General features: G+C 47.9%; 4 protein-coding genes and 1 non-coding gene across 13 annotated transcripts; 2 read left to right on the top strand and 3 right to left on the bottom strand.

The window, feature by feature from the left end:
- Positions 1 to 23,182: 23,182 nt before the first annotated feature.
- LOC111748389 (U6 spliceosomal RNA) lies at positions 23,183 to 23,284 on the bottom strand. Its single transcript, XR_002784144.1, has one exon. It is a non-coding gene; the product is annotated as a U6 spliceosomal RNA (small nuclear RNA).
- A 12,321-nt stretch (positions 23,285 to 35,605) lies between these two features.
- On the top strand, positions 35,606 to 72,758 carry SEMA4D (semaphorin 4D; the record flags this gene model as incomplete). The annotated part of the gene is made up of 14 exons (XM_023540615.2): positions 35,606 to 35,813; positions 38,040 to 38,185; positions 45,306 to 45,368; positions 47,019 to 47,117; positions 52,726 to 52,819; positions 53,704 to 53,817; positions 56,638 to 56,789; positions 59,821 to 59,996; positions 60,080 to 60,236; positions 61,597 to 61,819; positions 63,052 to 63,167; positions 68,545 to 68,717; positions 68,815 to 68,858; positions 70,039 to 72,758. Coding segments are annotated over 14 exons (2,694 nt in total), but the record flags the coding sequence as incomplete, so codon positions are not given.
- LOC135232381 (uncharacterized) lies at positions 72,072 to 94,248 on the top strand. The gene is made up of 5 exons (XM_064290928.1): positions 72,072 to 72,195; positions 72,527 to 72,614; positions 72,711 to 72,973; positions 85,411 to 85,620; positions 92,911 to 94,248. Exons 1-5 carry the CDS (start codon positions 72,072 to 72,074, stop codon positions 93,204 to 93,206), a joined length of 981 nt encoding a protein of 326 aa, XP_064146998.1. The 3' UTR covers positions 93,207 to 94,248.
- SECISBP2 (SECIS binding protein 2) lies at positions 77,005 to 127,994 on the bottom strand. Of its 9 annotated transcripts, none has more exons than XR_010322913.1 (18): positions 127,419 to 127,601; positions 126,473 to 126,618; positions 120,586 to 120,835; positions 120,211 to 120,334; positions 118,635 to 118,858; positions 116,606 to 116,687; positions 114,454 to 114,662; positions 112,842 to 112,964; positions 111,468 to 111,557; positions 109,658 to 109,790; positions 105,818 to 105,984; positions 105,016 to 105,139; positions 103,271 to 103,421; positions 102,386 to 102,606; positions 98,123 to 98,277; positions 97,560 to 97,752; positions 94,192 to 97,066; positions 77,005 to 93,142 (listed from the first exon to the last, which is right to left on the bottom strand). XR_010322913.1 is itself a non-coding variant. In XM_064291010.1 (17 exons), exons 1-17 carry the CDS (start codon positions 127,896 to 127,898, stop codon positions 96,963 to 96,965), a joined length of 2,532 nt encoding a protein of 843 aa, XP_064147080.1. In that variant the 5' UTR covers positions 127,899 to 127,994; the 3' UTR covers positions 88,064 to 96,962. The 9 variants fall into 9 exon arrangements, 7 of the variants coding, with proteins under 7 accessions (XP_064147080.1, XP_064147078.1, XP_064147081.1 ...); XR_010322914.1 differs by having other exon boundaries at positions 77,005 to 86,028; XM_064291010.1 differs by lacking the exon at positions 127,419 to 127,601 and adding an exon at positions 127,863 to 127,994 and having other exon boundaries at positions 88,064 to 97,066.
- Positions 127,995 to 132,156: 4,162 nt separating this feature from the next.
- On the bottom strand, positions 132,157 to 137,854 carry CKS2 (CDC28 protein kinase regulatory subunit 2). Its single transcript, XM_003421566.4, has 3 exons — positions 137,681 to 137,854; positions 133,644 to 133,771; positions 132,157 to 132,491 (listed from the first exon to the last, which is right to left on the bottom strand). The coding sequence occupies exons 1-3, from the start codon at positions 137,737 to 137,739 to the stop codon at positions 132,439 to 132,441; spliced, it is 240 nt and encodes a 79-aa protein (XP_003421614.1). The 5' UTR covers positions 137,740 to 137,854; the 3' UTR covers positions 132,157 to 132,438.
- Between the last annotated feature and the right edge of the window lie 3,997 nt (positions 137,855 to 141,851).

Raw genomic sequence — 141,851 nt, 5'->3', positions numbered from 1 at the left:
TCCCAGTGTAATCACAGGGTCTTTATGAGAAGGAGGCAGGAGGGTCAGAGAGGAGAGAAGATGGTAGCTGCTGGCTTTGAAGATAGAGGGTTAGAGCCAAGGAATGTGGCAGCCTCTAGAAGCTGGAAAAGGCAAAGAATGGATTCTCCTCCAGGGTCTCCAGGAGCCAGCCCTGCTGACACCGTGACTGTAGCCTCTAGACTGAAACTGATTTTGGCCCTCTGACCTCCAGGACTGTAGGGAGGTAAATTTTTGTTGTCTAAGCAGTTAAGTCGGTGGTAGTTTGTTTCTGCAGCCAGAGGAAGCTCATAGGTATGTGTGGCTACAGTTGAGAAGGTCTGTGAACTTGAGTGGGAAAAAAATCTACATCTTTATTTTTATTCACCTCTTTTTTTTTTTTAGTTGAAATTTAGCACTGTTTCAATTTTTGAACGTAGGCCACAAGCCACAGCAGGATCAGTTGTACCTGTGACTTTGTCACTAAAGAAACCATAGATAGCACATCTCCGCGCACCACTCCTTCAAAATTATGGTAGCTGCCAAACCTCCTGCTGGGTCTTGCTTTTTAATCCTTAGTAGAGAAGCACACATATTAACATACCCAGGTTTGTCTTTTTAATTGTTAATTGCCTTTGTAGCTATGTATTTTATCATTTAGAAGCCTCATTGTAAGCAGGGGTCCCTTGGCTTCACTGGACAGCTAAAGCAGTTTGGGTCCCTGGCTCGTGGGTGGCCAGGAGCCCTACTTTGGAGGGGGTCTGTAAGGCCTGCGTTGGAAGGGGGGGTCTGTAAGGCCTGCGTTGGAGCGGGGCGTCTGTAAGTCCTGTGTTGGAGGGGATCTGTAAGGGGTCTGTAAGGCCTGTCTGTGTTGGAGGGGGTCTGTAAGGCCTGTCTGTGTTGGAGGGGGTCTGTAAGGCCTGTCTGTTGGAGGGGGTCTGTAAGGCCTGTCTGTGTTGGAGGGGGTCTGTAAGGCCTGTCTGTTGAAGGGGGTCTGTAAGGCCTGTCTGTGTTGGAGGGGGTCTGTAAGGCCTGTCTGTGTTGGAGGGGGTCTGTAAGGCCTCTCTGTGTTGGAGGGGGTCTGTAAGGCCAGCGTTGGGGGGGGCGTCTGTAAGGCCTGCGTTGGAGGGGGGGTCTTTAAGGCCTGCGTTCGAGGGGGTCTGTAAGGCCTGCATTGGCGGAGGGGTCTGTAAGGCCTATATTGGGGGGGGGTCTGTAAACCCTGGGCTGGCCATCTAAGCTGGGGAAGGGAGTGCCTACACTGGCTGGAGAGGCTGGCTGGCCGTCTTGCCCTGTTGTTGGAGAGGCCCCCCCAAGCACAACGCTCGGAATAACGTAGCAGAGCTTTGGCTCTTCACTGGGCAAGGGGTAGGGAGGGGAGCCAGCTTTACAACCACGGCCCAGCTCTGGGGGCAACGGCCCAGCCCACCCCTCCGTGGTGCTGGTTCACACGGGGACAGCCTGTTTCAGGGGGCCTTTCTCACCTTGTGTTGTGCTCCTGCGTCTGGTTGTTGGCATCCAGTCGGGGGCCGTCCTTTCCAGTTGTCGATTGTCTGCAGTGCGTGCTGCTTGTGTCTCTGAAGACTGCTGGGGGTATGGCGCTCTTGCTCCTTGGTGAGACGCACCCCTCCGTTATCACACTCTGTGCTCTGAGAACATGTGGGCCGTTACTCTTTATTTTCCATGTGTTAAAAAAAAAAGTGAAAACTCAAAAGAAGTTGAAACGTAAGGTTTATTCTGAGTAGTTACTCTTCACGCATACGAGACCATTCTGATTCTAAAAAAAGAATGGCGGGATGCCGTGCTAATTTCCACAGTATTGTAGCAAAACACCAGAACATTGGGCGGAATCGGTGACGGCAAAAACAGCGGCAGCAGTGAGACGACGTGTGTTCGTAGTGCGAGCAGAGGAAGCCACGTGTCCAGAGCATCACTGTAAGTGGGTAACGGTGAAGCTCTGACCTGAACTCATTAGAAGGTTCAAAGGGTACGTTAGCATAGAGTTTTAGCCTTGTTGGTATATTGATACATGTAACCTGGGCTTATGGAAAAAACGTTTGCCGTTATAACTAACTACAGGGATATTTTTATAAAAAACAGTGAATTTTTGCTGAAACACTGCACAAAAATGTTATAGACAGTCATTTTGGTGTCACCCCCTCTGACAGTGTCACCTGGTGCAGTACATGTGTTCACACTCCCCTGATGATGTCACTGGCTGCATGCAGGCTGGTTACAATGAAGCTTTTAAAGAGGAAGAAGAAGAATAGAAAATCAACCATTGGCTAATCTGAATGTGATTTACTGAACCTTCATCCCCCTTTGCTGAGGTCAGCTCCTATCAGGTTACTAGGTGGTCTCTGGCCTGGCTGCCCTTTTCCCCCATTCATTTGCACAAATCTTTAAGTTACTTCATCTCTCAGGAAGCAAGGAAAATTACCTAAAGTTACATTTTTTTGCATTAGATTAATTCTGAGCTCACTTACGGTTAAAGTGTCTTTGTCACAAAGCAGTTTACAAAGACTTAATTGCTGTGTTAGACTGTGCCTCAGTTTTCTTATTATTCGTACTCCTTTTTAAAGCTAGAAAAAAAAAAACAACCCAAGTTACTAGTCTTACAGTTTTACCAAACACCTTGTGGGATTGGTTTTCTCGGCTTGAATGCTTAGTACCATAGTCTTGTGGGATAACTTGGTCAGTTGGCATAATACAGTTTATGCTCTACATCCTAGTTAACTGGGGTCTTAAAAGCTTTGTGAGAGGCCATCTAAGATACACTTATTGGTCTCTACTAATCCAGAGCAAGAGAGAAAAAAGGAGACCAAACACTCAAGAAAGTAGTCTACAGGAGCTATGGTCTCACTTGCCCAGAGACCAGAAGAACTAGATGGTACCTGGCTACCACTACTGACTGACCATTCTGATCAGGGCCACAATAGATAGAACCTGATAGAACAGAAGAAAAATGTGGAGGAGAACCTCAAATTCTTAAAAAAAAAATCCAGATTTATTGGACCAGTTGGGACTGGAGGACTCCCGGAGACTATTGGCCTGAGATACTCTTTAAACCTTGAACTGAAACTGTCCCCTGAGGTCACCTTTCAGCTCAATAACAGATTGGCTCACAAAATAAAGAATATCATTCATGAGTACTGTTCTTCCTTAAAAAGTCACTTTTATGAGACCAAATGGTGAGCAGTTACTCTAAAACAAAGATGAGAAGGTAAGAGTGCCCTCTAATAGAACAACCAGAACGGAAATAATGAGAATGTTCACATATTTTGAAGAATGTGGCCAATGTCACAGAACAATTTGGGTAGAAATTGTTGAATGGGAACCTAAATTGCTGTGTTAACTCACCAAAAACACAAAATCTTTTTTAATGTAAAATAACACCATGATATGACAAAAACCAAAAACCAAACCCAGTGCCGTGGAGTCGATTCTGACTCATAGCGACTCTATAGGACAGAGTAGAAGTGCCCCATAGAGTTTCCAAGGAGCACCTGGCGGATTTGAACGGCCGCCCTAGTGCTTAACTACTACGCCACATGACAGTTTTACTTTAAAATGTTAGTGTTTACCTACAGAGTCCCTGGATGGTGCAAACAGTTAACATGCTCGACTGCTAACCAGGTGGTTGGAAGTTCAGGTCTACCCAGAGGTGTGTCAGAAGAAGGGACTCTCAGTCTACTTCCAAAAATTCAGTTATTGAAAACCCTGTGGAGCAGAGTTCTGCTCAGACGTACATGGGGTCTCCATGAGTCAGAGTTGACCCCGTGGCAGCTGGTTTTGGTTGTTTGAATCCCATCTTTTTCAACCACACTTGATGAAAAAATTCAGATGTCAACTTTAAAAATGTGCAAAGGGGTACAGGGACAAAATGTTGGAGGCCCTGCTGGTCACACCTGGGGTACAGGGACAAAATGTTGGAGGCCCTGCTGGTCACACCTGGGGTACAGGGTCAAAATGTTGGAGGCCCTGCTGGTCACACCTGGGGTACAGGGACAAAATGTTGGAGGCCCTGCTGGTCACACCTGGGGTACAGGGACAAAATGTTGGAGGCCCTGCTGGTCACACCTGGGGTACAGGGACAAAATGTTGGAGGCCCTGCTGGTCACACCTGGGGTACAGGGACAAAATGTTGGAGGCCCTGCTGGTCACACCTGGGGTACAGGGTCAAAATGTTGGAGGCCCTGCTGGTCACACCTGGGGTACAGGGTCAAAATGTTGGAGGCCCTGCTGGTCACACCTGGGGTACAGGGACAAAATGTTGGAGGCCCTGCTGGTCACACCTGGGGTACAGGGACAAAATGTTGGAGGCCCTGCTGGTCACACCTGGGGTACAGGAACAAAATGTTGGAGGCCCTGCTGGTCACACCTGGGGTACAGGGTCAAAATGTTGGAGGCCCTGCTGGTCACACCTGGGGTACAGGGACAAAATGTTGGAGGCCCTGCTGGTCACACCTGGGGTACAGGAACAAAATGTTGGAGGCCCTGCTGGTCACACCTGGGGTACAGGGACAAAATGTTGGAGGCCCTGCTGGTCACACCTGGGGTACAGGAACAAAATGTTGGAGGCCCTGCTGGTCACACCTGGGGTACAGGGACAAAATGTTGGAGGCCCTGCTGGTCACACCTGGGGTACAGGGTCAAAATGTTGGAGGCCCTGCTGGTCACACCTGGGGTACAGGGTCAAAATGTTGGAGGCCCTGCTGGTCACACCTGGGGTACAGGGACAAAATGTTGGAGGCCCTGCTGGTCACACCTGGGGTACAGGGACAAAATGTTGGAGGCCCTGCTGGTCACACCTGGGGTACAGGAACAAAATGTTGGAGGCCCTGCTGGTCACACCTGGGGTACAGGGTCAAAATGTTGGAGGCCCTGCTGGTCACACCTGGGGTACAGGGACAAAATGTTGGAGGCCCTGCTGGTCACACCTGGGGTACAGGAACAAAATGTTGGAGGCCCTGCTGGTCACACCTGGGGTACAGGGACAAAATGTTGGAGGCCCTGCTGGTCACACCTGGGGTACAGGAACAAAATGTTGGAGGCCCTGCTGGTCACACCTGGGGTACAGGGACAAAATGTTGGAGGCCCTGCTTGTCACACCTTTGCACTTGGCCCCATCCAGACCTCTGTGCTCATTCTTAGCCTGTTCATGTTGCTTTTACTGATTAATGTAATCATTTAAGTTAATTAAAAATATGTAAACTGCAAAAAAAATAGTTTTACAGTTTTGTGGGTCAGGCTTTTGCTGTTAATTTTTGGTTTCATGGGTAAGAAAAAACGCTTAAAATCAAAGTAAGATGTCTGTTGTTAACTTTGTTCTTTCACATCTCTCCCCTCTGGATCATGATTTGATTAGAACCTTTGATCAGCTAACTGTTGGCTGGACACCGAGTTCTCCTAGTCTCAGGATTCATAGCGACCGCTGTATGAGATACTTTTAGTGCGGCATACGTCGTTTCTCTTGGTTCCTTAGCTTCTTTTCTTCATTCTTCCTCCGTTTGGAAGGAGGCCATTTCCTTCACCTCAGATGGTTGCTTGGGAGTTTTTAAGACCCCAGCCACCGAAGAGCCGAGTAGCTTCATAATACTATAAAAGGTCAGAACAAGGGGAGTGCATAAGCCAGTGTGGTCTGAAAGGCTTGTCTGGCCCATGACCCGAAGTTTCCTAACCATGAAAACCAATCACAAGAAGATAGACGGAAAGTATCTGCTGCCTGTGTTGCCTCTCTGGTGTGAACTTCTGCTAAAACTATATCTGGATATACTTGCACTTAAAAAAAACCCACAGCCATCCAGTTCATCCTGACTCATAGCGACCCTATAGGCAGAGTAGAACTGCCCCATAGAGTTTCTAAGGAGCGCCTGGTGGATTCAAACTGCCAACCTTTTGGTTAGTAGCCATAGCTCTTAACTGCTACAGCCACCAGGTGTTGTTAATATATACAGAACAGTTTTCCCTTATCAAAGCACAAACTCCTCCTTGGGAAGCGTAAATACTCGAGAGGTGATTTGTTTTGTCCTGTGATTATCACTGTCTGTGCTACTTCAGCAGAGAGAGGATATGGCATTGCCTAGATTAACAAAGCTATCTCGTGTAACATCAGTTGTAACCTTAAAAAATGCATGTGTGTGTGTGTGTTTACATCGTTAAAACCCATTTCAGTACTAAGGGTACTATGGTTGTTATAGAGCAGCCAGTCCGTCTCCCTGTGTCAGTGGACCCTGATGGCGACCCTCATCTGATAGCAGCTTAGTCAGTTTGATGGCCTGTTCATGGTGGCTGTTAGTCTTTCTCATATTTCTAATTTTTCTTTTGGGTAATTGACTACATATAAATACATAGAGAACAGCATAAACTGTGTAACAAGAACAAATCTAATCTGAAAGTAGAAAATAAACCCATGAGTTCTGTGTGGTTTACAAATGTCACAAAGGCAATGAACAAAAACCCAGAACTTGATAGTTTGTGAAGACTTGACATAATTTCCTGTAGAACACAAAATTTCTCTTTATAGTCTCCCTCCTCTTAGTCAAAAGACAGTCTCAAAGTGAAGTTTTTCTTGATCTAAAGTACGGCTGTCCATTTTTATTTGCAAAGTTGCAGCAAGAATGGTCACTTATCACATAGCGTTTGTAAACTGCTTTGATGGGAGCTTTTGTAAGGCTCTTCAAATTAAACTTATAAAAGCCTCTTGAGGCCAGGAAGCCAAACCAGGTCTTGTTTTGTTTTGTTTTTTTACTTTAAGACAAAATTAAACTGCTTTTAAGTCAACATGAAGAATCTTTGTCGTAACAAATTCATGTTCATTGATTTCTGGGAATATTAAAAAAAATATATTAGGACTATTAAATTTATATAAGCACTTAACCAATCAGAATAAAGCTCTTTGAAGGAATATTATAAGCTAATAACATTCAGAGGTAGGAAAATATTCCAATTTTTTAACCCTGTCTTCTTTGCATTTTAAATAATCTTTTAGAGAAGTAAATTTAGAATATTTTTTAAGGCCTCAGTATACCAGTCAAAATGAACAGTCCATCCTTTTTTCAGCGCACTTTTCAAACGATCCAGTTTATATTGGTTTCTCAGAGTAACTCCTGAAGGCCCAGATCATAAGACAGGCACAAGAAGCAGTTTTTCTTGGAGCTGAAACTGACAGAGACCTTGGGATGATGCACAAGAGAATTAAAAAAAAAAAAAAAACCAAGACAGACCACCGTCTCAATCAGAGCCGAAGTTCTCAAGACTAAATCTCCTACCTTTTTTTAGGTTGTGCACTTTGTCCAGGTGGCTGCCGTTTTTAGTGAGAACTTCACGCTCAACCGGTCTGTGGAGCCTGCTCAGAGAACAGCCTATAGGGTCTATGCCTGTGCTCTACTGTATGATTTTTCTTTTTATGATGACCAGCAATAATACAACACCTTCAAAACAGCACAGCACACACCACGGCGACACATACTCACATGTGTGCGCGCACACACACACACAAGTAGCTATTGCAAGTCAAAGCTGTTTTCAGTAAGATCAACCCACATTTTAAAAACTGTTTGAGGCCTCTGTCGCACCCAGTCCCATTTCCCTTGGACCCAGCCCAAGAACAGTTTTCCAGTAAAAAACTACCTGAGACCTTGGTCGGACCGGACCCACACTGACTTCGTTTTTTTTCCTTAGACTCAGCCTAAGGAAAGTATTCAAATAAAAACTTTGAGGCCTGTGTTGGACCCAGTCCGACTTACCTTATCAGAACCAGTCCAAGGAATTCACTATAAAAGCCAAGCACCAAGCAGAATTTCCCCAAAGGAAAAATGCAGAGCAAATGGGAACCCAGTTTCCCTAATAGAAAGAGCAGAAGAGTGACTTACCAAGGAAAGGACGTCCGGCACTGGTTAGATACAAACCCAGAGACTTCATCACAGCAGGAGTGGAGCTCCAGCTCAGGAGTCATCAATCCCCCAGCCGCTGTGAGTGAGGGAACACTGGGGACCCTACTTGATCCCTCATCAAGAGTGGGGCACTCGACTGGGCAGTCTTCTCTGGGTCCCGCTTCTGACGCCAAAAATTGTTTTAAAAAGTGATCAAAACTTAAATTGCAGCAGTTGTTCTTTATGCATATAGGGCGACCATTCTGAATCTTGAAAAAAACAAAAAACGGCTGGATGTGGGCTGGTTACAGTGTAGTTTATGAAGAAAAGAGGGAGAAGAATAGCAGATCAGCCATTAGCTAACCTTAAAGTGATTGATTGAAATCCCTTCCCCCTTTTCTGAGCTCAGAAACCTGGTGGTGTAGTGGTTAAGAGCTATAGCTGCTGACCGAAAGGTCCGCAGTTTGAATCCACCAGGTGCTCCTTGGAAATCCTATGGGGCAGTTCTCACTCTGTCCTGTGGGGTCGCTGTGAGTTAGAACTGGCTCAGTGGCAATGGGTTTGGTTTTGGTTTTACTGAGATCAGCTGATAATAGGTTACTAGGGAGTCTCTGGCCTGGCTGCCCTTCCCCCACTCATTTGCACAAATCTTTAATTTTATTCAGGAGGTTTTAAAATAATAATTCCTATCTCTCAGGAAGCAAGAAAAATTGAAGTTACATTTTTTGCATTAGTTAAACTCTGAGCTAGCTTATGGTTAACAAATATTTTTGTCACAAAGGGGTTTGCAAAGATTAAACGCCTCAGTTTCCTTATTAACACACCTTAAAGCCAAAAAAAAAAAAAAACCAACTTAATAGTTTTACCATTTTGAGGTTCAGGCTTTTACTGTTAATTTTTGGTTTCATGGGTAAGAAAAAACACCTTAAAGTCAAAGTTAGATGTCTGTTATTAATTTTTTTTATTTGCCCCATGCTTCTGTGTCCCTTTAGCAAGACTAGAGCTTCCCTTCTTCCTTCTCTAACAGGCGTTGGGTCCAAGGCCCCCAGCCTGGCCTTGTGCAAGTGGCTTGTGGTTCGCTGAGCTCCTGAGCCATGCCAGGGCCTCGGGGAGGGAGAAGACTCGCCCCTGTCGGGACCACGTCACTCTCCTCTGGTCTGGGCACAGACCACTCCTGGTTGTGGAAAGAGCAGGCTGGGCCCAGTCTGAAACTCAGAGTCTGTGTTCAGGGGGCATTCCGCACCAGGCTTTATGGTCCAGCTGTGATTCTTCTTGATACTGTCAATGAAAAAAATTTTAGGAAGTAAATCGCCAGCCCTTTCCTTTCGGGCACTTCTGGGTAGACTCGAACCTCCCATGTTCCGGTTTGCAGCTGAGTGTGTGAACCGTTGACACCACATGGGTACTCCAGGGGAAGGTCAGGTCTCCCTTCTCCGTTTACCTGAGCTTTGGTTTGGAGCTGCCTGGCTTAAAGCACTTCCTTTTGCAGCAGATGGGCTGGGTTATGCCTAGACCAGCGTTGAGCTTTAGTGACGGATAGGGCTGGGAGTCCTGGTCCCGCCCTTTTTGTGGTGTGTGGGAGGAGCTGTGTCTTTCTGCCTTTCCCGGTTTGAGGAGAGGTCTGGCGTATGGCCTGTAGGACTTGGTGTGGAAGTTACTGCTGTTATCTGCCATCTAGTCAGCGTACTCACAGTGACCTCCCGCACAACCGAACGAAATGGCTGCCCAGTGGAGCACTGTCCCCGTGATGGATTGTGGATCAGACGGTTGTGATTCATAGGGTATTCATTGGGTGATTTTGGCTAGTAGATCACCAGGCCTTTCTTCCTAGTCTGTCTTATTCTGGATGCTCCACTCACAGCTAGCATCAGCATAATGGCAACATGCAAGCCTCCACTAACAGGTGGTTGGTGGCTACACACGAGGTACGCTGGCTGAGAATTTAACCCGGGCCTTCTGCATGGAAGGTGAGAATCCCACTGCCAGACCACCACTGAGGTAGGACACTGTGTTATCCTGTGTGGACCCTGGTCAGTCACTGTCTTTGGAGCACTGCCCAGCGCAGACACAGGGTTGGGAGTTGTGTTAGTTATCTAGTGGTGCTATAACAGAAATACCACAAGAAGATGGCTTTAACAAAGAGAAATTCATTTTCTCAGTCTAGGAGGCTACAAGTTCAAAGTTGGCGTCAACTCCAGCGGAAGGCGTTCTCTCTGTCAGCTCTGGTGGAAGGTCCTTCTATTCTGTCTTTCCCTGGATTAGGGAAAGGAACCCCAGGTCCAAAGGGTGCACTCTGCTCCCAGCACTGCTTTCTTGGTGGTATGAGATCCCCACTCTGCTTGCTTCCCTTTCCTTTTATCTTTTGTAAGGTAAAAGATGGTGTAGGCCACACCCAGGGAAACTCCCTTCACCTTGGATCAGGAATGTGACCTCAGTAAGGGTGGTGTTACAATCCCACCCTAATCCTCTGGAACATAAAATTACAATCACAAAATGGAGGACAACCACACAATACTGGGGAACCACGGCCTCACCAAGTGGACACATTTTTGGGGGACACAGTTCAGTTCATGACGGGTCTCCCACAGAGGGGTCTGCAAGACACTGGTAATGTGAGTTCCAGGACCCACCTCCAGCCCTGCTTAAGGGTTTTGTGGGGGACTTGGCCGGAACCTCCCCCATCCCCTGTGCTTTGGGCATGTGTATGTGCTATTCTTTTTTTTTTTTTTAATGTGAAATATAACAAAACATTTGCCGTTTTAATTGTTTTTACATGTGCGGCTCAGTGACGTTATTCGCCTGCTGTGCCACCGTCACCTCTGTCCGTTTCCAGATGTCTCATCAGCCTGAGCAAAGACGCAGCACCCCTTACGCGGCGCCCCCTCATTCACGCACTTGCCTGTTCTGGACACTACATTCTAGACATTTCATGTCACAGGGGTCATATAACATTTGTCCTTTTGTGGCTGACTTATTTCACTTAGCAGAATATTTCCAGGGTTCCTGCTTGTTGAAGCATGTATCAGAGCTTCACTGGTCTTTGTGACGGAGTAACATCCCACTGCATGACTGACCGCATTTGCTATTCATTTACCTGTCGGTACACGTGAATTGTTTCCGCCTTTTGGCTATTGTGAGTGAACATTGGTGTATAACTATCTGTTTTAGTCCCTACTTTTAATTATTTTGGGTATATACCTAGGAGTGGAATTTCTGGGTTTTGTGGTAGTTCTAGGAGCCCTGGTGGCACAGTGGTTGAGAGCTTGGCTGCTCACCAAGAGGTCTGCAGTTGGAACCCACCAGCCACTCCTTGGAAACCCTAGGGGGCAGTTCTGCTCTGTGTTTTGTGTTGCTATGAGTCAGAATCGACTTGACAGCAGCAAGTTTTTTTTTTTTTTTCCCCTTTGGTATGGTAATTCTATGTCTAACTTTTTGAGGAACCATCGAAATGTTTTCCACAGCGGCTGTACCGTCTTCCATTCCCACTAGCCATGCACATGGGTTCCAGTTTCTCTACAGCCTTGCCAAGACTTGCTTTCTGTTTCCTGATCACAGCCCCCGTAGTGGCGCTAACTTGTGTGTTCTCTGTGTCTGCATCTTCTAGCCTGAGATCCAGACTCCTCTTGGAAGTCATCAGGTAAGTAGGCGGTTACGAGTGGACTCCACGGTGGTGCTTTTAAGCTTCTGCCTGGCAAACTGGCCTGGGCTCCCTGGGGATGGCATCCGGCCGACGTCAGGAAATCCAGTCGAGGCTGAACAGCGCTCGGGCTGTCCCGAGCTCCTTCTCTCATCTGAAGAGGTATAAAAATCACCATCGTAGCTGCTGGTACCAGAATGCCTCGCAGGAAGCTGCTGTCTCTGGAGGGACGCTTGGAGAATTTGTGTGGGTACGATCAGAGGGCGTGAGGTGCCAGGACTGGCGGAGCTCCTGCTCTGTGGAGTTAACACCGAGGGACGAGGAGGGGCAGTCAGGTGCCTGCACCTACTGCCTTCTGTCCTCAGTCAGGCCGTGGGGCATGGGATCAGGGGCATCAGGGCCAGACCTAGCTTTTCCTCTGGCCTGGCTCCACAGGAACCAAAACGCAGGCGTGAGAAGGGGAGCCCAGCGAGAGCCTGGGGTCTTGGTTGGTCTTAGGGTGTGCGTGGGTTGGGGTCTGAGGCATTAAGTCTCCCAGTGCTCTGCATTTTGAGGTCTCAACCTGTGCAGGGTGGGCAGTAAGGGCTGTGTGTTGTTCAGGCCCCATCTGTCTTTCTGGTCATTTTGTTATGTTCATTCCTGTCATAGAAAGGCGTGGTGGCGAGGCCTTCATGGAGGCCTTAGTCAGTGTTTTGGGTTCTGACTGTGATTGCCCTGATTGTTGTAAACAGCTCTTAGTTCCCTCTGGAGGGGTCCCATTGTGGCTCCCCAGGCAGGTAAAGCGTTCCACTCAGAGCAGTATGGAGGGCTGCCTGGGAGGAGGGCTGCCTGGATGAGTGCTGGCCACTGCTAAATGACATCACCCGCTGTGTGTTATCACCGTGTCGACCCCTGCACTGTGACTGCCTCCTTCCCAGCCCCTTTACTTGATGGATGTCCCTTGCCCTCTGGACTGTGTCACTGTGTAGACTTGCCCACTGGTGCTGCACATGGCAGGCCCTCAGTGGGCATGTGTGGCTGGGTGGATGGATAAACCACATGTTGGCAAAGAGGAGTGAGCTGCTTCCTTGAGCTCCAGCAGGGCGTGGCTGCTGTTCTGGAAGCCCTTGCGTCTGGCCCTTGGGCAGATGGCTCTGTGCCATTTCCTTTCCCTTTTTGGACTTTAAACCTATGGCCTTCCAGTCAATTCTGACTCATAGCGACCCTATAGGATGGAGTAGAACCGCCCATAGGGTTTCCAAGGCTGTAAATCTTTACAGAAGCAGACTGCCACATCTTTCTGCCACAGAGCGGGGTTGGTGGGCTCCAACTGCTGACCTTTCATTTAGCAGCTGAGCGCCTAACCATTGCACCACAATGGTTCTTTTGGACTTTAATGGCTCTTAATTTCTTCAACGGTGTATGCTCCAACCACTTAAAAGTTTAGTAATCTAAATGGTGAAGACACATCCACTGTTGGGTAGGGCAGTTTGATTTTTTGCTTTCCAAAAGATAGCCATCTGTCATGACCAAGGGTGACTCATCTCAGTTACCCAGTATTGTGGAGTTAAATCAATAGAACAATTACGGAGCAAAGGCAGGTGTCCTGGGCTGCTGGCGGGCAGCAGTGAGCAGCTGAGGGGTGTCCTCTGCCTGTGGGCCTTATCTCCCCAAGAGGCTGGGAGGTACTGAGTGGGGAGGGGTTGCAGAGTGGCCATTGAGGCTGGGCAGGTGGACTGTGGCGGGGGGGCGGCATTGTTCCTGCTTGCAGCCATGAGGGCAGCACCCCGCCCCAACCTTGGCCATCTCCGAGATGGCTCAGTGTGACCCTAACAATGCATTCTACCCTCCCATTGCTGTCGAGTCGATTCTGACTCATAGCGACCCTCTAGGACAGAGTAGAACTGCCCCACAGGGTTTCCAAGGAGCGACTGGTGGATTCGAACTGCTGAGCTTTTGGTTAGTAGTCAAGCTCTTAACCATTGCACCACCAGGGCTCCCTATTCTACCGTCAGAATTGTTTAATTCTTTCTGCTTTGGAATATAAATATTAGATCTTCTTTGAGGGATGTGTTTGAGCACTGATTCAGTAGCAGGTCTGAATGAGCTGCTATCTGTGTAAACGACATCTGTTGTCAGGTGACTTCTAGTTCATAGGTGTCGCGCCGTGGTGTCTGTGAGAACTGGACCTGAGAGCCGCAGCACCAGAAGGTGTGCAGATGAGTTGGATTTCCATAGGCGCTGAAGACAGGCTTTGTTCTCTCTGCCCGTTTTGTTCAGGGAAATGCCGTTGTAGAAAGAACAAAATGTGAAGCTTGGAAGAGGTGTTTGTTTAGTTATTTATATTGATTTATTTTACGGCTGATGCTCTTGGTGTGGTCAGGTCTGCGGCAGTGGTCATTGTTGGCAGTTATCATTGAGTTGGCTCTGAGTGATAGAAGGAAGCGTGGCCAGGTCCTGTGCCATCTTCATGGTCGCTGCTGTGTCTTACTTAGTCCATTGCTGTGGCTGTTGTCAGTCCACCTCACTGAGGGTCTCCCTTGCTTTTGCTGACCCTCTATCAAATATGATGTTCTTTTCTGGCAGCTGGTCTTTCCTGATGACGTATCCTAAGTAAGCGAGCTAAGGAACATTCTGGTTGTTTCTCATTTGATGATTTAGTTAAAGGCCAAGCCGTTCTGCAGTGGTGAATTTTAACAATAGTAGTGGTTAACATCGGTTGTGTTGAGTGGTGTTATAAATGACCCTGCTCCTTTTGAGGCCAGCACTGCAGTACAGAGCCCAGCAGCAGAGAGAGGCTAAGTCACTTGCCCAGGTTCAACACAGCAGGGAGGGGGCAGGCCCAGAGCTCAGACCCAGCAGCCCAGCTCCAGTGCCCAGTCTAACCTGTGTTATCTGTGTCTCCCCCAGGGGCATAGATGGAGGGTCAGAACTAGGTGGACAGAGCCGTCCTGAATATGATGGTAGAAAGATGTGCAAACACCATAGACTTGCTGAGTAATGGGAGGGCTGATGGTGTGTCCAAAAAGACGGTGGGAGTCGCTCTGGGAGGATTTGGGCACCTTTCCTCTCACTGAGGGTGATCCAGGGCCAGAAGCCCTAGAGAGAGAATCCAGGGGAAAGCGCTGCTGCTTGAAGGCAGCCTAACTGTGAGAACAATGCTGATGCCCGGGGGTATGAGTTTCTGTTCCAGGGTGGTGAAGAATTGAGGAATGGGGCCCGGTGACGGCTGCTGAGTGTAATTAATGTCACTGAATTGTACACGTAAAAATGGGGCAAGTGGCAAATGTTTTGTTATATCTCTTTCACTACAATAAAAATACTGAAAAAAATGCTTACAGTAAGAAAATCAGAAGATACAGGAAAATCCAGAAAAGATTCAGTTGGTTCTCTTTATTTGCAGTAGTTGTGTTCTGTAAAACCCCCAGGAACACTGAATTAGGGAATTCTGAACCAGCTGGATTCACTTCACCTGGGGATTTTTCTCTGCTCTGTGCATGTGTGTGTCCGCAGATGACCTGGGACATTCCTTGAGGATTTTTTAGCAAATAGGTGAGTTCATGAACTTGGATTTTGTGAAAAATGAGGATGACTGTATTTAAAAGTGCCTGAGAAATCCCCCACCCAGAATTAAGCACTGCCTGCACTGTCGGGGAAACCCTGGTGGCGTAGAGGTTAAGTGCTACAGCTGCTAACCAAAGGGTCGGCAGTTTGAATCCACCAGGCGCTCCTTGGAAACTCTATGGGGCAGTTCTACTCTGTCCTATAGGGTCGCTATGAGTCGGAATCGACTCAGCAGCACTGGGTTTGCTTTTTGCACTGTCGGGGGAGGAGCCCTGGTGGCACAGTGGTTAAAGTGCTTGGCTGCCTAACTGAAAGGTCAGAGGTTCGAACCCACTAGCCCCACTCCCTGGGAGAAAGACGTGGCAATCTGCTTTTGTAAAGATTTATAGCGTTGGGACCCTTTGGGGGCAGTTCTGCTCCCCCCTGTAGGGTCGCTATGAGTTTGAATCGGCCCTACAGCAGTGGGTTTGGGTTTTGGTGCACTGTGGGGATTGTCCTGGAGGCGGGTACACCTATGTGCCCTGCCCCCTGTGCTCTGAGGCTCAGGTGCCCCCCAGCCTCTCCTTGCCCACCCTTCTGTTGCTGTTACAAGTTGCTGCTTCCCCAGGCGTCATCTGCTCCACATTTTACAGGGATGGAAGGTAGCTACAATGAATGTTTCTTGGCAGCATGCCAGGGGTGGCGGGGAGGGTGCAAGAGCCAGGCCCACCTGGTGTTCGGGGCTGGGCTGCTTCACTCTGAGCTTTCCTGTGGTGAGGGTCTGTGGGAGAAGGGACAGCAAGGAGGTTGTCCTCTTAGAGGGTGCTTCGGGGACTTGTGATTTGGGGATGAGACTGTGAGTGTGGAAGGCACTTCTCACCCCAGGGGTCCATGTCCATCCTCACCACGCCCTCCTGGGGTTTGCACATCCGCTTCCAGACCTCTTGAGAAAGTCAGCGAGCGCCCACGGTGGTACTGGAAGGTCGCCTAGGCGGTTAGGGAGCTGAAGGGAAGGTGCAGAGTCCGTGAGTCAGCCCTGAGTGCCACCAACTGGCTGCTGATGACAAGGAGGGTAGGGCTTTCCTGCTCTTCTCCATATCTCCTGCTGTGGACCCCTGTTCAGGATACTATTTCCTGTTCTTGGGACACCCTTTCACCTGCATTGAGTGCCCATCACCCTGTGACCAGAGGCGGGTTTGGTCGTGTGTGTCAGGCTCCTTGCTGGGGGTCCTCGTATAGTTCGCCACCCAGATGGGAAGAGTGGCTTGGTGGTGGTGGGTTGCTGGTGAGGTGTGGCCCCACGAAGGCAAAGGGTGGAGAGCCTGACCCAGTAGAGAGCCAGGCCGCCTGGGTCCAGGTGCTGCCGTGGGATGACCCAGCCTCACAGCTTTGAGCAAGATACTTTTCTGTGTCTCAGTTTCTTCCTCTCTGAAGTGAAGGTGCCAGGACTCAGGGTGGTTTTGAAGATTCCGTGAGTACCATATTTGTGCAGCACTTAGAAATGTTCCTGTAAGAAAGGATTTGTAATATAAGTTAGTCAGCATTCCACCTGTTCCCCGCTGGGTGGACATCCGCCCCCTGCCCAGCACCGACCCTGGTGACCTTGTGTTGTGGATGGAGCCAGGCAACCTCTGGTCACTGCACTTGGCTCTCGGTAAACGTGTGCTCAACAGTCCTTTCCCACTGCGTCCTTGTTACGCAGTGGGCATGGGTGTCTCCTTGCAGGGACGTATCTGGACAGGGTGGGGCTAGGCGTTGGCACAGTGCCCTGGAGTCCAGGAAGAAGACCTGTCCACTGAAGCAGCAGCTGACAGAGACCTGGCAGCAATGGCGAGTGCGTCTCAAACCTCACCACTGGGAGGTTAGGGAAGTGCCTTTCCAGGAAATCACGCAGTCTCTCTCTGCCTCCCCGTCCTGAGGTATTTGTCCGGACTGGTTCTGCCCATATGTGACCTGAGGTGTTCGTCTGTTCTGGTTCTGCCCATGTGTGACCCTGCCGGAGGTGTTGGGACTGATTCTGTCTGTTGTGACCGGTTCAGTGTGTGGTCAGGGAAAGCAGAACTGTGCTGGTGAGGCGTGGCTGACATGGACTTCCCCACATAGGTAAGGAGCCATCTGCAGTTCCAGCCATTTCTCTGAGAGGAAGTCTTGGTTCAGTCCCCCCAGGAGCCCTCCCTGGCCACAGGTGCCCACCCTACACCCCCAGCGTGCCAGCCCCACCCTATGGCTAAACAGATCCTCCAGCCGGAACCCTAAGAAGTTAATCCTTTCCCCACTGAGAGTTCTCTTTTCAGTGTTCTGTGGGGGAAGGTTGTGGTAAAGGCAGGGGTGTGAGTGACAGACATCCTAGAGCTCTCTATGGGGCCAGTGGTCATCAGTGGCCTTGGTTGCACATGGACCACGGTGCCTTTCAGAGGACTGACCCAGGGTTTATCATGGAGCCTCCTGTCCACAGGAAGGCCTCAGGGACTATGCCTGGCCTTGGGCGGGTATTAATGAGGGCCCTGCTGATAGAGGAGCGATTTAGTTCTTGTTGCTGTACCACCAGTGGGCAGTGGGAGAAAGTACTGAGAAGCCTTGTGAGCCCTCCCTGCCCCCTGAGGAGGCCAGATAACCCCTCAGGGGACTGCTCGGCCAGCATAGACTTCTAGCCAGCGTCAACTGGCCCTCCTCTCCTGACGTGACCCCCGTGTGCGATTGCTGAACCAGTCCTGCAGAAAGCCTCCAAATTGTGTGGCCTTCAACCTGATGGGACTGTTGGATACAACTTAATGGTGGGAGTCTTTAAAGAAACACACACCGCTTTCCATCAGCTGAGGAAGCCCAGTGACCGGAAAACAGATCACACACATTGCCGATAAGCTGATTCAGGCTCATAAGTGACCCTATAGCGACCCTGTAGAAGGGAGTAGAACTGCCCCATAGAGTTTCCAGGAAGCGGCTGGTGGATTCGAACTGCTGACCTTTTGGTTAGCAGCCAGGCTCTTAACCACTGTTGCACCTGGGCTCCAGAAAACAGACTAGGGAAGCAGAATTACTCATATTTGCATAGCCATTAAGTAGAGATTCCTGAAATATGGAAAAACCATGCGTTTATGTTTAGCATTTGAGCCCTTGCCTTGTGCTGGTGCTGTTTTGGCACTCATGTTTGCCCGCCCGCCCCCCCCCCCGCTATTCTCGTCACCCAAATGCTCTCTCCCTTGTCCCCCCAGGGACCTTGGGAGAGGATGGGATGGTGTTGGGGCGTCAGCAGTGTGGTGCTAGGTGAGTGTGCGGATGACTGGGTGGGTTTTTCTGGGGCAGGTTATAGGGCATAATCCCCTGCGGGTGAGCTTGTCTCTTGTGCCAAGGAAGCAGGCATCTGGTTCCTTCCCTGCCCAGATGTGGTCCTAAAGCACTGGGTGGTGGGGCCCTTTGATCCAGCTGTTCATTACAGCTTGAGTAGGGAGCAGCAGGCAGCCGTGCTTCTCATGATTTCAGAACATTTCAGATCATCTTTTAGATTTTTTAGTTGATTTTAGTCCCATGAATTGTGAGGATCTGTGCCACCGAGTACTTGAGGCATCCTGGCGGCAGCTCTGCCTCAATTGTGCTCTGTCTGTGCCCCGTTCCCAAGCAGCAAGTCCAGCTGCTCCTCAAAAGAATAAGAGTCCTTCCTTGGCTCCAAATGAAAGATGAAGAAACGCCAGTTGATTTTTTAAACCAGAGATTTGGATCCCGGAAAATAACTGCAGGGGTTGGCACCAGGCGACAGTGACTCAGCAGCTCCTCCCGAGTGTGACCACCGAGCGAGCAGCTGCACTTCCCTGTGTCTCACGGGCAGAGTCATCCGGAAATGACACTTGGCATGTGTGGGCAAGCTGGGTGAAAGTTGCTCCAAAAAAACCCGCTGGCCCGCTGTGGCACGTTCGTCCCCCAGGAGGGACGGTCATTGCATTGCTGCACCTGGCTGGGTGAGGTGACAAGCACGTCAGGTCTTAAAGGGTCAGGGTCAGGCTCTTGAGGACTCCGCCCAGCTGAATTCCATGTGCAGAGTCTGATGACTGGGAGTAGACTTGAGGGCAATAGGATCGGGTTCTGGTTCGCCAAACCTTGTGAAATGTAGATGGGGATCTTTTTCCCATTTGGAGCTTCCAGAGAGAATTCCTGGAATTTAGGTCCATTTGATTACTTCATAGGTCCCTGAGTGGCGTAAATGGTTTGCACTCATCAACTAAACAAGGTTGGCGGTTTGAACCCACCCAAAGGCACTGTGGAAAAAAGACCTGGCACTCAGCTTCCATAGAGATTTAAAAAAAACCAAACCTGTTGCTGTTGAGTCAATTCTGACTCATAGTGACCTTATAGGACAGAGTAGAACTGCCCCATAGGGTTTCCAAGGAGCACCTGGTGTCTGTAAAGATTACAACCAAGAAAACCCTATGGAACACGTTTCTACACTGTAACAAATAGGGACACCGTGAGTTAGAATCAACTTGACCATGACAGTTTTTTTAAAAAAATTATTTCAGAGTCCCTGGGTGGTCCAAATGGTTAACATGCTTCCTGCTAACAGAAAGGCTGGAGGTTCAGGTCCACCCAGAGTGGCCTTAGATGAGAGGCCTGACGATTTACTTCTGAAAAATCAACCATTAAAAACCCCAGGGAGCACAGTTCTGCTCTGACACTCACGGGGCCATCATGAATCAGAATCCGCTTGGCTGCAGTTGATCCTGGCTCATTACTTCAGGTGGATAATTACTGCTTAGGCTTCATTTTTCTAGGAAGTACAGAAAGTACCAACACTCAGGCTGGGATCCTCCCAGGAGCATCTTCCCATGGCCTGTATGGACCCAGGTTTCTTACAGGTCTGATGCAGCCAGCTCACCCTAGACCTTTAGGATAACGTTTGTCTTCCACCTGCAGTCAGCCTTCTCGGAAGCACCTGCAGTAATTTGAAATCAGGCCAATTGAAATGTCCCTTAAAGTTGTGTCTGTATCATTTTAGGTTTTCTCCCCCTGTAACTCCCCAGAGAAGGTGCCGGGGAGCCACACACAGTATGGACAGACAGCATCTGAAAGAGGGGAGAAGGAATATCAATACCTGTGAATGCGGTGGAGGGTCAGAGGAGGCAATGGGTGGAAAACCTCGTATCCAATATTGAGCCCATGACCATCTCGCCAGGAGTTACTCATTGGTGGTGCTTACATTGGGATGTGGCTTTGCTGGCCATTTTAAACCTAGAAATGCATTGAAATTCTGGCCATAAACATTAAACAGTTGGGCAGTGGGTATCTTAGTGGTGAAGAAGAATCCTCATGCCTCCCAGGCCTTGGGACCATCTCCAGGCAGCAGGCCAGCCCGGCAGTGGTTTTTGTTTTCTCTCAAAGTTAGGTCTTCCTGCTGTTGCTGTTTTGTTTTTAGTGCTTTTGTAAAGCCGGTTCAGTCCTGCTCACAGTGACCACACAGTTACTAGTGACAGTATGTGGGCTGCTTTGGTTTTTAATATAGTTAAGGTTTCTATGAGACGGAATCGACTTGACGACAACGGGTTTGAAGAATAGCAGAGTCTCAAAATAACGAGCTTTGCCGCAGGTTGCTTTCTTTCATACCAGGGACTAAGTGACATTCTTGGTGGTCATTTTAACGGCATGCAGAAGCCACTGCAACAAAGTAGAAGGCCATGGATACGGTGTGTGTGCTTACAGTACCGACACATCTAAGCCCACTGCTGTTGAGTTAATTCCGACTCCTAGCGGCCCTATAGGACAGAGTAGAACTGCCCCGTAGGGTTTCCAAGGGGTGGCTGGTAGATTCGAACTGCCAGCCTTTTGGTTAGTAGCTGTAGCTCTTAACCACTGCACCACCAGGGCTCCAACAACACATCTAGGGGCTTAAAGTCCTTGTGGTGGTGGTTAGTTGCCATCGTGTCTGCTCCGACTCATGATGACCTAATGTGTAACAGAAGGAAACATTGCCCAGCCCCGTGCCATCTGATAGTGAGACATCTAGGAACTTAAAATTCTTAGTCAGATGTCAGTCGGCAGCCCGAAATTATAAAACAGTGAATGCTCTTTTGTTTCATGCCGGGAGTAAGGGGCCCGACAATGCTTTTCTTGGAGCCTGTGGACCCTTTAATGGGTTAGTCAAGCCCAGAGGGAAGGCCCTGTCCCCAGAAGGGACTCTCAGATTTCAAGGGAGCCAGGGAGTCTTTTGTTGACTCAGGCCCTTGCTGATGCAGTTACAATCTGTGGTTGAGCTGGCCTAGCTTTGTAATTTTGCTGTCTATTTTTAAGGAATCACCAAAGATGAAAGCCGAGAGAACAGTGTTTTGTGGTAGGAGGAAGCTTAAAAAAGAAATCCCGGTGTGGGCCTAGACTTGCACTGGGCCTCCTGAGTTGGCCACCACCTGAGAATCTTCACCCTGGCCCCCACGACCTGCTGCCTCAGTTGCCCTCACAATGAGGCTGGGTCCAGGGAGCAGGGCAGCGGGAGGGTCCAGGTGTGGAGGCCTGTCTGCACCCTGGCCCCCAGGACCTGCTGCCTCAGCTGTCCGCACAGCGAGGCTGGGCCCAGGGAGCAGAGGCAGCGGGAGGGTCCAGGTGTGGAGGCCTGTCTGCACTCTGGCCCCCAGGACCTGTTGCCTCAGCTGTCCGCACAGCGAGGCTGGGCCCAGGGAGCAGAGGCAGCGGGAGGGTCCAGGTGTGGAGGCCTGTCTGCACCCTGGCCCCCAGGACCTGCTGCCTCAGCTGTCCGCACAGCGAGGCTGGGCCCAGGGAGCAGAGGCAGCGGGAGGGTCCAGGTGTGGAGGCCTGTCTGGTCCGTGGTGAGACCACACACTCCCTCTGTCCATCCTTTAGGGGGCCATGGAGTACCTGGGGGGCAGGTGTTGCCCCGGGCAGCTATAGCCGTGGCCACGGTCCTGAGCCATGCCATGCCCCGCCCCATCAGGGTTCTGGGGTGGGCTCCAGCAGATGGTCTGCATTTTGGATTGTGTGCTGCCTTCACCACCCTGCAGGTGATGAAGAAAAGAAGTGCACGTTTCCATGGTACCTGCCGCGGGCCCGCGGGTGTCCTTGAGTCAGCCCGACTCCATGGAGATGGAAAGGTGGCACACAAGGCTTTCCTCAGACACAGAACCTTCACAGCCACACGCTGTCCCAGCTGCACGGGAAGCACTCGCTGGCCCTTCTTGGTGTCTGACTCCCAGCCCACCTGTTACGGTGTGTAGCTGGCAGTCCCGGGGGCCTGGGGATGTGATGAGCAGGGCTGGGAGGTACTGTGAGGATCCTGGCAGTCTCAGCTCTGAGAGTGGCTCTGTATCAGTTGTTGCATTTCTGTGAACCTGTTTTTCTTCATCTACACAGTACCATAAACCTGTCTCCTGGGATGCTGAGAGGATTCCGTGGGACACTATATGAGGGGCAGGTGGTGTTACTGCCGCTCTCGGGGAGGCTGGGGTAGGGTGGAGATTTCACACTTACTTCCCCTTTGTTGGTGCAGGCTTGGGGTCTCTCCTTCCTGGATCACTTTGCCATAGTAGTGGGGAGTCGCACGAGTATCAGGTGTTCAGTGAGCGGCAGTCATGGTCCCCCACACACCAGGGAAGTACAGACGCCATGAAGTGACAACCTCTGATTTCTCAGCATGGTAGAATGCCTTCTGCTAGGTCTGTGTAGCCAGGGTGGCAAGTGCAGGAAAAAACAAACAAACCCAATCCATTGCTATCGAGTCAAATTCCAACTCTTAGTGACCCTACAGAACAGGCTAGAGCTGCCCTGTAGGATTTCCAAGGCTGTAAACATTTATAGAAGCAGACTGCTACAACCTTCTCCTGCAGAGTGGCTGGTGGGTTTAAACCACCGACTTTTCGGTTAACAGCCGAGTACCAGGAGGACAGAAATCTCAGCAGTAGGTGACACTCGTGTTGGCAGGATCAGGGGGGCCATCTGCTTCACTCCTGTCAGTGGTCACTTTCTTGCCTTTGTATCTCTTGGCAGGATGTTAATACTTTTCCTGCTTAAGTTTTCTTAAATTACTTAATTTTTTAAATATAGATGTAACAAAATATTTGACATTTCAACAATCTTCACATGTGCAAGTCAGTGATCTTGCTTATGTTTGTCACGTTGTTCAGCCATCACCACTGTCTGTTCCCACGTTATGCCGTTGAAAACTAGGGAGTATTTCATGAATTTGCATGTCATTTTTGCATAGGGGCCATGCTAACCTCGGTATCATTCCAGTTTTAGTGTTTGTCCTGCTGAAATGGGCACTTGCTTAAGTTTTTATGAGCCCCAGTAAATGAAGCTCTCCAGTCCAGGCTTCCGTCTGGACTCTGGTTGCTGTAGCCCGAGGTCAGTGCTGCTGGTCAGCCAAGGAGTGGCCACAGGGGAAGCAGGGCTGGGCCGCTGTGTGGGCTCACACGAGGCGAAGGGCGAATAGCCTGGTGGGCTGAAGTGCAGGCTGTCAGACCTGGTCTCCTCCAAGGACGTGGGCCACTCTGAAACCCTGCAGACTTCTAGGTGCGCCATTGAGCTGCAGAGGTGGAATATTTGGGCACGATCTGAGCATTGTGGGATTTCAAAGCCTGCAGGAAGGGTTGGAGCCTTGGGCCTAGCAAATGGTGGGGCGTAATTCTGGACACTAGATGGGGAGGGGGCTGGGGACCTAATTCATCAAACCCCGGGGGCTTTGAGTAAGAGACTAGCATGATGCAGCTGCCTTTAAGGAAAAAAAGGGCATGGTAGCTGTGGGCTAACTGACAGTGCTCAGGGAGGCTTAAGAAGGGGTGGGATCTGAGAAAGTGACAATATGTCACACCTCGGAGGTAGTGGGCAGTGGCGGTTCAGTGGTGGAATTCTTGTCTCTCATGTAGGAGACCCAAGTTCACTTCCCAGCCAGTGCACCTCCATCTGTCAGTGGAGGAATGTGTTGCTATGATGCTGACAAAGCTTTCAGCAGAGCTTCCAAAGACAGACAGACTCGGAAGAAAGGCCTAGTGATCTCCTGAAAATCACCCAGTGAAAATCCTGTAGATCACAGTGGTCTGATCTGCAGCTGATGGTGAGAATGGTGTAGGGCTGGCAGCATGTCATTCCTGCCGTGCGTGGGGTCACGCGAGTTGAGGGCCGACTGGACAGAAGCTCTCAACGACGACAGATGTAGTAGAAGCCAGGTGTATGTAGGCCAGAGCCTGCGAACAGGGAGGGAGGGTTGATGGCAGGAGATGCCAGGGGTGGACTTGAGGGGCCTGCCACCAGTCAGATGGGGGTGTGTGAGAAGACGGGCAAAGGAGTGGGAGCGCTGAGCGAGGTGGGGCGTCAGTACAGGAAGAAGTGCGTGGGGGATCCCAGGCCTTGTGTGCAGAGAGGAAGGAGATTTAGGAGGGTCACCCAGGGCAGAAAGGAGACGTTCGGTCATCAGGGCGGCCAGTTCAAGGATACTCGGCCTTGTTCTCTCCAAGAACCATGTCCACGTGACTTGGAAACGGCCGCCGAGTTGCCCACTGTGGACCCAGAGTGTGGGAGGCCGATCAGACTTCGGGGACTGGAGTGGTGGGCCTTGAGCCAAGCGAGGGCCTGTGTGTCTCACATTTTGGGAAGAGAGAGGGCGTAGGTAGCTCCTGGGCAGCAGAACGAGGGGATGGACAGAGGGCGGCAGGTCTTTTTGCACAGACCCTGTGTTAAATCACCGCTGCCATGCTGGGCAGTACTGCCGGCTGGCTTCCCCCAGCCCTGAGCTGCCGAGGGGCGTTCTGACCTCACAGCCCCACGCCCCGGCCCTATCACACCCCGGCCCTATCACGCCCCGGCCCTATCCACCTGTGTCTCCTTCTGCTGAAACAGCACCTGGCTCTGCTGAGGCAGGGGATGATGGGAAGATTAGGTGGTGTTTGCAGAGCATAGGCAAGATTGTGCAGATGAAAGCTGCCTTACCCGTGTCTTGTGCTGTTGTGATAAACTGTGACTAAATTCCTGCTGTCACTGCATGGGTGGTGGGTCCCCCACTCACCCTGCATTGTCAGGGTTGTGCCTGGTGAAGGCTGAAAGGCCAGGGTCCTCTCGAGTTGGAGGAAAACATTTGTCTCTTTCTCAGTTCATCCCATTCCTTAATTTTGTGGATGGACCGTTGAATTATTTTTATGTGTGTTAAAAGTTAAGAAATGTGAAGTTAGAGCCAAAGGCTTAGTAATTACATTAGGAGTGTGTATTGTGTGTTGTTCAGTGTGGTGATAACTAATGATAGCTTGTGGGTTTTTATGTTGAGGAAGAAGAAAAAAAGTTGCCTCCGTGAAGGTTGAGGATGGCTTGGGGGCAGTGGGGCCTTCAGGGTTTCACTGAGGCCGGAAACGTGTGTTTTCCTCAGGAACCATAGGCTGCTGGATGTCGGTTAGATACGAGGACTAGGCTTCTAGGCGGAAGATGAGAATGCTAGTTCTGACGTCTTCTGTACATGGTACAGGCAGCTCTGGGCTTTTCACTTATTAAAATGACAAAGGCTCACTGAATTTCTAGAAAAGAGACATTTTTAAGTTGGGAAATTCCTGTTATTCACATGATTTATCTAAACCTCTGAATTTTCCATAAATCACTTTTTTCTGTCCCCTTTAATTTTTCTCCGTGAAACCCCCAGGGAGCTGCTGTCCCCTGGTCCTGCCCACGAAGCGGGAAAGTACCATATGAGTGGGCGAAGATGCTTCAGCATGCCAGCCGCAGTCTCAGGTTTGCTGCATCGCTCGTTTTACCAGCTGTGCAGAAGTGTCATTAGCCAGACTGCCTCCCCACCCAGAAAATGTGGATTTCCTGTCCAGGGTGGGCGTGGCCTTTTCCAGGACGCTTCAGTAGTTGCTCCTTTGTGAGCATGTTTTGGTTCTTAACCTTGGCCCTTAGAAGCAGCCGTCTTTGGAAGTTCTGCTGCCGCGGGGGCCTGGTGAATCAGCATTGTTTCCCCCTGTTAATTTGGTGCCCCACTTGCTGAGTCAAGGTTCTGTTCAAGATCTGTAGGAAATGGCAGGCCCTAGGGGCACAGGGTGGCAAGGAATCAGGGCGTGGGCAGGCGTGTCGGGTGGGGTGATTGTGTCGCCTTTAATGGGGAGGAAGCTGTCAAATGAAGGCGTTTAGGTGGGGGTTGGTGGAGACAGGAGAGCACCAGCTGCTCTTGCTTTTTCTCCTTGGCCATCTTCAAGGAAACAACAGTAATTAAAAAAAAAAGGAGAAAAATAACAAAAATACTCCCAACCACAAAATATGCTAAAGTTTGGTTCTGAGGTTTAAAAAATATGTTTGATCATTTCAGTTATGGAGGGATCAGCACCAATTTCAATTTTCCTGTTGCCATCGAGTTGGTTCTGACTCATAGCGACCTTGTAGGACAGAGTAAGACTGCTTCATAGAGTTTCCAGGAAGTGGCTAGTGGATTTAAACCGCTGACCTTTCGGTTAGCAGCCTGTCTCTTAACCACTGCACCACCTGGGCTCCCAGCATCAAACATCAGTTTTGCCTCCTCTAAACCATCCTTAATCCTATACAGATGACTTCTGGTTTTGCGATTCCAGTTCTCTATATTCAGTTATTATAAAAGTGTGGGATAACTCGTTCAGGGCCCCAGCTTTGAGGGCTGTCTGCTGCACTGTGAAGAGGTAACAAGCATATTCCAGATGCCTCGTCACCTAGCTGTGGAGGTCTGTTTGGCTTAAAAACAACAACAAGAAAAGGAAGTAATTTTCAAAAAGGATAATGGAATATTTAAAAAAAAAAAAAAAACCTGTTGAGTCGATTGCGACTCATAGCAATCCTGAAGGACAGAGTAGAACTGCCCCATAGAGTTTCCAGGGAGCGCCTGGTGGATTCGAACTGCCGACCTTTTGGTTAGCAGCCGTAGCTCTTAACCACTGTGCCAGCAGGGTTTCCAGTGGGATATTACTCAACCATAAAAAGAAATGACGTCATGGTACATGCTACAGCATGGATGAACAATGAAAACATGCTGAGTGAAAGAAGCCAGTCACAGAAGGTCACAGGTTATATGATTTCATTTATTGGAAATCTCCAGGGGCCGGGGTGTGAGGGGAATGGAAAGTAACTCTTCTGGGTTTTCTTTTGGGGTGATAAAAATGCTCTGGAGCTCCATGCAGGTTGCATAATACTGTGAATGTGCCAAATGCCACTGAATTATATACTTTAAAATGGTTAATTTTCTGTTATGTGAATTTCATCTAAAAATAAAAACTGGAGAATGAGACGCTAAGTCCTACCGGAAATCATCTTCTTGTAAATATGCTGTGTGTCTCTGGTTCTTTTCCCTTATTGTCTCCTTCCTTTTACTCTGAATGATGGTGATTTTTAAAAGATTCAAATCTGAAATGAATAGACAGTTAGGTGGGTTGGAGAGAGGACACTTTTTGATTATTGGACTCTCTGCTAAACCATGATGGCGAGTCCTATGTGACTGGCTTGTTTTGTGAGAAAGTGTTACATATCTGGGTGAGGGAGCAGTGAGCTGCGTTCAGGACTGTCCAGCCCTGGCAAGTCCGGCCTCGTGGTCAGTGGTTGGGAACTGCTCTGTGGCCATTTTAGTTCCCCTTTGTTTCTGGGCAAATGATTGCACAGGCTCTTCACTCCCCTGGTTGGCAGAAGCGTGTAAATGCCACTTTCTGAGCCTGGGTCAGAAAGTCAGCCGCCAGGGCCTTCAGAAGTTTAAAAAAAAAAAAGGCAAGAATCTCTTTCCAGTGCCTTTCCTGAAGTGATGCTAAGTTTATATGGAGGAATAATTTAAGTGTTTAAAGTTTGTATTTCTAATTATTTCCAGGGCAAAGAGTTCTCAAGACTCATTTCTAGAAACAACTGAAAAGTTTCAAGAGGCACAAAGTACAGGTAAAATCTTTTTTTTTAATAATATATATTACCAATTTAGCAAAATTCATACCGTCCAAAAGCCTCTGCTGGGTCCAGCAGAAGGGTGGCCCTCCTCCTTGCACGCTCTTTGGGCGCATTTGACGTGCTGCGGTGGGTGTCACCTTGGCCATGGAGACCTGGCTGCCGAGACCTCCCCTCGGTTGCTCCTACTGCAGAGGACTGTCTTCCTTGTTTCTTTCCTTCTCCTGTTGCTTTTCCCTCACCCCATTCTTCTTGTTTCTGTTCCCTCTTTGCTTCTTTCTCCAGCCCAGTATTTTTGGGCTTACTGAGGCACTGTTGCTAAGTGGCTCCTGGCTTGACCAGTTTTCCTTTTTTGGGGGGTGGGAAGAAGGTAGTTATGTAAGGTGTGATTGAAAAAGAGGGTTCTCAACATCATAATGTGTGATTGAAAAAGAGGGTTCTCAACATCATAAGGTGTGATTGAAAAAGAGGGTTCTCAACATCATAAGGTGTGATTGAAAAAGAGGGTTCTCAACATCACCCTGCTCAGGATTTGGGGAGTTTTGTGATTGATCTTTCACTTTGGTCCATTCCATGCCATGCATTTTAAGTTTTAGAGGAAAGAGAAATTCCAGTTTAATTTGTAAAAACAAAAGGAAAACACCCACCTGTCCCTTCATCCTCTTGGTGTTCTTACCTATGTAATACAAATGGGTGCAGCAAGATTATTGGTTCTGTTACCTCTTAGGAAGTACAGCTGCCAAGATGTCATTTCCACATTTGGTGTCATCACTAGGGCTTACTCAGCCGGTCGGGGAGGGCATCCTTTAGGCAGCAGTTGTACCTGAATGAGACGTAACGCTTTCTGTGTTTCTTGGCTGTCTATATATATGTTTATTTTTTAGTAAATGACATAGTCTGTTGGGGTGGGGGCCGTGTTGGTTTTTCTTCATCAGAGTGCTTTATTCATTTATTAGATTGCTTTGTTAGAGAGCTGTATTTATCAAGAGAGTTTTTCAACCTTTTCACTTGTGTTAAAAGTATGTTTTTCCGGTCATTTGTCTTTGAATTTTGTTTATAGATCCCTTTGTTTTAAAGAAACATTTTGGAATCTTTGGAAATAAAGAAATTAAAAGCAAGGACAATTTATTCTACTCAGTACTGTATTAAGTAGTTAGAGAATTCCCATGTGAAAACTTAAGACAGTCAACTTCTACTGTTCTTTTTACCTTGCTATTATAAAACACATGGAAAAGTTACTATTTCTCTTTTTTTTTAAATCTAAATACAGAAAAGGTAATAAATGGGAAGAAATAGACACTGAACCCCAGCAAGAGGCTAGTGTGTGGAAAATTCCATTACATGTGGCTCCAGACACTAACATATGCTGGGTTTTAACTGTCTGTTCACTGACTTGAGTATAACGTACATCGGACTTAAAAAAAAATATACATTAGACATTTTTTACAAAAGCAGTACAAACACGTAATACATTATTTTAAAAAACTTAAACATAAAAAGTGAGTTTCCCGACCATTTTTCGTTACCTCCCAGAGGTAACCACTGTGTGTGTGTGCGTGCGTGTGCATGCACACTCGTGCATGCGTGTGCATAAGTGTGTGTTTAGATCGACTGATGCAGCATCTCTTTCCAGAACGCAGGTTGTGGTAGACGCGCCCAGATTTACTTCAGTCTTTGTGTCTGCTCTTGCGTCTTCCTTGCGTGTTTGCTCAGCCCGTCAGCGAGGAACACTCCCTGTAGCTGCTTGTGCATGTGGCTCTGCACACTGGATTTGTCTGTAGGGTCGCTGTCCCATGAATTGCTAAGAAATAGCTGTTGCAATTAAATCTGGATAGTTTAGACTCGTCCCTCAAAGAGACTGTTCCGTGCCTTGACTAGCCCTGCACGTAGCAATCTTTTAAATTTCTATCAGCCTGATAGACAAGAAATGGGGATTGTTTTAATTTACTTTTCTTTGTCAGTGGCAGTGAGCACCTTGGGGTTATTTTTGAAAGTGGGAAAGTTTGTTAAGGTAGGGGAAACAATAAGAATGCAAACAAATTCCCATTAAAACAAAAATTTTTAACATACTGTGTTTTATATAATTTACCCTCTCCACAAGGGAACTGTTCAGGATTGAAGCACCGGATTTAATGGCATTTTAAGTGATCTCCCAGTGTAAGCGATGTACATTGACACCTAGAAACACCTCTCCTTGGCTGCCATGTATCTGGCCTTCCTCCTGTGGCGCCAGCTGCCCCAGAATGGAGTCACGATTAAACGGCACAGAGCCATTTTTCTCCTTCAGGGGCTACAGGGTTAACGGTCCCCCCGACAGGGTTGGCCAGCCATTTCCCTTAAGACCGCACTGTCTCCTGGGCCACCTGTCTGGCCTGGGGATTCTGATGGCCACCCTGCAGGTAGCAACAGGAGAAGGTCAGGGCTTGGAGGGTGGTTAGTTTTCCAACTTCTGAGCTGTCCGGATGAGGAGCTCTCTGGATGAGGACTTGTCTTAGGAAGGTGGGATCTGTGTAAACGTGTGTGCACACCTGCCATGCGCACCTGCTGTGTGCACCCCAGGAGGAACAGTACTGCTTAGATCCCAGTCCAAAGGGTGAATTGACATCAGGTGAGGTGACGAGACCCCTCGTGCCTCTCTGGGTCTGGAGGGTCTTCCCGCTCCCCACCTCTGCAGCAGCGCCGCCCCCCCCTCCGCCCCGCCCTGCCATGGCCAGCATAACACTTGCCCCGACTGGTTATTGCTCATTTGATTGATCGATTGATTGGTTTGTGTCTCCACTAAAGCTTCAGCTCCAGCAGGCCGGGCGTGTAGCTGCCCCTTTCCCTGGGTGTCCCGTTGAGTGCATGGGTGAGTGGTCTGCTTTTGGGTGTGTGAACAAAGGTGCCAAAGTACATGTCAAAGCGTGTTGGGACACCATGATGCTGGCCCACCCTGCTGAGGCAGCTGGAGGCGAAGCAGGTCTACCTGGAGCCGTAGCCCACCTGTCCCCACCTCCATCTGTCTTCGTCCAGCCTGACCCAATTCCACGTTACAGAACTGCCCCATGGAGCGAGAGTGCACTGGTCTCTGGGGATTGGTTTAAGTTCTGGGAGAATTAGAGTTGAAACAATAAACTGTCTGTCATACTTCTAGCACAGAGAGTTCCAGAAACCTGTCCCTGATTCCTGATGGGATAAGGGCACTTACACCCTTGGTTTGCAGGGGAGATGTCAGCATCACAGCTTGAGCTTACTGGATGGGAGCCTGAGGCCTGGGGGAGATGGGGGGCAAGAGATGAGGCAGAGGGATCCCGGGGGAGGGGACAGATGGCAGCAGGGGTGGGGGGTGAACAGAGGCCCCAGGGGTGTGGGAGAGTCAGGGGCCCTGGTGTATGATGTGAGGGGTATGGGGGAGGGAACAGGAGTCTGAAGGTGAAGAGGGGGATAGGAGCCCAAGGGGTGGGGGTAACGGGAATCCAGGGGATGTGAAGGGAACAGGAGGCCAGGGGGTGTGAGCAGAGATGGAGGCCCCAGGGGAGGGGAACAGAAATCCTGGGAGTGGGGGCACCCAGGGCATCTGGGCCAGGCACAGCATCCAGCAGGGTGTGGTTGGGAAGGGCCGTCATGCATTTCTGCTCCCACATACCCAGTGCCCATGTCCAGCTCAGGAGCAAATATGTCCTCAGCTGTCCTGGCAGCAAGGCCTGGAGCGAGAGAGGAGCACCACCTGCCCCCTGTCGGAGCTGACCCAGGAGACAGCCACGGTTAGGCAGGCCATTGGCAGCAAGGCTGCGGGAGCTGACGACGGCTTCGTGGGCTCTGTCTTTTGAGTCACACTGGTCTGCAGATGCCACAGTTTCCCTGTGCTGTGGCTAGTGACCAGTGTCCCCTCTGTGATGAGCCCCTGCTGCCAGAGAGATAGCATAGTGAGGGAGGGCGAGGTACAGGGTTGCAGTGATGGCCCTCAGACGGCACTCGGGAGTCCAGGGGGGCCTGCTGTTGACAGAGGGCTCCAGCCCTGTGACTTCTCAGGCCTGTAAGTCACAGCAGTAGATCCGAATTCATGCTGCAACACCGTGTACATGCACAAACACACATGCACGAGCATACCTGTATACACGTGCATGTACACACATGAATGTATATACGTGTACACCGGTATACACGTGCACACACGTTCGCATGTACACATCTGCACAGTGCACATGCGCACACACATATTTGTTTATTTGGAAATAGTTTCACAGAGTAACCCTTACCCTTGCTGGTTGCTGTTACACGCAGATTTTCTATGTCATCACCTCCTGAGCTGCTTCTGAGACCACTGATGGCTGGAGAGCTGCAGCTTGAAAAACACTGCAGGTGACCTGTTCAAGCCCATGCATGTCTGAGGTCAGGCCCCCTGAGCTCCATCTTCCTGACATTTGAAGTGAGCGGCACACTTGCCATGCACCAGCACAGCTGCACATGAGTGACGGGGATGACATCCTGTAGCCCTTTCTCTCTAATGGCCTCTCTGCAAGTCTGTCTAAACTAGAAGGATAAACATTTCACACTGTTAGGCAAAGTGCACATCCATAAGGCTCAACTCCCAGCAAGACGCCTTTCTTCCCGGAAATGCCAGACAGCCCACAACATGGGTGTAGGCCCTGCTGCCTTTAATTTTTTTTTTTTTGCTGAAATAATATTGTGTTTTTGGTGAAGGTTTACACAGCAGTTTAGTTGCCCATTCAGTAATTTCTACACTGGGAGTCTGCTCTAGGGGAAGGCTTTCTGTCTCTGTTGGTGCTGGAGAAAGGTCCTTGTTCCTTGGTAATCTTCATGTGGTGTGGCATCTATCGCCCCCCATCTCTGCCTGTGTAATCTGCTCTTTTTATATTTTGTAAGAGATTGACTCAAGACACACCCTACACTAAATCCTGCCTCATTAACAAAGCAGACAACCCACTCATCTATGCCAATCCAGTGAAGGAGATCCATATATGTTCCCATTCCAAAGAAAGGTGACTCATTTGAATATGAAAATTATCAATATCATTGATGTCACATGCAAGTAAAATTATGCTGAAGATAATTCAAAAGCGGTTGAAGCAGTACATTGACAGGGAACTTCCAGAAACTCAAGCGGGATTCAGAAGAGGACATAGAATGAGGAATATCATTGCTGATGTCAGGTGGATCTTCTCTGAAAGCAGAGAATGCCAGGAAGATGTTTATCTGTATTGACTATGCAAAGGCATTGGACGGTAGGATCATTAAGAAATTATGGGTAACATTGCGAAGAATGAGAGTTCCAGAACACTTAATCGTGCTCATGCAGAACCTGTACGTACATCAGGAGGCTGTTGTTCCAACAGAACAAGGGGATACTGCGTGGTTTAAAGTCAAGAAAGGGGTGCATCAGGTTGTATCCTTTCACTATACCTATTCAGTCTGTATGCTGAGCAAATATTCCAAGAAGCTGGACTATATGAAGAAAAATGGGGCATCAGGATTGGAGGAAGACTCAGTAACAACTGGCCTTACGCAGATTACACAGCCTTGCTTGCTGGAAGTGAAGAGGGCTTGAAGCACTTACTGATGAAGATCAAAGACCACAGCCTTCAGTATGGATTACACCTCAACATAAAGAAAACAGAAACCCTCACAACTGGACCAATAAGGAACATCATGATAAAGGGGGAAAAGATTGATGTTGTCAAGGATCTCACTTTGCTTGGATCCACAATGAATGCCCTTGGAAGCAGTGGTCAAGAAATCAAAGGACATATTGCATTGGGCGAATCTGCTGCAAAAGACATCTTTAAAGTGTTGGAAAGCAAAGATGTCACCTTGAAGACTAAGATGTGCCTGACCCAAGCCATGGTGTTTTCAGTAGCTTCATATGCATGTGAAAGCTGGATAGTGAATAAGGAAGACCAAAGAATTGAAGCCTTTGAATTGTGGTGTTGGTGAAGAATATCGAATATGCCATATATTGCCAGAAGAACAAACAAATCTGTCTTGGAAGAAGTACAGCTATAGTGCTTCTTAGAAGCAAGGATGGCAAGACTATGTCTCACATACTTTGGGCGGTTATCAGGAGGGACCAGTCCCTGGAGAAGGACATCATGCTTGGTAAAGTAGAAGGTTAGCAAAAAAGAGAGAGACCCTCAACGAGATGGGTTGACACGGTGGCAGCAACAATGAGTTCAAGCATAGCAACAATCATGAGGATGGCACAGGACTGGGCACTGTTTCGTTCTGTTGTACACAGGGTCGCTGTGAGTCAGAACCATCTCGACAGCACCTAACAACAACAACATTGGGAGAGGCAGCAGTAGGTACCAGTTGTGGGGGCTTTGTAGGTCACATGGACCCCTTGAAAGGCTGGGCTGTTAGAGGACTGTTGGCGGGGGGGTGGGGGAGGGAGGCAGCAGGCTGCCCTTAGTGACGGTGGGGTGGGGAAATGAAGGTGAGGGGATAGTTCCTGGTATGGACATTGGGTACAGCTGAGTTTGGTAGGCTTGGCAGTGTTTCCATGGCGTGCACAGCTCTTGGGGTGAGGCTGAGCAGCGTGGTGTCAGGCAGTGGTCCTGCTCTCCCGCTGCGCCAGCCGGCTACTGCACACCCAGTGGGCGAGGACATGGTGGCAAGCCTCTCAGGGCAGGGCAGCAAGAGGGAGCACAGGATCTTGCCACCTTGTCCTGGGAATCCTGGGGAGACCTGCAGCAGGGGCGCCCTGGCTAACGCTCCTAGCTGAGCCCCTCGTGCCCAGTTTACAGCCTGACTTTGTCAGGTAATGTGTGTTTCTGAATCACGTGTCGTCAGTGCTGGCTGCCCTCAGGCTCCCAGGCTGTGGGTCATGGGCTGATGTTGGCAGCTATCTACACTCGTCATCCCGTCGGTGGGGAGAGCTGGTCACACAGGCTTGCCCTGTTGGGGGGTGGCCTGTCAGGGTCACCGTGTCAGAGAGCAGGTGGCCAGCAGGTACCCAGAACTGTGGTGGTTCTCTCTCCAGCAGGGGCTGAGTCACAGGGGTGTCACCCGTTTTCTTTCCGTGCTTGTTCACATTTTGAGTTCTTTCCTCCTCATCGTGTGCAGGTGTGTGTGCAGGCGTGTGTGTGATATGCATACGTGTGTACAGGCACTTCTGTGCACACAGGCGTTTTAACCTCTGCAGTCCTCTGTGTTTCTCTCCAGCCGTTTTCCTTGCTAAGCATTAAAGGAATCAGAAAGCAAAAGTCTCTGAGGGGAAACTGAATCCCTGGCTCTGTTGCCCGTGTTTCCTCTAACTCCCTGCTGGACAGGAGTGGCCACCAGGCAGGAGGTGGCTGTCAGGCAGGCGATGGCTCTCGGCAGGTGTCCCTGTGGCTCACCACTAAGCCCCGTCTCTTTCGTCCCTCTTGCCCTGGGCCTGCCTGGGGCTCCTCTGTGCTTCTGAGAGCGGGTGCCTGTGTGGGGTTCTCCCCAGACTGGCTCTCCCAAGGGTCACTGCGGCCCTCCTGGACCCCGCCCACCTGCCATGCTCCTCAGCGGGTGGCTCTGTGGGGAGGATGTGGTGAGAGAGGAGCCCAGGAGTCTTGCTCAGATGCAGGGCAGCTGTAGCACTGCATCCCCTTCATTTACCCCTCTCTCTTCACTGTCTTTCAGCCTTTTCTCCAGAGACCGCATGGAGCATGCCGCTGACAGACCACACGGCCGTTGAGAACTGCGCTGGCAAGAGTGGCCGCCTCTAGCCTGGTGGGCTGGGAAATGAGGGTCCTCGGGAGTCCAGCTGTGCACCGGCTCCGTACTGAGCTGCTGGTCACGGCCCCAGGGCACTGAACAGCCTCCCACCCCTGCAGGCCGCCCCTACCGTGTGAGGATGTACGCTCCTGCCAGGGGGCTGCTCATGGCCCTGGCTGTGGTGTTTGGGACGGCCGTGGCATTTGCACCTGTCCCTCGGATCACCTGGGAGCACAGAGGTGAGAGCAAACCTGCAGGAGTGCCAGTGACTCTTGTAGCATGGGGGGAACAGTTGTCCCACCACCCACGATGCTAAATGTATGGCTGTATGTTGTTGCTGATGATGCTGTTTGAGGTTATGCTCCTAGAAGGAGTCCCTGGGTGGCACAAATGGTTAGGCGCTTGGCTGCTAACCACAATGTTGGAGCTTTGAGCCCACCAGAAGTGCCTCAGAAGAAAGGCCTGGCAATCTACTTCCAAAAGGTCATAGCCATGAAAACCCTGTGGAGCACAGTTCTGCTCCAACACACGTGGGGTTACCACGAGTTGGAATTGACTCAAAGGCAGCTGGTTTTTTGTTATGCTTCTAGAGTTTTGTGAGACGTATGCATCTAAAGAGATGCCTTTGGTTACTAGAAACATTTGCCAAGACATTCTCAAACCCCCAGATTCGGTGTCCGCTTTAGAGGGAACTCCTAAAAGGAGGAGTCGCTGGGTGGTGCACACTGTTAACAGAATGGTTGGAGGTTCCAGTTCACCCAGAGGTGCCTCGGGAGAAGGCCCTGGTGACGTACTTTCAAGGAGCAGCCGTTGAAGACCCCGTGGAGCACAGCTCCTCGACACGTGGGCTTGCCGGGAGTCAGAGAAACTTCACGGCCCTTGAAGACCCCGTGGAGCACAGCTCCTCCACACACGCGGGCTTGCCGGGAGTTAGAGAAACTTCACGGCCCTTGAAGACCCCGTGGAGCACAGCTCCTTGACACGAGTGGGCTTGCCGGGAGTTAGAGAAACTTCACGGGCCGTTGAAGACCCCGTGGAGCACAGCTCCTCGACATGCGTGGGCTTGCCGGGAGTCAGAGAAACTTCACGGCAGCTGGTAGCTCGTTGCTGGAAGGAGGCGTCTCTCTCTGGGAACGGACGTTGCCTGGCGCGGGCTGCTGGGGACCAGACTTGCTCAGCGTTCGCCACCGTGCGCGTGAACGGACCACCGATGTGTTCTGAGGACCGTTAAATTGTGTGTGGAGCCGAGCTTCGTGCCACTTATCGTTGTTTGCTGTTTATTAATTTCTGTTTTGCTTATCTCCTCTTTTGGGAGATGTGCCTTTGGAGCCCCTGTCTTTCTGGTTCAGTGTATTGAGAGCATAAAATACCTGTTTTTGAGCAGAGGGTGTTGAATGCAGGCCGGAGAGGCCTCCTGTGTGGAATTAAAGGACGACACTTAGGAGTTGCAGATGTGCCAAGAGAAGAATTTGATCCCGTGTGTATCACTCTCTTCAACATTGGGAAATTAGAAGAAAGCACTAATCCCTGACCCTCAAGTAGATTGAACGTTTAATGATCTATGGAAAGCCAGTTTAAATTCACTCAAATTGATGCCAGAAGGGTTAAAAAATTCTTTAAAAAGAAACAGTTCCTTAAAAAATAGTACTGACAAACTTATGTTATTCCTAAATAGCTAATAGTTAAATTCCCAGTGTTTCTAAGTATTATTGGTGCAGTTATCTAATGAGTGAAAAGAAATGCCCCTTGTTTCCCTAGTTTGTGAGTTTGTTGGAGTTGTCACTGAACAATGCTTGGATGGAGTGATAGAGTCTTCTGCAGCTGATTTTTTTGAACTTTTTTTTTCCCTGAACAGGAAAATTCTAAATAGTTCCATTCTCCATCCACCTAACCTATGCGTGATTTAAAAAACTCACAGACCAGAATTTGCTGGGAAGGTAGTGGGACGCTGCAGATGGAGACCCTTACCTGTGCCCCTTGTTGATGGGTCTGGTTAGTGCAGTTTGGACTTGGGGAGCGGGGGGGAAGGCAAGTGCGTTGCCATGGGTGAGCATAACCAGCTGTCAGGCGCCAGCCATGTCTGGTGGCTTCATTGGTGCGTCTGCTGTAGAGCTGGTTGAGCCGGGCATTGGCCAGAGACCATCGTTGTACTGGCAGGGAATACATCGAACAGCCCCAGCAAACCTGGCTGTGCACTGAAAACCCGCTGCTGTCGAGTCAGCTCGACTCAGGGTGTCAGGATAGAACTGTGCTTACAGTTGGAAGTAGATCACCAGGCTTTTCTTCCAAGGCGCTTCTGGGTGGACTCAAACCACCACCATTTCAGTTAGCAGCCAAGCTCATTAACCATTTGCACCACCCAGGGACTATGGCAGTGCAGTAAGACGTGCTTAAAGACAACCAGCTTGTCAAGGGTTGGCCGTTTAGCTTACAAGTGTTCAATTTGTTTCCACTTCTTCCCATAGAGGTAGGACTGGTGCGTTTTCATGAGCCAGGCGTCTTCAACTACTCAACCTTGCTGCTGAGTGAGTACAAAGACACCCTGTATGTGGGCGCCCGGGAGGCTGTCTTTGCCCTGAACGCCCTCAATATCGCCGAGAAGCAGCACGAGGTAGGTGCGTGGGGTGCAGCCCCTCGCCAGGTGCCCGCACACCTTTCCAGTGGGACTGTGATCACTGGGCTCTGCTCCCCACGTGGGCACAGCCTCTGAGCAGACCTGTTTCCCTCAGGCATCACACTCTTTCTGTGTAGTCCTGCTCTCTTGGCTTTGTGACCTACCTCACAGACGTGCTACCGTCTGCAAACTGGGCTGTCGGGAGTGTCCTCTGCAGCCTATCCTGACCCCCGGGCACACGAAAGCCCTCTGATCCAGTAGCCCTCTGCTACGCCTGTGTCCGGGACAGCGAGCCTCTGGCTGTCTGCAGACCAGAGGCCACCTTATCTGTCTGTTGAGCTATCTTTCTAAACATCGTCTATTAACCAAGTCATCTCTCTGTCATCTCTCTATCAATCTATTTGTCTGTCATCTGTCTGTGTATCATCTATTCATCAGTCATCTATCCATCAATCTGTCGGTCATCTAAATTTATTTTCTTGTTTTTTAGTAGACTTTATTTTGATAGGGCAGTTTTAGGTTTACAGAAAAATTGCTCAGAAAGTACAGAGTTCCCATATACCCTCTGCCCCCCTACACAGTTTCCTTGTTATTACCATCTTACAAATGTCCTGTGGTACCCTTGTTACAACTGGTGAACCAATGATGATACATTATTGTTAACTAAAGTACATGGATCACATTAGCATTCACACTTTGTGTTGTACAGTCCTATGGATCTTGACAAATGCATAATGTAATGGTGTCCACCATTATAGTATCATGCTGAATAGTTTAACTGCCCTCCAGATGTCCATGATCTGCTGGAATCGCTCACAAGCTCCAGGGAAAGGGCCATGATTAATCTAGCAGAAAAAGGGATACAAACACACAGGGTGAGGCTCACAGGAGGAGCCTCAGAGCACAGCGGCCATGTCCCCAGTGGATGGACTTACCCTACCAAGAGCAGATGCTCACTCTCACCACCCAGGAAGCTCCACCGAACCCCCATCCATCTTCCAAGGCCTTTATTGGCCTCACCATGTGGCCTGATAGGTTACATCATGCCTCCTGGAGTTTGGTCAGCATTGGACCCCCAGGTGGTCTCTCTTGGTCTGGACAGTCCCCGCTCGTTGGCCTCAGGTCGGTCCCGCTCTGAGTAACCAGGACGAAAGACCAAATTGTTTACTGCACGGGTTCCACACCTCATAGTTCCTATGCCTTTATGAATTCATGTCAATGAACAGTGTAAAATGATTTGCGTTTTAATTTCTAAAGAAGTTGCTGATGTTACATGAGACTTGTTTCTGCTTTGATGTGTGTCCTGTTAGGACTGGCATTGCTATACAGATAAACTCAGAGTCACTGATGTGTCCGCCCTTCTGGCATTTTGCAGGAAGCCAGCCAAGTTAGTTTATAGTGACACATTAGGTGAGGGCTCATCCCCACACTGCAGTCCCTCTAAGAAGCTTTTTGTGCTGCCCAGCCTCTGAGTGCCTGACAGCTGGCTTTGATTCTTTAGGTAAAAGAAAAAAAAATTTATGTATCTATCCAGAGGCTCTTTGAAAGAAAGGCTGGCGATCTACTTCAAAAAAATTAGCCATTGAAAAAACCCTGTGGAGCATATTTCTCTTCCGACACACACGAGGTCACCACGAGTCAAAGTCAACTCTATGGCAACTGGTTTTATATATGTGTGTGTATGGGTATGTATACACCCGCACACAAGGACACAGGTGCCCTGGTGGTACAATAGTTAAAGCATTTGACTGCTAAATGAAAGGTTGGTGGTTCGAATCCACCAGTGGCTCTATGGGAGAAAACACCTGGTGATCTACTCCCATAAATATTTCAGCCTAGGAAACCCTATGGAGCAATTCTGCTGTGTCCTGTAAGGTCTCTGTGAGTCAGAATTGACTTCATGGCACACAATAGCAACATACACACACATGCATGTTGCTATCAATTGTAGAATGTCTTACAGGAAGGTAAGACAATCTGGGGGAGGCGAGCAGGAGCATGGAAGCCTCCTGTGTTGGGGGCTCTGTTGCCTCACTTCCTCTTCTGTTGCTTTCTTCTGGCCAGGGGCTGTGGAGGTGAGTGGCCCGGGCACCCACCTGCTTGTCATTTTCTCATCACATCTCTACCCTGGCTTACTGTGAACGAATACAATGCATTGTGCTCACATTGAGATCGTTTGGTCCACTTTTAAAAAACTTAAAGTAACTGGCAGAGTATTGGTTATTCTTGAGTTAAATTCTCAGCTTGAATTGAAGCAGCACTGAACCTACTTATAAATGGTGCTTGACCTGGTAGAATGTGTTGCTCCATCACTTTTCACAGGGATTTAAAGAATCTTAATTGTACTGTTCCACTGATAGTCAACGTAAACATCAAAGCTTTTTTTTTTTGATTGGACCCTAGAATCACTTTTGAATGGATTAAAAAAAAAACACTTTGATGTTTGAAAATACTTAAAGTTTAGCTTTTTGACAAATTGTTTTTCCCACTTTTATTAGTTTAGTTTTTGCTGTTGTTTTAATGTGAATAATGGAAATTTGAGGACCGCTGGTCTCAGGATAAGGATCACAATTTGAAATTCACTGAGTGGGATCCTGGGAAGATGGCAGCATAAACAAACCATTGTTCCAACTGTCTCCCACAAATATAACAAGAATACAAGAAGGAAATGGTGCTCGGCTTTGAGGGACTCTGAATTGAGGAGCAGAGGAAAGCAGTGGGAAAACTGCGAACAGGCAAAAATCAGCAAATCAACGATGAATTCCTGTGGTATGAAAATCACTTCTCCTACCATCCGTGCCTCTCCCACCAGCTATGTGAACTGCAGCTGCTGTGAACTAGGGAAGCAGCCCCAGCAAAAGAACCTGCTAACCACCACACCACCTGCCTGTACAAAGAGACAGGACCCCAAACTTCTACTCTAAAATCAGCAAAGCAGACCTCCCTGGGAGTCCATTTGGAATGTGCCAGCACCTCCCCCAGCTGGACACTGTTGACTGCAAACCTACTGTGAACTACTACAGAAGTCCCCTGTAGTGGAGTCTGTTTCCGTACCTAACACTCTACCTGCCTCCCTGCGCACCCCATAGTTTAGGCCTCTAAAACCAACAGGACGGACGTCCTGGGGAGTCAGTTCGGGTCTGTCTGCTACCCTACTGGTTGGTGCTGAGGACTGCAGACTGAGACAGCTGTGTGCTGGGAAGCAGGCATCTTGAGTTGAAGCTGTACTCACAGTCAACAAAATACCTGGGGTAGGCTCTGACAGCAGCAAGGCAGACCTCCGTGGGGATCTGACTGGAACGAGACACCCCCTCCCCCATCTAGTAACTGTTGGTTGCCAGGCTGTTGAAACCTGCTGTGGACGGCCCCTGCAGTGAAGTCTGCTCCCCTAGATAACACTCTACCTGCCTCCCTGTGCACCTCATAGCTTAGGCCTCTGAAACTAAAAGGACACATCGCCCTGGGGATCAGTTCGGGTCTGTCTACTCCCTCTTCTGGTTGGCACTGAGGACTGCAGACTGAGGCTGCTGTGTGCTAGGAAGCAGGCATCTTGAGTGGAAGCTACAGCCACAGCCAGCATACTACGGGGTGAGCTCTGATAGCAACACAGCAGACCTCCTTGAATGTCTATTCAGCATCTGACTACCCCTCCCCCAACCAGTAACTGTCAGCTGTTGGACTGATACTAACTCCCACAAAGATTTCCTAGAGTGAAATCAGGAGGCCAGTCACCTAATGGAAACTGCTATCCCAGCTGCCATAGGGCAACTGGGGCTCTGAAACCATCAAGACAGATTTCTCCGAGTTCCTTCTAGGGTATGCCAGCCCCTCCTGCTCCTGAAACAGAGGAACGTTAGCCTGTGCTTCCCCTGAATACCAGCCCAAATATAAGCAGCCCCCACAGAGCAGGGAAGGAAGCCTCAGGCGAAAACGAAGGGCAACACCCAGCTCCAAAGGGGCTCTCTGGGTGTGGGTTTTCCAACCGAAAAACCTGGTTGCAGAAACGAGACAGGAAGAGAGTAATGACCAGAGAGTGGAGATTATGCCCCCCGCCCCCACCCCCCCCACCGCCCCGTGGACAGACTGATTAATGCATGATATCTCACCTGAGTGGCAGTACCCCCTGGTGGACAGAATGACCACAGCATGGTCTCTGGTGTGCATGGGAGATACTGCAAGTTTAAAACTGACATCTGGAACTTTTGAATTCTAATTAAACCAGGGAGGGAGAAGGAGCTATCACAGAGAGGGAGAAAACGGTAAGAAAAGACTGAAGGCTCTACCTGCCTAAAAGTTTTTTGGAAAAAGTAGTGCAGGCAAAAATACCAAATGCTGGGGAGAACTGAAAAAGTTAACAAGCAAACAAAAATCAGCTGGTTTTTTATACACCAGTAATGGGAACTATGAAAGGGAGATGAGGGAAACAATTCCATTTACAAAAGCATCTAAAAGAATAAAATACCTAGGAATAAATTTAACAGGGACGTGAAGGACTTCTACAGTGAAAATTATAGAACACTAAAATAGAAGTTCCATATTTATGGATTGTAAGAGCTAATATTGTTAAGATGTCAGTACCACCCACATGGATCTACAGAGTCAGTGTAACCTCAAGTAAAATCTCAATAGCCGTCTTTACAGAAATGGAAAAACCAATCCTCAACTTTATACGGAATGGCAAGAAGCCCTGAACAGCTAAAGCAATGTTGAAAGAGGACACAGTAGGAGAACTTCCACTTCCTGATTATATTATACTGCCTGGCACTGGAATGACAATGGATGCATTGACCAACGGAATAGAATTGAGAGTCAAGAAATAAACCTACACATTCTTGGTCAACTGATTTTTTACAAGGGCTCTAAGTCTGTTTGATGGGGAAAGAAGAGTTTTAGGAAAATTGGATTTCCACATGCATCAAAGTGAAACATGATCCATGCTTCACACCACAGAGAAAAAAAAATTCAAAATGGATCCAGGATGCAGACCCCAAATTCTCATAAAAAGACCAGACTTGATGGTCAGTCTGGGACTGGAGGAACCCCGGAGGCCATGGAACCCAGACCTTCTGTTACTCCAGGGCAGGAACCATTCCCAAAGCCAACTCTTCAGACAGGGATTGGACTAGAATAGGGGTTGAAAAATGAGACTGGTGAAGACCAAGCGTCTTGGATCAAGTTGACACATGAGACTATGTTGGAATTTCCTGTCTGGAGGGGAGATAAGAGGGCAGAGGTGGCCAGAAGCTGCCCGAATGGACACAAAAAGAGAGAGGGGAGGGAAGTACTGTGCTGTCTCATCAGAGGGAGAACAATTAGGAGTGTATAGCAAGGTGTATGTAAATTTCTGTATGAGAGACTGACCTGATTTGTAAACTTTCACTTAAAGCACAATAAAAATTAATTAAAAAAAAAAAAAGGATCAAGGACCTAAATATGCAAACTAAAATCATAAAATTCTTAGAAGAAAGTACAGGGGGTAATGCTGTCTGGCCTAGCTTTTAACAATGGATTTTCTAATATAATAAGTAAAGCGCAAACAGCAAAAAGACTAAATGGGACATCAAAAAAATTAAAAACGTTTGTTCATCAAAAGACTTTACCATAAAGTGAAAAGACAGGCTACTAAATGGAACGATATCTGCTTACGTACAAATACCTCATGGGATTTGGTTCCTTGGTTTGGAGGTTCAGGGTCAGGGTTTCATGGGTCATTTCAGTTGATTGGCCTAATAATGTGTTTAATACTTCCACCTCCAAGTTTGTTGTGTAGTGCCTCAGGTTTTAAAAGCTTGCAAATGGCCATCCAAGGCACAGCAATTGGTCTGTATTTGCCTGGGGCAGCAGAGGAAGAAGGAGAGTCAGGAATAGGAGGAGGAAATAGAATGTGTGGCTAATTGGATCCCTGAGTGACTTCCTTCTTTGCCATGAGACCAGAAGAACTGGATGGTGTCTGACTACCTGTCATGGATTGAATTGTGTCCCACAAAAATACCTGTCAACTTAGCTGGGCCATGAGTCTCAGTATTGTGTGATTGTCTACCATTTCCTATATGTTGTAAATCCTATCACTATGATGTAATAAGATGGATTAGCGGCAATTATATTGATGAGGTCTCCAAGATTAGGTGGTGTCTTAAGCCAGTCTCTTTTAAGATATAAAAGAGAGAAGCGAGCAGAGAGATAGGGGGACCTCTGTGCTGAGATGCTCCCCAACCCAAGGAAGACTGATGACAAGGACCTTCCTCCAGAGCCGACAGAGAGAAGAAGCCTTCCCCTGGAGTCGGTGTCCTAAATTCAAACTTCTAGCCCACTGGACTGTGAGAGAATAATCTTCTCTTGTTAAAACTATCCACTTTTGGTATTTCTGTTATAGCAGCACTGGATAACCAAGACACGACCATTACTGAACTTTTTGATCGTAGAGTCTGTAGAAGAATCCTGATCAAAAAGAGGAGAATGCAAAACAGAACTTGAGATTCTCATGGACTCCAGACTTTCTGGAGCCATGGAGGCTGGATGAACCCCTGGAACTATTGCCCTGAAATAATCTTTAAACCTTAATCCAAAAATATCTGCTTAAGTTATCTTAAAACCAAACAATAGTTTAGCTTAACTAGTAAAAAAAAAAATGTGCCTTGAGCATTATCCTCTTTTAAGAACTGTGTAAATGTAGTTAGGGTCTAATGGGCAGCAGCAACTCAGAAGATTAGATAGGAACCTTAGGGGGCCGTGAGATTATGTCGATGGGAGAACAACTCAGAGAAGGAGAGTCAGAACAGTTGCACAACTCAAAGAATGTGATCGATGTCAGTAAATTGTACATGTAGAAGCTGTTGAATTGGTGTATGTCCTGCTGTGTGTATTCTCAGCAACAACAACAAAATTAATGAGATTTAAAAAAGAAAAACAAAGAAATGTCGCCGAGCCCCCAGATTACTCATGGGCCTCAGCATCTAACTCTCTGAACCTCACTTTACAATTCGAGATTTTACTGACTCAGGAGGAATGTCTGTCCTCCAAACTGTGTTACGTGGTTTCTGGACTGTGTATTTTCTTATACCTGTAGCTCTTTGGGAAGGATAATACACACTGAGTGGACTCTCTTTTATCCTAACAGATATATTGGAAGGTCTCAGAAGACAAAAAAGCAAAATGTGCTGAAAAGGGAAAATCAAAACAGGTAATTCCTGTTGCAAGCTGAAGCAAAAAAAAAGCCAAGACTTTTCAATTGTTTTAATCTTCCGGACGCCACTCTTTCTGAAATGTGGGCCAGACGTTTTGCTTAAGAATTCTAGTAGGCTTGGTCAAGTCATTGTGACTCAGGCCTGTAACAGAAGTCTGATAAATGTTTTTAAAAAATTAACGGAACTGAATTTACTTAGTGGCCTGAAACTTTGATGACAGAAAGTGATTCCCAGTGCCTGCTGACTCACTTTTAAATGTGGGGTTCATGGGCCCCGCACCCCAGCAGCCTTAATATTTGGGGGCAGTGCAGGGGGTTGGGCACAGTTCCATCGAGAACATGCCCCTTCTCTGGGAGATACTTGGCCCCTCAGCTGGGTGGCCTTTCAGGAAGTACTGGAAGAGCATTCCTCCCCCACCCAGCTTTTGGGTCCCCTCGCTGCTCAGCAAGACCCGCTGTGTCCAGGACGTTGTTGTGCAGGTGTCCAGGTCCCTGGATCATGGGAACCAAGCCTTCCTTGATAGTTGTTCAAGACAGCTGAGTCACGATTATTTCAGAGTTATTGGCTAATTTTTAAACAATTAAAAACAAAACCCACCAGGGAGTATTTTTTGCTGAACTCCTTTAGCAAAGTGCGGACACTTGGACTAGGAAATACAGGAAATATAGGCATTTCCTATGACAGGTGTCTCCCCCTCATGTAGAGGTTGTGCCAGGGACCAGGACCCACCCCCAGTAGCGAGGGCAGAAGGGGTTGCGATTTGTTTCTGACCAGTTTGGAAATAAACCACACCACAAAGAAAACTTTGTTCTGAGTGGAGATAATTTCAGACTGTGGCATATGTCATCCAAATAAGTTTCAGCCTAAAATAGTTTGTGGGTTCTTAAATGCCATCTGTCTTCTTCTCTTGGGGCCTTTCTGCCTGCCTCAGAGCACAGCTCTAGGCCCCCGCATTCATGCTCGGCTCCCCTCAGGCGGGTGGGCGGGCGGTGCCCAGGCCCACAGTCACACATCCTGCAGGGTGTGGTGGGAGGGGAGCTAGACCTGGCCTCAGCTGCACGCCTCAGGGCAGTGGCAGGCAGGGTGCCATACAGCAGAGACCGAAGGAAACAATGGACAAGTGTCCACTTCAGCATGTTCGGGAACAAAATGAAAGGGGTATGTGTTCAGTGAGAGTAAAAACAGTTTTTTTCTGTAGTGGGTGTCCCTAGTAGAAGTTGGGAAAAGCTCCCATTTGTTTTGGTCACCAGGCCTTTGCTGAGTATAAATTAGTAACTGAGATGAAATCCCATCTGGCACCTGAACAGGCCGTGGCTGCTGCAGAGACAGGTTAGTCAGGCCAGCCGAAGATGTACGCTTGTCCCAGGACTGACCTGGGCTTTCAGTGACCCTCCCAGTGTACGTGGACAGGGTGGAGCTGGAGCATAGAAGCCATGGGCATTCGGAGGTCAGGACAAGACAGGCGGCTAATGTGCAGAGGGGCCTGTCAGAGTGCACCGTGACGCAAGCTGACATAGGTGCTGAGCTCTTGCAATCTGTGCTTGGAAATGCAATGTGTCAGCAATTTGGAAGTGCTAATGAGCTGGATGGTGGAGGGTGTGTGAAGCCAGGCCATTGTTAATACATGTATTTTTTCTTCCTTATAGACAGAATGCCTCAACTACATCCGAGTGCTGCAACCACTCAATGCCGGCATGCTCTATGTGTGTGGGACCAACGCCTTCCAGCCCATCTGTGACCACCTGGTAAGGATGAACATGCCCTGCTAATACAGTACAGCCTGGTCAGCAGTTAAAGCAGAGGGTGGCTTGGGGCAGGGACAGACTGTCTCCACCAGGATTCACTACTGGCCAGCCCTGTAGGGGTGGGGGCAGCTTGGGGGCCCCCACCACAATGCGGTTAGGTAGCACCAACATCAGGATGTGGAGTCCATGTGCCGGAGTGGTCAGACTGTCAGCCTCCTCCCAGCCATGGTGTCCTCACCTGTCGGTCACCGTGACTGAGGGCAGGCAGGGCTCCTGCCCCCAGCCCTTGGTGCCATGCAGAACTTGAACCAGGCGGACGTTATAGAGAGTGCGTGTTGTCAGATACAAGCACCCGTATGGCATCCTCCCATCATCTTCCCTCCTCCTCCCCTTCACTTTTGTGTTTTGTGAGGAAGACCTGGCTATTTTGCAGGTCCTGATCTGCAAGAAAAGTTAGAACTTCTGGACCTGGGCTTGCACTTGCTTTTTGTCTTAGCATTCTCTGGAGAAACAGAATCAGAGCTGTACATATATGAGGGGCAGGTAGATAATAATTTACTTCAAGGGATTGGCTCACACAGTTATGGAGGCTGGCAAGTCCAAACTCCGTAGGTCAGGCAACAGGCTGGGGACTTCTGCAGGCTTGCATCCCAAGATCCATAGCTCAGGCGAGAGGCTGGAGACTTCTGCAGGCTTGCATCCTAAGATCCACAGGTCAAGCGACCGGAAGAGTGCAGAGCGGAGGGGAGTGAGTTCTGACAAAATATCTATCTATAGTCTGGAGGCAGACCACACCCTAAGGAAGCTCCGTTTTCAACTGGTGGGTTGATTACATGACATTATGGAAGGTGATTACATTAAATTACACTATGGAATATCCATCAGCTCAGTATTTGGTCAAACCGCTTGGGACTGTAGCCTAGCCAAACTAACAAGTACAGCTAACCGTCATACTCTTTGGTGTGTCTGCTTCTCTGGTCCTGGAATAACACCACTCTGTGTCTGCTGTTGAGATTCGTGTTGATGTGCAGGTCACCCCGGCCACACTGATTGGTGTCCATTTGCCCGAGACTACATGAGTGCACTGAGCTGTCAGGAGCAGGGTGCATCTTTTGGTCTCTTCTGTACATCAGGCTCTTAGCTTATCCATATACTGAATATATTAGAAATCTTCCTGTATGTTTAAGTCCTCCCTCCTCAGACTGTCCTTTCAGCCTTGTTTTTCACTTCACTTGATTGAAAACCAGAGGATATTTGACTGTAATGACTTACTGGGGAAATTGTGTTCAGAAAATCTGATGAGAGGTTCATATAACGATCACAAAGACAGGGAGGAGGCACTTTAAGTACATGTGAGAATTGAAAATGAGGCATGTTTTCTAACATCCCTCCGGTTTTAGGGAACGCTCATTGTTGTCGTTAGGTGCCGCCGAGTTGGTTCCGACTCATAGCGACCCTGTGCACAACAGAACGAAACACTGCCCGCTGCTGCGCCATCCTCACAATCATTGTTATGCTTGAGCTCATTGTTGCAGCCACTGTGTCAATCCACCTCGTTGAGGGTCTTCCTCTTTTCCGCTGACCCTGTACTCTGCCAAGCGTGATGTCCTTCTCTAGGGACTGATCCCTCCTGACAACGTGTCCAAAATATGTAAGACGCAGTCTCACCATCCTTGCTTCTAAGGAGCATTCTGGTTGTATTTCTTCTAGGACAGATTTGTTCGTTCTTTTGGCAGTCCGTGGTATACTCAATATTCTTCACCAACACCACAATTCAGAGGTGTCAGTTCTCCTTCGGTCTTCCTTATGCAGTGTCCAGCTTTCACATGCATATGATGTTATCAAAAATACCATGGCTTGGGTCAGGTGCACCTTTTGTCTTCAAGTAGACATCTCTGCTCTTCAACACTCTGAAGAGGTCCTTTGCAGCAGATTAACCCAATGCAATGCTTCTGTTGATTTCTTGACAGCTGCTTCCGTGGCTGTTGATTGTGGATCCAAGTAAAATGAAATCCCTGACAACTTCAATCTTTTCCCCATTTATCATGATGTTGCTTATTGGTCCAGTTGTGAGGATTTTTGTTTTCTTCACATTGAGGTGTAGTCCATACTGAAGGCTGTGGTCTTTGATCTTCATTAGTAAGTGCTTCAAGTCTTGACTTTCAGCAAGCAAGGTTGTGTCATTTGCATGACGCAGGTTGTTAATGAGTCTTCTTCCAATCCTGATGCCTCATTCTTCTTCATATAGTCCAGCTTCTTGTATTTTTTGCTCAGCATACAGATTGAATAGGTATGGTGAAAGAATACAACCCTGACACACACCTTTCCTGACTCTAAACCAATCAGTATCCCCTTGTTCTGTCCGAACAACTGCCTCTTGATCTATGTAAAGGTTCCTCACGAGCACAATTAAGCGTTCTGGAATTCCCATTCTTCTCAATGTTATCCATAATTTGTTATGATCCACACAGTCGAATGCCTTCGCATAGTCAGTAAAACACAGGTAAACACCCTTCTGGTATTCTCTGCTTTCAGCCAGGATCCTTCTGACATCAGCATGATATCCTTGGTTCCACATCCTCTTCTGAAACCGGCCTGAATTTCTGGCAGTTCCCTGTCGATACACTGCTGCAGCCATTTTTGAATGATCTTCAGCATAATTTTGCTTGCATGTGATATTATTGATATTGTTGTACAATTTCCACGTTCGGTTGGATCACCTTTCTTGGGAATAGGCATAAATACGGATCTCTTCCAGTCAGTTGGCCAGGAAGCTGTTTTCCGTATTTCTTGGCATAGGCGAGTGAGCACCTCCAGCGCTGCATCTGTTTGTTGAAACATCTCAATTGATATTCCGTCAACTCCTGGAACCTTGTTTTTTGCCAATGCCTTCAAAGCAGCGTGGACTTCTTCCTTCAGTACCATCAGTTCCTGATCATATGCCACCTCTTGAAATGGTTGAATATTGACTAATTCTTTTTGGTATAATGACTCTGTGTATTCCTTCCATCTTCTCTTGATGCTTCCTGCATCATTAATATTTTCCCCATAGAATCCTTCACTATTGCAACTCGAGGCTTGAATTTTTTTCTTCAGTTCTTTCAGCTTCAGAAACGCCGAATGTGTTCTTCCCTTTTGGTTTTCCATCTCCAGCTCTTTGCACAATGTCATTATAATACTTTACTTCATCTTCTCGAGATACCCTTTGAAATCTGTTCGGTTCTTTTACTTCATCAATTCTTCCTTTTGCTTTAGCTGCTCGATGTTGGTGAGCAGGTTTCAGAGTCTCCCTTGACATCCATCTTGGTCTTTTCTTTCTTTCCTATCTTTTTAATGACCTCTTGCTTTCTTCACGTATGATGTCCTTGATGTCATTCCACAACTCGTCTGGTCTTTGGTCACTATTGTTCATTGCATCAAATCCATTTTTCAGATGGTCTCTAAATTCAGGTGGGATATACTCAAGGTCATATTTTGGCTCTCGTGGACTTGCTCTGATTTTCTCCAGTTTCAGCTTGAACTTGCATATGAGCAATTGATGGTCTGTTCCACAGTCAGCCCCTGGCCTTGTTCTGACTGATGATATTGAGCTTTTCCATCATCTCTTTCCACAGATGTAGTCAATTTGATTCCTGTGTGTTGCATCTGGTGAGGTCCATGTGTATAGTCGCCGTTTATGTTGGTGAAAGAAGGTATTTGCAGTGAAGAAGTTGTTGGTCTTGCAGAATTCTATCATTAGATCTCTGGCATTGTTTCTATCACCAAGGCTATATTTTCCAGCTACTGATCCTTCTTCTTTCCAACTTTTGCATTCCAATGGCCAGTAATTATCAATGCAAGGGAGCTCCTAACACATATAAAATATGCGGTAGTGAAAAGCTGAGTTTGCTAAAACCCTAAATTAGCTGGAAGTTTAAAAACATTTTTGGAGTCAGAGGCAAGTGGCAAGACAAAGCGTGGACTCATTAGGAACGTCTTTAGGAAAACATCAGCTTTGCACGCAGACCTTTGGGGTGAGATTCGCATGGAGTCTGTGGGGCGCATGCACCCCCAGAGGCAGGCAGTCCAGGTTGATATTGGGGCATGCTTCTGGAATGTGTAAAGTCCTTAAGGACAGAAAATGTGTACCAAGTCATATTTGAGCATCAAAGGGTTTCCAGGCTAAACTTTAATGAGAAGCTTCAAATACTGCAGTTTAAACTTAAATTCCATAGGTATGTCAGTTATAGATGTAAGGGGATAGTGTATTTTATTTAAATCTAGACCTGTCATTTTCATTTCAAGTAGAAATTTTCAAACCTACAGAAAAGTTGATCACTTGTGTATGTGTTACTCACCTAGATTGCACAGATATGGGAACATTTAGCCATATTTGCTAAAATCCGTGTGTGTGTGTGTTAAGCTATGACCCTTCCCACGCTTTCCTAAGAATAATGACATCTCCTGTATCAACTCCAGCTTCGTCATTTCATCTAAGAAATTCTCCAGCAATCCCCAGTACACCTAAGCCTCCTCTCCAGTCCCTGCTCAGATTTCCCCAATAGTCCCCACACGTCCCTTAGAGCTGTGATAAATGGGTCCCATCAGGTGGGCTGTATTATCACACAGTTCGTCTTTCCTCACCTGACAGGTGAGATCTGCGTGGGTTTTAGCTGGCCAGTCAGCGGTGTCTCCCAGTGCCTGTTGACTATTGCTCTTTCTGTGCCTATAAACCCCAGGCGGATGGGGAGCCCTGCACGTTTCCCATCAGCTGCAGCCCCTCCTGGCTATTGGGTAGAGAGGGGTGTTCCTGCATCTGTCCCCATCCTGTGTGCCCCTGGGTTTCCAGCAGGTTCACATGCCCTGTCCTGCCCGAGGTACCCGTGTGGGCTTCCTCTTGTGCACCTTGCTGCCTTTGGCTCACGAGATCCTGTTTCTTAGTGTTTGTGCAGCTTGTTTGTACACACATTCAGGGGTGTAAACACCTCGTCTGTCGTTTTGCAGGCATTTCCCCGGTCGTCACTTGTCGTCTAACTTCATCTCGTTTTTTTCCTGCACGAAGGGCTTTCCAGTTTTTTCTGTCCTGGGCCCTGTCCATTTTTCCCTGCACAGCTTTGGGCTTTCTTAGAAGGGTTATCCAAGGCCGAAACACTGCTGAGCTGTCCCGTGCAGCACGGCTCCCGTCTTAGCGTTCAGATCAGTGATCCATCTGGAATATGTTCTGATGGGTGGAGCAAGGTGGGAATTCAGCTTCCTTTTGTTTTTGTTGTCTTTTTTTCTGTTATGTTTATTGGATAGTCAGGTTTCCCCCAGTGCTTTGAAATGCCACCTGTATTGATCTTAAAAGCCCACACGTCCCCATTTTACAGATGAGTAAACTGAAGCTCTGAGATTGTGCATAGCTTGGCCAGCATGTCAGAGCAGGTACATGGAGGAGCTGCTGTCCACACCTGAGCTGAGCAGCACCAGGTGCAGCTCTGGATGGCAGGCCTCCCCTGGCTCCTCACACATTTGCTCTTCTGCTTGGTCTACCAGAAAGAGCGGGTCTATAAGATTAAATGTACAAAGACTATTACTCCATGACTTCACAAATGTGATATACTTTCTTTTTGTTCACTGGTTACCACAGAACTTAACAGCCTTTAAGTTTCTGGGGAAGCATGAAGATGGCAAAGGAAGATGTCCTTTCGACCCAGCACAGAGCTATACGTCTGTCATGGTTGGTGAGTCTGGCCCCTCATGCCTGTGTTCCCTGAAGGTGGTGCGTGTGATGGCACACTAAGTGCGTCCGGTCCCTTTTTGCTTATCAGTACTTTTTCTGTGCTTCATTTTAATATTAGCCATTCTTACGAAAGGTACATGTGACTCTACATATGTATTCCAGTTGCCATCAAGTCGACCCCAACTCATGGTGACCCCATGTGTGTCAGAGTAGAACTGTGCTCCATGGGGTTTTCAGTGGCTGTTTTTTTGGAAAGAGATCACCAGGTCTTACTCCCGAAGAACCTCTGGGTACGCTGGAACCTCCAGCCTTTTGGTTAGCAGCTAGGCATGTTAATTGTTTGTACCACCCAGGAACTCCTACTTTCTAATTTAACCAGAGTTTTTGTATACGTTGAGAAGGATAACCGCCCACCATCATGATCCAGAATTGAATTTGTGGGGAAACGTTATTTCACACCCATTGTTTATGGGGATCCCGTGGGTCGTGTGGTCAAGGTGAGCAAATGTTCTTGCCCCGGGGGAGGTTTGTAGCTGAGCCACATCCTGCTGGGTAGGGCTCAGGGGTCCCAGGGAGTGGGCCATGGCCCCATATGCTCTACCTGTCATGCTGACAATCCTTTTACTGGATGCTGGAACTTCTTGTGTTTAGTGACTGCCCCTTGGTGCCCATAAAACACAGCACAACAATATCCACATCAGAGAGAAGAAGAGGCAGAAGGAAGCAGAAACGTGCCTTCCAAAAGTCGGGCACGTGGTCCCTCATGTTTCCGGGAGGTGTTTATATGAGGTTACAAAGAAAATGTGTTGAGGTTTTGTCCCCTAGACTGACTCCCCAGATTGAGATATTTACTCACTTTTCCTCTTTCCTCCTGGGCCACTGCAGATGGAGAACTTTACTCCGGGACATCGTATAACTTTTTGGGAAGTGAACCCATCATCTCTCGCCATTCTTCCCAGAGTCCACTGAGAACAGAGTACGCTATACCTTGGCTTAACGGTAAGGACCAGAAGCCGCCCGCTGAAGGTGAATTTCTATGCGTGGTTATTTCCTTGCCAGCGGAAGTGCGCCAGTTCATGTCTCCCTTTGCTGGCTCTGCCTGTGAAGGTGTGGCCTGCAGCTCAATGCATCAGGGACACAGTGTTGGCCTCTGCTGCTGGCAGATTGGGCACTCAGCAGTTGCTGTAGCCAAGTCAGCCTTGTTGAGTGAAAGTCCATGTTGCTGGGCCCATGCATAACCTCCATCCCTGCCAGCATGGCCACTTTGTTCATGAGCCCATTGAGCAAATGAACAAATTTGGGAGTGGTTGGGGGAAGAGGATGACTGGTTTCCACAGAATGCATCATCCTGTCCACTTGATTGTTCAAATCATCTTCTGCTGAGGTCCCCCTTTGATGAGCCATTCACATGAGACCCAAATATCTTCACTTCTTTGGCCCATTCAGAGAGGTCTGTCCACATACCTCTTCCCCATACCTCCTTGTCTCCAGTTTTCCAGTCACATTCCTTCCATGTCCCTGACCATCCAGCCAAACCACTGGCTGCAGCCCATGAATCAGCCAGTAGACAGCAGCACATCTGGCCATTTCTTCTTCCAAGTGAAGTGAACAGCCAGGTGCACCGCTCAAAGCTCTGCCCTCTGGGAGGGTTTCCCTCCACGACTGTCCTTCAGGGAGGTCCCAGCAAGGGGCTGCAGTGCTGTGGCTGTCAGCCTTGGGGTGGTTCCTGTATATCACACAGCACCGTCTGTAAGCCAGGCCCACGGTCTCGCTTCCTCAGCTGATCGTAATGAACGCCCCATGGGGCCATAGGTGCGGGCTGGGAGTCTGCAGAGGCACCAGTTGACTCAGAGGACCAGATGGCAGGTCCTAGGTGCCTTGGGGATGCGTCTGTCACTGCCTGGGGCTGCCTGAGCCGGAATCCAAGAGCGTGTTTGTGCTTTTTTCTCCTGTGGCAGGGCACTGTTCTAAGTAGCTTTGCTCCCTGTGAAAATCGATTTGGGGTGGCTTCATGAGCAGTGAGCTTCTGAGGGTAGGCCTGCTCAGATGGATCAGATGGGGCATGTAGTTCCACGGTCATATCAAAGGTCAGAGAGATGCAGATTGGTGTTGGCCTCTGTGGACAACCTCAAGATGCCTCATCAGATCAGAGCTCTGTTCTTTACTGCCTCCAGACAGCGTGTGCTCGGAGTCCGGTGTCCAAGGTGCAGAGGGCACATGCCTGCTCACTTGGGACTTTTCTTGTGGGCACAGCCCTTAGTGTTCCAGCCTCCCAGCTTCTCCACAGGTGGGGTGGTCTGGGGGCAGATGCCACGGCCAGAGATGAGGCACAGCTCTTAGTGTTCCAGCCTCCCGGCTTCTCCACAGGTGGGGTGGTCTGGGGGCAGATGCCACGGCCAGAGATGAAGCGCAGCCCTTAGTGTTCCAGCCTCTCAGCTTCTCCACAGGTGGGGTGGTCTGGGGGGCAGATGCCAAGGCCAGAGATGAGGCGCAGCCCTTAGTGTTCCAGCCTCCCGGCTTCTCCACAGGTGGGGTGGTCTGGGGGCAGATGCCACGGCCAGAGATGAGGCGCAGCCCTTAGTGTGCCAGCCTCTCAGCTTCTCCACAGGTAGGGTGGTCTGGGGGCAGATGCCATGGCCAGACATGAGGCACAGCTCTTAGTGTTCCAGCCTCCCGGCTTCTCCACAGGTGGGGTGGTCTGGGGGCAGATGCCACGGCCAGAGATGAGGCACAGCCCTTAGTGTTCCAGCCTCTCAGCTTCTCCACAGGTGGGGTGGTCTGGGGGGCAGATGCCAAGGCCAGAGATGAGGCACAGCCCTTAGTGTTCCAGCCTCCCAGCTTCTCCACAGGTGGGGTGGTCTGGGGGCAGATGCCACGGCCAGAGATGAGGCGCAGCCCTTAGTGTTCCAGCCTCCCAGCTTCTCCACAGGTGGGGTGGTCTGGGGGCAGATGCCACGGCCAGAGATGAGGCACAGCCCTTAGTGTTCCAGCCTCCCAGCTTCTCCACAGGTGGGGTGGTCTGGGGGCAGATGCCACGGCCAGAGATGAGGCGCAGCCCTTAGTGTTCCAGCCTCCCAGCTTCTCCACAGGTGGGGTGGTCTGGGGGGCAGATGCTACGGCCAGAGATGAGGAACAGCTGGTCACTCCAGAGCTGCTGGGCACCTGGATTTGTTGGCTGAGGGGTTATTATTTAAACCTGCAAATGCGTATTTTACAGATGGATCCCCAAGAACGATGGGTCTGGCTCCCTGGGGTCCCAAGGCTGACAGTGAGGAAGCCCAGGCAGGCTTCTCAGGGATGGACCTCAATGGGGTCCTGCTGCTCTGAGGCTGAGGAGGGCAGGCTGGGTGCTCTAAGGGGCTCAGCAGTATCATCATTCCTGCACCTGGGGTCTGGAGCAGGGCATCCCTGGAGATGTCCCCTTGAGCAGAGCTTTCTGGCCTGGTGATGGTCCACTGGTATGTATGTGTCTGTCCTATACCAGTGCCACTGTTCTGATTAGTGTGCCTTTATAGTATATTTTAAAATGGAGACCTGTGAATCCTGCTTTGTTCTTTTTCAAGATTGTTTTGGCTGATGGGGGCCCCTGTGATTCCGTATGGATTTGAGGATCGGCTTTCCCATTTCTGCAAAGAAGGTGGTTGGGATTTTTGCGGGGATTGCATTGAATCTGTAGATCACTTTGGGTGGCTTTGACATCTTACCAATACTAAGTCTTCCATCTGTGAACACAGACTGGGGACCAGAGGCTTGCACGGCCGATGCTGGGTGGTAACACAGCTCACGTGCCGAGATCTCAGGGCTGTCTCCTCTCCACAGAGCCCAGCTTCATCTTCGCAGACGTGATACGAAGAAACCTCAATGACACAGAGGGCGAGGATGACAAAGTGTACTTCTTCTTCATGGAGGTGTCTGTGGAGTACGAGTTTGTTTTCAAGCTGATGATACCAAGGGTAGCCAGAGTGTGCAAGGTGGGGCACTGCTCAGTCTTCATTGTCTTTTTGTCCTGGCCTGTGGCGATGGGTTATCTGAAAATTAGTTACTTGTCCCAGACTTTAGGCTTCACCTGACACGTCCATGTATCTGCCTGACATGTCTGTGTGTCTGCCACTTTATTCTCTCCTGCAACAATCTAAGTGTTGATGGAGGGCCTGTCATGTGGAAGGTTACTTCTGCTGTAGCTCTGGTTATTTTCCTGGCGTATTCACACCCATCGCAGGACGGCCGGGCCCCTTATTTTCAGGAAACTCTTTTTTGATCACATCTTCCCCAAGCCTCCCCCAGGTTATAAACAGGTACTGTTTTTTCACTGTATTAACCAAGGCATAATGAAATTGGAATTTTACCATTTGGCTCTTATAACTAACGTAGGAGTGAAACATTGAGAAGCAAGAACTTTAGAATGACTGATCCTAAGATGTTCGTTGAGACACGAAGCTTGAGGTCCATACTGGGGTAGGGAAGCTTTGAATTGCTGACCCGCAGGCGCAGTGTGGGATGCGTGACACATGCGCACTGATGGGCTGACCGTGCGGGATGCATGACAGACGTGCACTGTTGGGCTGATCGGAGGTGACAGTTCCTGGGAGACCAACCGAAGGACCAAGCTTCCACAACCGTCAGGAACTGCACAGCACACACGGCAGCTGAGCTGAGTGTGAATGCCACTGACCAACCACTTAGCTTGGGGCAGCTCCACGTTTCCCCGAATTGAAAGCTTTAGAAGTACAGTTGCTCTGTGCTGTCGTTAGCTGCCACCGAGTTGGCCCCCAACTCATGGTGCCCCACACAGCAGAGAGTGGATGAAACACTGCGCAGTCCTGTGGCATCTCTGTGATTGGATGCTGTTCAGACCATGTGATCCGTCAGGTTTTCATTGGCTGATCTTCAGAAGTAAATAGCCAGGCCTTTCTTTCTAGTCTATCTTAGTCTGAAATCTTTTGTGAACCCTGTTCAGCGTCTCTGGTTGCCCTTGCTTTAGTGGCCACCATCGAAGTCCTCGATCATCACAGAGGCTGTTGTTTCATGCCTACAGTGCACCAGGTGGGTGCTTTGATGTTCCTGCCTTAGTGACTGTGAGCATGAGACATAGACAGGTGCTCTGAACACCTGCACGTCTATCAAGTGCTTTGCCAGCACTCTAGCCAGGATGCGCGACTAGATGCTGCAGCTGCCCTCAGCAGCTGCTGTGCCCCCAATTTTGCAGGCAAGACCACCCTGGCACGGTCACGCTGCGCCTGGGCCGCAGGCTGTAACAGAGGAGGAGGAGTGTGGGACGGTGCTTCTGAGTATTGGCCACGGCCCCTTGGAGCAGTGCGGCCAGGAGCCCCAGAGGCTTCTCCCATCCTCTCAGCCATGTGACCATCAGGAAGCAAGTGGTCAGACCTGCCCCAGCAGCCCTTCCCTGACTCACCAGTGACTTGTTACCGTGTACACGATGCCTGTGTGTGTGGGGTCTCAGGAATGTCAGCAGAGATTTGGGGTCCCCCATATAGCATGCACACACATCCCCAAACGGAAGCCTCAGGGTTCTCTGCAGGTCTTAAGTATCTCTCTTTTCTTTTCCACAATCTCTCTACCTGCGACTTTAAGGCAGCAGGAGCACCCCCTTGCCCTGGGCACCCCGTTACCTGCCTCCTGCTCAGGCTTGCAGAGCCATCGTGCAGACAGGTTATCGGTGACTCCTGCCAGCTCAGAGCCAGATGAAACCAATGACCACAGACATGGTGGAAATTACCTCGTGGTAAAACATAAAGGAAGAAAATAACATTCTTTCATAAAAAAGAAACTCAGCTTTCCATGATCACAGAGTCAGGGTGGGGAAGGGCGGGCTTTCATTTTGTCCAGAATAAAGACGCCTTCTGCATTCAGAGCTGGCATTTTCGGTGTTTCTCTCCAGGTAAGTGAAGTGAGTTGTTGTTGTCGTTAGCTGCCGTTGAGTTGGCCCTGACTCAGAGCAACCCCAGGGGCAGCAGGATTGCACTGTTGTGATCCACAGGGTTTCGTTGGCTGATTTTCCCAAGTAGATCATCGAGCCTTTCTTCCTGGTCCCTCTTAGCTGGGAAGCTCCCCTGAAACGTGTGCAGCACCCTAACAACGCACAAGCCTCCAGTGACAGCTGGGTGGTAGCTGCTCGTGAGGTGCATTGGCCAGGAATCCAACCTGTGTCTCCCTACGAGGGCGACAGTTCGACCGCTGAACCACCACTGCCCTCAAAGTCACACAGGTTTTACGTTTTTCTCTTGGTTTTCAGGTCACTCAAAAGTGTTCGTGAAGACCCTAGTAGCTTCAAAGCACTTTGGCAGGTTGGTTGGGGAGCCAGAAAAGAAGTAAAGGGCAGAACCTCTCAAATAGGCATGTTCTTCTGGGGAGACCAGACCTGCACACGTGTAGTTAACTGGTGGTTCCTGTGCCTGGAGAGTGGACACAGGCAAAGGCCAAGGAAGTGAAACGTTTGTCAGAAAAGTGGTGTGTCTGTCTTCGCTACTGGGAAATGAGTGTTGGGCAGAATTGAGTATTGTTTTTTAGCTGTAATCAAATGGGTTTTTGGCTGTTTGCTTCAGTCTAGTGTTTTAACGAGGGGACACGTCCATGACTCAAGCTGGCATAGAAGCTGTGCTGTGGGTCACGGAAGGGTCAGTTGCAGGTTCTTTAGCTTTCACCTGCCTCACTTGGCCTGATTATCTGGGGCCTGAGAGGCCCCGCAGCCTGCTGGTGCCAGTAGGAGCTGGGCCTGGCATGGTCTGACCTGCTGGCATGGGCAGGCCACTGGGCCTCACATGGTCTCACCTGCTGGCATGGACGGAAGCTGGGCCTGGCACAGTTTCACTTGCTGGTGCGGGCAGGCACTGGGCCCGGCACGGTCTTAGCTGCTGGTGTGGGCAGGAGCTGGACGTGGCATGGTCTCACCTGCTGGCACGGGCAGGCACTGGGCCCAACAAGGCCTCACCTGCTGGTGGGGAGTAAGTGTGTTCTCTTCTACACGTATCTTTCGGATTTCAGGGCGACCAGGGAGGACTGAGGACATTGCAGAAGAAGTGGACCTCCTTCCTGAAAGCCCGGTTGATCTGCTCCAAACCGGACAGCAACCTTGTCTTCAACATGCTGCAGGACGTGTTTGTTCTCCGGGGCCCGTGGCTGAAGGAGCCCGTGTTCTACGCTGTCTTCACCCCACAGCTGTGAGTGCCCGTGCGGGTCTGCCCTGGGGCTGCCGTCTCGCCGGCACCCTGGCTGGCCGTTACACCCTCTGTTTCCTGCCCAGGAACAATGTGGGGCTGTCGGCGGTGTGTGCCTACAACCTGTCCGCGGTGGAGGAGGTCTTCTCCCATGGGAAGTACATGCAGAGCGCCACAGTGGAGCAGTCGCATACCAAGTGGGTGCGCTACAATGGGGTGGTGCCCAGGCCGCGTCCTGGAGCGGTGAGTGCAGGAGGGGACATTTTTCCTCCCGGGGTGGGGCCTGACATAAGCACCCTTGCAGCTTCAGCTGACCTGGCTGCACCAGGTCTCCCGGCGCTGCTCACAGGGGCTGTCCCCAGGGATACAGAGACCACCCCGCCCCCCCCCCCCCGCCCATGCCACCATGCCTGGGAAAGGCCAGTGGGCACCACTGGTCCTTCTGCTGCTTCCTTCTAACACACACGTTGTACAGCCGCTCTGGCTACACGGCGCACACAGGAAGCCTGCTCTAGCTGGTGGAGGGGTGTTAGGGGAGTACGTGCACAGTAAAATGTGGCAGGTTTCGGTTTCAGTCTCCTGCAGAGAAATACACGACCTTCTGGTAAAGGCCTCAGTGCTCTGATGAGCGACACTGTGTGGTCGTCAGTGAGTCACGTTGTCTCCTAAATCTCACGAGTTTCACGTAGAAATGAATGTGGATCTGTAGGCTTGTCTGACACATCCATCCACTTTCCACAAGCATGAGTGGGTGTGTCGGGCAGTGTCGCACCGGCTTGAGCTAGGAGACTGGTGGGGTCCCCGGAGCCCCCCGCCCAGGAAGGCCATTGTCTGTGGGTGTCTGTCACCACTCCAGCTGTGCACACTGGGGACAAAGCCAGTGATCTTCCCCCAGAGCACTTTTTGTTCACTTGGCACGCACTTTGGTTTACGTACATCGGGAGCGAGGACAGAAAAGACCAAGTTCATGCCCTTGAGCTTTTAGGCTACACAGGGCTGGACTATTTCGAGGGGTATTGTCACAGGCATGCTATCAAATGCTCCGTGTTTCTCAATTCCGAAAGGTTTAAGTCCTTTTTCAGTTATAAACAGAAGAAAACTACTTGATTATATGTCAGGCAGCAAAATGATACCTTATAGATAAAAAAGCAGTGGCACTTCTCATACGCTTTATAACTGGGTCTTCAGATTCCTGGGGGGAGGGCACCTCAGGTTTTCACTGCTGCCTCTTTTTTCAAGAGACTCACTTTGTGTTTTCTGAGTGTGCGTCTGGCAGCACGGAGGTGCGGTACCATGGCTGTGTGGGTATGTCCGGCAGCACGGAGACGCGGTACCATGGCCACATGGGTATGCGTGGCAGTGGGGAGGTGCGGTGCCGTGGCCATGTGGCTGTGTCTGGCAGCACGGAGGTGCGGTGCCATGGCTGTGTGGGTATGTCTGGCAGTGCAGAGACACGGTGCCGTGGCCATGTGGGTACGCGTGGCAAGGGGGAGGTGTGGTGCCGTGGCCACATGGGTGTGCGTGGTAGCATGGAGGCTTGGTGCTGTGGCCGTGTAGGTGCACAGCTCCGCACAGTGCTCAGGGCGTGCGGTTTCTCCCACAGTGCATCAACAGTGAGGCCAGAGCGGCCAACTTCACCAGCTCCCTGAACTTGCCTGACAAGACACTGCAGTTCGTCAAAGACCACCCTTTGATGGACGACTCTGTCACCCCAACCGACAACAGGCCCCGGTTAATTAAGAAGGACGTGAACTACACCCAGATCGTGGTGGACAGGGTGCAGGCCCTGGACGGGACTGTCTGTGACGTGATGTTCATCAGCACAGGTGTGTCTGCCAGCACCCCACGGTCATCTGGGGTAGCTCCTGGCCTTGGGCGGACTAGGTGGGGAAATCTGATTCATCTTTTTTTTTTAATTGTGCTTTAGTTTTTTTTTTTTTTTTTTTAGATGAAGGTTTACAGAATAAACTAGTTTCTCATTAAACAGTACACATATTGTTTTATGACAGTGGTTAACAACCCCATGACATGTCAACACTCTCCCCTCTCAACCGTGGGCTCCCTGTTACCAGCTTTCCTGTTCCCTCCTGTCCTCTAGTCCTTGCCCCAGGGCTGGTGTACCCTTTAGTCTCGTTTTGGTTTATGGGCCTGTCTAGTCTTGTTTTATCTTTTGAGGATGGCCTTAGCGGCTAGTCTCTGACCTTCAGGTCAACTGGGGAATTTGGTAAAAATGCAAGCACTAGTGTGTGGTCTGGAGTTCAGGTCTGGGGCAGAGGAACATCCATTTCCAAGGAGCCAAGACCAGTCGTGAGTGCAGGAGATCTGGCTCTGTAGGAGACATTTTTGTGGCATTTCTGACATCTGGCAGTGACAGCACAGTTCTTTGGAGCCCGTGTGTGAGACGTTGTAATTTGCTCTGGAAGGCAAGCGTTTCGGGTGTTTTGCCTGTGAATTTTGAACACGTTTTTCAGGAACGGAGAGCCAGTCATCAGATGTGGGGTAGCTGGCAGGACACCAAGGTCTGTCCTGGGTGTTTTTTGAGCCCCACCTGGTGTGTGCTGCCTCAGCCAGGTAGCACTGCCTGTCCTCTCCTCGCTGGGCTGCCCCTTATGTGGGGGCACCACAGAGGGCTGGGGGTGTGCAAGACCATCTCGCATTGGACCCAGAGGGCTGGGGGCGTGCGAGACCATCTCGCGTGGGACCCAGAGGGCTGGGGGCGTGCGAGACCATCTTGCATGGGACCCAGAGTCTGAAACAGCATCACAATGCCAGCTCTGATTACAAGTGATTGTTGGAGCCAGCAATGGAACGTTCATCTACTTGTCACAAAGAAGGTGTGGAATACTCTTCAGCATTTGAGTTTCTAATTGTTTATTTTGCCAAAGGCTTTTTTTTTTCCTTTTTCCTCTTTATGCAAAGCTGGCATCTCTTTGGGGGTACCTTTTTAGAGGAGGAGTTGAGCGTGAAGCGGCAGCACCTGCTGCTGTCGTCAGCAGTACCTGGACACCTTGCTCTCCCTCTGGGCGCCGTTACTAACCTGTGGGCCCTGACGTTGCAGACAGGGGCGCCCTGCACAAAGCCGTCAGCCTGGAAAGCGGCGTGCACATCATTGAGGAGACGCAGCTGTTCCCAGACTTTGAGCCTGTCCAGACCCTGCTGCTCTCTTTGAAGAAGGTAAAGTAATAGTGCGAAGCTGGCCCTGGTGTCCAAGCCTTGGTGATCTGAGAGTTACTGAGCCCTGGGCAACACCTGCCTGCTCTGTCCCTGGTGGTGGGGCCTGGGGTGTCCCTCTGGGCTCTGGTTCCTTTACGTGCAAAATGAGCCGACATTCAGGCACTTAATGAAACAGTTATGTGAGCCCTGTGGTTTGAAGTTTGGGACAGTGGGAGAGCAAACCTGGGGAGACAGGGCTTTATTGAAAGTCGCCATGACCTCCCTGTGTAGCTGAAGCAGATGGACAGTGCTCCTGTTGTGTGTGCGCTGTCCTGCAAAGACACCTCCTTGTGCACGAACTTGGTGAGATTTCAGGGGATCTCTGTGGGCCATGGGGTTGATGCTGCTTGCTTACTTGCAGGCCAAAATCAAAATCTGTGACGATGATGATAACACTTCGTGTCTGTATGTATTTACAGGGTGTTCTCTTCACATCAGAGTTGGCAAATTTTTTCTGTAAAGGGCCGGATAGTACATCTTTTTGGCTTTGGGGGCCATGCAGCCTGGGTCACAACTCAGCTCAGCTGTTGCAGCCCAAAAGCAGCCACAAGCAACCCCTAAGCGGGTGAGCATGGCTGCACCCCTATAAAGCCTTATGGATGGACCTGAACTCTGCATTTCATAGAATTTTTCATGGCATAAAATATTACCCTTTTGAATTTTTTTTACAGCTGTTAAATCTAAAACCTGTTCTTCACTCGTAGGCTGTCTGAAATAGAGGGGGCTGGGTTTGTCCTGCTAGTCATAGTTTGCCGACCCATTATAATGCCATTTCCCTTGGTACCCGCTGTGGCCTTGGGACATGGGTGCTGCCCCCATGTTAAAGATGAGGGGTGAGCAGTGAAGAGTGCAGGTTGCCAGACCGCCTGGCTCTGAATCCCAGCTCCACTGCGCGTGGCTGTGTGAGTCTGGACAGCATTGTGCACTCGGTGCCACAGTGCCCCCCGCCCCCCAGTAGGGCAGAGGTGTGTCTTCACTGGGTAGTCCTGAGGCTTAATGCGATGACCCCGGCGAAGTGCTGAGCACAGGCAGCAGCACACAGTGAGTGCCTAACAGGCAGGGTTCTGACAGCATGGCGCTGTACTGGGGGGAGCTGCTCTGTCCTTCCTCCAGACGGCACCTGTGGAGGGCTTGCTACGTGAGGCAGCCATCCCGGAGAGAGTCCTGCCTGCACCCAAACCCTGTGACTGTGGACTGGAGCACCTGCTTCAAGTCGCAGCACCAGCAGGACCTTGGGTGGACCCTGCTCTGTGGCTTGCTGGGCTGACTGGGCTCTGGAGGGTTGGCAGAATTTGCAAGAGCGGCCACATGTTGCATCTCCTGTGCGTGTGTGGCCCACCCAGCGCCCGCCTCTCCCACTGCACCTTCCAGTTCTGAAGGCCTTACTCTGTTGTCCTACTGAGTCCATACTCGTTCAGTACCAGCTGTCTGGTTTGACCTTAGATGCCCCTGAGCAGCCCTCTCCAGCTGTGGCCGAAGCCTCAGCCCTTCAGAGAGCTCCTGCAGCAGTTAGCTCCTGGCACTGGTCACCAGCCAGTGAGTGGGTCCAGACCCTGTCAGGCTGCCCCTCCACAGCCCTGGGCAGCACGCAGAGGGACGGGGCCTGACCACTGGGCTCAAAGCCACTGTGTCTTTTTCCAGCCCGTTTGTTAGACATGAGTCCTGCGCATACCCGGAGGGGAGTGATTACCCGCCGCCTCCTGGAGGGAGGTGCACCAAAGCATCTGTGGACATGGGTAAAGCACCGCCAGAAAACCCAGTTGCTGCTGAGTCCTCGCCATCTCCTGGCGACCCATGTCTGTCAGAGTAGAACTGTGCTCCTTAGGGTTTTCTTTTTTTTTTTTTAATTGTACTTTAAGTGAAAGTTTACAGTTTAAGTTAGTTTCTCATAAAAAAATTATACACATGTTATTATGTGACCCTAGTTGCTCTCCCTATAATGTGACAGCACACTCCCCCTTTCCACCCTGTATTTCCCGTGTCCATTCAACCAGCTCCTGTCCCTTTCTGCCTTCTCATCTCACCTCTGGACAAAAGCTGCCCATTCAGTCTCATGGGTCGACTTGAGCCAAGAAGCGCACTCTCACAAGTGTATTTTATGTCTTAGATTGTTGTTGTTGTTATGTGCTGTCGAGTCGGTTCCAACTCATAGTGACCCTATGTACCACAGCAGGAAACACTGCCCGGTCCTGCGCCATGCTCTCAATCATTGTTATGCTTGAGCCCATTGTTGCAAGCCACTATATCAGTCCATCTCTTCGAGAGTCTTCCTCTTTTCCACTGACCTACTTTACCAAGCACGACGTCCTTCTTCAGAGACTGATCCTTCCTGACAACGTGTCAAAAGTGTGTAAGACACAGTGTCACCATCCTTGCTTCTAAGGACCATTCTGGCTGCACTTCTTCCGAGACAGATTTGTTCATTCTTTTGGCAGTCTGTAGTATATTCAGTATTCTTCACCAACACGGCAAGGCATCAGTTCTTCTTCAGTCTTCTTATTCATTGTCCAGCTGTCACATGCATGGGACGCGATTGAAAATACCATGGCTTGGATCAGGACACCTTTCAAGGTGACATCTTTGCTTTTCAACACTTTGAAGAAGTCCTTTGCAGCAGATTTGCCCAATGCAACGCATCTTTTGATTTCTTGACTGCTGCTTCCGTGGGTGTTGACTGTGGATCCAAGTAAAATGAAATCCTTGAGAACTTCAGTCTTTTCTCCGTTTATCATGGTGTTACTTATTGGTCCATTTGTGAGGATTTTTGTTTATGTTGAAGTGTAATCCATACTGAAGGCTGCAGTCTTTGATCTTCATTAGTAAGTGCTTCAAGTCCTCTTCACTTTCAGCAAGCAAGGTTGTGTCATCTGCATCACACAGCTTGTTAATGAGTCTTCCTCCAATCCTGATGCCAAGTTCGTCTTCATGTAGTCCAGCTTCTCAGATTATTTGCTCGGCATACAGATTGAATAGGTATGGTGAAAGAATACAACCTTGACCCACACCTTTCCTGACTTTAAACCACGCAATATCTTATAGTCCAGTCTAATCTTCATCTGAAGAGTTGACTTCGGGAATGGTTTTAGTTTTGAGCTAACAGAGAGTCTGGGGTCCATGTCTTCTGGGGTCTCTCCAGTCTCAGTCAGACCATTAAGTCTGGTCTTTTTACTAGAATTTGAGTTCTGTACCCCACTTTTCTCCTGCTCTGTCAGAGACTCTCAGTTGTGTTCCCTGTCAGGGTGGTCATTGGTGGTAGCCGGGCACCATTTAGTTCTTCTGGTCTCAGGCTGATGGAGTCTCTGGTTTATGTGGCCTTTTCTGTCTCTTGGACCCATATTGTCCTTATGTCTTTGATGTTCCTCCTTACCCTTTGCACCAGGTGGGTTGGGACCAATTGATGCATTTTAGATGGCTGCTTGCTGGCTTTGAAGAGCCCAGATGCCACTCCCCAAAGTGGGATGCAGAACATTTTCTTAATGAACTTCATTATGCTGGTTGACCTAGATGTCCCCTGAAACCGTGGTCTGCAAACCCCTGCCCCTGCTCCATAGGGTTTTCAGTGGCTGATTTTTTTAGAAGTAGATCACCGGCCTTTCTTCCAAGGAACTGCTGGGTGGACTTGAATCACCGACCCTTCTGTTAGCAGCTGACGGACATAACCGTTTGCAGCACCTTAAGCCTCCAAAGCCAGGTGTCATCAAGTGGATGCCTGTACATGTTGGCCCCTTGTGTGTCAGAGTAGAACGTGCCCTCCGTAGGGCTTTCCGAAGCCACCAGTTACTAGTTATATGGGGAAGATACTCTGAGGCTCTACACATGTCTTGCTTCTCACTGTGCCTGTCCGCTAATTCTAGCCCCCGCAGTGGAGCTGGCTGGGGCAGTCCTCGGTAAGGGCTCTCATGGTCACTCCCCACTGTTCTTGCTTCTTCTGCATCGGGGCCCTGAGAGGCCTTGTTGTTACAAGATGGGTTTTTTTTTCTCTCTTCCATTTGGTCTTCACTAACTGGGGAGGGAGAAGTGGGCGTTGGGTGTCGGGTGGCCTGCAGAGCAGGTGACTGGGCTCGGCCTGGGCTGGACCTTCCCTACACCCCCAATCATAGCCACCCCCACCTCTCACTGGTGAGTGTTCTCAGGCAGGGGTCCCCCCTGGGTGTCCCAGGGCTATGTTCTATCTTCATCTAGTGTGTGTGGCCCTCACGGGGTGTCCTCCACCAGGCCCAGCTGGACTTTTGAAGCAGTCAGGTTGGCCTTCCACCCAGGGAATTGTGTCCACAGCCTCCACGAACACGTGATTCCCCGAAACGTGGTCTGAGGCACCATGCCTGTCCTTCTTACAGATTGGCCGGCACATGGCCTTGTCTTCCCGCTTATATGGGCCCGGCTCTTTCTGCTGTTTGTCATCATTGTGTTTCTAACCCATTGACTAAAGGGAGTCTCTTCTCCCACGTGCCGTGCGCCCAGGTTCCCATTGGTGCTTCACCCCCGAGGGGTCTGCACCTTGCAGGCCTTTGATGTGGTACAAATCCTGATATCTCAGTCAGCACCGAGGACTTTGATCTTGAGCCCGGCTCTGAAGTTAGTTTAGAATGTTTCCTTGGAGGATAAGACAGTATTTCACCCGACTTTAAAATGCTCATTTGTTCATAAATTTGAGGATCTTTTGATGTTAACCAACATGGTTTTTTAAGACAGATACAGGCAAAGGTAGACTAAAAGTCAAGTGGCCGAATCTAAAGCTCTAAAGAGCTTGCCGTTCCTTCAGATGTCTGTCTGTGTTTCACGTGGACCTTTGGTGTGGTGAAACCTCATTTAGTCAGGATTTGATGAGAGAAAAAGATCAGTAAGCCAGGTAGGCTGGCTGCTAGGTTGGCGGGTGTATCGTGTTCTTATCTGGTAGTGGAGTCTGGTCTAAAAGGTGTAATGTCCCAAACCAGGTGTTTCAGAAGACTACGGAATCGGGGAGTAAGGAACCACTTACCACAGAGTCAAGTCTGACTGACACACAGCAACCCCACTTGTGTCAGAGTACACCTGTGCTCAAAGGTTTTCAGTGACTGAATTTTCAAAAGTAGATTACCAGGCCTTTGTTCCAAAGCGCCTCTGAGTGGACTTCAACCTCCAACCTTTCAGTTAGCAGGCAAGCACATTAGCTGTTGGCACTACCCAGGGAGTCCTCAGTTCTGGATTAGGCGGGCTTTCTTCTTGATGGGTAGCTTGAAGGTGCTTTGTCATTGTCTTCTGTGAGCCTAGTAAATAAGCAGACAGCAATATTGATATTTTTTTTTTGCCATATGCCTTTTCCCAAATGCTTGTTCTCACCTCTGTTTCATATCCACAGGGCAAAAGATTTGTCTATGCTGGCTCCAACTCGGGCACGGTCCAGGCCCCCGTGGCCTTCTGTGGAAAGCACAGCACGTGTGTGGACTGCGTGTTAGCACGAGACCCCTACTGTGCCTGGAGCCCGCACGCCACCGCCTGCGTCACTCTGCACCACGAGCACGGATCCGGCAGGTACCATCAGAGGAACGTGCACGCAGGGCTGGGGCCCCCCGCATCCCCCAGTGAAAAGCACAAGCGTGTTGCTAATCTCTGCCTGGTTATTTTGCAGGGGTTTGATTCAGGACCTGAGTGGGGACGTGTCTGCTTGCCCTGGTGAGTCATTCACTGTCACTATGTCTCTTTGAGAAACAATGAGGACCTAAAACCCATTTCACAGTGCTTCCTGTTTATGGTATTTTTGTACTTTTCCTTTCTTTCTCTGCCTCTGCTCAGCACCGAGGTCAAGTACCTTGTAGTAGAAGCCACGGTATTTCTCTGTCCCTTTTGTTGCAGAAAAGAATGCTTGAAACGACTGAGAGTGAACTTGTTTGCCAGAAAGCGCTCTCTGTCCAAACCACAGCATCTGCTTTGGAGATGCTTTGCTCTGTTCTAGCCCGCCTGGCTTGGGGCTCCTTAAACAAAACCGGAGCCTATTGTAAAGGGGCAGAAAGGGGCCCCTAAGTAGTTAGTCCTCGAGAGCAGTGGTGGTTCAGTGGTAGGATTCTCACCTTCCACAGGGAGAGCTGGGTTCAGCTCCCAGCCAGTGCACCTGAAGCGCAGCCGCCACCATCTGCTGGTCGAGGCTTGGCTGTTGTTACGATGCTAGGCTGGCTTCAGCAGAGCTTCCAGACTAAGACAGTCTAGGAAGACAGGCTTGATGGTCTGCTCCAGAAAATCAGCCATCATCTGCTTGGATCACAGGCATATCATCCGCAGCTGACCCTGGGGGTGGTGCAGCGACGGGCCAAGTTTCGATCTATTGTGCACGGGGCTGCCAGGAGTCAGGGGCTGACTTAGTGGCAGGTGACAAGCCAAGAAGCCAGGGTGCACTCCCAGTGGAGTAGTCCCAGGATGCCGGGTGGAGTCGTGTTAGGCATGTCCCATTCTTGATGCTTTCTCCCCAGACATTAGTAGAGGCAGGTGTACCCGCTAGTGACATTCCCTGCAGGCCTTTATAGGGTAGCTATCATCAGGCTAGGGAAATGTAGGAGGAGGGTGCCAAGGTGTGTTGAAAGGCTCACACTTGTAGGAACCAGAGCAGAAACAAGGGCGAGAAATGGGGTTTCTGCTGCTCAGAATTGCCTCAGATTTCTTTTCCCACGTGGACTACCAGCTGGGGTTCGTCCTTGCTTCTCGGGCATGCATGTCTTCGTCTCCTTAGTTGCTCTGGAAGATTCCGTGTTGCTGCAGTGGTGGAACCCTTGTGTCGTTTTGCGCATGTTAACATGCTGGTGGAGGAAGTGAGCTAACAAGCAGGTTGTTGATGCTGTGCACGTTTATTTTGATGTTCCAGATAAAGTTCAGGGAAGTTACCAGCAGCATTTTCTCAAGCATGGCGGCACAGCAGAGCTCACATGTTCCCAGAAGTCCAACTGGGCTCGAGTGGTGTGGAAGTTCCAGAACGGCGTGTTAAAGGCTGACAGCCCCAAGTACAGCCTGCTGGGGAGGAAAAACTTGCTCATCTTCAACTTGTCTGCAGGGGACAGCGGGGTCTACCAGTGTCTGTCGGAGGAAATGGTGAAGAATAAAACCGTCTCCCAGGAGCTCGCAAAGCACGTTTTGCAGGTGAAGTTAGCCGCACACACTCTGGTGGCTCCCACCCTGCCGGCTGTTCAGACAGAAGAGAGTAGAATTGCCCCCAGAGTGTTGGCGGGAGCCACCCTAGGGGCCGCTCCCCAGACACCGGTTGTGCGGGTCACCACACCTGGTGCCGTGATGACCCCACCCTCCCACCTCGCACCCACGAGCATGCCCTGCCAGCCAAAGGTCGTCATCAACACCATCCCACAGGTCCACTCGGAGAAGACCATGTACCTCAAGTCCAGTGACAATCGCCTCCTCATGTTTCTCTTCCTCTTCTTCTTTGCATTGTTCCTCTGTCTCTTTTCCTACAACTGCTACAAAGGCTATCTACCCAGCCCGTGTCTAAAATTCCGCTCCGTTATGTTACTCGGGAAGAAAAAGCCCAAATCCGATTTCTCTGACTGTGAGCAGAATGTGAAGGAAACGTTGGTGGAGCAGGGGAGCTTCTCTCAGCAAAATGGGGAGCAGCCCAAGCCGGCGCTGGACACGGGCTACGAGACGGAGCAGGACACCATCACCAGCAAGCTCCCCACCGACCGCGAGGACTCCCAGAGGATCGACGACCTTCCCGTCAAGGACAAGCCGTTTGATGTGAAATGTGAGCTGAAGTACGCGGACTCGGACGCTGACGGGGACTGAGGCGGGCTGCCTCTCCTCTTCAGATGCCTGGCGAGGTCCTCCCGGCTGGCTGGCTGAGCACAGGCGCGTTGGGTGGCAAGGGCGTCTGTGCGCAGGTGCCTCTCGTGCTCTGCCAGGCAGCGATCCCATCCAGTCCCGCCCTGCGTAGAGAAGCCCCCATGCACAGACCCCAGTCCTCTTGTCTGTTAGGTTGAGCTTATGACTTGGTTTCTCTGACCTTTTGGGAAGCAGCAGGCGGCACACCCTGGTCACGTGTGCCCCAGCTGGCTAGCGTGCTGGAGAATGCACCTGCAGGAGGAGCCGCCGACTCACCTGAGCCCTTGCTTTTGTTGGGAGAGACACAGGCTCAGCCAAGCCCGTTGGCCCAAGACGAGTTGTACCTTCAGCCTTCCCTCCTCATCGCGGCCACTAACAAGTAATTTAATTCCAGATTGGAAATGACATTTTAGTTTATCAGTTTGGTAACTTATAGTCTGTTGTCCAGATTGGCACGAACCTTGTCTGCCACTTAATTTTTTTAGGATTTTCGTTTTGTTGTGTTGGTGTTTTTTTTTTTTTAATTTCTGAAGCAGATGAAGAAGATGTATCTTCTAGACCTTATTGTGTATCGGGATAGAATACGGCTTAAGTTGCTGATGATTCTCAGGGATGAACTTACTTTTGCTACATGTGTTCTTTCTGCTTTTAGAAATGCAAACCCAAAACCATCTTTTGAGCACGCTTACTTTTTTTTTTCTCCTTCTTCATTACTTGAGGGAAATGTTGTTGCTCTCAGAAAGGTTTTTGTTTCGTCCTTTTTGTGTGTGTTTTTCTCCTTTTTAAAAACCTTCTGAAGATGAGAAAGCAGCAGAGGACTGCCACACATCCATACAACTGGATTTGGGATTTTGAGCAGGGACAGTGACCTCGCGGGCTCCAGGTGACGCCCAGACAGCGGAGGCTGGGCTGCACCAAGCCACAGGTGAAGGAGTGAGCACCTTACAACTGGATGCACACAGCCACTGGCTGAAACCTTCTGTCCAGACTGACAGTGCTAGCCAGGACTTCCATGGCTTTCTGAACATCTTTTTCTTTGCTTTGATCTCACACCCACGGCCCATCTACATGAGCTTCTCCACAACTGGAAACGGCCTAGGCGGTGGTAGGCGGGCAGCTGCTCCAGAGGGCCTGGGAGACGCCCTGCGTAGACCGTCGGCCACGCCAGACCTGCCTCTTGGTGGTGGAAGGTGTAAGTGGGTGGTACGATGTCACCTTTTGTTTGTTACCTTCACCCTTCCCTGACCCTCTGTGAATACCATCAGAGGAGACGTTCTTCCTGGCAAGAGCAATAAACTCTGGATTTTGTGTGCCTGTGTAGACAGCCTCATCTTCCAGTATGATATCATTGGACCATTTTGGTGTATACATTTGTGTTTTATAAGATTTACTTTGTTTTTATTTTTCTACTTTGACTTGTATAAATATGAAAAGTAACTGAATAAATAAGAAATACACGTCCTCGATCTGGGCAAGACTTTATTGAGCCGACGAGCTGCATTTGGCTACCTCCCGCTCTGCAGTGTTGAAGTTGGTGTGTGTCGTGCGTGGGGTGCTCCCAGGCTTCCGCCTTGTGTCCCTGCATGGCCCCAGGGGGGCGGGCAGCGGAAGGTGGGCCTGGGGGCAGCCGTGAAGTCACTCACTTTCTTTTCGTGTCATCCGTGTCCATTTCCTGGTTTAGTTTGCCTTTCTGAGCATGTGACGCGTTCCTGCTGACGTTTCCTCAGTGCCTTCTCTCTTTTCTATCCTTTTCTGTCTCGCAGCCTCATCTCCTAAGCCCCTCCCTCCTTCTGGCTCCTCCTCCCTGTCCTGTCTGAGCCCTGACTCATCTTCTTCTCCCCGGAGCCCCTGGCCAGCCTCCGGCTTGGGCTCTGAGACCGCCACGGTCACCTTGCTGCCGCCCTTCCTAAGTGACCAGGCACAGCACGTGCATGCCCTGGGGACCTTCCAACTCTTCTGTCAGGCCACAGGTGAGTAGCACACCTCTGTGCGCCCGCCACACCTTCACCTGGTTGTCTCCCTCCAGAGGCCCTGGCCGGACAGTGTGGGGGCCATGACCAGGCACCAGGGCCTGACGCTGAATGTGGGGGGTGGGTGGGCAGATGGGTGGCTTCACAGTGGGGCACACGTGTTCTCACCTGCGTTGACCCATCCGTTGCTTCATGCCTGCATCCCATGGGTAAGGTCATTCCATGTTTGTATTGCGATATGATCTGAGGGAAACTGGACTATCAGCTGAAGCTGTAGATAGCATACAGTGGGGGTCAACAAACTTCTTCTGTAAAGAGCCAGATAAACATTTGCGGCTTTGCGGGTTACGTGGTTGTAACTACTCGACTCTGCTGTTGTATCGTGAGAGCAGCCACAGACAGTACATAACGAAACTTTTATCTGCAAAAGTCAGTGGTGGGCCAACCCATGGTGTATAGAATTGCTTATATTTCTGCTAACAATTTGGAGTTTGATATATGTGAAAATTAAAAACGATTAATTTCAGAGCTTCCAGAATGGGAATTTTGTAAATGCCTTGCTTTATAATTATTTAAAAACAGCAAAGACTAAGAGTCTAGTGTATCCCCCACAGACAAAAGAGGTGTTTGCCTTATGTTGGTAAATATTCTGATGGGGCACCTGCTCTTGAGAGGCAGTAGAATGGCCAAGACCAAGTTTCTGATGTTTCCTGGGCTTTGGACAGTGTCCCAGTGCCCTGGCCTTTCCGTGTGGGTATTCTGATTAATCAGTAGATACAGAAAGGAGGAGATGACACAGACCCGTGGTGATTTCCCGATGGGGAGAATAAGCTAAGTGAGGAGGGAAAACAAATTTTTCTTGAGATTTTAATATATGAAAAGCTACTGAGAGTTTTGAGCTCCTACCCGTTTTTTTCCCTTTGAAATAACCTGTAAAAGCCTTTTTGTGGCCTGTGCGTCCACGGTAGATCCAGCAGATCTGTTTGCAGCTTGTGGCCCTGCACAGACCATGGGTGGTGACAGGGACAGCATGCCCTCTGCATGCAGAGCTCTGTGGAGACACATCTCAGAAGGGCTGTGTGCCCTCTCAGCTCTGCATGGTACTGTGGACCAAACCTGTGCTGGCCGCGTGTGGCAGTTGGACACCTGAGTGATGCTTGTCATCCATCCAGGGCCAGCGGCTGCTTCATGGCCTCCGAGCAGCAGCTGCTGCATCCTTCCCAGGCTCGCTGTTAGGAACCTCCTCGTCTGTTGGGAGAATTGCAAAATCTTGGTGCTAGGCTAATATGACCTTCAGAGGACCCAGGGCGTCCTTGTTGGCCAATATACCAAAGAAAATAAATAAATTGCCATTGAGTCAATTCCGACTCATAGCAACCCTATAGGGCAGAGTAGAACTGCCCCATAGGGGTTCCAAGGAGCACCTGGTGAATTCAAACTGCTGACCTTCTTGGTTAGCAGACATAGCTCTTAACCAGTACGCCACCAGGGTTTCCATATAGTCAGGCATATAGTGACGAGAGCCATTATGTTTTTAAATTTAAGATCCTTGGATTTATGTTACCTGTTATGCACGGTATGTGGGTATGCGCACGTGTGTTTATGCACACACGTCCCTGGAACTGGGCAAGAATGAAAAAACTGGTGCCTGCGGAAAACAGATTTCGCTGTTGCCATTGAGCAGAAATTGCTTCAGGTATCTCAAACCTGGACAATTTAATTCAGGGAATTGGCTCCAAAGATGTCGTAAGGGCTGCGGGAGCAAGAATGAGAAGAGAAGTAAGGTTATCCGCAGATTGGTGACGGCAGGAGGCAGGAAAGGAAGAAGTACTACTCGGAGCTTGTGCTTGCTGTGTTGCTGAGGTGGGACTGCCAGATCCCCTGCCCCTCACTGCTCCACGGCGGCTCTGACGGCTCTTGCGGCCACCACTGCTGGAGGTGCCTCCAGAAGCCAGAAAAACATTTTTCCCTCCCCATTGCGCTCCCATCTCCTGCCAGGCCCTCCCATGGCAGAACCCCAAGGAAAGCTAATGGCAGAGGGTCTGGGAAATGTAGTTTGTAGTCTTCCAGCCCCCTGCAAAGAGAAAGTGTATAGAAGGGAGGGTGAGGAGCTGAGGGGGAAAGGCTGGTATGAGATATGTCATGTTCCATCACAGATGAGGAAGACGAGGCTTACTGTGGCCAGGGCAGGTGGTGAACCCCATGCTCCCTGTAGCTCACCCTGGGATTGGGGCCCCTGGGTTTTGAATTCCCCCAGTAGGTGGTTCTGGGGGCCCTAAGGATACAGGACAGTTGGATCAGGGTCTGCAGACTTAATGCTTCCTGGAGCTGTATTCAAACTGAGGTGGGACCAGAGACCACCTAGAAGTCCCGGGGAGACTTTTCTGGGAAGAGAGATGTTGCCCGTGTTGTTTTCTGCTGCCTGCTGCCATCCGGACCTGAGGCAAAGAAGGAAAGATTATCTGTGGTAGCTTAAGGCCCAGTGTCCTGAGAGTGAGTGTTGCTTGAGGGGAGGCTCAGAGCATCTGAATTTCTTCCCTCTCAGAACTGCCTGAGGGTCTCAGAGCAGCCCAGGGCAGGTTGGCTGCTGGGGGAGGGGCGGCTTAGAGCCCCGCCTGAGGTTTTTCTCTCCTGAGGTGGGTGTAATCACAGTAGTGGGAAATAACTTTACAGCTCCCTGAAAAAGGCCTACAGATTGTTTTTAGACTATGAGATCTGAGGAGGGGACATACACCTCCCAGGCTGTCTTGCCCCTCTAATGGGGCAGTTTTCTACGTCAGAGGAACAAAACAGAATTCTGGCCAGGTTCCCTGTGGTCTGGGGAAATAAATGTAAGCATCAAAACTTTTGCAGAACTCAGGGAATCCGACGGGGTACCTCCAGTGTCTGTGGAGGAGAAAGGCACCCTCACTTGATCTCCCAGAGCACTTGGGGAGGGTTCTTCCGGAGTCCTGGTGGTTCCGAAATGCTGACCGTTTGTGCACCCTGCATCTGCTGAACCCTCCTCAGTGGGTCTCCCAGTGGAGCTGTGGTGAGGAAGGATCAGCTTGTGCCCCACTTAGAGGCCATGCTTTGAAACTGCCAGAAATCTGTTTACAGAGCTCCTGCTGTAGGCTGGGCTCCGGGCAGAGAACTTTGCAAACATTATCTCATTTAAGTATCATACCAGTTCACACCGCAGATAATCATAACTCCCATCTTAAAGATGAGGAAACTGAAGCTCAGAGAGGTTTCCAGTGGCATGCTCAGAGCCCCGTCAGTGGTGGAGCCAGTGTTCAAGGCCATGCCCATCTATCTAACAAACCACCACAAAATTTAAAAGCTTAACACAGTAAGTCATTTTGCTACTGCTCAGAATCTCCAGTCAGGTCCAGGCGCAGGCGGGACACCCTGACGGTGCCCCACGCAGTGCCAGTGGGAGAGTCTGAAGTGGGTCTGGGGGAGGTATTTCCAAGATGGCTCATACACACAGATGGCAGGTTGGTGCTCAGTGAGGAGCATAGTTCCTTTTAGGGGCCTACTTCTCTCCAGGTGAGGTCCTCCACGAGGCTGCTTGGGGTTCACCGAGCATGGTGGCTGGCTTCCAAGAGCTTCTCACTCAAGAAACAAGAAGCCCAAGAGGCAAGAGGTCAATGCTGCCAATTTTCTAAGGCCTGGGCCCAGAAACTACTGTAATAGAGTCTATTGGTCAAGGAGTCAAAGAACCCAACCCCACCCATTTGACGTCCCCATTTAGGTGTGTGTGTATTGGGCGAGAATGAAAAGACTAGTGTGTATGTGTGTGGTGTATGTGTGGAGTGCACGTGTACATACAGCGGTTCTCCAGATTGCCGCTGGCTTCCCTCAGAGAGGGGTATGTGTGCATTACGGAGAAGTAGGAAAATACGGACAAATAGAAGACGTCCTCAGAAGGAGAAATTAAGTTACCATGTGGTCATATTCTACTTTTTTGAAATAATGAATCCATGTTCCATGTGGAAAAATTAGAATAATACAGAGAAGCAAAAAAGAAAACGAATGCTACCACCTGGACATAACCACATTTAGCTTTATTTTGTCACATATAAATATGAATGCAGACATTGTTGTTGTTATTAGGTGCCGTCGAGTCAGTTCCGACTCATAGCGACCCTGTGCACAACAAAACGAAACACTGCCCAGTCCTGCGCCATCCTTACAATCGTTGTTATGCTTGAGCTCATTGTTGCAGCCACCTTGTCAATCCACCCCGTTGAGGGTCTTCCTCTTTTCCACTGACCCTGTACTCTGCCAAGCATGATGTCCTTCTCCAGGGACTGATCCCTCCTGACAACATGTCCCAAGTATGTAAGACCCAGTCTCGCCATCCTTGCCTCTGAGGAGCATTCTGGCTGCACTTCTTCCAAGACAGATTTGTTCGTTCTTTTTGTAGTCCATGGTATAGTCAGTATTCTTGACCAACACTGCAGTTCAAAGGTGTCAGTTCTTCTTCGGCCTTCCTTATTCACCGTACAGCTTTCACATGCATGTGATTCAATTGAAAATACCATGGCTTGGGTCAGGCGCACCTTAGTCTTCAAGGTGACATCTTTGCTTTTCAACACTGTAAAGAGGTCCTTTGCAGCAAATTTACCCAATGCAATGCATCTTTTGATTTCTTGACAGCTGCTTCCATGGTTATTGATTGTGGATGCAAGTAAAATGAAATCCGTGACAGCTCCAGTCTTTTCTCCAGATAGATATTATATGTTTTTCCATATGTACATGTATATACAAATATGTGTATTACAAATTATGGATGTGTATATGCGTGTGTATATGTGTCTACACATACAGAAATGTGTCTACGTAACTTTTGTAACAAAAGCAGGATCTTTCCTTCCCCCTATGCAGTGGCATAGCTTCCAGCATCACAGCAGTGTGCAAGCCACTGCAGTACAACAAACTGACAGGTGGGGGTAAACTCCAATAAGAGGGAATAGGAAATTACGTGACAGTGGATTTAGTGTACCGAGCAGATGCATTCTGGAAAAGTGGAGGCAAATGTAATCCCATTTTATGTTCAGCCTCTAGGGTGGCTGTGGGGGAGGCATTAGCCACTTAAAGCTTAACCCAGGTGAACCCTTTCAAAGGAGAATGCTGACCCCCAGTGTTTTTATTTTCTGAATGTGGACATTCAAGCACATTGATAATCCAGTTGTCGTTTCATTTGTGAACAAAAATGAGGGTAAAAATCTTTGTCAGTCATGTGGAGTCTCGTCCTTACCGAGAACCGTCCCAGCATGGAGGTGTCTGCCCTGCCCTTCAGGAGGGAGGCTGTGAGGTCGCTGACTCTCCTGCTGGGGCAGTGTCTAGACGTTATTAAGCAATTTGACAGGAGTTATTTTTCACATCCCCCTGAGCTTCGGGGATCAGGAGTCCAATGAAGGAAGAAGGTTCCAGAATTGCTGGTAAGGCTGCCTGCACTGAGGGCCGCCTGTCAGGAGAGGAGCATGCTGGAATTACTCTCTTCAGCAGGGCCTTTAACTGAATATGGAAATTCAAACCTGTGGCCTTGCATCCACCTGGCATCACTGTGGCATCTAGTGGCATTTCTGCCCATTTATATTTTTTCCCTACCCTGAAAACTCCCCATCACCTCTGGGAAAGATTTCACGGTAGTGTGTGGCTTACCTAGGGGAGCATCCTAGGTCCCAGGACTGCAAGAAGGTGGCAGGGCCGATGTGTGAGGTCGGGCCACCCTGTCCACAGTGGGCATTGTGAGCGGTAGGCTGGTCCTTCAGGAATTGGCTGAAAGCGATGGTGCCTGCTGCAGAGGCATGAAGTCAGCTGAGCGACCAGTACCTGGGCCTGGGAGCGTCTGCCACATTCTTGTGTGGGGCACAGGCAGCCCGCTGGGCCCCAGAGCACATTGCCTGACGCTGGAGTGGGGCTACTTCAGTGTTCCTGGTTTAGGTTTGTGGGCAGTGTGCTGTATGCGGTGGACTTTCTCACCTGCTTTAGCTGCATGCCCTCTTCACGTTGAAACCCTCTTCTGGACTGAGCAGAGAGGGTGCCCAGATGTGCACTGCCAAGCACCCCGCAGCAGTCGGCTCACCAAGTGCCCAGGGTGCCAGGGAGGCAGTTTCCAGTGCCTGGCCTGCCCCAGCACCTCCAGGCCCTGCCAGGGTGGGTGGGCTCACCCCGGAGAGCCAGAATAGGCTGTCATGGGCAGGTCCCTCAGAGAGGTGTTTCTGAGGGCTGGCGTCTCCACACATCCTCTCTTGAAGATGCAAGATGGCTTTACACCCCAACCCTGCGCAGTTGCCTATGGAGGCGCTGTTCCCTCCAGGGGATGATATTCCAGGGTGGGCCTTGGGATCTGTGGTGAGAAGGCCCTGTGGCTGCCGTACAAGTCACACAAACTGGGTGGCATGAAAAAGCAGAAATTTATTCTCACAGTTTTTAGAGGCCGGAAGAGTCAAGGTTCCAGCAGGACTGTGTTTCCCAGAGGCTCCAGGGGAGAACCTTGCTGTTGTCTCTCCCAGCTTCTAGTGGCTGTTGCCAGTCCTCGGTGTACCAGGGCTCATGGCCACATCATGCAGCTTCTCCTCTGTGGTCACACTGCCTGCTCCTCTGTGTGTGTCACCTCTCTGGTAAGGACGTCTCTGATTACATTTAGGGGCCACCAGCAGTCCAGGACCATCTCAAGATCCTTAGCTTTATCTCATCTGCACGTAAGGTCCACTTTCAGGTTCCAGGGACTAGGACCTGGATGTTCTGGGGCCACCACTGAGCTCAGTGCTGACATGGAGCACGCTGGGGAGGAGCGTTAGGAAGTCAGGGCCTCTGGAGACCCAGCCATGGACCCAAGCCCATCTGCTCCCGCCAAGCTGCTACCTCTTGCCTTTGGGTGTGCTTGTGGCCTTCCAGTGTCCGAGGGACCGGGACTGTGTAAGACCAGCCATCTGCTCCCACTGAGTGCCCACCCAGCCTGTGGACTCTCACGCAGGCCTTGGGGGAAAGCCAGACAGGAAGTTGGAGCTGCTATTCTCATCTCCTCTGACTGGGTTACGCTTCTGTGCCCTTTGTCTTTTTCTCCAAAGGAGAGCAGAGCCCATTGAGAAAGGCATTCACACTTGTTCGAGGGTTGGCCTGGGAGTCTCTGTCCTTCAGTCCCCAAGATGCCATACTTGTTGCATTGACAAACGGCCTAGCCCTTTCCTGTGAGGTGAGGGGTCCTTGCCATGTGACTCCTCTTGGGCCTTAACCAGGGTGGGTGCTGAGCTTGGCCCTGGCTTAGAGGCTTCCACAGAATGGAGACAGGGCCAGGTAGGCAGAGGGATCCTTCAGGGCTGAGGCTTGGGCCGTGTGTACAGGAAGGACCCCTGGCCCCAGGAGGGAGGAGCTGGGAGAGCCCCAGCCCCATGGGCAGCTGGTGTCCTTGGTGCACAGAGCCCCAGCGTCCTCAGAGAACCATCTTCTTGGGGGTGCTCCAGGCACAGTGGTGGGATCAGCTCAATGGCAGCAGGAGGCCCAGCCTGTGGGTGTGTGTGGAAGATGGACTAGTCCCTGTGGGCTGCATGCCAGGGTCCCACATGGAGGTGCATGTACTGCTTAGCAGCCACGTGGATACTGGGCAGGGATGTTACCAAAGAAGTTCTGGCAGTCCGGGTCAATCCCATCAGCTGTCCCCTCTCCCGGGGTGGTCTAGTCCCCTCTGGGGGAGATGGGAGTCAGTTGGGAGGGGTCCCCACCATGCTTTCTTAGGTCACTTTCCCAAAGCTCCTCACATAGCTTGGCCACAGAACCCTGACCGGGGGGCCATCTTAGATGCTGTGCGAGGGGTGAGGGGCAGGGTGGAGCCTCGAACAGTCCCCACACCCTGCCGGTTGTGGGGTAGATACCAGGACCACTCATCAGGGTGCCTCCCAAGGCTGATGGGCAGGAGTTTGCACCACGGTGGGTAAGCATGCCCTTGTCACGGTCATGGGTGCGGAGATCAGGCAGGTTAGGGGTGTGTGTCCCTCCTCTGGGCCCCCATCCCTCCCCAGCCTGAGGAGGCAGTCTCTCCTCTGAAGCCAGAGGTGCTGCTGATGGGCCACAGCTGTGCCCGCCCCCACCCATTCCACAGCCGGGGGGCCCCTGCAGGCAGTGAACACCCCAGCCAGGTCTTTTCCTTGAGGTGTCAAGGTGGGGCCTGAGACAAGTGGGGTGCTTCCAGAGGCCCTGGCCGGGAGACGGGTGGAAGGAGGTTCATGGGTCAGCATTTGGACCTTTCTGGAGCCACGTCTGTGGGCCAGGTGCCAGCTGACAGCCCAGTGCCCCCTGCTCAGATGCCTGGTTTAACTCTCTCCCTCTCTCTTCAATCTCCTGTGCATTCAGAATGAGGTGGATAGTTTTAAAAAGGATAATGGCACGTAAGTAACATTTTTAATACCTTCCTATGATCAAGTGCATGTCTAAAAATGCTGATGCTTACCAGTGTCCTTGTGCCAGGAGGTGTGTGTGCCACCTGCTTTCCGTACCTGGTGTGTAATGCCCCAGGAGCTGCAGGGTTTCTGGGAGGTTTGCTGCTGAGGTTTCTTGCCCGTGTGGTTCAGCTCAGGCCACTCAGATCCTTTGTCCCAGGGGCTCAGGTGCGAGAACCTTCCAGAATCCCTGGTGATCCATCTCTGTGGCCCCAGTCCTCCAGCTGGATCCCAGGGCATGTCACCTGTCAGACAGGGATATGAGAGGAGGGAGGAGATTATGCTTTTTTAGAACTGAGTCTCATGTCTATCCAAAGAAATATCTCTCATTACTTGATCAGGATAGCTCACGAGAGTCAGTATTTAAAATCAGAGTCTGCCTGGATGCCCATTGGAGCCCTGGTGGTGCATTAGGCTGCTGACCAAAAGGTCAGCAGTTCACATCCACCAGCAGCTCCTTGGAAACCCTATGGGGCAGTTCTGCTCTGTCTGTAGGGTCGCCATGAGTTGGAATCAACTCGACAACAATGGATTTGGTTTTTGGTTTTAGTTGCCCATCAGTTGGGAAATGACTAGAGAAGATGTGATACCATAGATATTTTCAGTAGTTAAAAGGCAGGAAAAATGCATAATATACAGTTGTCCACTGAGTTCTAAACACTGAGTGGGAAAAACAAGTTATAGAATGACAGGGTTAAAAAAAAAAAAAGCCTGCACAGAAAATAGCCAAACAAGCCCACCAGGGCTTGTCCACAAGGCGGGACCTTCAAAGCAGCCCTTAGGGGCTGGAAGAACAAGGCTGTTGTGCAAAACACCTTTGGACACACTTTTCAGAGTACCCTTGAGCATCTATGGCATGTACTTTTTTTTCCTTCAAAAGAGCACTTTATTTTTTTGATTATAAAGCATAGTTGTTTGTTCTAGTGAAATTGGAAAATACAAAGAAAAAATCTCAGCAACCCTAAATTTAACTGTTTGGACACAGCCACCACCTGCACAATGGCTGTCTTCAGGCCTTTTCTCTGTGTATACATATGAGCCTGCGTGTAGGTGTGTACACACGTATGTATACACACACCTGTATGTACATACATGTATGCACACATGCATGTTCACGTTTTTTCATTTAACACAATGTTGTTGCACTTTGCCATGTTACTGAGTGTCCTTGAAGGAAACCCGTTTTATGAGAACCTCGCTGGCCATCATGTCATTTATATGCCCCTGGTTGGGCATTTCCCACCTTCTCACTGATACGAGCAGGGCTCCAGTGACCTCTTCGGTATGGTCCTATCCTTTCCTCAAGATTCGTTCCTAGGATTGTCCAATTAAAGGATCTGAACTTAGGCCCTTGGGATGGGAGTTCGTGATGATCCAGAACTGTGTGAGTTATTGATCAAGGAGGTGGAGAGAGGTGAACAGCTGCCGCATTTGGTGAAGACGGCAGTAGTCCTATGGGAAACTCCAGAATAAAAAGAACTTTAGTTAAAATGGAAAATACCTTCCTTAAAAAAAAAAAAATTGTGACAGAGAAATTGAAAGCCATCTTTGGTCAGCACCATGAGTCTTGATCACCTCACCCCTCCAAAGGCAGCTGTGGGAACTTCCCAGCTCCCCAACGCTCATGGCTCATGCACGCACTCCACACAGAACCCTCCCAGGGGCAATGGCAGCACTGTTTATGCAGGATGGTTTTAATCCTGTCACTCTGTAATTGTTCTGCCTGCTCATTATTTTTGAACTCTAGCCACAGATACAAAGATCTAGGTCCTTCCTTTTAAGTACTGAATGTACTGTACTCCTGATTAAAAAAAAAAAAAAAAACCGTTGCCGTTGAGTCAATTTGATACTCACGATACCACTTATTTAATCATTCTCAGGTTGAAGGCATCTAGGTAGAATCTAATTTAAAAAACTGGTTCTCATGAGGTATGCTGACCATATAGTGGGGATATGGGGGATGTTTCTTTGAGCTGACACTAAAGTCAATTCTAGAAGTATAAAAAGGCCTTCCGTGCAGTGCTAGGCCCTGGGCTGTCGGCCTGACCTGTGTGTCTGTGAGAAAGGGAAGCTGCAGGGCATGTGGGCGTGACAAGCCCCCAGCCTTGGATGACACGTTTAGCTGGCCCCACAGCGCTACCCAGACTGGGAGCAGCAGGGACAAAACAGAAGGGACCTATTCCCCTTGGCCCAGGGTGGGGCCAGGATCAGAGCTCGGGATGTGAGGAAGGAGGCCGTGCCTACAGGCCACTTGAGAGCAGGTCTGGTTGCTTGGGCTGGCTGCTGGGCTGTCTGGGGCCCACCTGGCCCTGTCCAGCTTCCAGCTCAGCCCAGGGTCTGCACACCCTGGACAGGACTAGACTCACAGGAGCTCAGCGAGTGTCAGCTTGGCTCTTTCACACCCTTCTCAGACCTCTCTTCAATCCAAGTCTATTGGGAGGCCCTGAGTGGAAAGCAGATTGAGGTGGAGTTGTCCGTTCTGGTATTTTATAGGGGCAAGGAGTTGAGTCTGTCTCGGCCCAGCTGGCTGCTCTCCGGGCCCAGCGTTAAGTCTGTGAATCACCCACTGCCCAGCCCCCACTTCCCAGATGAGAAAGTGGCCCAGGCAGGGAGGCGGAGAGCTGCGTCGCTGCTGGGTACCAGTGGGAGCTCTCGGACCAAGCTTCCCCCCACTGCACTGGAATTAATAAAACGTCCCTTGGCGGCCCTGCATGGGACCCTGCTGTGCTTAGGGTGGGGTTTCTGGAGGGGCAGCCCGTTCCCCCCCTGCACAGCTGGCCAGCGTGGCGTGTGGGAAACTGCCTTCCACAGGCCCGTCTGCTGCCTGGGCGAGGAAATGCCTGGATGCTAGCCTGCTCCTGGCCCCACCCCCCAGGGAGGAGACCTGGGAAACACCCCCACCCCACTCTGCCCATCAGACAAACCAGAGCCTGCCGGGCTGCACCCTCCTGGAAGGGCCCTCACCATCCTGGAGTCTGAGAGGCACTTAGAATAGTTGGCCTCCCTGTCTTTTTTGTAATTAAAATAAAAAGCCCCGAAAGAAAACAGGGGACTAGGCAGTGCTTAAAGAGCAGCAGCCGTGGTGCCGTGGTGCGGCTCCCATCCTAGGCCAGGAGCTCTGTCACCAGTGGCAGAGGCAGGGCCCCAGGACACGTCAGTCCTGGCCCTGCAGGAGCCTGGCTGTGAACCTGTCGGTGGGCGGGCCTCCCTGGGGGCAGGGGCTTCTGTGGGGAGTGGGCCCAGCCTGTAGTATTGGTGCAGGTTCCCTATCGTCTTCCAGTTCCCAGTGCACGTTGACCACTCCCTCCAGCACTTCCCTAGGTTGGAGTGACTCATTTTGATGAACTGTGGGGTAGGCAGGACCTCGCAGGTGCTTCTCAGCACCCTGGCACCCTCTCCGGACACATTGGGAGACCCCTGGGTGATGCCCATTCTGCCCCACACCTGCCTCTACCTTTGGCTTGGGGGAGGCTCTCCATGCCTGGCCAGGGCCCTGTGCTACCCCCTCTGACGGTGCCGCCTCTGGGCCATGGAGAGCAGAATGGCCCTGGGGAGGAGAGGGCCTTTGGGGCGGAAGGAGGCAACATCAGGCCAGGTGGGACAGCGTGGAATACCCTGGTCCCCCAGAACAGTCACCAAGGCCTCCACCAAGGTGGGGAGGCCCTGGGAACTGCTGGCCCAAATATGTTCTGCAAGACATGGGCCTGGCTCATGTTTTCTGAAGAAAGGCAGGGTCTATGGCACCACGAAGCCCATGGTGGAGTCAAGGTGCTGGGCACTTGACTGTCATCCTCTCGCTGCCCTCCAGGAGCCACAGCCTGGGAACCACCCCTGGGCCCCAGGCCCATGGGAAGTACCAGGCAGCTGAGTTGAGACCTGCCCTCAGTTAAGTTCAGGTCTAGCTGGGACAAGAGAGAGGATCCTCACTCCCCATGCCAGGGACAGTTCATGAGGCACCTGCATGGATGCTCAGGGGACACAGCAGGGAAACGGTTTGTGTGTCTCCAGGTCCTTCAGATGTTCGCTTTGTCTGGGAGAAGAATGGGCAAGAGCTGGAGACCTGTGTTCCTGTGCAGACCCACACGCTGTCCGATGGCAGGGCCCACGTGCTCAGCTGGCTGCAAGACTCCATCCGAGAGAGCTCTGAGTACCGCTGTTGGGTTCTGTCCTCAGCAGGAAACAGGACCTCAAAAGTGCGGGTCACTGTGATGAGACACGGTAAGTGGGTGCCTGGCCCTGCTCCCCACTTGCAACGTGTTATTAGCCTTCTACTAAGAAAGACGAGGATTTAGCTCTTTCACTGTCTTGGTCATATAGTGCTCCTACAACGGAGATGCCACAGTGGGCGGCTTTAACAGACAGAGATTAATTCTCCCACAGTCTAGTATGCTGCAAGTCCAAATTCAAGGTATCGACTCCAAGGGAGGCTTTCGCTCTCTATCGGCTCTGGAGGAAGGTCCTCGTCGTCAATCTTCCCCTGATCTAGGAGTTCTCCCGCACAGGGACCCCGGGTCCAAAGGCTGTGCTCTGCTCCCGGCACTGCTTTCTTGGTTGTATGAGGTCCCCCGTCTCTCTGCTTGCTTCTCTTTTATATCTTACGAGATTGGCTCAAGACAAAATCCAATCCTGTAGATTGAGTCCTGCATTATTAACATAATCGCCACCTATCCCACCTCATTAACGTCATAGAGATAGGATTACCAACACATAGGAAAATCACATCAGATGACAGAATGGTGGACAATCAATACTGGGAATCATAGCCTAGCCAAGTTGATACACATATTTTTGGGGGACAAAATTCAATCCATGACACCAACACACACACACACATGCTACCAGTCTCCTATTTTTCTCATGTACAAATTTGGGTTAGACTATTATTCAGTGTTTACATTACTAGGATAGCTGAGCCAAGTAGGTCTATTAGGATTTCCTTCCCTGCACTTACGGTTTTCCATGTGGTTAAAATTGTGCCGATTTTCATTGGCTTATTTCTCAGTTACCATTTATCTACCACCACACTCTGCAGGTGCCTAAGTCTTTGCATAAATGCAGACATATTGGTGTCCTGTTGTTACCTCCCCCCGGAACCTCTGGTCACCTCTAATTGGACAGTTCGCACCCTGTACCAACTTGCCACCCTGGGACTGCCCTTAACCTTGAGGGTGGAGATTCTGTTTCTCTCCTGTTGGATGGTGTTTCCTGGCTCCCGGGTGTTCCTTCCTTGATTTACTCCATTTTTTTTTTTTTTTTTTTTTGGTGCTTTAAGTTAAAGTTTACAAATCAAGTCAGTATCTCATACAAAAATTTATATACACCTTGCTATATACTCCTAATTGCTCTCCCCCTAATGAGGCAGCCCGCTTCTTCCCTCCACTCTCTTCATGTCCATTCCGCCAGCCTCTAACCCCCTCTACCCTCTCATCTCCCCTCCAGATAGGAGATGCCAACATAGTCTCAAGTGTCTACTTGATCCAAGAAGCTCATTTTTCCCCAGCATCTTTTTCTATCCCATTGTCCAGTACAATCCCTGTCTGAAAAGTTGGCTTTGGGAATGGTTCCTGTCCTGGCCTAACAGAAGGTCTGGGGGCTATGAACACTGGAGGTCCTTCTAGTCTCAGTCAGACCATTAAGTCTAGTCCTTTACGAGAATTTGGCGTCTGCATCCCACTGCTCTCCCGCTCCCTCAGGGGTTCTCTGTTGTGTTCCCTGTCAGGACAGTCATCGCTTGTAGCCAGGCACCATCTAGTTCTTCTGGTCTCAGGCTGATGTCGTCTCCGGTTTATGTGGCCCTTTCTGTCTCTTGGGCTCATAATTACCTTGTGTCCTTGGTGTTATTCATTCTCCTTTGCTCTAGGTGGGTTGAGACCAGTTGATTCATCTTAGATGGCTGCTTGCTAACGTTTAAGACCCCAGACACCTCTCTCCAAAGTGGGATGCAGAATGTTTTAATAGATTTTATTACACCAATTGACTTAGATGTCCCCTGAAAACATGGTCCCCAAGCCCCCGCCCCTCCTACACTGGCCTTCGAAGCTTCCATCTTTTTGCTATTGTAAGCAGTGCTGCAATGAACATGGGTGTGCACATATCTGTTCCTGTAAAGGCTCTTATTTTTCAAGGATATATTCCCAGGAGTGGGATTGTTGGATCATATGGTAGTTCTATTTCTAGCTTTTTTAAGGAAGCACCAAATCGATTTCCAAAGTGGTTGTACCATTTTACATTCCCACCAGCAGTGTGTTAAGTGTCCCAATCTTCCACAGCCTCTCCAACATTTATTACTTTGTGTTATTTGGATTAATACCAGCCTTGCTGGAGTGAGATGAAATCTCATTGTAGTTTTGATTTGCATTTCCCTGATGGCTATTGATGGTGAGCATTTCCTCATGGATCTGTTAGCTACCTGAATGTCTTCTTTAGTGAAGTGTCTGTTCATATCTTTTGCCCATCTTTTAATTGGGTTGTCTTTTTGCAGTTGAGTTTTTGCAGTATCATCTAGCTTTTAGAGATCAGGCACTGATCGGGATTATCATAGCTAAAAACTTTCACCCAGTCTAGGTAATCTTTTTTACTCTTTTGGTGGTCTTTGAATGAGCATAGGTGTTTGATTTTTAGGAGCTGCCAGTTATCTAGTTTTTCTTCTGCATTGTTAATGTTTTGTATATGGTTTATGCCATGTATTAGGGCTCCTAACATTGTCCCTATTTTTTTCCCATGATTTTTATCATTTAAAATGTTATATTTAGGTCTTTGATCCATTTTGAGTTAGTTTTTGTGCATGGTATGAGGTATGGGTCGTTTCATTTTTTTTGCAGATGGATATCCAGGTATGCCAGCACCACTTGTTAAAAAGAACGTCTCTTCCCCATTTAACTGCTTTGGGGCCTTTGTCAAATACCAACTGCTCATATGTGGATGGATTTATGTCTGGATTCTCAATTCTGTTCCATTGGTCTATCTGTTGTTGTGCCAATACCAGGCTGTTTTGACTACTGTGGTCGTATTGTATGTTCTAAAATCAGGTAGAGGGAGGCCTTCCATTTTGTTCTTTTTCAGTAATGCTTTACTTATCTGGGACCTCTTTCCCTTCCATACGAAGTTGGTGATTTGTTTCTCCATCTCATTAAGAAATGTCACTGGAATTTGGATCAGAATTGCATTAAATCTATAGATCACTTTTGGTAGAATAGACATTTTTACAATGTTAAGTCTTCCTATCCATGAGCAAGGTATGTTTTTCAAGAGGTGTTTTGTAGTTTTCTTTGTATAAGTCTTTTACATCTCCGGTAAGATCTATTTGTAAGTATTTTGTCATCTTAGGGGCTACTTAAATGGTATTGATTTGGTGATTTCCTCTTCGATGTTCTTTTTGTTGGTGTAGAGGAATCCAACTGAGTTTTGTATGTTTATCTTGTATCCTGATACTCTGCTGAACTCTTCTATTGGTTTCAGTAGTTTTCTTCAGGATTCCTTAGGGTTTTCTGTGTATAAGATCATGTCATCTGCAAATACACTTTTACTCCTTCCTTGCCAATCTGGATGCTCCTTATTCCTTTATCTAGCCTAACTGCTCTGGCTAGGACCTCTAGCACAATGTTGAATGAAGTGGTGATAAAGGGCATCCTTGTCTGGTTCCCAATCTCAAGGGGAATGCTTTCAGGCTCTCTCCATTTAGTATGATGTTGGCTATTGGCTTTGTATAAATGCCCTTTATTATGTTGAGGAATTTTCCTTCTATTCCTATTTTGCTGAGAGTTTTTGTCATGAATGGGTATTAAACTTTGTCAAATGCCTTTTCTGCATCAATTAATAAAATGTGATTCTTTTATTTATAATGATGGATTACATTAATTTTTTCTAATGGTGAACCATCCCTGCATACCTGGTATGAATCCCCTTTTCATGGTGAAGTATTTTTTGATATGTTGTTGAATTCTATTGGCTAGAATTTTATTGACGATTTTTGCATCTAAGTTCATGAGGGATATAGGCCTTTAGTCTTTTTTTGTGGTGTCTTTTTTACCTGGTTTTGGTATCAGGGATATGCTGGCTTTATAGAATGAGTTTAGGAGTATTCCATCCTTTCCTTTGCTCTGAAATACCTTTAGTAGTAGTGGTGTTAACTCTCCTCTGAAAGTTTGGTAGTGGGAAGTAAATGTTTTGAGGCCCCATGTTTCGTTTGTTTTTATACTTAAATGATAGCTCGAGCGGATATGTAATTCTAAACTGAAAGTCATTATTCTCCAGTATTTCACCCCGTGGGAAATTGCATGATCTCCTGATTTTCAAGCAGTGTGAAATTTCATGATGCCCTGGTGTTTTCATGCCTCGTTTGGGCCCCGTAAGTGTGGAAACCCTTACCCTTCAATTCTGGAACGTTTTCTTCAATTCTGGAAAGTGATATCCTTCACTCCATTTCTGTTCTCTTTCTCTAGAAATGATTTTTCCAGATGTTAGACTACCTGGGGTGGTCCTCTGATTTCCTATCTTTTCTTTCCTATCTTTGCACTTTTTCTTCTTTTTGCTATTAGCTTTTCTCAACTTTTACTTCCAAACTTCCTATTGAATTTTCCTACTACCATAGATATGAACAGGTGCCACACTGGTTGAAGAAGGGAGTAGTCCTGTGGGAAACTCCAGAATAAAAAGAACTTAGTTAAAATGGAAATTACCTTCCTTTAAAAAAAAAAAATCAGAATGTGACAAATTGAAAGCCATCTTTGGCCAGCACCATGAGTCTTGACCATCTCACCCCTTCAAAGGCAGGTCTGTGGCCCTCCCAGCTCCCTAACACCCACGATGTGCACGCACACACGCACACACACTCCACAGATACCCTCCCAGGGGCAATGGCAGTGCTGTTTGTGCAGGATGGTTTTAATCCTGTCACTCTGTAATTGTTCTGCCTGCTCATTATTTTTGAACTCTAGCCACAGATACAAAGGTCTACTTCCTTCCATTTAACTGCTGAATGTACTCATGATACCACATCTTATTTAGTCATTCTCAGGTTGAAGGCATCTAGGTAGAATCTAATTTAAAAAACTGGTTCTCATGAAGTATCCTGACCATGTAGTGGTGATATTTCTTTGAGCTGACACTAAAGTCAGTTCTGGAACTATAAAAAGGCCTTCGGTGCAGTGCTAGGCTCTGGGCTGCCGGCCTGACCCATGTATCTGTGGGAAAGGGAAGCTGCAGGGCAGGTGGGCAGGCCAAGCCCCCAGCCTTGAATGACTGTGACCTTTCCTGGCTGGGGTAGTTCACTGAAAGGTCCCTGATACCTAGACCTTGCTACCCAAGGACAGACAGCATCCATACTACCAAGAAGCTCATTAGAAATCCAATTCTGGCTCTGCCCCAGACCTGCTGAATCAGACATTCTGGGGGTGGAACCTGTTTTTAACCAACTCTCCAGGTGATTTTTGCACACTGAAGTTAGAAAGTGGTCCACCCCAGCGTTTCCACACCGAGGGTCTTATTAAAAGGCAGATTCTGATTCAACAGATCTGGGCTGTGCCCTGATAGTCAGCATTCCTAAGGAGCTCCCAGGTGTTGGTGATGCTGTAGGTCCTAGAGGGTTTGGGTTGGGCCATCAGTGTTTCAGGACTTACATGGGGGAAAGAGGGGCGGGGCCTCATCTTTATAAATGTCCATCAAAACGGTCTGCTTTCAGTCCAGGACTCCTGCCCTCAGCAGCACTCAGCCCATACACCCCTTTCCTACTGTCTCCCAAAGAGCCTTCAGTTTACTTCTGAGTCAGAGGGGTAACCGTCTGTCTGGGCAGCACATGGACGGGGAGAAGTACTTCTTCTCCACAGGCTTTCCGGCAGTCTGTCTCCGCACCTGCCTCTCCACCCCCGGAGCGGTCTCTGGCTGCAATGCCCCAGCTCACTGGGAGCGTGTCGCTCCCATTTCCCTGTTGCCAGCTCAGGACCCAGCTTCCACTTGTCTAACTTCCATTTTTTGCTGTTTCTTCTATTCTCTGTCCTTTTACGAGTTTTTCTTTTTGAAGGCTCCCCTCATCACCATTTTAGTGGTGGTTTGGGAGAGAGCAACAGCAATTGTAAATGTTCACTCCAACACAGAGCCTTGGTTTTTACAGTTTCCGTAAAATGCCCTGCCTGTTCCACAGGGCTGCTGTCAGGATGAGATGTGCCTTACACTCTGTGAAATCTTACACAGAAGTTAGGCGAGCATTTCTGTCACCCAATGGCTTTGTAGTGACAACAATAAAAGCAACTCTGCAGCAGGCAGTTTGAAGCCCGTTCACATTTGGCCTCATCAAAAGGTTTGGGGCATGGGGTATCAAAAGATATAACCATGACCAAGACATCTCCGTTTTCTTGAAATCCTCCCTCCCCGCTCCTGTCTGTCGGAGGTACTGGCAGTGTGTGGGGATGACTGTTGGAGGTACTGGCGGTGGGGGGATGAGTGTTGACATGGTGTCCCCCACCCACCCACTCCCGTGTGGTGGCAGGATTAGAGAGGTCCTGCAGTGCAAACCCTGTGGAGCATAGCTGTACCCTGACATCCGTAGGGTCGCCATGAGCTGTGTCCTCACTCCTCACTTAGAGCGTCCCCTGCTGTGGCAATCTGGGGTGCTGCTGCTGGGTGGAAGGTGGTGTGTGGGGCACCTAGCATCAACACCAACAGCCAGTGGGGTTATCACCTTGTTCTGTCCCACATGTCTGAAGGGCTCAGTTCTTAGAACGTACTTCTAAGATTAATGAACTCCTATGACCCTGTAGTCCAAAGGAATGATTACCTCAAATGTTCTGTTTGAACAGAGAAAAGATGGCTATTCAGGTTTGTAACCCAGTAGACCCTGTAAGTAACTTGCTTTCAAACACCAAGACAAGAGACACCCAGGAGGCTGGAGACTGGAATACCAGGGGCTGTGATTTCTGAACACAGCTCATGCTGGCTTCCAGAGATGCCTGGCCCAGTTCACAGTCGAGCCCCAACTTCTGAGCCTGAGCTCCTGGTCTTATTCAAGGGAAGAGGTGGCATTGTAGCAGGCCAGCCTGTCCCCAGAAGCAAGCCTGCCCACCCCAGACCCAGGGTCTTGTCAACATCCCCGGGATGTGGGAAGTCAGCTACTCGTCTGCACAGGAACTGAAGATAACTAGGGCATGAATGACAGGTGCCAGTGTGGGCGTAAGGCCCCGGCACTGACCCTGTGGCCTTGGGGAGCAGCTGCTTTCAGAGCTGGTGCCCTGGAGGTGACGGGAGGGTGGTGGTGGGAGGACTGACCTTGGAACTGCTGGTCGGAGGGGTCATACATCTGGCCTTGCGCGTACCCTGAGCCCCACTGTGCCCGACTCCCCCTAGCGGAGAGGGCCTCACCTCCACCACTGCAGCTCACAGCGTGACCTTGGACCATGCCCTTTACCTCTCGTCTCCTTGGCACTTTCACATGAAATGAGGGAAGAGAATGGCCAGTGGACACAGAAGGGGCTCCGAAGGCCTGTCCGCGACTGTGAGCCCGCTTCTGTCTTCCAGAGGCAACCCACCAGGAGAAGTGGACCAGAGAGCTCGCTGCCTGGAGGACCATGGTTGGCGAGCACGATCGCATGCTGCAGAGCTGGAGGAAGGCATGGGTAAGCTGCAGGCCACAGGTGGACGTGGGGGCAAATGGTTGGCAGCCTGCTGCCTGCATCCAGGGCCAGGGCCGTACAGCCTTCCCCCTCCTGCCAAAAGACTGCCCCAGCTTCCTGCAGCTCTTGTTTCTTACCTGTAGAGAAGTTTGTTTTTCGAGAGCTCCACCCCAGCACCCACAGCCCTTCAACCCCAGGTGAACCTTGCCTCTTCTCTGTCACTGCCTGAGGGTGGAAGGTGGAAGGCAATTCAATGGTGGCCAAGTGGCCTGAGCTGGCCACTCCCTGGACAGGGCACTTAGCAGTGGCTGGCACAGCAGGTCAGAAGACCTCAAGTGGTGAACGCCTTCAACTAGAAAAACTGGAAGGTGGGGTGGTTAGTGCTGGTGAAGCAGTGTCTGTCTTGGGCTGGCTTGTGACCTCGCCACCCTGGGGCCCGGCAGCTCTGGGCTAGGTGCTCCTGTTGCTGCACCCTGTGGAAGACAGGGAGCAGTGACTTCTTGAGCCCCAGTCCTGCAAAGGGCAGGTGATGGCACGCTGGGCGAGCTCCCCACCTGGTTCCCAGCCACTGAGGTCAGAGTTCCCAGGACAGCACCTCCCCAAGGTTTATTACTGACATGCTGCCAGACACAGGGGCAGCTTGCAAAAGCACAAGCCCCGGGTTTTAAAGGTTTCTGGCCTAAATGGCTACCAAAAGCCTCTCGAGTTGGTGCTAGCAAAGGGGGCATTTATAATTGATCTTTAAAATTAGTTTGGAGACAGGGCTTCCTGCTGAACAGGTTGGTGGGAGAGCAGGAGGGTGTCCTGGGAGCCCGGGCCAAGCGGAGACAGGGACTGGGAGCCATAGGACCATACTGCGTCCGCCTGCCCCTGCTCGTGGGACACTCATGTCTAAGACAGCGAAAGGAACTGACCACTACATGAGAAACTGAGTCAGAGAAAAGGCCCCTCTGTTCAGCTAAGAAATCAAAGACCTCATTGCTCTTTCAGGAAAGCTGTGACAAGGATACCTTTTAGCCACGAGGAGGCAGCTCCTGAGACAACCCTGAAGCAGACCCTGCCGCCCACCATGGTCCCTCAAGGCCCCACACCTCTGCTGTTCCAGCTCTCCCTGCTCAGAACGCGTCCCCATGCCTGTGCATACCGTCTCCCCCGTTTTTTTTTTTTTTTTAAATCAACTGCTTACCATGACAGGAGGGTCTCTCTGGCAGAAGCAGTTCAGTAGGCTACGAAGAGAAAGAAACTCTCATTAAGTTGAAACAGAATGCGTGTTTTAAAATGTTCTTTTCCTACAACATCATCGTGCTTTAAAAGTCATTCCTACAGGATCTGAATAATTTCGTTCTTTAGGAAAGGGCTACCCTCAGAACAGCCAATGAGAAAGTTCAAACAGCCCACTCTTGATTACTGGTTTTCACTAGACATAAATGGAGCCACCTCCCAATTTAGGCCCTTCACTCTAAGGTACACTACCAGGGTAGGAAAGGTGAGGCTCCAAATGGAGATACTTGCTCTCAAATCCTAAGTGACGATGAGGTTGGAACTGGGAGTGAAAATGAATATTCTAGAATTGTTATTCTTCACTAATGTTACCTGATTATGTTTTACAAGTGCTGTGGTTTACGCCTGTGAGTGTGTACCCCATTGACTCTCTGCTCCTGCCCACTGGTTCAGGCAGACAAGTTGAGCAGGTTAATTATGCAAACCCTCTGGTGCCATGCTACTTTTTTCCAACAACAGCCCAAGTCTGCTTTTGGGTCTCCCATTAAAGCAGAGACTGTGTCCCTGTGCACGTGAGCATGTGCAATGATATTTTTTAGGTCTATCATAAAACCCAAACGCCTGTTAAAATAAAGCTGCAGTTCCATTGTGATTCCTAGCAAGTCATGGGTGCCTTCTTTGCTGTATGATCACAGGCTTATCTCTAGACGCCATTCTTTCACCAGGCGATGGGCTGAATTCTCCAACAGCCTCTCGTAGATCAGCACACGTTCTCCTACCCGTCACGCCAAGGATCCACAATGAACAGGCAGCATTCTGAGGGCATGGTCAAAAGTACAAGACACCCTGGGGTTCACCTGTCCCTGGAACCCACCTGGAGTCTGGAGGGCTAACCACTTCCCAGGTACCTGCGTGTCCCCCTTGCCGAAGGATGCCGACTTTCCTCAGAGAACCACCACACACTTTTAACATCACGTTCTGTCAAACAGTCCTCGCTCTCACCGTGGTTCTTGCTCAGGGTGTGGCTTCAGCCATTGCCAGCTGCTGAGTGAACTGGCCCAAGCTCTGGGCCCTTATCCTTTGTGCCGTTCTCTTTAAGTCTGGATTTAGCCAGAGCATGCTTGTGTTCAACAAACACTTACACATGCCCAGGCGCCATGGTGTGGGGTGTCCTGTTGAGGAATGTAGCATGACAATGCATTTTGGACTCCTTGCACTGCTGAGAAAAGCCAGGCTCTGCCTGTGCTCAGGTGCCTGGTTCTGTATGTGGGAGCCCTGGCTCCCCATGTACGCCATGTAGCACCATCTTTATGGTGTTAGTCACTCAGGTGCCCTCAGTGTGGCCACAAGGTGGGAGCTCCTCTATTGTCAGGAAAGTAACGTCATAACCAGAGTACCTGGTGAGAATGTGGGCTAAGCCAGTGGGAAGTAAAGGCTCCCAGTGGCTGATGGAGATGTTAAACTTCCACTGTCCACACAGAATGCCATGGGGACTCATTATTCCCATTTTATTGGCTTCTCACAGGTCACTTACATCTCAGAGAGGGGTTAGTAAAATGTTTGGCATGACTGATTTCAATGAACAGTATTTTCAAAGCCAAAAAATTCTCCCGCTTGCTGGACAAGCTAAACAATGTAATTCCTTCTCTGCTGTTAACTGCAGTGGAAAAAAAAATGCAAGGCTAGGTCCCCAGCAGGCCTTTGAGTAGCACCATCAGCAGAGTCCACTTCAAGACATGAGGTATGGAAAGCACACCTCTCCCTCCTCGGTCCTCTCAAGTTCAGTGACCAGATTAACCACAATGGACAAAGAGACTAAGGAACAACCAATAACACCACAAAGAAGCCCAAGACCACTAGTCTTAAGCGAAATTAATCACTATTTATTCAAAATAAATAAGCCCTCTGAACTTACAGGGAAAATATGAAAGTGTATTTCTATCCCTCCTGTCTCAAAGATAGAAACCACATTCAGAATGTTCACTTAAAAAAGGAAAGAAGGGTTTCAGATTATCAAAACTGAAATTAGAACATCAATATGCATTGTTTCTTTGAAAATAAAGACTAAACAGAATAATTCATGTACAAAAAGTAACAGGTTAGAAAACATTTTTTCCTTCTGAGGCTCGTTTTAGCGAATTCTCCAAGTGTCTATCTTTAAATCTGAAAACATACATCCCCTGAGGAACAAACCTTTCACTGTACTCCTTTCTGCTCCAACGTGAGCATCACTAAAAGCTGCCTTGACGCTGCTTTCCTGCAGAGTGGTCATCCTTTCCCGGGAGGTGGAAAGTTAGGGTCGGGATGGCACCTCCCTCGAACCCCTGCCCCTTAGTTGTCCTGACCCACCTGGCACTCGGTAAACACGATGCCTGGCCTCCTGCAAACTAGCTAACTGGCTTGGTTTAGTTACTCTGCACGGGAGAGACGTGTCCTTAGCAGCCAAAGTACTCTAAGTACCATGTTTTCCAGTATCTTCCAAATCCACAGTGTGCTTTCAGAAAAGGTGTCAGCCAAGGAATCTGGGGGCCACTGACCCTCTGACGGGACTCACAGCCTGGTGCCCAGCGAGCTGAGGGTCTACAAACACACCCTTCCACGCTGGCTGGTTTCCATGCTGAACAGTCCAACACAATACAGTGGGTCAGTGAAGAACTGAGAGGAACAAGACACAGTCTTGTTCAACTCCCTTCCCCCTACCCCAAATACACAAAACACACATAAAGAGCTCTCTCCTTATAATTTCAAGTTCATCATTTGAGAGACTGAAGCCCCTAAAGTTTCTTCCAGTTCCTGGGCACATCGGTTATATGCTTCCAGATGTTTTCTCCAGATTTCAACTAGAAAAAAGAAAATGGTGTAAGTGATAAAAAGGCAGGAATGACAAGTACAAAACAGCACGAGGAAACGGCGGCAAGCCCACTTGGGCAGCAGCGCACAGCGGTCCTGCAGCAGAATCCAGGGCACTTTGTTCCTGCCTGCTGGACCACAGGCCCCCTTTCATGAGTACCATCTATTCCATCTCAGAGAGCACAGCTCAGGAAACGCTCACCCTGAAAAACTTACCTGAGCTCCCTGAGTACCTGTCTTAGAGTCCCACCTGGCCACAGGCATCTTTAAGCCACCGTCTGTCAAGGTGACACTGACTCAAAGCCTGAGCCAGGAAGTTTCAGTCACTGACAAGGCCTGCAACTCACAAAGCCTGAGGAGATCACTTCAGGAAACGGCCTGGACCTGGCCAGGGCCTTGTCCTGGTCGGCCCCTGCCCTCTAGGTGACTGTGATGAAGAGCTGTGGTGTGCTGAGCCTGCACCATGCCACCCCCTGCACTCACTGTAACGTGGCTCTTCTTTCTCTGTCGGGGCTGGGCGTGGAACCTCTGCAGAGCAGCCTGGGCCCTGCGTGGGCGGGCTGGGTGGGCTGCCAGCCCTGGGCTCTTCGGCCAGCTCTTGACGCACACTTTCCAGCATGGTCTTGTACTCCTGCCGGGCTGCCATCGTCAGCTCGACCATCTTGTGGAACTGGTCCTGGGGCAGAAGACAGCATGGTGGTGATGCTCCGAGACCAACAACAAGGATACCAGCTCCCAAAACTCGGTGGCGGTGCCCTCGGAGAGCAGGGCCACACTGGGCATCACTGCTCACATGCCTGTGGGGCCAGGACTAGGGTGAGGCCAGGGTGGTGGCGACTCTGGAGTTGGCAGCAGCTGGCAGCTTCCTGGGCCTTGTTCAGGGAGCATGGCAAGAGCCCCTCTCAACAAGCAAAAGGACTCCGCTCTGCCACGGCCCTCTGTGGCTGCCAAGGGCACAGGTTACCATTTCATCAGGAGGCTCTGCCTTTGCGGCTGCCTCTCCTCAACACCGGCTTTCTCCCAAAGCAGCCTCTGCTCCACCTCACCTGGGCTCCGTCGTAGCTGAATATCCCCACCACACTGACAGGAACGGGTTTGTTCAGACTGCGCCCCAGAGCTTTGCGGTTGAGGGCAAACACGAACGGAATGTTCTGCTCGCAGGCGTAATCAATAATGGTATGCAAAGTGTCATCCAGTCCCCCTGGGTCAAAAGGAAATGACAAAGGAAATCCAGCCAGTGGCCTGTGCCAGGTTTTCACCGGGGAAAAAGCCAAGTCATTGCATTCAAGTACACCAGTACAGATCTCAGGCGTTGAAGAAAACCGACTCCCCAGGGAGATACTTCCTTAAAGGGATAAATGTATCAACTCCCCACCTCAAATGCTAGTGCTATGCTTGGTGAGAAAAATAAAGCGTTCGCTGATATTCACAGAGTACTTACTATGTGCCAAGTGCTGACCTAATTGTTCTGCATGTATTAACTCCAGCAGTTCTCACAAAAATCCTACAAGGCTGATTTCTGAATCCCTACTGACAGATAAGAAGCCAGAGGCACAGAGGGGTGACGTCACTTGTCCCCTGAGTTTCTTCTAGAAAGAGGCAGGCAAGCTGTGGCTCCCGTTGAGTGCCCGCACACTCTGACATGACCAAAGGGCACAGCACCCCTCTGCACCCTGACCCTGCTTCTGCACTAAGCACCAGCCAAGGCCAGCGAGTAGAGGAGGGAAGGAGGGGCACCGGGTGCAGGGGTGCACCTGTCAGCCCAGAGAAGGCAGACAAATCACCCAGGAATTATCGCCAACAACAGAGTTACCTAAGGGCGTTTGTGCACAATGGATATGCAGAAATCTCGAAGTACTTACACATTCAAAGAACAGCCAAGTAAAACGTATAAGGGAAGAAACGACTCCATTTACAACAGCAAATTACGTGGAGAAGAATAAATTTACCAGGAAACATGAAAGATCTATAGAAAAACTTCAACATGTCATTAAAGAACACGACAGGAATGTGAACAGGTAAAAAGGCATCTAGGCTCCCAGGTACAGTGATCCAAACGATACAGATGTCAACGCTGCACTAACCAAAAACTGTAAAACAGTGTGACTTACTACAAATGGGATTTTTTTTTTTGGTAAATAAAAAATAGGAAAAGAACACACACAAGTGAGAGCAGCCAGGACATTCTGGGAAAGAACACTGATGTTGGGCCAGCTATGAAGCTACTCTGCTCTACACGAGGCGATGCAGACTGACAGAACCCATGTCCAGAATGGCCCACATATTTGAAACTTGAGCCTCTGATGCACAGGGCTTCAGGTCGGGGAGGAGGGGGAAGAAGGTGGATTATCCCACATACAACACAGGACGCTGAAGGGATTAACACTGTATTTCAGTCCAAAACACAGTCTCTCTCCCTCAACATGAAGAGGGGCGCAAACAGTTAAGCACTCAGTTGCTAACCAAAAGATTGGGGGTTCAAATCCACCCAGACACACCCTGAAAGGCCTGGCAATCTACTTTCAAAAAATCAGCCATTAAATACCCTATGAAGCGCAGTTCTACTTTGACACACACGGTATTATGGATTGAACTGTCTCCCCAAAAATGTGTGGCAACTTGGTTAGGCCATGATTCCCAGTACTGTGTGGTTGTCCTTCATTTTGTGACTGATGGAATTTTCCCATGTATTGTAAACCCTAATCTCTGCCTGTGATGAATGAGGCAAGATTGGATTATGTTAAAAAGGATTAAGGTAGGATGTAACCCCTTACTCAGGTCATATCCCTGATCCAATGTAAAAGGAGTTTCCCTGGGTGTGGCCTGCACCACCTTTTATCTTATAAGAGATGAAAGGGAAGTGAGCAGACAGTTGGGGACCTCATACAACCAAAAAAGCAAGGCTGGGAGCAGAGTGTGTCCTTTGGACCCAAGGTTCCTACACTGAGAAGCTCCTAGTCCAGGGGAAGATTGACGAGAAGGACCTTCCTCCAGAGCTGACAGAGAGAGAATGCCTTCCCCTGGAGCTGACACCCTGAATTTGGGCTTCTAGCTTCCTAGACTGTGAGAAAATAAATTTCTCTTTGTTAAAGCCATCCCATTCGCTTGTGGTATTTCTGTCATAGCAGCACTCGATGACTAAGACACATGGGGTCACCATGCATTGGAATCCACTTGACAACTGCTTTTTTTAATTTTTTAAAATTGTGCTTTGGATGAAGGTTTACAGAGCAAATTAGTTTCTCATTAATTAATACACATGTTGTTTTGTGACACTGGTTGCCAACTGCACAATGTGTCAACACTCTCCACCTCTCAACCTTGAGTTCCCCATGACCAGCTTTTCTGTCCCCTCCTGCCTTCTCGTCCTTGCCCCTGGGCTAGTGTGCCCCTTTAGTCTCATTCTGTTTTATGGGCCTGTCTATAATCTTTGAAGAGTGAACCTCGGGAGTGACTTCATTACTCAGCTAAAAGGGTGTCTGGGGGACATACTCTCGGGGTTTCTCCAGTCTCTGTCAGACCAGTAAGTCTGGTCTTTTTTTGTGAGTTAGAATTTTGTTCTGTATTTTTCTCCAGCTCTGTCCAGGACCCTCTATTGTGATCCCTGTCAGAGCAGTCAGTGGTGCTAGCTGGGCACCGCCTAGTTGTACTGGACTCAGTCTGGTGGAGTCTGTGGTAGGTGGGGTCCATTAGTCCTTTGGACTGATCTTTCCCCTGTGTCTTTGGTTTTCTTCATTCTCCCTTGATCCAGATGGGGTGGGACCAGTGGAGTATCCTAGACAGCCACTCATAGGCTTTTAAGACCCCAGATGCTAATCATCAAAGTAGGATACAGAACATTTTCTTTATAAACTGTTATGACAGTTGAGCTAGATGTTCCCTGAGACCATGGTCCTCAAAGCCCTCAGCCCAACAATGCCGTCCCTAAGGGAGTTTGAATGTTGTCTGTGGAGCTTCCATGCCTTGTACAGGTTGTGGTGGCTTCCCCAGTATTGCGTACTATCTTACCCTTCACCAAAGTTAGCACTTATCTATTGGTTAGGTTTTTTAAACAACAACAACAACAAAAAAAATGAAAACATGGAAGAACTGGGGAAAAAACCAGATCAGATAAGTATCAATGGAGTAGGGAATGGCCTAAGAATGACATAAAACCTAGATGCCATAAAAAAAAAAAATATCAAATACCAACCTACACAGCACCTAAAACCTCTGCATCCTTCCCCTCACCTCCCCACTAAAAGACAAACGACAACCACAAAAATAACTGCAACTCTTAAAGAGCAAACTTTCTTATTAAAAAAGTACAAATCAACATAAAAAAGAACTGTATGCACCCACAAGACAAATGGCAAAGAACCGACAGCTCACAGAAAATATCCAGCTCTGAAACAAGTGAAAAGATGCTCAGTCTCAGTTGTGAAAAATGCTAAGAAAACTCTCCAGGGGGCGGGGGGAGGTTGCAGGGGCCTCTGGGAAAGGCAGCATGGCAACAGGCGTTACAGTTACATGGGATACACCGTTCATTTCTAGGCACATACTCACACACGTCAGGCACTGACAGTTGTACAAGATGACCTTGTTTACAACTGTGGACGTGTGACAACAACCTAAGCATTCCTCAGTGTGGGGCTGCAGGGCACAGCCATTCGAGAAGGATGACAGGAGCTGCAGGACAGAGGACGAGGTCCATGTCTACCGCCCCAGCCAGCACATCACACTCGACAAAACAAACCTCAAATGGCAGAGTATTCCGACACACCCACACCTTTAATTAATGGACAGATCAGTTAATCACGGACTGAACAATTAAATTTAAATTTGACAGAAGCCCCATCTAGGTCCTGCACGGCAGCCAGGGACAAACACTCCATGGTGTCTGACAGGTTCTACTAAAGCTGAAGGTAAGTCTGCCCTGTGACCCAGCCATTACAGTCCTGGGCAAATAACCACCGGAGAAAGAGCTCTGGGCTGGGGCTCCAGCGGTAGAGCCAAGCAGGGAGGCTCCGGGCTTTCTGCATGCAGAAGGCATCCCTTTTTCCGCTGCCAGAGGCTTCCTGGCTAAGGGGACATGGACCCATTAGGAACACACTATGCAAAACCCCAGAAGGCCTGCCTCCCTGATGAAGATTAGGTATTTGATGGTTAAGTTAAATGGACTTTGGAAACAAGCAGTCATTTAAAAAACCAAAGTGCACTGCCTAGTCCTATGGCACGGCTCTCAGCCACTGCTGGCAGTGGAACGGGCCTGTGGCACAGGCCCCACTGCAGAGGGGCTCCCGCTCCAAAGGGCAAACAGCTGCTCTCACCTTTGGACTGTATCTTCTCACAGTTGGGAGAAATGATGACACATTTCAACTTTTTGAGCTTCAGGTGTTTGAGAACCTCTCTCAGTCCCAACACGAGTCGGCGTTTGGTCTTGGCCTTGACTGGATCTTTCTGGTACATGCGGTCTTGGAAACGTACCAACTCTTTTAGAAGATCCGTAACACAAGCATCGACTTCTTTACTAAGCATCTGGCTGCAGTAACTGAAAGAAACATCCTGTAACCATCCCAGCACTACTCCCACCAAACCTTGAAGAGAAGAGGTGTAGACAGAAACCACATTTTGATGAGTAATACTAATGAAAAATGTGCAATTCCTGACTGACCTCATTTTATGAAAAGGCTGAGGCATTGTCCCCCGGCCCCAAGTACAAGGGACGAACACCTCTGCGCCCCCTGTGGTGAGCCACACCTCTCCTACAAGGAAGGGTCCTGCCTCCATCCCTGGCCCCTCCCCATTGTGAACACAAATCCCTGGAGAGTCTACCCAGGAAGAAAAGTCAAGGTAGAGAAGGCAGAGCAGGCCAGCGGGGCTAAAGGCATCCTTCCCCAAGGGATTACAGAGAATGACACCACCCTCAAGTGGGATCCAAGGGCGCCTCCTTCCACACATTACCAATAGGACAGAAACTTCTGTAGAAGCAGATACAGACACAGTCGTTAGCTATCTGAAAAAGTGTTATAACGAGGTACTTGGCCACTTTAAACCACTAGGACAAAAAGATCGCGTGGCCCAACTATATATAGCTTTATGGTGTTGAGAATCCAAAGAGTGGAAGAAATAACTGCCAAATCAAACATAAGCATATGACTCCTCTCTTCAAATCATTAGCAGGGGCAAGGGTACAGGAACCAGGGCTTACTCACTCCCTGAACCTCCGGCTGTGGATCTTTGGGAAGCTGGCGGAGTGGAGACCGAGATGGCAGGCTTCTGTGTTACTCTGGGGCTCAGCTCTGAGCGGCTCTTCTGACCCGCTTTCCTCTACAAGGGTGGAGGAGACCGATTCTTCTGTTTCCCCTGGAGATTTACAAAGCAAAGCAATCATCCTGTAGGGTGTGTGGAACACGGCACACAAACAAACATGGACCTACCGCCATGACATTCCCAACAGTGCCTACCCAAGAGTCTCAAGAATGCAACCTCCAACTGCACATACCCGTCACATTAATACACATTGGTGGCGAGTGCTTTTACAGACGGCAATTAAAGTAGATTAAAATGCCGTGGGAAAAGATGGAAAAATTAGTGGGGACGGACACAACAGCGTTCTGGTCTGTTTGCCTCTCCCTGCACTGCCACCACACCAACACCCAAATTTATTTTTTATTTTTGAAATTTAACCTTAAGACTCTCATATCAGAAAGTTCTAAGAGCCAGGATTTTAGTTCTGAATTTTTTTTTGCACTTTTGACCATTCAGTGATCAACTGACCCTTAAATGAGAGCTGAACTAAAGTATCTCAGCTATTAGACCCTCAGCAAGTGTGTTCAAACCTAGCAAGAGCTTAACATCCCCACGTGACCACTACACCAGGGATTATCAACATGCAAAGCAAGGTAACAGATCACTGAATGAAGAAGCTAAGGAGAGCACACTACACCCACCAGAAGGACATCATGAGACAGACAGACATGTGCCACAGGCTGGCAGGGATGTGGAGCAACGGCACATACTCCTGGTGGGAGTGTAACTGGTAAAAAACCTGTTTATTAGGTTCTACTAAAGCTGAAGATAAGCCTGCCCGTGACCCAGCAATTCCACTCCCGGGCAAATGCCCAACAGCAGCAAGTACTCATGTTCTCCAAAACAACACACCCTGTCCAAAGCGGCCCTGCTTTCAAGAGCCCCATAGTGGAGACTCCCTGAATGCCCGTCAGCAGCCTGGTATGTCCACACACGAGAATCAGTATCATTCAATGATGAACACAATGAACTGCATTGACGTGGCACAAGACGGATGAACTCCACAAACATCGTGTGGAGAGAAAGCAGCAGACACACAAAGCACATACTGTATGACTCCACTGATGTGAAGTTCACAGACACACCCACGTGCTGCAGTCGGGGTATGCTGCCTCTGGGGAGGGGGTGGGAAGGCCTGTGACCAGGACAGTGGGGGTGTTTCTGGACTTCTGTTCTCTCTCTTGATCTGGGCTCTGTGTTCACTTTGTGAAGTCCTCAAGCTGTGTACTTTTGACTTGTGTACTTTTTTGAATGCGTATTTCAATAAATTTTACTTAAAAACATACAGACATTATTTGTTAGGCTACCCTGTCTTGCACACTTCTGGGTAAGTAGCTTTGTAGTCAGTGGTGTTAATCTCATAGCTATTCCAAGTTATGAGGACATCCAGTGCCATGCAGACCAAACTAGGTGGCCTTGCCTCCTCTGTCCTTCAGACTCCCAGGGCCGGGGTGCCAGAAGTCTGACCCTGCCATCCGCGTGTACTTTCTCTTATTACACACCCCTGACGTATAGCCCTGACTTGCTTTTTTACCACAAAGGTGGATGGTGTTGGCAAAGGTCCAGACAGTTTGCTGCACACGCGGCTCAGCTCCACCCCGGCTGCTCCCATCTCTGGGATTCTTTAAGACGCAAACAGGACCAGTACCTGAGGGGTCAGCCTGCTGAAGGGACTGGTCGCCTCCACTGCTCTCCATGTCCTGTACAGCGTCCTCTGAAACATTTTCCTGGAGACGCTGCTGCTTTCTCTCCTGCCGTTCCTTCAAAATAATCTTTAAAAAAGAAATGATTAAATCACCTAAATACTTCTGAAAATAAACTGCCCAACTCCAACTTGTTGACAACACAACTGTGTCCTTAAGAGTGTCACCACGCTCTCTTTCTCTGGGAGACCTGCCCGACCTCTGACCTTCAGTGTAGGGAGGGGTGGCCCGTGACAGAGCAGGGCATACGAGACCCCACTCTGAAGCCATGGCTGATGTACGACATTTTCCTAACCAAGGACAAGTTACTCAGTCCCTCTGAGTGACCTCGGGACCGACCACAGACCCCACAGGGCTACTGTAAGCATTCAAAGGGGGACGTCTGTCACAGGCCTAACAGAGAGGGCTTCAGAGTCAGTGAATCCGAATACAAGACAGATCATCTAGGGTAGGATCATGATAGACAGTGAATATAAGGAAAATATAACTTCCCTGTGTCTGGTTTTTTGTCCATGTCACTGTAGAGTCAAACACAAAAACAAAACAAAACTTTCCCTCACAAGCAGTCGTGCTCCACATGTCCCATCAAGCTGGGGGAGCGGGAGAGTATTTTCACAGAATCACGAACACATCCTGATGCAACACTCACACAGTGTAAACCCTGAGGCCTACACAGACCTAAACGCTGAAAGAAGTACATGTGAACAGATGACATGAAGAAGCCTTCCAGTGCCTTGTTTTACTCACCTTCTTCAGGGAGGTTGGCTTCTTGGCCTTGGGAACCTCTCTCTGCTTCCCTTTCTTCCTCAGCGGGGCACTGGAGTCTAAGGGGTTGTGAGGGGTCTGCACCTGGTTCAAGTGGTGGTTCTTCATCCCCGACGTTGTTTCTTTGGAAAGGACTGGCACTGCACCCACTGAAACAGAGTGTGCGCCGTGCACCACACGCCGGCCCCACACGGAGCTCGCGCTACGCAGGCCGGAAGGAGCCCCACGCTGCCCGGGCCCCGGCCCCAGCCCCGTTCGCATCTTTGTCAGATGGCTTCCTAAGACAACCTTTTAACTGGCATGACTCTAAAAAACTCCGGCTAGCTTTTGGACATGATCCGCAAAACGTTATCAAATAATTGGAGACCTATTCTCCCATCCGTTTGATTAAATCTCCTATTTCTTAGTAAAATCTAAAAATGTGTGTATTTCATTTCGAGACTAAAAATATTTCTCATCATTTTATATTAACTACTGCTATTGTGCCTAAGTCTCTCTTCATCATTACTTCCATCAAACTACTGATTTTTGTACGTGTATCTTCTATCTAGCTGCATTACAAGGCCCTTACGAGATTCCAATAAAGTTTCCAGTTGATTTAGTAGAGTTTTCCAGATGTACAAACCCAATCAGTTCCACTGGTGGCAACTGCTCTGCACAGTCAATGAAATATGATTACTACTGGATACTCCAATTTTATTTTCCTCTCCTGGTCTACTTCCTACCTTAGTAACCATTTCAAAGAAATAGCTAACTTCTGTTATTATTATTATTTTTTAACCTTTTACTAGGAAAATTGCCAAACATACATGTAAGAGTGAATGGTACAACCAACCCCCATGTACCCATCATCCAGCTTCAACCACCACCCATATTTTCCTAAATGTATTTTACCCACCCTCCTTTAATTATGGAGTATATTTTTTAAACTGGTGTTGCGCCGATCAGGTATGCCCATTAAGTCTTACCTCGCCAATTACGTGCTTAACGTCAAAGAACCTTTTACTTGCACAAGTTACATAAACCTAAGCATAAAAATATTCCTACCATCCAAAATTATTATACCCTTCTTCCAGGCTGCTTAGCTAAAACACAACTGCTTATACCTTTGGAGACTTGCTCACATGGTATGTGACTGACTCTATTTTTCTATCAGCTGTTCATAAAAAACAGCCCCCCCCGCCCCCGCAATGCCCTGACAGAGAATCCCTGATGGAGCAGGAAAACAGTGGGATGCAGATCTCAAATTCTCATCAAAAGACCAGCCTTAATGGTCTGAGACCAGACGGACCTTGACAGTCATGGTCCCCGGACCCTTTGATAGCCCAAGACTGGAACCATTCCTGAAGCCAACTCTACAGACAGAGACTGGCCTGGACTATAAGATATACAATGATCCTGGTGAGGAGTGAGATTTGTGGCTCAAGTAGACACTTGAGACTATGTGGGCAGCTCCCGTCTGGTGGCGAGATGAGAAGGCAGAGGGGGACAGGAGCTGAATGAACGGACACAGGGAACACAGGGTGCAGAAGAGGAGTGTGCGGTCTCATTGAGAGAGCAGCTAGGAGTGCACGGCAAGGGGTGTGTGACTTTTGGTATAAGAGACTGACTTGATTTGTAAACTTTCACCCAAAGCACAAAAAAAAAAACCCTGCCCCCTCTACTGACCGAGCTCACACGTGCCACCTTTCTGTCACCCCCAAGGCCACTGCCAAGTTCAGCATCTCACCTGAGCTCCTGCAACAGTCTATGCTCATTCCCTCCAGTTTGACATCGTGCTGACCACCCACCGCCACCACGTGACTCTGCACAGGGCTGTAACCACATGACTCTGCACAGGGCTGTAACCACGAGACCCTGCACAGGGCTGTACTGTAACCACGAGACTGCACAGGGCTGTAACCATGAGACTCTGCACAGGGCTGTAACCACGAGACTGTGCTGTAACCACATGACTCTGCACGGGGCTGTAACCACGAGCCTCTGCACGGGGCTGTAACCACGAGCCTCTGCACGGGGCTGTAACCACGAGACTCTGCACGGGGCTGTAACCACGTGACTCTGCACGGGGCTGTAACCACGAGACTCTGCACGGGGCTGTAACCACGTGACTCTGCACGGGGCTGTAACCACGAGACTCTGCACGGGGCTGTAACCACGTGACTCTGCACGGGGCTGTAACCACGAGACTCTGCACGGGGCTGTAACCACGTGACTCTGCACGGGGCTGTAACCACGAGACTCTGCACGGGGCTGTAACCAAGAGACTCTGCACGGGGCTGTAACCACGTGACTCTGCACGGGGCTGTAACCACGTGACTCTGCACGGGGCTGTAACCACGAGACTCTGCACAGGCCTGTAACCACCTGACTCTGTGCAGAGCCGTAACCATGTGTCGACAGTCACTTCTGGCACAAAAGAGTGCGGAAGCAGAGAAAACTCTCCCCAAAAGCAGCCACGAAGTGGACAAAATGAAGTAATGGCCCCAAACTTCCCAAATCCGATGAAAATCTTTAATTTACAGAGCCAAAAACCACAAGCAACTCCCGTTGTTGTTGAGTCAATTCTGACTCAAAGGGACTCAAGCAATTAATTCCAGGTAGGATAAACAGATCCAAACCTGGGCACTATAGCCGAACTGCCAAAGGTCAAATGACGGATGGATAGATCAAGGGTCTGCGGCTTTTTATTAAAGAGCCAGATAATAAACATTTCCAGCTTTGTGGGCCACAGGGTCTCTGTTGCAGCTGCACTGCTGTGACGGCACAGGAACAGCCCCATCGGCTGCTGCAGAGCCGACCCCAGCCCAGGCGGCCCATGTGTGCTGGAGCAGAAGTACACTCCAGAGGGTTTTCAATGGCTGATGTTTCAGCAGCAGATCACCAGGACTTTCTTCCAAGGTGCCTTTCGGTAGACTTGAACTGCCAACCTTTTAGTGTGCAGCCGAGCATGTTAACCATCTGCACGTTCATGAACCCCAAAAGCAGCCGCAGACAACACTTATGTAAGACCTATGAACAGAGACAGGCAGCTGGCAGGCCAGTCTGCTGACCCCTGAGGTAAGTTATGTGACAGAGCAGACACAGTGAGACACTAACAACTGTACATCCAGGTGGTCAGCATCAAAGTGTCCAACGCGCAATTTATTTTGCTCTTCTGTGTGACTCAAAACTTTCCTGAGAAACATCTCACCTCTCCGGAAGAGGCACAATGTGTTCATCCCTTCTGGGACTAATGCCATCAAACCTGGCATAGTTTTATAGTCCCCTTTTTACAGATTACCAGGAAACTCAAAGACAGAACTCAACCCAAGCATTGAGTAAAAGCTTCTTTATCAATTCCATTGGGTACCTACTTTTTTCTTTTTACAAACGTAGTACACTTAAAAATAAATACTCTGCGCCTCAAAAGGAAGAAACACACCTAAAAGACTATCATGGCAAATATGCAGATTTCTTTTCACGACTTGGTGTCAATTTTACCCATCTTGGCTCTAGAACATGTTTTGGAGGAGAAAGAACAACTAAGTCAGTACTGACTCAACGCTGTCACTAGCTGTTAGCATGGACAGGTAATAACGTTCTATGCAGTGCAGCTTCCTCGCCTGCACCGTAGAGACCTCTGGAAAACTGGACACCGGAAAATGAGATTTTCAGGTACACAGTGTCATCATATCAAGTGGAAAATGCCTCGCTTTCTAGTAAGATCTACTTCGTAAAGGCCTATTTAAATAACTTTTGATTACGATCGAACACATTCACAAGATAGTTTAGCTGAAAGATCTTCACCCACCTGTCTGAGAGGAAAAAAGGCTCTCCTACCTGAGACCACCACAGGTTTGGAGGACTGCTTTGCATTCTGAGAGTGCTGCTTTTTCTCCAGTGCCGTGAGCATCCCGCCCAAATCCAGCTGAACTGGAATTTCACTCTTCTTTCGACTTTTTTTAAAGTTATTCTAAAGTTAAAAAATCAAAAGTTATATTGTATCTTACAAACCATGCTTTTTCATTTTATGACAAACTCATATATAAAGATCAAACAAAACGGTTTTAGAGACTATAAAAAACAGTTTTAGAGACTAAAAATAACATTACTAAAAAGCGATTAAGGAAAAAACCTAACCCTACATCATCTGCCAGCAATGCCATCATCGTTTATGTCATTCTTCCAGAATACCGGGTTTCCATTATCCCACCTATGTTTCTGTTCGCATCTGCGTTTTGAGTAACACTGTCCATCTACAGACAAGCAGCCATGGCTTGTAAGAAGTCTTTGGCTACAACAGTTTGTGAGCAAGGCTAACTGGTTAGTTTACTGCTCACTAGCATCAACCACTCTCCAACTGCCTAAATGAGCCAACCGTCATGAAATTATGGTGCTATGACCCAAATTTACACAAGTCCAAACCACATCCAGCAGGTGAGCACTAAATTTAGGCACAAAAACTGATACTTTAAACCAATACTATGTTTGAGTAGTTGTGATGTTTTGAGATTATATAAGAAGGGGTACAAGAAAGTCCCCTTAAGATGTCTAAAGCATGCTGTCTCATCTGCTTTAACATCTCCACCCAGCTCTCCTCTTCCCTGATCCCAAGCCCCTACCGCTGATCTCACATGAGGGGAGCGTACCGAGTGCAACAGCAGCAGGCTGCAGACACCTTCTGCAGGAGTGGAAGGTGACCAGACCATAACATGTAGATGAAAGTTAACTCCCACAAGGGTTTAGAATTTTATTTTTCATAAATGTGAAAATGTCCTGCCTTTGAACGGCAAAACGACAATGGAAATGCTAGAGAAGAAATGGTCAAAAGCATGTAAGTTCTCCATCCTGGTCACAAGTCGTAACTTCACTCCCAAGCCTATAGCAGAAGCAGGGCGCGAGGGAAGTTCTCTCCTCTCAGGCTTCTGTTTTGACTACAGCCATCCCTCGGTATCCTCGGGGAATTGGTTCCAGGACCCCCGCAGATACCAAAGTCCAGGGATGCTCAAGTCCCTCACGTGAAATGGTGCAGTCGTACATCCTCCCGTGTACTTTAAATCATCTCTAGATTACTTATAAAACACCTAATACAATGCAAATGCTATGTAAATATTTGTTATACTATATTGTTTAAGGAATAACAAGAAAGTCTGTACGTGTTCATACACGTTCAGTACAGTACGTGTCAGCAACAATGTAACTTTTTTTTCCCAAGCATTTCTGATCCAGGTTGGTTGAATCCACAGATGTGGAACCTGCAGATATGGAGGGCCAACTGTACTTAAGATACTATTTTGCTGGCTCTCCTAGGTTTCTTCTGTCAGATAGTACCGCCTCACAATTCTGCGGCTTGCTGAATAAACTAAGTCAATGCATTTTTTAAGCAGAGTTTTATAACGCCGTTCTTGCCCCCCCCCTTCTGATACAGCAATAGCAGTTACCAACAATCTTATTACAAAAGCCACAAGCCGTTTTAGTTTAAAAGCAATTTTGTTTCGACATACTGGCCCAGTGTTCCAATGAAGGTGCGGCCCCAAACAGATCCACCTGCTGCAGCATACAAGGAGTCTGAGAAGTAGTTTTTCTTAAGAGTTTAGTTTAGAAAGAAAAGTTAATCCTCAAACAAGTGTGGTTTCAATCCAACAATTACCTGTGGCTGCTGTTTAGATTGAAATTTTGTTGACTCTACTCTGTGTCTTCTTTCAGATGCAACCGCCAGATTGGGAAACTCCTCAGCATCCTAAGTAAACCAACCACACACGGGCCTTTAGCTCTTCATTCACCACGAGAATGCAAATATGCCCAAAGGCAATCTTTTGGTTGCCCATATTTCTTCTAATAAGCTCCCACAAAAGTTCTCAAAGGAAACATAAAACATCCCAAACCCTCTCACATAAGGACTTCTGCTTTAACCTTTAAAAGGTGACAAACTAAACACCACAGCGCTAACACTATGTGGCCCGGAAGGACAGTGCCACCAAGAATCTCGGTGCATCTCAGGAGTCTAAAGAGCTGACCCTTAACCACCTCCGCTGAGGATATTCAAACGCCAGTTCCTCAGCTCTGTTTATCACAGAGAAACCATCAAATCTAGATGCAGCAGGTTCAGGTATTCTGTGCTTGTGCTGAATGCAGGTTAGAACACAGGCAGTGTACCTGCTAGAAAACACTTTTTACCTCACTTAAAGATATTTTATGTCATCTTTATTAATATTTGAGGTGCCTTGGAGAAGTTATGTGGGAAATACAGAACAGAAAACATCATGAATTGTTCACTGATCTGAATAATGATGTTTCAGACATATAACCCAGTTTTTCCCAAATGGATATTCCAAGAACCCCGGAGTCCTTCCAGGTTTGTGGGGATACCTCAGGACGAGCATTTAGGCAGTAGCTCTGTGAGATTCTTCCCCTACACAAGCAGCCAGGTCACCTTACTCTGGTGTGGCCATGTAAGGAAAGGAAGTGGCCACCTGGGAAATGCGGCCAGAACCTAGGTGTATCCTGGGAGGACAGGTTATCCTTGGAGGAACATGGGGTCATGATTCCACAGCTCTTCTGGAAGCCATGACATTCTCCTCACCAGAACTCCCAATGGATCTATAGTACTCTCAATCTCTGTACGCTGAATCACATCATGAGATTTCTGGATAGAAAAGGAGGCCCTGCAAAAGTCAGCATTCTAAAGCAAGAGAAAAAACTGCTAAAGGAGATTCTGAGGTGTAAATATTAGTAACATGGCACACAGACTACTAACTCTAATATAAGCAGTTTGTCTCTAAACTCTTCATTCATTCATTCACTCACTGAACTCTTCACAGTGCCTGCTACAACCCAGGCCCTCTTCTGGGAAACAAAGGTGAAGTACAGAAAGTGGCTTACTGCTCTTTTCTTTGGTACTAGGAAAATGATCATTAAAGAAAATGCTAGATATTTTCACTTAGGAAACTGGTAAGAACCCATGCTTCTACTAAGAAAAACACATTTACTACATCATACAAGGTGAATTATAATGTAACTGTACTTCAATCCTTGGTGGCTCTTGAACTGTCAGGACTTCGTATTCTGATTTAGACTTTTCTTTCTTTTTCTTATTCTTTCTCAAGACTTCATTTTGCTCAGGGTTGCCACCTTGTATTGCTTTGGACTATAACAAAAAACAAATAAAACAACAACAACAAAAAAACATGGGGACATTCATTATAATGCTTTAATTCCATGTACTAGATAAAAATTAAGACATCGAGTTGTATAACTCCATGACAATTTTATTCAGATTTGGACTTCTCATTCCCTATTTACAAAGAGCCAGCATTCAGGAAAATGATCCTGAAGGCAAAAAAAAACCAGTTAAAGTAGTTATAACACCCAAGTCATTTTGAAAACTGATAGATTTGGGCATGGGAGAGATTCTTTTTTCCCAGAACTGTATCATTGGAGTATTACATGCATCATTTCCATATTTAAAAACTCATAATACAGAAAATTTTAAAGGAAAAAAAAAACACTATGACCACTATCAGTCCAGTTTTATAAATTGTAAATCCATCAGTGATAAATTACTGGAAATGTTAATTTTTCTCCCCTACTTATCTTTCTTTTAGGAATTTCCTAAAATAAACGTCTCTTGCATGTATGATTTAAAAAAAAAAAAAAAGACTAGGAAAATAAACAAAATTTGTTAACTGTTGGAATGTTAAGTCCATCTTAGGAATGTGGCCTGGATAGCGACTTGGAGGTGTAGCAGAGCATCACACCAAGTGGGCTGTAGCTGTCCGGTCTGCACACAAACGCCTGGAGGACCTTGGAGAGAGCAGTGAGGGATCTCAAAAGGCATGAGGGCTCCACCACCAGCCAAGCTCTGTCAGTAAGCCAAAGGAAGGGCTCATCACCTACACATACTGCTACTCTTTAAATGAATGTAGGAAATGGAGATGAATAAGCACTTATATCTGACATCACTGTAGGTTTTACTATTGTATTTTCCCATAATAATCACAAACACACAGCTCCCATTTATATGGGACGAGTTACGACATTTTTGGATATCAAAAAGTAGACTCATACTCAAAAAGACAAGAAACCACTGCACTAAACAAATAAGACTTTGTGTCAACCTAAAATAGTGTATAAGTACACAGTGAAAATTAAGAGCAAAATCTAGACCAACAAAAGTCTCTTGAACAATCAAGTCTAGGGATCAACAGAAATAACATCCGAATTAAAAGGGAAAAAAAAAATCAATTCTGAAATGCTATCTTATAATAAAGAAATAAACTGCAATTAACCTAGAACCAGTAACACAAACCAGATGATTACAAAATGTGGAATTCAATTATTTTGCTTCTAGGACCCTACTAGAGTATTCCAGAGACAAAAGACTGGAGGAAACAAAAGATGCAGTGAATTTACACAGCACCGCATGAACTTAACGCCAGCATCTCCTTTAAAGAATTCCAAACGGTTCACAGATACTCTGAAGACCACAGGAGGAGAATGCATACCCCTCCCCCATGTACAAAAGCTGTCATTTTATTCCTTGAATGATAATCTATTATGTTTTCAAGGTCCAAGTGAGAAAAAAGTGGAGCATCTAGAGGTACAGAGGAGCAACAGAACCAAAGTGTGATGCGTACCTTTTTAGAAGGATGAAGAATATGTTTCTCTTTGCTGCAGGAAGGGTCAGAAGACGAAACTTCAGAAGATACTACTTTAACAGTTTTAGGATTTGCTGACGAAGCAACTGTCTTTAGGTTTATCATGGAGGTAACATTTTTAGGGGCTCGTGACTGTTCTGTAGACAATGACTGCCGAACAACATAACCCATCGGTGTCCAAGATAACTCTGCTCAAAGACAACCAAAATTGTTGAACAATCCCAACAGCAAACAAAAATTCCTTAGTTACTCAAACATGCATTACATGAGGTAATTACCCAGAGCATAGTTAAATTTAAGCTACTGTTCAACACATCCTCTTGGAAACTACAGTATTCACTAAACTTGTTTTTCTTCTTGGAGCATGCATGTTGAATTTTTCCCTTTAACTTACAAGGTTAATTTTCACAGAAACTGGTCTTTTAACTTTGGAGGGGGGTAGGTACACAAACATTTTCAGTTAAGAAACAACAATCCACAATTATGTCCATGTGGCAGACACACAGAATTAACGAGCTAAGGATCAAATTCCAGCCCTACTAACCTGGATGTGTGCTTTTAACATCAGAAGTCAAAGATCACCAGACTTCAGCTATCACAACTGGCAATTTTTCTCGTTTGTTAGAGCACTGCGTTAAGTACAGCAGCACTACTTTTGAGGTGCCCATCAAACTCTATACAGACAAAACAGAACGACCAAAACCCCTAACCCACTGCTCTCAAGTCGTTCTGACTCATAGCAACTCTAAAGGACAGAAAACTACCCCATAGGGTTTCCAAGGCTGTAAATCTTTAGACAGAAGTAGACTACTGCATCTTTCTCCCACAGGGCGGCCGGTAGGTTCGAACTGCCAACCTTTCAGTTAGTAGCTGAGCACTTAGACACCGTGCCACCAGGGCTCTTAAAAAGGACATCCGTGATACTGGCAGATGACCTTTGGAAGCTAACACCTGTCAGCAGCTCATGGCTACACCACAAGGCATGAGACAGTTCTTATCAACACCTAGCTTTTAGCGTAGTTCAGCTGGCAGCCTCAGGGCAGTCCCCAAAAGTGACGATTTGTACGAACCAAACTTAAGAATGCAAAAAAAAAAAAAAGGCACCTGTAGGTAACTGTGGAATACCTTATGAAAAAATTCTTCTGACAGGACAGGCTACTGTGAATTTAAGAGGCAGAATCTACTAAAACTCTCCAAACAGGTTACTTCTTAGCTAGGATAAGACAGACCAGGAGTTTTCAAACAATGGGCCAAGGTCCCGAGAGCCTCTCGGGAGGCCCACATCACAACTATTTTCACAGTAGTCCTAAGGCCTGATTTGGCCTTTCCCTCTCAGGGTGTGCAGTATCCCTGGGCTGCCTGACACTGCCAGTGATGCAGACCCACAGGGTCAGATGCTGCAGAGACTGGAAAATGTCAAACAGTGACGGCGCCACTCTCCTCACTCTCTTTTCTTTTTGGGGAAACAGTTCTGCCTCATAAACACAGGTCACAAGGTCAACATGTAATGGGCTTATTACTGCTGTTTTTAAGGGAATTATTAAAAAATAATTTAAATTTCCCAGTTTTAACTTCTAATATGATAAATATTGATAGATATCGCTCCTTTGAGGCTTTCATTTTTTAAGAGTACTAAGGGATCCCGAGACAAAAAATATGAGATGCACTGGCATAGGTAATAGTGATTTCTGACTCCATAAAATTTTTCACTTAATTGCATAAATATTTTTAGATTTTCTCTTATTTTATACTCCTTTAAAGAAGCCCTGGTGGCAAAATGCTTAAGGGCTTGGCTGTAAACCACCATGGGAGAAAAGGCCTGGCAATCTGCTCCCATCAAGATTACAGCCTCCAAAACCCTATGAGGCAGTTCCACTCTGTCATATGGGGCTGCTGTGAGTCGGAATGGACTCAAGGGCACACAGCAACAACAACATACTCCTTAAGCACGGATGTGGGATCTCATTTACTTAAATTTTCTACACAAACATTGATGTCAGTTTATCCACAACCCATCAGCTGCCTTAAAGAAGACTTTAAAGCCAAAACATTTCCACTGCACTGGGGTTCAAAATGAACCTAGAAAATAAACAACCAATTTTTTAAAATAATATTTTGTAGCCACTCTTACCTCTTGTACATGAAGAACAACTGCTGGGAGCACTATCAGCCACAGACTCAGTGGGATTTTTATTTTTGACCACTATTTCACCCTAAAAAACAAGCCAGTTAATTTCTTACTATTTGAAATAGAAAGATATTTAATGTTTATGTAGTTTCCTTATCCTTCTTAAAATTTGCAAAACGTGTTAAATATTCAAATACACAAGTACATAACGTAAAAAGTTAGCTTCCTCTTTTTCGCACATCTCTCTCCCTAGAGGAAAGCTCCACCTTCGGTAGCAGCCTGTGAGAGAAATGTATGTGCATCTTTTCTATATGGATCTCAACAACGGGATCAAACCACACTAACTTTGTACAACTTAAAAAAAGTTATTACAGACAACTTCCCACATCAGCAGATATATGTCTGTCTACACGATCCCCCCCACCCTCAGGTCTGTCCAGGTTAGGCTAGGGTTAGATTTACGGTTAGGGCTAGGCATCCAGTTATGGTTTGAGTTAGTGTTAGGTATAGTTCTAGGGCTTAGGTTAAAGTTAAGTTTAGGGCTAGGGTTTTTTTTTTTTCTCTCTCTCAATATTTTATTGCTTTCAGTAAAGATTTACACGGCACTTTAGGTTCCCATTCTACACAAATTGTTCGGTAACATTAATTACATTCTTCACGATGCATGAATATTCTCGTTATTTTCATTCTGGTTGTTCTGTTTCCATTAATCTAGTTTCCTTGTCCCCTTTTGTTCCCATCTTCGTTTTAAAGTAACTGTTGACTGTTTGGTGTCATGTATGTGGTTTTTTAAAGGAGCACAGTACTTAGGGGTGATAATCATTTTTTTAGACAATGTGTTATCTAGCTGTTTCACAAACTGAACATAGGACACATAATGACAGTATTTGGTGATGGGGATATATAAGCGTATTAAAACAGACACCTCCAATTGACCAACAACACTAGAGGCAAAAATAAATAAGTAGCTTCAGTGTTAATCCGTGAAGTAGACACTTGACTCAAAATTATCTTTAAAGCTAATATGCTTCATAAATTTACTCACTTTGCTATTTCATTGTATCTGAGCCCAGTAATAAAAACAAAACTGTTAGAACACAGCCTGATTTTTTAGTAAATGTAACTTTTACGCTCACCGAGGCCAGTGAAAAATTAGAAACAACTTACCTGTTCAAGAATGGATAAATAAATCACAGCAGAGTGATACGACAAATTCAATGGAACAATTGTTTTTAAGAAATGGTTACTGACATGGAAAAAAGTACCACAAAGGTTTCTAAAAATTCAAATATAAGACTATAAAAAAAAAAAAAAATTTTTTTTTTATACATATGCATAATTCCAAATTGAAGGAAGCCCTATCCCACCCCCCATTCCCACAATATACTACAAAAAAAAGATTAGGTATTAGTCATGGTTTTCACATGGTTGCATGACTTCAGACAATTACATATATTTTTTTCTTAATACGTTTCTAGTGTTTCCAGACACTACTAATACAATCAAGAAAGAAAGATTTCTTTTGGAAAGAAAATTAAAAGAAAAAAAAACAAAACAGTGGGACTACACAGTAAGGCAATCAGTGTGGTAAATCGTACGTAAACATTATGTACTGTATACCTTACTGCATGTCCCAACGGTAACGCAAGTACTATGTCACCCTCCCAGCCCCCCACCCAAGGCTCCCACGCACCCTGTACCACTTCTCATGAGCTGTAAGTACCCACTGACTCTGGAGCAACCTGTGTCTCCCTCCCCTTGATGAAGACATGGAGTTCCAAGACTGTGCAGCCAGCACACATACCCAGGGCCAATGCCGGGCACGAAGGCGGTCGAGAATCTGCCCAAATAAAGTGGCTGCTGTAAATTCACCAGCCTCACCTCCCACAGCAATTTAACAGGAAAATGGCTTCTCGTAATGAAGGAAGGGTCAATGCACATCCTAGCAGATCTCAGGCAGACCAACCATAAGCCGTTACCACCGAAGACAGGGAAGAAGAGAAAGAGAAACAGAGAACGGACCTCAACTGACCTCTGATAACACTGCGGGTGCTTTGATTTCTCTCAGGAGAGAAATGCTGGGCGTACTGGAGCGCAAAGGGCCCCATTTGGGTTGCTTTGGTATCTCTAATATACCACTGCTCTCTGGACTCTGCAGTTCAGGAAAGTCCAACCTGCTAAATTCAAACTCAGGTTTGGAGGTAGATCCACTTTCAGTGACTCTGGATTTCCTGTCTGTGCGTTTATGACAGACATCTGTAAGTGTAAAATGGAAAGTGGGTGTAAAAATTTAGATATGGCTTGTTGGTCTGTCCTCAAGCTTAAATTATACAGTAGAAAGTCTCTTGCTATTTATGCAACAGGTTGTTGTCAAAACACCCTAACTGTGGCAAGAGTTGTCACCCTTCTGTGTAATGGTGTAAAACATGACTGACCCCAAGGATCAATCACTCTGGTGAGGCCGCCATGCAGAATACCAAACCCACTGCAAACCTGAGGGGTCGTTCTAAAGTGTACGAAATATCTACCTCAACTTCATGATGCAGCTGGACACTGTCATTATTCTTAGTAAACATTTTAAAGTTCTGCAAATTTAAAGGGACTCTAATACATTTAAGTGTATAAAATTTCTGTAGTTTTTCAGTTGACCTAGGTGCAGGAAAGCAAGTAGAGTTAAACTTGTAACCTTTTCCCCATTTTTCTCCTTTAAATGCAAATGAATGGTGAAGCAGGCTACCACACCATAAAGCCCCCGTATTTAATTATAAAGCAAGAGTTATTAGAATTAACAAGCAAACTTTCCTTTTACATTTCCATGTACCAGATGGTTCATGAGTGAAGCCAATGTAAAAAGACAAATTTATACACCAAGTAATATAAACTATACCTGTAAACAAAGTGGTAGACCATTCACAGTAAGCACATTAGTAGAAAGGTTTTCAGTTATTACATAAATAGGTGATGTCTGTGACCAAACTGCACTAGTGAATAACTAACTCACAGGAAAAAACCGGCAGACACCATGTGGAGTCGCTAACTCTCAGCCACAGACTGAAGAGTAGTTTTCAAGCCGAGAGCAGACATGACTTCTGGCACAGATAAAAACAGTGTCCCCTGAATAACTATAATGCCCCAGGTTTGGTAGTGTTTAGAATGGAACTGAAACCACAATCAAATTCTCCCTGCTGTCAGAATAGCCCCAACAGAATATCAGAGAAATTATTTCAGGAATGAACATGATCAAACACAACCAAAGGATTATATGTATATATTTTTGCTCTGATTTAAGGACATGATCTGAAAGCTCTGGTCACCACCTGCTTGCCATGTAACCCTAAACCAGCTCTTCGTGAATACTCACAGTTATAACATGGCAAGGGCCCACCACAGAGCCCACAACACAACAGGAGACGAGGCGTCCAGGAGGTGTGACGAGCTGAGATCCCTGGACCTTGGAGCAGCCGCTATGAGCAACCCTACAGAGGTAGCCTGTATAGACAGCTGTGACTTCTCTGGTGGGTGGCTTAGGTTAACGCAACACTCTCATTCTGCCAGACACTTGGGAGTTTACTGTAGAGGTTTTTTCTTTCTTTTTATTTATTTTTTACCTGATTTCAAGCTATTTTCTGCAGGAATGGATAGATGATGGGAACCTTTAGCTGATTTTGTATCAGATGATATAGTTCCATCAGCCCTTTTTTGATCAAACTTTGGCTCATGGTATGTTTTTTTCTGCAAGAAAGATTAAAAATAACAAGAAATAAGAAAGTGACCACTAGGGGGAAAAAAGATCATAAATTATAAATTCACAATCATTCACCATTTAATCGTTTTTTAAAAAGTTAGAGCAAATTAATTCTTAAAAATCCAAGAAAAAGATAAGTGATGCTTAAATATCATGCATGAATTTACCAATGCTTGTACATCATCAACATTTAAGCGACCGGCTCACAGGCACAACAAAACCTGCAGCACATACTCACCTTAAGCAGACCTTTAGCCTCTTGAGGGAGACGGCACGTGTGCTCACTTCGGGCTATAACTGTTTGGAAATCTTGGTAACAACCAGGTTGGCTGTACTCATACTGGGAGCCAGGCACTGAACAAACATTTTGTGTAGACTCAAAGGTGTAAGGAGAATAGGCGTATGGATGAACAGTTATGTCAGAAGATAAATACTGAGGTGGAAAAGCTGAAGCTCCAAAGGTCATATCTTCCGTATATATTTTCTGCCTAAATAAAGAGTGTAAATTTCAGTTGCAGATTTTATACCATAAACCAAGCAGCTTAATATTTTGTAAAAAACTAGTTCAAACTTTTTAATGCATTTGAGGTCATTCATCTTAACAGTGGAATATCCTTAATTAAAAGCCAAATAAAAGCATTTCTTTCTTAACACATAAAGGAAGCTGCTGACCTCTCCGTATTTTTTCACGAATGAGCCAGGAATCCCATGAGAGGGTTGCACTATAATAAACAACAATATAGCTAGGAGATGCTCCAGCAACCTTTGGTCTCATTCTGTCAGCTCTCCTGACAAAATGGCCATAAAGACCAGACCATGTGCTTTTTATGGAGCACACGACTACCCAATCCAACTCCTACCCAACGACCTGCAGGGCCTGCCTCCCCGAGGCCTCCAGATTCCTGCAGATGGTCCTCTCCAGCGCCTGCTCTGCCTGAGCTCACCACACCCTGTGCTCTGCTGACTGTCAGGACCAAAGTGGCAAAGGGGGCGCTGCGCAGCACAGCAGTCTAAGACCCACACATCTTACTGATGAAACGGACCCCATCTCTGAAAACTGTTACTGGCCTCAATTTATTCATGCCACTAAACCAAAATATAATTTAACACTGGTTTTGTTTTTTAGCTAATTTGGTATACTGCTAGAGGTTTCAATCATTTCCCTATGTATGCTGATACAAGGACAAAATGCCCATGGCAGAGTTAAAATAGTTACAAAGCACAATCTTTTCATTCTTGTAAGTGAAAACCCCTCAAATCAGCACCAGCAGATGCTTCTGTGAATTCCCAGAGCTGAAAATTTTCTTGTAATAAACCAATGAAATAACAAAGTGCACTGGTACAGTGAAAGGCAGCAGAACCTAAATCTAGTCATGAAACCTCCTGTGTGTGTGACCCTCAGCCTGTTAACACTACCAAAAATCATATTTCTAATCTTCTGCAAGTAAGAGAGACTACAATGGAAAAGAAAGGCAGTCTCTCTACAGGCTCCACCCCTAACAGATTAACAGAATGTTTACCATGTTAGCTTGCCCTTTCGTTCAGTACTCGATCAATTCTACGTTGTCCTGTACCATCACTGCTCTATGTACTGTGGACTAAGTTTAGATCTTGTAAAGTCTGTTACTTACAGGTAATTAATTCTACCAGTGAGATATTCTCAATTCGAAGCCAAACAAAACTTTTTTACTGACCTTTTCTGCCCCCACAGAACACACAGTCTCATGCTGTTCGCAGTGTCTTGGAAACTCATTCTTTGTACAGAAGAGAGAAAGCTTTGCCCACTCCCTAGATGCTTGTGGGCATCCCTCTTTTATTTTGTCTGATGCTTGGAAAATCTAATGGGAGGCAGCTTTCAGGTGCAGGTGAATAAGCTATTCTTCATAAGATAAGAAGGGTAGAGAAGATGGGTTGATAGCAAACACAATTAAGAAAAGAATATTCCACATTCAAAAACGGACAAATAAACAGACAAACGGAATTTAGTAGCTAAAAAAGAAAGGAGGGGCATAGTTTAGAGGCACTTTAGGAATTTTCATCTGTGAATCAGGAGACCTTGGTTTGGGCCCCAGTTCTATCTAGTCATCAACTTTGGACAAATTACTCACGCATCCTTGGGTTTCTGTCCCCTCATGGGCCTTTCTCTGAAAAGTTAATTATTTTTCCTTTCCAGGAAAACAGAAACACAATAGAAAATATAAAACAGACAACCAACAGCAGTGTTGTGGCTTCAACTGCTTGTCTGGAAAATTCCAGTAGCCATAAACTTCCCAGATGAAGCCCACAGCAACATACCTTCTTTACATTCACCTTCTCAAACTACCTCCCCTTTTGCTATTAGGAGTTCACCTCCTAACGCCACCCTGTCCTGTGGATTTGTGCAGTACCCACTGATCTCTCAACTGCTCTATTTCCCCTGGCTCCTTTACCAAAGCCTCTGTGTCCCCCATGATCACCTTCTTGCCAAACTTAACAGCCTCTCCTTCAAGACATCAATCAGCTGGGTCTGCCTCTTCCATCATGTTGCCTGAAAAGCTCCACCAGCTGGTATTCTCAGCTCTTGTACTCCCAGCCTCACCCACTTTCCCATGGTGCCACCTCCTCTGCAGCCTCCCTATCTCAACTGTCAGACTCATCCCAAGTCTGAACCTCTCCTCCTGACTCACATATACACTGCCAATCCATCACCTTTGCCAACTCCAGGCCTCCAACTTAGAGGCCATTCCCATTTAATATTTTGTGTTTTCCAAATGCAATGGATATAAATCCAAAACTAACATGTAGTTCCCAAATCAGCCCCATTTCCAGCTGCTGTTCCTACAAATGACCCTGCCACTCCTCCTGTGTGTTAGCCTGGAGACCTATCTAATTATAACCCACCAAAACCCATAGCAACCTTTCAATATTTGGAAACCTTTCAATATTTCTTTGAACAGATGTCTATTTCCGATGCCTGGAATCTAGTCAGAGCCTTCAAGTCCCCTCCCCTTAAAAATCCAGCCAGAATCCAGGAGTCATTATTACGACCCTATTCAAAATACCACCAAAAGTTCCCTTTTCCTACCCCAGCAAACCAAAGCTTTTCTGCTGTACTCTCTAGGCTTTCAACCAAGTGATGGCTTCACCAAACAATTACCCTTATTACTCTTCTCACAGACAGATCTTGTACCTTGTTCCTTCAGTCAGGCCAGTGCTGCGTGGGACACAGCCCCTCCTGCACCCACCCAGCTGACTGGAACCATGAACTTCAAAGCTCTGCCCTGTGCTATTCTGTACTGCTAGGCCCCATGCTAATCATCTCATGGTTTAAGATTTAAAAGCATTAACTGGTGCTTTCCAAAGCTTCCACACCAATATTAAAAGATGCTGAAAATGCTCAACAAACTCTTGCCAAACACAATAGCATCTTTGGGAAATACAATCAAGTTTGAGTCAGAAGAACCGAATGCTAACTCTTGGTCCTGGCATTTCCTACTTAAATGGCTTCTGAAAAAAGTTTCTAACCTGTGTAATAATGACACCCCCCTGCCAACCTCACAGATTGTGGCAAGGATGAACAAAGTGGAAGGACATCATAACAAACACAACGTACACATCATCACAGCCTGTGTTACACGACTTGTCACACAGAGGAGGTGACTCTCAAAGCCACTGGCCTTGGACATCACCTGGAACAGAGAACTTACCTTGTTTGCATAGCCTTCTATTTATAGTTTGTTCATTATACCAGCCAGTAATCAGTATTTTCCAAACGTAGTAAATTCTATATCAGAACACTTCCCCTAGTATTTCCTTGTCTTGTCCTATTACAAAAATCTGGGGAGACTGGTACCTTTTCTTTCATCCTTATCAGTTCAAGTCTATAAAAACATGACCATGAGATAACCACTTTTCTCCTTAACATGTAGTGCTTTCCACAAAGAAACTTTTAATAATTAATTCTGAGTGAACATGTGAAATATATTTGAAGGCACTGCTTTGTGTGCTGGGGGTGGACAGTCTGTAAAAGGCTGCCACATTTAAGTGAAGGGAAGAGAACATACATAGATGATTTAGGTTGCTATGGAGTGGAACAGTCCCTGAATGGCACAAACAGCCTGTGCTCAACTAGCCGAAAGGTCGGCAGTTCAAGCCTACCTGGCAGGGCGGCAGAAGTAAGGTCTGGTGATCGGTACCCATAAAATCACTGCTGAGAAAACCCCACGGAATACAGTTCCACTCCGATACACATGGGGTCAGAGGCACAGCAACAAGCGCCCAGCAGCAATCTCTAAGTTGTGTCTCCCCGACCCATTTCATGATGAACAGACGTTGACAAAGGGGATGTGTAAACAGAAACTTCTTCCCTCCTGTCTAGCTGCCTCAGCCAGGCACCCTTCGTATTTGTGGCACCTTAACTGGCACCCCTTGGGCTTGCACCGAGGGCAAGAACCCCCCCTCTGTACCCCCCACCCCCTCGAACCTCTGCACAGGGTACCTATGAGTCTCCACAGGCAATTGAGTGGTTTTATCTTTGTTTTGTTAGGCAGGAATATTGTGAGCCTATCTTTTCCTTGCTTATAATCATACGAAGCGTAAATTATTGTCAATCACACCATGCAGGCAAACACACAAAAAAGACAACAAATTTAAACTGTATCAAAGGAATGTAACATACAAGGATTCTTACACAAGCACTAAAGCTAATGCTGACCTTACAAACAGATCTACACAATTAAGTGAAAGGTTAACAATTATTTTTCCAAATTCAAGTAATAGTGGAATGAATTTTTAGAAGGAAAAATTAAACTGAAACGAAAACATAAGCCTTCGTTCAACTCAAATATAGAATTTAAAGTCAAAATCTGTAACTGTGCAAAATCCATCTCCATAAGCATATATAAAGCATCTGGTTGAAAGTGAAACTCAGCAATTTCCAAAGAATTCATCACACAAAAAGGAGGCCACGATTACTAGCTCCAAGCAGTCCCATAGCAAGATTTTTAAATGTTAAACCTTGAAAATGAAAAGCACGTTTATTTCTTTACTTAGCTTCTTCCTTTGCCATTTCCTGTCTATTAGAAACACTGTGTATTTCTAAACTTTATGCATAAGGGAATCCTAAAACTACGTTTACTAACAAATGCAATGCAGTCTGGTATCTTGTTTGCCCCAAATAATTGTGCATATGGAGGGATCAAAGAGAAAAATCAATGACCTCTTACTTTCATTTTAAGGTTTTTCTTACCCTTAACCGTAAAAAAATTCCTGACCCAAAATTAATCCTGCCATTGGCTTTTTTTCCACCCAAAGCTGCTATTCTTTTCTTTCCTGTTCAAAGCCAGGCTTAAAACAAACAAACAAACAAAAAACTAATTTCCTCAGAGCCAATTCCAACTCAGGCTTACTTAACTTACATTTCAAAAGGTAGCATGGCTGCAGGTGGCTGGAGGGCCAGAGACCACCTTGTGACCTGGTATCAGCTGATCTCACTAAGGGGGGGGAGGTAGGGTAAAATCAATCATTTTAAGATTAGCCAGTGGTTGATCTCCTATTCTTCTCCCTTCTTTTCTCTTTTTGAGTTTTATTGTAACTAGCCTCCTTCCAGACATTTGATTTTGGAATCAGAATGGTCCCCCTATATGCATATAGAAACGGCTCAGAACTTTATGTTTCAAATCTTTGAATTTTGATACTTTTAACAAAGAAAAAAACGGGGAGCACAGTTTAAAGTTTCAATTTTGCCTGTATAATACAATGAAGTTGTGTTACTGGCTCAAACTCTAGGCTGAGGAGCATATTTAGCCACTCTGCAAAATTTTAAAAGTGTGTTAGTTACAGCATATTTGGATGTCTAATCACCGTTGAAAGCCAAGAAATAAAGTCCCCTAGGTAAGGACGGACCAGTCCCTGGAGAAGGACATCAGGCCTGGTAAAGTAGAGCATCAGTGAAAAAGAGGAAGACCCTCAAGGAGATGGACTGACACAGTGGCTGTAACAATGGGCTCAAGCATAGTGACAACTGTGAGGATCATGTGGGACTAGGCCGTGTTTCCTTCGCTTGGGCACAGGATCACTGAGTCAGAACCGACTCGAAGGCACCTGACAACAACAAAGTAAGGCATGATATTTAGAAAGATACATACTCAGTCACTGGCAGTTCCTGAACAAATGGATAGTAGGAGGCTGCGCAGCTGGGAAAGACACATGCTTCTGAGGACTCTGACCACGCCATGTTTAGCCCGGAAAGTTTGGGAACAAACGGTTTGACATCTGCTGATAACTTGATGCCCTGAAGTAAAAAAAAAAAAAAAAAGTGTTTTTGGCTACACACATTGAGCTCAACGAAAAGCAAACAAACAAACAGAGGGACTGGATTCTAGCAGCCCCAGAAATACTAATCTAGGGTTCGTGATCACTCACTCACTTATGCCTATCAAAGAAAACAATATTTGCTAACAATTTCTCCCCAATGTTTTTTTTATTAGAAAAAGTAGGCTTCGATATGTTAAAAATAAAACAACGATGTCAACAAATTAAAGTGGAAATAAGATTCAACCCTGATTACATAGTTAAAACCATACGGACAATGTTATTCCAAGTCTTAAACTTGGAATAACGGTATTTTACTTTTCAGCTTTGGTTAGGAATAACCGAGGACTGTAAAACTGTTGCAAATACACCGGCGGAATGCTTAACTTAGCACTCAAAATGCACTGGAAAAGCTTATTTGCATGAAATTTCTCGTCACACAAAACGTCTGATTTTTACTGAGACACCAAGAGTCTCGTTTCGTAGATAAGCAAAAACACGCTTTGCTAGAAAACCATCCTGCCGCCATGAGCCGCTGGAATCGGAATTAAAAATTCGTAAATTTTTTTTTTTAGTAGTTTTTGATATATTAGAGATTTATTTGTACCAAGAATCTTACAGCCTTGACTTTTAATTAAAGCTTAAAACTAATTCATGCCATTGCCTGGGCTTCACCTAGGGTAGCGCTGAGTATGGAGAGCTAAAACTTTTAACGTTTTAAAAAACCTAAGTTGCTTTAAAAATAAACTACCTCTTCTTAAAAATGCGGTAAAAGCGCACCATTTCACATGCCCTTACGAAATCCTCGGGTGTGGGCAGTCGGGAGTTAGTCAAGCTCATCCGCCGCCGTTAACTTAAACACAGTTCTCAACGCCGGGAGGTGTTTGCCAGCGCGACCATCCCCCTACCCCCGCCGAGGCTGGTGGCTGCCGGCCAGTCGCGCTTACGCACTGGCGCCGTCAGTAGCCTCCGGCCCACGCCCACCGTCGCCCCGGCGTCAGGACACATCGCAGGGTTCCTGCAGCGCCGACACCGCCAGACGGAGACTCAGGGAGCTCCCGCCCCTTCGTCCGCCCGCCGCGGGTCAACTCAGGCACGGTGCGGAGCTGAGGCCTTGGAGAGAGCGACCATTGCCCCGAGGGACGGGTAGAAGGGGAGCCGCGGACTCCCAATCCCTCTCCGCCCATCCGCAGAGGGCTCGGGCAAACCCCTGGCTGCCCTCACCTCGCCTTCCGGCTCCCGTGGCCGCTCCGACGCCATGGCGAGCGGCTCGGAGGAGGCCCCGCCGGGAGAGGCCACCAGCCGGCCCGACGGCTGGCGGGACCAGCGAGCGACCCGGCCTTCCTTCCCCCTGCTCTTCCGCCTTTGGAGGGGACGCCAGGAAGTGCGTCACAGAAACGCGACTCGTCCGTCTCTCCTCCCGGCCGGAAGTACGTGTTGAGGTAGTGGAGTAGCTCCACGCGGCAGTTGTTGGTGTCGCCACCCTTGGTTTAAAAAAATAAAAGCTCGTTGTTGTCGGGTTGATTCCGACTCATAGCGACCCTATAGGGCAGAGTAGAATTGTCCCGTAGAGTCCCCAAGGAGCGCCTGGCGGATTGGAACTGCCGACTTTTGGTTAGTAGTTTTAGCACCCACTACGCCACCTGGTTGGGTCTGGAAATGTGGTGCCCCACTGAGCAGTGGTAGGGAGTGCTGTGTCCGGGATCCTGCCGCTGACCCTTCCTTCGACCTTTCTGGTAGCCGTTTGGATTTGCAGCCTCTGCACACGTCAGAGGAGCCCTGAAGTGCTGGATTATATGAAGCAAAACCAGCAAAGGTAGCAGCAATTGAACAGGTCTTGGATTAGCCAGGCCTGGAGGCTTTACTTGCGTCACCTGGCAGGTTCTGGCGTAAGAGATAGGGACAGGAGAGCTCCTTGGATAGGTTGAGCTGTTCCTGAAGAGGAGGAAGGAAGCTTCCTAACAAAAGATGCCTCTGCAGAGTCCTTGAGGCTAACTACTTTACACCCCACCCCCACCACACACCGCACTGCATTTCCTGAAGGTAGTGGATTCTGGTAATTGCAATCCCTGTAAAAGTTTTACAGACCTGGGAAACCAAGGCTATGGTTATTGGCATCCTAAATTTCCAGGAGTCCCTGGGTGTTGCAAAAGATTATCGTGCTCTGCTGCTAACTGAAGTGTTAGGGGTTTGAGTCCACCCAGGCGGAAAAAAAAAAAAAAAAAACCAAACCCACTACCTCTGGAGTCAATTCCAACTCAGGTGTTGTTAGGTGCCACTGAGACGGTTTCCAACTCGAAGCGACCCTATAGGACAGAGTAGACCTGCCCCATAGGGTTTCCAAGGAACGACTGGTGAATTTGAACTGCCAACATTTTTGGTTAGCAGCTGAGCTCTTAATCTCTACCCCACTACTCTGACACACACAGGGTTGCCATGAGTTGGAATCAACACCAGGGCAACTGTTTTATCCAGCTAATTGAATTTACAGAAATTTGAAGCAAAGTTTGGAGATAACCACAGAACAGAATTTAATTTCAAAATTGCTCAGTTTCTTTCAACAGCTATTGAACATAAAAATTGTGCTACGGTAAGCTAGAGGAAAAGCTAGAAAACTGTGATTTTTGTGAATTAAAAAAAGGCATCACAGGTTTGTTCTATATGAGGGTAGAATGCCTTAAGTACTATGAGAAATGTCACCAGAACATAGAGGTTGGCCAGAGTCACTGGGGGAGGTACCGTAGAGTGGATTTCCATAGACGGCGTTAAGAGGCCAGAGCAGAGTTGGAGAGGGTGAACGGCTTGCTCAGAGGCTTGAAGGAAGGTATGGGGTGGCTTTAAAGGACGGAAATGATGTGCCTAGAATATAGGTTAAGGAGTAGAGGGTTAATTAGTTAAAAACCTTAGTCTGGAGAGGCAAAGTGTAGGGGGTTTTCCACCCTCCCCTGCGAATAAGACTTGCACTTACTGCCTGTTACCTTTATCTGTACTAAAAACTTGAAGGAAAGGCAGACAGCAGGCTTCTGTCCAGGATGTTACCCTAGGTTTACCAAACAGGCAGGTATCCATAGCTTTAGCAGGGGAGAGTCAAAGGCCTTAGGGTTCAGCAGGAATGTGTACTGGAGGTTGAGGTGGGTGGGAGCTGTCACTTCTCAATCCCTACAGTTGGGACGATTCCTCTGGCCTACCCTAGAGCATAAGGGAGTTTGTTGTGTGCCATGGAGTTGAGTCCTACTCATAGTGACCCTACAGGACAGAGCAGAGCTGCCCCATAGGGTTTATCTTTCTTCCAGGGAGCGGCTGGTGGGTTTAAACTCCTGGCTTTCTGATTAGCAGCCACACGCTTAACCTCTGCACTACCAGGGCTGCTTTCCAAAGCGTTATTACTCTGGCCCTCTCTTGATGATGGGGTCCATGACCCTTCCTAGGCTGCTGCTCATCACCACCTTTAAAATATCATTGTGTCCACTGTGTATAAAGTACCCCTTCCTAAAGACAGGGACATAAAAGCCTGGAGGTCTTACGCTGAATGGCTCTCATTTAAAATGCTTCTCTACCATTAAAATCAATTAAGATGCATTTCCAGAGATATTTTTAAGCAGATGTAAAGTACAGGTGGCATGGAAGCTGTTTTACAACTTTTAAAAATGCTGTGATGTATGAGAGCACTACTGAAAAAACTCATGAAAAGGTTTACGTACAAAAAGAAACAATATTTGATGGTTACGAGGGAGGGGAGGGGTGGGGATAGAAAAACTTAATAAGTTGTAACTTTGGTGAAGGTTAAGACAGTACACAATACTGAGGGAAGCCAGCACAACCTGTACAAGGCAAGGCCATGGTAGCTCCATAGACACATCCAAACTCCCTGAGGGACCAAATTGTTGGGCTGAGGGCTGTGGGGACCACGGTCTCAGGGAACATCTAGCTGAATTGGCATAACAGTTTATAAAGAAAATGTTCTACATTCTACTTTGCTGAGTAGCACCTGGGGTCTTAAAAGCCTGTGAGCAGCCATCTAAGATACTCCACTGGTCTCACTCCTTCGGGAGCAGGGAAGAATGAAGAAAACTAAAGACGCAAGGGAAAGATTAGTCCCAAGGACTAATGCACCACATTTACCACGGCTTCCACCAGACTGAGTCCAGTACTAGATAGATAGTACCTGGCTACCACCACTGACTGCTCTGACAGGGATCAGAATAGAGGCTCCTGGACAGAGCTGGAAAAAATGCAGAACAATATTCTAACTTAGAAAGACGAAAATTGCTGGCCTGACAGAGACTGGAGAAATCCTGAGGGTGTTTGCCCCGGGACCTGCTTTCAGCTCAGTAATGAGGCCACTCCTGAGGTTCACCCTTCAGCCAAAGATTGAACAGGCCCATGGAACAAAACAAGACTAACAGGGCACGCCAGCCCAGGGGCAGGGACTGGAGGGTAGGAGGGAACAGGAAAGCTGGTAATAGGGAACCCAAGCTTGAGAAGGGAGAGTGTTGACATGCTGTGGGATTGTTAACCAGTCATACAACAATTAGTGTACTGTTTGATGAGGAACTACTTTGTTTTGTAATCATCTAAAGCTCAATTAAAAAGGTTTAAACACAGAAGCAAAAAAAAAAAAGCTCTGATATTTTATCCAACATTATATCCACTTAGCAAATGAATAAAAGGATAAAAAGGGTTGGTTTCCCTAAAGCCACTAAATTAATGGTATTTCTTAGATAAAAGGAAACAGTTTAGACAGTATTAAGTTACTGAGTTGGGCTTCTTTCCTGTTCAAGGGGAGATTTTAGGTAATCCTCTAGCAACTGGACTAGGGAGTGAGCTATAAAATCTACTTTGGCCCTTTTAAACACCTTTGGCTCTTATGTTTCTTCAAAGTGAATTAAACAGGATCATAACAACCAGTCCCTAGTTAAAATATGAGCTTATCCTCTCACAGACATTAAGTACTCTCTGGGGCCCTAAGCAATACAAGATGGATCCTGCCCACAAAGGACTCTGGGAGAGAACCAGTGACCTGGGCCAGGAAAAAACCAAATAACTGACTTCGTGGTAACATCAATTGGAACCCATTAACTAGTACAAAAACAACCCACTTCCATCATAGATTAGACATGTTTTTTTTCCTGGCTCCCCTGTACAAGGACTAGGTATGTAAACACCCACCCCTCACTGCTGTGTGCAGAACTCTACTCAGGATACCCAGCGTGTTGTCCTTCGGGCATCCTGACACCAACCACTGTAAGTTCCCTAATAAAAGCTACGTCTGATCAATCTGGTTTTTTCAACCTTTTTCAGAATCCAACCTGTGCTCCTCAGATCCACTCCTGCTGCTGGTCCAATGGGATGCAACAGTATTCCCATCATACCAAGCTATTTCAAATTCATTTAGCATTTTATTTTTTCGAAGTTTATTTCTTCAGTTCTAAAACTGTAAAACCAAAATCACCGAACAATATTAAGAATCACAAATTATGCTTTAGAAAATATAACTCAGCACAACTTCCAACAGTGATAAATGCAACATAGAAACTTTATTAAACAAAAGTAACAGGTAAAAGTCAAACAGGCACTTATATTAAGAGAAAAACTGACTGGAAGAATTTTTATCTGAGACACCGTACAGTAACCTACTTGCAGTTGCATTTAACTGAGCTCTGTTGCTGTGAAGAATACAGCTCATGCACAGGTATGGATGAAGGATTTGTACATTTTTCAAGTATTCACTGAATACTACCATATATACACATATACATTAAATTTGAAAAGGATTTAATTGGCGATCCCCAGATACTCTTCATTTTTGTTGATCTTTTGGGAGAGGTCGTCTAAAGAGAAGAATATGCGGTTCTGTGGAAACAAAGTGTTTATCATTTTAATATACTATGGTTAATTTTTATTCATTCAACAAAAATTCAAAGAAATCTCAAATGAAACAAATAAAATCATTTATATCTATGACTATGAATTTTGCTTCAAAGTCACTGTCAAAAGTAAAAAGAAAGCTCAACAATGAGAATATTCTCCCAGTGTTTTAGCTTCACCTACCTTGGAGAAAAAGCCAAAAGTATATAAAGCTCCTCTGGGAGAATGGTTTGCACTTTCAGAATGTCAACTCCAGTGAAATGAGAAAGAAAAACTCTTTATGGGGAGGAGAGCACTTAGATTTTGTATCAGTAGATGGGGCCCAGGAATTAAGTTCCTCGGTTTGATTTTGTATTTTCTGGAGAAAGATCTTTTGAACTAAGATGATCCTATGTTGTAATCTGAAGAAAGCTATGTCTTTTCTTTAACAAGAGTTTTAGAAAGAAAGAAAGCTTCAGTTCTACCTAATTTCAGCTTCTAGGGTATGCCTTCACGTTCTGTTCAACCCATCAGGGACCCTTTAAATCAAATTTGTTGAAATCCAAAAGTAGGATGTTGCCCCTCAAAATTTTAGTCTAGTTTAAAGCAGTTCAAGCCCACCCACCGGCAGTCTGCTCCCATAAGGATCACACCCTAGAAAATCGTGAGTCAGAGTCTATTCAATGGCACCTAAAAACAATACCTTGCAGAAACGTACTGTCCAAATCTAGCATTTATAGGTAAGAGTTTGACACGCAACCCAAGTCTAACTCAGACTTGTTAATCAACTGTTATATTGCTTTCTCTTTGGCAGTACTGTTGCTGCTGTTAGGTGCTGTAGAGTTGGTTCTGACTCACAGCGATCCTGTGCAGAACACTATGAACAACAGAATATTGTCCCGTGCCACCCTCACAATTGTGGCTGTGTTTGAGCCCATTGTTGCAGCCACAGTGCCAATCTATTTCCCAGCCAAAACAGAGGCCAAAGGAAAAGACAAGTCACTTCCAACTACAATTTCTATGTACTTACTTTGTTTTAAAATTCTCAGTTTTAAAAGGGGACACTGACATTCTAGGTATACTTATCACAAAATGTTTTAAAATACTATGATCTTAACAATCACAACTATTACTATGTTAAGTTATGCAGAAACTTACCTGGTTCATGAATCATGTAATGCACCCAGCCCAGACTCTGTTGAACACCAAGTCTCCTCCACTCCTCTTCAGACATTAGATGGGTTTTGGGTACTTGTTTGGAAAGTTCTCTGGGTAACATGACGTGCCTGTTAAAAGATACAAGTATTATTGGTCTATGTCAACTTGGCTTTTCTACAATTACGACCACATGCATCTTTGTGATTTTAAAAATTGTGTGTTTTATCCTCAAAGCACTCAAGTTATTTAAATTAATATTACCATTGGTCTCAACCTTGAGAACCACTTTCTACTACCTTTAATCTGATTGTTGATGGCCTATGTTCAAATTACGAAGCCAAGAGCAGAAGGCATTTCATTCGAGAGAATGTTTTCCTAACAAACACTGCAAGTTATCTCAATTTTCAGGAATAAAACCCCAAAATTTAAGTTGGGCAGACGGTTACCCAAAACATTCCAATCTCCCCTGCAGCTAGCTAGCTCTGGCCATGCATGTGGCTACATCCTGGCCAACAGGATATAAGGAGAAAATATGCAACTTATGGAAAGTGTCCTCAAAGAGAAAAAAACGTGCCTATCTCTTTTTCTCCTTCCTGTTGGCTAGGATGCAGATTAATGTGACCAGGGAGCTAAACGCAGGAATCCAAGACCACAGAAGTCACTGTTAATTGTGGATGGCAAAGTAGCAAGAGGTAAGAAGGCTGGTACCTGATTGTAAAGCTGTCATTCCAGTCCTGGACTAGACTTACATGGCGGGGGGGGGGGGGGGGGGGATGGATTCTAATTTAAGCTACGGTTAATTTGGTTTCCTGTTACTCAACACTACGGATTTGTAGTAGATATGTCCTTGTATAGCCTTAAGTTGCTTTGTAGCTCAAAACTACTTTGCTTAAAATTAAACACATATACACTACACATGTGTGCCCTATAATTTCACAGACCTTCAGTTTTGCAACAAATGAGTTACGGACTTATTTCCAAAACTGTCTCTATTCAGTTTCCTAGACAGGCATGAAGTAATTCCTCAGTGTTAAGCCATCAAAAATTCTTTGTGCAATTCTTAAAAAACAAATGCACACTTCTCCTTTCTAGTGTTTGATTTCCATAAAAAAATAAATTGCCAGCCCCATTACCCGTAGTGGTAATAGGTTTAGAGGGAGCCATCAAACAAATTTTTTGACTAGTAAAGGGTATCTATGTTAAGTCCGCTGATTGAGAGCTAAGAAAGCTACAATCTGGGGCACACTTTCTGGCAAACAGAAAAACTGAATCCATAAACCCTTAAGCATCCAGCTGTCCTCAGCATATCTAACCAGCCTCAGGCAATATTTAAGTATCAATGTAGTACTGCTTGCAGTGCAAAAGTGAGCCTTAGAACAATTCTCTTACGTTACTAGATTGCCATGAGGCCACCAAGTCAAATTATGTTTACTTACTATCAGAGTCCCTAAATCTTTCACCAGTTACAGTCAACTACATGGTGACTCTTAGTAATACTTACCAGTCACCTCTGTCATTCTTCGAATGCTACTTTAACAACCACTTTTAGGGCTCTACAAGTAATCTGTTAACTTACCCTATTTCTATCTTCTACATTAATTGCTGGTTAGTCTGAAACAAAAATGTAACGCTAACTAGCTTTTGTATGCTTCTTTTGATTTTACAACAGTATATGTGTAAACACACACCTAACAACATACTGTTTAGAGAAGTTACAAATGACCCTACCTTCTCCATAAAACAAAGTCTAATAATAAGGAAATAATTTTTAAGTAGTTTTAAGCTCACACGGGAATTCTACCTATTTTATTGCATGTAGATAGCTTTCCAAACTATCTGTATTTCCAAAATTCAGTAGTACCACGGGCCTGTCATAGTGGGAGAAAGAATAAAGAAGGCCACCAATTAAATAGTAATGCTGGCATATTCCCCACCATGGGAGAGTTAATATCTACGACTTAAAAAAAACTACAATCAGGATAAGTTACCAAAGATCTACTAAGGTTAACACTACAAAATGCAGTTAGGAGGGCAGACAGCAGACAGTATTTACGTCAGATGCTGTACCACCATATAAAAGCACCCTAGAAGCATGCCTTCAGTAGTTTATCAGTATAGATTTCCCGTCAAAAATACCTCTGGAGATTAATTACTATACTGTTTCACATAAGGGTAAGTGGCTTGGTCAATTAAAGACCAGGTACTAAGTCAACTCTAATTTATATCGGATTACAATAAATCACTTCAGATGTCAGGATTTTCTTCTGTACATTATTATACAAACCACTTAGTAAATCAGGTCAAAATTTTGCTAACAGTCTAGCTTATTTAGGAGTTTATTATCAATGATTCTGCTAGTATTAGTACAACTAAGTACTAATCTAATTTTAATCGTATGCTCTAAAAGAAATTTATACAGGCCCACAGATCCTTAGTAAAAACATTTGGAGCCAGATGTGTTTCAGAATTAAGCTTTTCAGATTTTAGAAAGGTATTATACAGTTCAATATTGTCTGTTACCGGCACCCCCACTGGGCTCTGGGTAAACACCTCATAATTGAACACTAGTATTTCTAGTAAAATTCATGAATATTCATCCATACTTGAGAAAAAATAACAGTTTTGCAGGCAAATCTGTACCAAATTTACAAAACACGTGTTTTCACTTAATTTTTGAAAAACACATGAGATTTTTGCAGCTAGGAATAGAAAATAATGCAGGTATTACTAGTTTACAAAGCTGCCTAGAGGAACCCTCAGTTTGCCTGTGAAGGCAGACTTCATGATACTTCGCGGGGGGTGGGGTGGGGTGGTAGCAGGCAGACCATCTACTCTTAATGCCTTTCTTCCTCCAACAGCATTCCTGGACATCTATCCTAAAAGGGTAGGGCAGGAAACAAGGTCACTTAACTTCGCTGCGGACCTTAGGCTTTACCCCTCCTACATCTTGGTTGTTTCCCAGAATGCAACATTCTAGTTACTATCCAGTAAGACAATGGTTTGACTGGCCGTTGAAGCTCTGTCCCAAGTTTCTTGCATACAATAAGGATAGTAAATTTTAAGCTCTTCTCTCCCCACCCAATCCAATTTGCTAGATCATTTTCACAGGTACTGCGTTCTAGTGCACCATATCACAACTCAAAAGCATTTATTCCTTAAAATCAAAAATTATTTGGCCAATGTACACTAGCAAAAAAAGAGAAAAAAATGTCCAACCCATGTTCTCGATTTAGTCTTAAAACGAAGACTAAATAAAGCTCTCAAATTATGATTTGTGTTAATGCACAGAAGACTCAGATAAACATTTTCGAGTCCCAATCAGGGCCAAATCTTAACTAATTTTTCGGGTTTCCCCGCAACGTAATTTTTAGTGCCACTAGCTTCAAAAGAAAACAAAATTAAGAATATCTCTGGTTATGTTAACAGACCAATTACCCCCCTCAGTTACTAGAAGTGCCACTGCCGCGGTGGTGACTGGGCAAACGAAACAGTTTTGCATGATTGCCAAGTCGCCACCGCTTACAAACGACTGTGAATACTAGAGCGTGGCCGCAAGGCAGACGCCCGGAGTTTCCAGGCGGGTTTCGGGGAATCACTGTGTCGCTCAGGGAGTCGGAACTCGGACGACACCGCCATCTGCTACCACACTTGCCGCCGATCACCCCCGGAGACGCTGCCGAAGCTGCGCCGCAGGCTTTACGCCGGCGTTCGTCTGTGCGAGTACTGTTCAAGGAAGGAACTAACCGGGCACGAAAAAGTGGTCCTACGGCAGAATGCTCCTTTATACTTCAAACGGACGGGAACAAAGGGCGCGAACGGACCGAGTGCAGCACGCAAACACCGCGCACACCTAATCCCCGCGACCTCGCGGAAACGCGGTCCCGGCGCCGAAAACTGGCCGGCGGGGCCGGAAGCGCGGGGCCGGGGCCGCCTAGAGTCGCCGCCGGCGCGCCCCAGGTCTTCTCCTCGGCCTTCCGCCCCGCCTGGTGCCCGCCGCCCCGCTCGGTGCCTGCGCCCGCCACCCCCGGGTTGCTCACCGGTACTCATAATGCTCATCGAAGTATTTGTCCGAGTAGTATATCTGCTTGTGGGCCATCCTGCCAGCAGCGCAGCGGGGCTAATAGGTCAGAACCGCAGAGACCGGGAGCGCCACCCCACAGGTCCGAGGCACAAGAGAGCAACGACACAACTAGGCTCAACCGACCGCAGGCCGAACGATCTGGGTTTGAATCAGACAGCCCGACGCTGATTGGACGGCAACGCCGACCAATCACCTTACGCGCAAACTGCGCTGAGGCCGGGGCTGGCTCCAAGCCTATCGTAGCCTCGCCTCCGCGTGGTTAGTTTCCACGATCAACCAATGAGAGGCCTGTTGCTAAGCCACTCGAAGGAACAACTGGAAGATTGGTATGGCGTGGGGGAGGGGAACGCCCGTAGGACAGGGGCGTGGTTAGCAGAGGGCGGTGTCCGGACGTTAGGTGGCTCAGAGCGCGTGCGCAGGAGTTTAGAATGTTCCAGTGCGGCCGAGCCGTTGGGGCGGGCGGACCTGAGGGTGGCTCGGGTATCACGGAGTTTGGCAGTGGGGGCGGGGTTAGGGGCGTTTCCGGGCGTGAGCCAAAACCGAGGCACGGGAGTTCCGGACCGACTGGGTCGGAGTTCCCTAGGCGTGGGCTCTGGGAGTTAGTACTGTGCCTGCATAATTTTCCTCAGCCTTTACCTCCGACGTTTAATTTTCCTCAGCCTTTACCTCGGACGTTTAATTTTAACCTCCCCCCCTCAAAAAAGAGTCGGGGCGTGTCGTTAGTGTGGCCGGCTGTGGGGCGGGGCGCAAGCACGTGCTCCTTGTCGGCGGAGGAAAGAGCTGGTGTCCAGCCCCCGAGGGAGATCGGAGAGCGACCGGGCTGTAGAGGGCCGGGGAGTGCTGCGGTACAGTGCGGAAGACAGCCCCCCGCTGCCGCCAGAGTGGGTTGGGGAGGGTAGCGGAGAAAAGAGAGAAAGGAGCCCGTTGCCCAAGTTCAGCAGGGGGATGATTGCCGGGACTAAGAGGGCCTCTGGCAAAGGAAATGGAGCGGAGGGAATCTGTTGAAGTGTTTGAGACACTACTGATGCCTTGGGTGGGGAGGAGAACCTGGCTGGGTAGTGGTGCCATGTACCGAGATGGGAGAGACTGAGGAAGGGATCTGGAGGTTAATGGACAACTCTTAGTCAGATGTGACGGGCCTGGGAGGCGGGGAGCAGACAGCCAGAGGGAGCTCCCGCCTGGGCTCGCACATAGGCCCCAGCCCTCAAAGGCTTGTCAAACCAGAAGGGTTCAGACTCAGCGACCCTATACCACAGAGTAGAACTGCCCCATAGGGTTTCCAGAGAGCCCCTGGATTCCAACCGCCAACCTTTTGATAAGCAGCTGAGCTCTTAACCAGAGTACCATCAGCCCTCCGCATATCGCAGCTACATGTATATGTACAGGTGGGTGCAGTGTTAAGAGCTTTTGGATGGCAATGGGTGACCAATGGGCATATGTATCTGTATACCCATATCTCAGTCTTTATATATGTATGTGTGTGTGTGTGTGTGGAATGAACTAGGAGGTAGAATAGAAACACAGAACATGTTACTGGGCTAGTTAACTAGGATGTCCCGCAAAACCATGACCCTAAATCTCCAAACCAAGGAACCAAATCCCGTGAGGCGTTTGGTTGTCCACAAGCAGCTTTCGCTGTTTTTTTTTTTTTGCTTGTTTTTGTCATTGTAAATATGTCTATCCCACAACTCTTGCCAATTCAACTTTTTGTAGGTGAACAACTTACTGACAGTACTTAATAATCAGCTGTGCAACCCTATTCTAAATATGATTTTTCCATCACCGTAAGCCAAAACACTACTCCATAAACAATAATACCCCCCCTTTTTTTTTTTTTTTTTTTACCCTCCCTCCTGCCCGTGGTAACTTCCAATTTTCTTTAGTGTGTATGCATTTGCCTTTCCTTGTTCTTTTGTTGTTACTGTTGAGGATATATACAGCAAAACCTACACCCATAATTTCTACATGCACAATTCAGTGACATTTATTACATTCTTTGAGTTTCACAGCCATTCTCGTTCTCCTTTTCTGAGTTTTCCCTACCCCATTAACATATACTTACTGGCCCCTAAGATTTCTATCTAATCTTTTGAGTTGCTTTGTCACTTTGATCCCATATAGATCTTAAAAGAGCATAATGGTCAAAGCAGATGTTGTTTACTAGTTAAGCTAGACTACTGTTTGGTTTTAAGAAGACATCTGAGGATATTTTTAGTTTAAGGTTTAAAAATTATCTCAGGGCAATAGTTTCAGGGGTTCATCCACCCTCCATAACTCCAGAAAGTGTGGCATCTATCTTACTCATCCAGTGCTGCTATAATAGAAATACCACAAATGGGTGGCTTTAACGAAGAGAAATTTATTCTCTCATGGTCTAGTAGACTACAAGTCCAAATTCAGGGAGCCAGGTCCAGGGGATGGCTTTCTCTCCCTGTCAGCTCTGGAGGAAGGTCCTTGTCATCAGTCTTCCCTTGGTCTGGGAGCATCTCAGTGCAGGAACCTCAGGTCCAAAGGACGCGCTCTACTCCTGGTGCCGCTTACTTGGTGGTATGAGGTCCCCAACTCTGTGCTTACTTCCCTTTTATCTCTTGAGAGAGAAAAGGTGGTGCAGGCCACACCCCAGGGAAACTCCCTTTATATTGGATCAGGGAGGTGACCTGGTAAGGGTGTTACAATCTCACCTTAATCTCTTTAACATAAAATTACAATCACAAAATGGAGGGCAACCACAGAATACTGGGAATCCTGGCCTAACCAAGTTAATACACGCATTTTGGGGGGGGGGGCTTATAATTCAGTCCATGACAGAATCCGTGAGAATTTAAAACTCTGCATTTTCCCCTTTTGATGTGGATTCTTCTATAGAATCTTTGATCAAAATGTTCAGTAGTGGCAGCTGGGCACCATCCAATTCTTCTGGTCTCATGGCAAAGGAAGCAGTTGTTCGCGGAGGCAATTAGCCACACGTTCCATATCCTCCCCTTATCCCTGACTCTCCATCTTCCTTTGTTGCTCCGGGCAAACAAAGGCCAATTGTCATGCCTTGGATGGCTGTTTGCAAGTTTTTAAGACCCCAGGCAACATGTAACAAACTAAGAGGTAGAACAGAAGCACTAAACATGTTATTAGTCCACTTAACTGGGATGTCCTTTGAAACCATGACCCCAAACCTCCGAACCAAGGAACCAAATCCCATGAGGTTTCTGGTTATACATAAACAGCCTCAGCATCTACTCTCTTGTTGTAAATATATCACACAGCTTTTGCCAATTCAACTATTTACAGGTGTTCAACTTAACAGCAGTTACAACAATCAGCTGTACCACCCTACCCTTAGTGCCATTTTTCCGTCACCATTAGCCCTGTGTTCTCCTGTGGCCCTAATACATCGCACCATGTTTTCTCCTTTTCAAAATGGATGATAGAAAGCTTGACATTACTAACACCAAAATCACACCCTAAGTAATCTGTAAGGTTTTTTTTTTTGAATTTTGTATACTCTCATTTTCTATGTCCTTTTTTTAAAATTATACCAGCTGCACTGGTACCTTTCCTGCGGGGACTTCTGGCTCTTGAGGCCTTGGTCTCCCTCCTTTTCTTTGTTCTCTTGGGAGATGGCCTTTAGGCTGCAAGACGGCAGCTAGGAAGGCTGCCAGGTGCTTTTGGCCTGTAATTTTCTTCTTGCTCAGAATAAACTTGGCAGGCCAGTTCCACTAGCTGAGAGATTTTTATGTGGTTTTTTTTTTTTTTTCTTTTGCCTGTTACAAACATAAAGATTAGAGTCTAAGTGTCCAACATGCATATCTTTAGTTTAATAAAGAGTTTCTTATAATTGTTTTGTGATATATACTCATCTGACTGTCTGTGGGCTACCTAATCCTTGCAAAAATGGTATATAAACTCTGATGTAGATACTGCTTTTTGGGACTCCATAAAGACAGCCTGCATTGCTGCCACACTCCTCATTGGTGTCACCTCCTAATAAACTTTCTCTTTCTGATTTGAGGTACGTTTCATCAGCTCAACTGCTCCAGGGCATGGACCCCAATTGGGTAAACAACCCTCCCTCATGCCCTTGGTAACCACTAATAAACTTTGGTTTCTATACATTTGCCTGTTCTTGTCTT

Source organism: Loxodonta africana, chromosome 9, assembly GCF_030014295.1.
Source record: "Loxodonta africana isolate mLoxAfr1 chromosome 9, mLoxAfr1.hap2, whole genome shotgun sequence".
In the NCBI taxonomy this organism is placed as follows: domain Eukaryota; kingdom Metazoa; phylum Chordata; class Mammalia; order Proboscidea; family Elephantidae; genus Loxodonta; species Loxodonta africana.
Note: the sequence above shows the minus strand (reverse complement) of the source record. Positions and strands in the feature narration are given on the sequence as shown.

Bases quoted from the DNA above. Each gene is read 5' to 3' on its own strand.
- LOC135232381 (XM_064290928.1), top strand. From the start codon at position 72,072: ATGAGCTTCTCCACAACTGGAAACGGCCTAGGCGGTGGTAGGCGGGCA. The intron at 72,974-85,410 runs GTGAGTAGCACA...GTGTGTCTCCAG, and splicing joins ACTCTTCTGTCAGGCCACAG to GTCCTTCAGATGTTCGCTTT. The intron at 85,621-92,910 runs GTAAGTGGGTGC...TCTGTCTTCCAG, and splicing joins GGTCACTGTGATGAGACACG to AGGCAACCCACCAGGAGAAG.
- SECISBP2 (XM_064291008.1), bottom strand. From the start codon at position 127,478: ATGAGCTTGACTAACTCCCGACTGCCCACACCCGAGGATTTCGTAAGG. The intron at 114,663-116,605 runs GTAAGAGTGGCT...GTCTTTGAGCAG, and splicing joins TTGTTCTTCATGTACAAGAG to AGTTATCTTGGACACCGATG. The intron at 112,965-114,453 runs GTACGCATCACA...TTTTTGTTATAG, and splicing joins TTCTTCATCCTTCTAAAAAG to TCCAAAGCAATACAAGGTGG.
- CKS2 (XM_003421566.4), bottom strand. From the start codon at position 137,739: ATGGCCCACAAGCAGATATACTACTCGGACAAATACTTCGATGAGCAT. The intron at 133,772-137,680 runs GTGAGCAACCCG...ATCTTTTAACAG, and splicing joins GATGAGCATTATGAGTACCG to GCACGTCATGTTACCCAGAG. The intron at 132,492-133,643 runs GTAAGTTTCTGC...TTGTTTCCACAG, and splicing joins TTACATGATTCATGAACCAG to AACCGCATATTCTTCTCTTT.